Source organism: Xenopus laevis, chromosome 2L (assembly GCF_017654675.1).
Source record: "Xenopus laevis strain J_2021 chromosome 2L, Xenopus_laevis_v10.1, whole genome shotgun sequence".
In the NCBI taxonomy this organism is placed as follows: domain Eukaryota; kingdom Metazoa; phylum Chordata; class Amphibia; order Anura; family Pipidae; genus Xenopus; species Xenopus laevis.
Genome location: NC_054373.1, coordinates 154,975,909 through 155,120,087, shown reverse-complemented (window position 1 = coordinate 155,120,087; position 144,179 = coordinate 154,975,909). Strand labels below are relative to the sequence as shown.

The following is a 144,179-nucleotide window of genomic DNA, read 5'->3' as shown; positions in this document are numbered from 1 at the left end:
TTATTGAACCAGCCTGAAACCTTTGAAGATTATGAAGGCACGTAACCTCCTCAAATTGTAAAAGAGACATCTGCCTTTGACTTTTACAAGACTAGAGTATTTTTTAGCAGCTTTGGAGCATAATAAATCCTTGAAAAATTCAAAAAATTTGAGTTTTCACCCTAAAAACTCAACCAGAAAAAATCAGGGCTTCATAAATAGCCCCCAAAATATACTGTATCTTCCCCATAAAAACCTTATTTTCTGCCATTTTAATACAATACAGAACGGGCCATAAGATCCACATACTGAGTACCATTCATCACCTCTGTTATGGAAAATAGGGGCTGTACCCCACCTATACTCTAGGGCAGTGATTGGCTGAGTTTCAAGCCCCAATTTCAAGTGCCTGACCTTTGGTCAGGGCCCACTTATCTCATAAAGTTACAGATATAGAGGACCAAAAACATTTTTGTATCCGTCTTTCAAACATAGTTAAGATATCACAGACATAAAAAAAAATTTCACTCTAATTTGTACTCTTTTTAAAGGGAACACTAAACCCGTGTGTTCAGCATGAGTTAAATAAACACAAAATACGCTTGTCCATAGCACACTTTGTTTTAATTGCACAATATCTATAGTATGTAAATTAGGCAAACGGACATTTAAGCTAATGAAGCCAGATTTCTTCATCCATAGAACATTACAAAAAGTAAGCACAAGCCCTATTCACTGAAGTACAAGAGGGATGTACTGCCTGTAAATGTCTGTAAAATGTAGGAGCTATGTAAATAAATACGAATCACAATTTCTCCATTATTGAAATATTTCCAATAATTTTTAATAATGTGTTTGCCATTAATTTCATGATTATTTTTACAGCCCCAGCAAGTTACACAGCACTTTACACTAGTTTACATTAACTTGTTAGAAGTATTACAGAATAAAAAATGCTATAAATGGCCCTGAGATCTTAGAATCTAAATTAATGCTGGGCAGAGTTCTGTTACTAAATATGTCCATGGCCAGAATTATCGACTTGGGTAATCCAGAAGGGTTTCCAGTAGTTCATAAGGGATGCTGGGAATTGTAGTTCATTAAGAGCTGGAGAGCTAGTGGTTGTATGCATCTAAATTAAAGAGCCAAGCTCTGTTTTATTGCCCAGCGATTATTTGGCTTCACAAGACGCCTTCATTCTCTTTCTCTATTCTCTGTCCTTATTCCGACCACACACCAAAATGACTTTTAAAAACAGCCACCTCACTCTGCCACGTTATTTATAGCACATGGGCCTGGAAATGGCATAATTACATGAGACGCTCCGCTCTGGTCAGTGGGAACATCATGCTTCCTCCCAGCTGCCCGCTAGCCAAAGCCAGTCCTTTAATTAGCCTGACGGCGGCCTCCCCATGGCAGCATGGATTACTGAGTGCCGGGAGAGCCAGACCAGGCCCATATCAGTTAAACAGTAGCAGTGTCCTAGTGCAACCTAAGGTAGGCACATCACATTCTGGTGTAAAAGCACACATCTTCCAGCTATTCTATTTCAATATTAGCAGTCTTATAACTAATTACAGTTACTATGTAGCTTTGCTTGGAATGTTGAATGAATTCCACTGTCATTTGGACAAAGGTGTGTGCACCGCAGTTGCGCATGGTGTATCTAAACACGTGCTAGAACACTTGTTTTCCTGAATTGGGTGTACTTTGTACCTAACATTGGGGGAATGGCATCCTTTCTTGTGCTTTAATCCGTGTGGTGTCAAAAAGTGCATTTGCATTCGGTTCACTTGCTGTAAGCCTGTAGCAGATATTGATGCCAATCACTGTGATAACACTGCACTTGTCATCACGTCCAGTATCCTAGTGTCATTAGGTGCACTTGCACACTATTCATCAGAGCAGACTGGGGGTGCATTGGTGCTCAGCACAACAACGTGGAAGAGCATGGAGGGTATGTTTGCCTGGATATTGTCAATATGAACACCAATTTGCATCCATTTAGGCTTCATAGCATTGTTTTTGAGAGTAGACAGAGCCCACCACTACCATAACATCTACTGCACAAAAGACAGATCTATCCTCAGTGCCAGGCTAGTATTGGCACCCGAGGCAATAATACTTGGCTTGACTCCCTGTCCACCCACCAGCTCTCTAGGCCGCAACATCCAATTCTTCCTCCTAGGTAAGTCCATCCAACCCCAGGCGACTGGTTCACATGGCCCCAAGCTTCGCATTTAAAGAAATTGGAAATAACCGCACACCCTACGTTCCCTAATCTCTGCTCTTGGTGCTCAGTGATGGGGGAATTGGCAACCTCCAGTCCAATGTATGAAGAATATCACCGGCACACAAGAAATGCGTTCAGCAGGTAGGGTTGCCGACTTTTTTTAAAATTCTTTACCGGCTGGTGGGGGGGCGGGGACATAACGGGGCGGGCCATGACGACAAAATGGGCAGGCCGTGACGTCAAAAGGGGCGGGGCCGCGCCACAGACGCTAACTGAAGGAAAAGAAAAGCTAAGTTCCAGGGGATTGGGGGCGGGCCGAGGGCTCTTTTTAATCGTATTACAAATTTACCGGCAGCTACATTGCCGGTAAATTTGTAATACCGGCCCCGGCCTTGGCAGGTGTTTTACCGGCTAGGCCAGTAAAATACCGGCCGTGTGGCAACCCTATCAGCAGGGCAAAGTGTCTCGGAAACGTTGCACCATGCATTAAATAACATTGCAAGGGCTTGCCCTGCTGAATGCATTTCTTGTGTGCCGGTGATATTCTTCATACCCAATCTTCCCATTGTCATTAATCATTCAATTTGCTTAAAAATCTCATCTATTAATCATATTTTGCCTGCCCCTCCTTACTTTCACTTTATATTTCCTGCATTTCCAATGCATGCCTCCTCCTCACTCCTCAACATCTAATTGTGTAGCCAGTGCATGGATATGGGTATCCCCATTTTGGCTCATAAACAAGATTTTGGCATGATACAAAGCTTGCTTTAATTACAAAAAGGCACCTGCCACCTTGATGTGACTGTGAAAGACTAAAAGAAACGATATTGAAATTATTTTGTTTGATTAACATCATAAAATAGAATTTGGAATTATCTTCCAAAACCACCAAATTAACTAAACCCCTAAGTAATACTTGAGCAGGTGTCCCTAACCTGTGAGCCACATCCAAATGTAAAAGAAGATGGAGAGCAACAAAAGCATGAAAAAAGTTCCTGGGTTGCCAAATATGATCTGTAATTAGCTATTGGTAGCCCTTGTGTGGACGGGCAGCCTACAAGAAGCTATGTTTGACAGTAAATATGTTTTTTATGCAACTAGAACTTGCCTTCAAGTCTGGAATTCAAAAATAAGCACCTGCTTTGAGGCCACTGGGAGCAACATCTAATGGGAGTGGAGAGCAACATGTTGCTCAAGAACCATTGGTTGGGGATCACTGCACTAGAGTAATCAAATATACTTTGATAAAATAAAAGATGTTATTTATTGCCCAAACTCTCCCAGTTAAAGATCTGACTTATAAGTAGAATGTCCCAAGAGTATAAATATTTTAACTTTACAGCTCACAATTTGTTGATTCCAATGGATTATGAAGACTTTAAACCCTGCCCTAACCCCTAATATTCATTAGATCTGTTGTACCTACTGTTGCACCAAAGTGCAATTACTAATGTATTAATTGCTTAGAAATGAAAAAAAAAAAACAGTGGCCCTTGTCAAACGTGGGCAAGAGAAAGCTACAAGTTACCAAGCTACAGATAGAAATATATATACACAGATAGATTATTTTGCTGCTGCTGGTGCTGCTGAGCAACTGTTAAAAGCCAAGTGATATAATTTACCTAGATAAATATAATAGGGTTATAGGGGTCTGGAACAAAGTGTTTCCAGCCTATAGTGGTGCCATAAGAAATGTGAATGTATGTCATAGAAACTGCAACAAAAGTTCCTTTGGTACATATAATGGATAATTTAAGGACCAATTCATATGACACAAGAGGTTGGGGATCTGAGGATGGTGCACAGGCACGGTCATTCTTCTGATTCTTCTGAAATGGGGTAAATTCAGCAACGTTATAAACCCCCCAAATAACCATCACACCCATTGAATAACAGGGCCAGATACTTCCCATTAGTTTCAGAAACTAAAACATGAATAGAAAGTCTTTACTTGCTTTATTGTGTCCAGCCTCAGGTGTATAACACGCCCAGGCTCCCATGGAGTATCTCAAAGGACCTGCAGAATATTTTACATCTTAAGGTTTGGTGTTTAGGAAAGAAATTTGGGAGATTAGCAGAACATTAAGCCATTCTGTGTTTGAGAGCCTTTACAGAGGATCACTTAGTTAAACCTGTCCTTCTCTGCGGGTCACTTTTGTTTGATTGTGAAACACTATTGTACTGCCCTCTGGCATATTCTATAATTTACCTTTTCCCACACTTGACAGACTTCGTTAGATTGTGCTGTTGTCCAGGAGAATCCAAATGCCAGAATCCAATCATCCCGCTTTGGGACTCTTCTCATTGTAAGCAAGTAGTGGAACTGGCTGAGCAGGTAGAAGTAACACAAAAATGTTTTCACAGATCGGATACCATTCATATAAATTGATCGGGGAGAATATACATTGAATACCCAGGTGCCCAAAGGGTTACAGCTGAACTCTTCTACACCTTGTGCTCCTTATAGCACAATGCAGAAAAATCACAATCCTTGATTTTTTGAGTGTTGTGGGTGGCCCACAATTTCGGCCGGGGGGTTTGAAAAAATTTTATGTTATGGGGATTAAGGATTATTTGTAGTGATGAGCGAAATTTTTTGCAGAGTTTCCCGCAAAAATGACGCCCATAGACTCCGATGGGTGAAAAGAATTGTTGCGCGACAAAAACATTTTCATCGCTATTTTCTTATGCAAGTGTAGTGTGCAAAGACACAATTTATTATTATTAGTAATAATAATATGTATTTGTAGGGCAGGAACATATTCTACAGCACTGTATAATAAATGGATTTAGACAAAGAACAGAAATAATTACATTAATAGCAACCTCCTCGCTGTCCCCCTTGTTGCCTGGCACTTACATTTTTTTTAAACAAGTGCAAGTGATGCAACAGTCAAGCACATCTATATGGAAGTATCTTTAGCCACAAAGTACCTTTAATGAATGGTCTCAAGTTGTGCAACGGCATTTATTTTTGTGCATTTTTTAACTGCAATTGTGGTTGTCAATGCGCCTTATAAGTGATTGTTTGTATTGCTTATATTTATAACACCTATGTTTAGCCTGTCCTCTAATTAAAACAATTAATTAATTAGGCGATTAAGCTCTAATAACCAGAAAGCACAACAAAAATGTAAATCAATCAACAACTACAAAAAGATGAAGACCAATTGTAAATTGTGTTAGAATACCACTGTACCATATATCTACTAGTGTTAGAATAATATGTTATTTACTGCATGCATTACTAATCAAAACCATCAATACCGCAAGGCTAAGGATGTGGTAATGGTCAGCTCTTGGTTTTGTGACCCATCCTTGGGTCTTTAGAGGGAATAGAAGTCTGCCAGGCTAGTCCAGGGTGTCTGCAGAGCAGATTATATCCTCACCAAGAAAATGTACCATTTCAACTAAAATTATTACAAGTATATAATTGTAGTTTCCATTATTTTTGCAGTTTGTGACTGCAATAAAACAACAGATAGTACATCATATTCAATATGGGTTAAAAATCAATTAGGGGATTCAAATATTCAGAAACGTTTGCTTGTCTGATCTAAAGTTGGTTATGCTTTCATCTTTATGTAAATGTTTTACACCCAGAAGAACCACATTCAAATGGCTTTTACCCAGTGCCAAATTGCTTTAATTAAATGAACAGGCTTCATTCTGACAGTGCTCAGGATACAGTGCACTTAGGAATGGCCATTTTAAATCGAATAATGTGCTCCCTTAAGTAAAATATAAGAAGTCACTGAGGATTTCCCTGACCATATGAAGGCACAAGGCCTAACAGATTATTATGGCATCCAATATCCTTATATTACATTAGTTTTATACAAAGAGTTAGTAAATCACGTGAAACAAATTACATTACTAAGCCTAATTTCTAAGAATATACTTTACAGGATAGTCATGGTTGTTATGTATTTTAAGGATATATTTTAAAAATGTGTTATTTTTCATTGTCCTCCTCTGCGTAGGAGAATATCCATTTTCTGAAAGTAGAAATATATGTAAAAATCAGCTATGATGAAAGGTAATGCTGTATTGTTATGTAATAAAAAGTTTTAAAAATGTGTTATTTTTGTGTATTATACATATATATTATTTCAATTATAGCTTTCAAATTTGATCTGTCTTTTACTAAATGTAGTAAAGGATAACAAATTAAAGGATATTGTGGTTCTCCTTCTCACTGTTTTACATATCACTCACTGCAATAACCACGTAATCCTCACTGAACTGGCAGGGCAATTACTATACTGGATACAGTTTAGTAATGCAGACTGATAACAAGAGATGGGGTAAGAATTTTTACCTGATCCCTTAAAGTGATGCTCAGGGATATCGAATAGGCATAACAATGTGGAGAGACTGGAAAAGCAAGGGAAGATATCAGAGAGTAATTCTAATGTTCAAAGTAACCAGTGGCTGTAACATTGTTTATATGAGCGGCGCCTTTGGTAATATTCACATTAATTTCTCTGTTTATATTAAAGCCAGCAAAGATACAGCCTGTCTGATTTACTAAATATGATATTTAATAAATTTAAAAAAAAAAGATGTCTGCCGCGGTCTCTGAGATGGCAGCCAAGGGGTTAAAAGCTTACTCACATAGCAGAGACAGGACACATTCCCTTGCTGTGAAGCCATCCCTTCTTCTACCACTACAGGAATCCCATGAACAGTTCTGTTGGGGTAGGCTGGTTATGGAGATCTGCCAAAAAAATATGTATTTGTCTGCAAAGCACAAAATTAGGCAAATGGAGTGATAGGGATTTGCAGGAAGGTAGGGCTATGGGGGAATGAATATGTATTTTGTCTCTTTTCCAGTTGGACTTGGATGTGAAAATGGATTTCATGGGTGGGATGGTTTGACTGTGATCAATGTATCCATTCCACACCCTGGCAGAGTGGGACATATATACTGTATTACTTAAATCTGTCTGTTGCACTCATTACACATGGGCTTTCCAGGCTGCTCAATGTATAGACACACACAGAAACAGACACACTGGGGCTTATTTATAAACTTCGCGCAGGGCAAATTGGTTCACACAGTGAATATATTTGCTCTGCACATGGTTACATTTATAAAGCTGAATAAGAGTGTGCAAACAGAATTGCGATTTTTTTTTTTTTACACTGCGAATGTCTATAAGAGCTTTTTAAATATGGCAAAAATCACAAATTGCGAATATTATGTGCACACTCTGCGTTTGAATTATGTCACAACTTTGGGGCAGAGATAATATTCTCAAAACAGTTTTGCAAATTGCAAATTTAAGTTACTGTCAACACTATTACTGTCAACAACCTCGCACAGTGGGTGCACTCACGCAAACACCCGTCTCATTTGCGAGCCATTTGCGAATGTTGTTGTAACTCGTGATGTGTAACAAGCAAAATATGGTTTTGCTTAATTCTTTTATTGATAGATATTTTAATAGACACAGGTATATAAGGCACAGGATATCCTGATGAAGTGCCAGAAAGAGGCATGAAGCGTGTCAGGTGATCACACATGTCATAGAGTAGGAATATTTCCCTGAATGATGCCTGTTATTTTAAAGGGATACTGTTATGGGAAAAAAACATTTTTCAAAATGCATCAGTTAATAGTGCTGCTCCAGCAGAATTCTGCACTGAAATCCATTTCTCAAAAGAGCAAACAGATTTTTTTATATTCGATTTTGAAATCTGACATGGGGCTAGACATATTGTCAATTTCCCAGCTGCCCCAAGTCATGTGACTTGTGCTCTGATAAACTTCAATCGCTCTTTACTGCTGTACTGCAAGCCAAACAAAAGAACAATGGGAAGGTAACCAGATAGCAGCTCCCTAACTCAAGATAACAGCTGCCTGGTAGATCTAAGAACAACACTCAATAGTAAAAACCCATGTCGCACTGAGACTCCTTCAGTTACATTGAGAAGGAAACACAGCAGCCTGCCAGAAAGCATTTCTGCAGGCACAAGTCACATGACCAGGGGCAGCTGGGAAATTGACAAAATGTCTAGCCCCATGTCAGATTTCAAAATTGAATATAAAAAAATCTGTTTGCTCTTTTGAGAAATGGATTTCAGTGCAGAAGTCTGCTGGAGTAGCACTATTAACTGGTGCATTTTGGGAAAAAACATGTTTTACGATGACAGGATCCCTTTAAACAATACCCCAATAAAGTCATCATTTTGATTTTAAACTCCATCTGCTGATTGCTTTCTCAACCACTAAACCCCCTCTATAAGGTCCCTTATTTGGTCAGTGACCCCTTAGCTAGTAGCAAGGTTACATATGAAAACCTTGTTATAAAAGCCATTCAGCCATATATCAGTCAGAATATCTAGGACAACACATAATGGTTCAGGCCTGATTTATCAGAGACGTCTTCCATGGTTATCCCGGTGTTCAAAAAATACATTTCCCCAAATAATATATACTTTAGAGTATATTGGGAAGGGACTTTTGGAGATTCCTAGGTATTTTAGCACAGTGAGAAGATCAATGGGAACAAAGTGCCTGTGATAAAGGTGACATTACCATCTAAGGACCTAAAGTGAAAGTGGGCACAATGATAAATAATGGTCCATTATTTTGGAGGAATATTTATCAATAATAAATATTTTTTATGAGATAGATTTTTATTATAGAGCAGTTCCATTAGACATACTCCTAATAAAAGGGTGCTTTAAAAATACCTAGTACTGAAATAGCACAACTGTGTGGATGCCATCCATACCTTTAGACTTGCTTGTACCACCTTACATTCATGTGTTTATGGTGTACAAGCATAGTTAGAAATTACTCACCCAGTATTGTGAGTGTAACTCCTTTCTACACAAGGAAAAAAAATATTTGCTAAATATGTCAGACATCTCCTGATCCAAATTGTATGCTGCCAAACTAATATAGCCACTTAATACTATAATTAATTGGCTTTACCAGTTAGAATTACTTGAAGACTTTTTTTTAAAGATGTTTAATGCTTTCTTTATCAGTTTGTACTTCAGCTTCCATTGCTACTAACTGGTTTCCTCTGTTGTATTATTTTATTCTATGTCTTTTCAAATTAAATGAATCCCACAGTTGTCCTCATTATATTATACAGGTGAAGGAGCTATTATCTGGAATGCATTATATCTGGGGTTTCTGTAATTTACCCTCTATTCTTATAACTTCTTATTCAAGGAATGACTATTACTGTAGATATATTTCTGCAGCAGTAATGCATTTAAACATTTTAAAGGACAAGAAAAGTGAATAAGTTAAAAGTCTTTATGTCTTTAAGTCAAAAAGTGTATGTAATTTGAATGGCAGTGGCACACATATGGATTAGTCTTAAAGAAGAAGGAAAGCTACAGAGGCCGTTTATTACCAATAGATTAGCCAGAATAGGGCAAGCTAGAACACTATATTTATTCTGTAGCATACCTGAGTAAACAGCTCTAGAAGATAGCAGCAGCCATATTGGGTTGGCTTGACATCACTTCCTGCCTGAGTCTCTCCCTGCTCACTCATAGCTCTGGGCTCAGATTACAGCAGGGAGGGAAGAGGGAGGGAGAGAGGAGCAAACTGAGCATGCTCAAGCCATAGCCTTGGAGGTTTAAGCTGAAAACAGGAAGTCTGATACAGAAACCCATGTGTACACAATAGAAGGAAAGAAATGTGGTGTTTCTTTTGACAGAGGACTCTCTAATTTTAGCCTTTCCTTCTCCTTTAAAGGAGAAAGAAAACTATAATCACAGGTGGGTGGCAAATGTTAAGCATGTTAAGCATCCCCCAGGCTCCTTTGCTGAAAACTGCACAGGCCTGGGGTATCAGGTAAGTAAAATGTACCACCCCAGTTATTATAGTGTTCCTTTTACTTTAAGAATGATATGGCTGCACCAGGGATATTTATGGTGCACAATACCAGTGACGAACCTGTGTGCCATTTGAATTAAATGCCTTTTATGTTTTGCAGTTGACAGTCCTTTATTTCTAATATGAATGATGTAGGATCAATGTGATTGGCTATTTTCTTAAGCACACATGAGACAAATAGGTTCTACTAAAATGATGCTTGAAAGACCACTGACCAATGGTTCCTTTAATGGGGATCTGTGGTAGCTTCACACTGAAGGAAAGGTAGGGTGAGATTTTGGGATGTTGCCTATTTGCACTAGATACTGTTAATATAAAAGTCAAATACAGTGGGATTTCTGGACAGCACTTATTTGCTGTTCTATATATTGTTGGAACTATGGCCAAATGGCTGCTGTCTGTGGCTAAATGGCAATATTTTCATATGTTTCTAGATTATACATACATATACAGACAGACAAATAACTTCAATAAAGTCAGAATAAGCAAGCTGCCACTTCTATAGACAGACGGCTGGAAACGGATCCCCTTCCTTACCTTGTTAAAGTGCCCTAATTGCTATTACTGGATTGGATATGATATATAAGTAGTTTGAAAATTCAGGGACATGCCTAGAAATTTCCAGCTAGATGGGCCGCACTAATTGTAACTTAATTTAAAAGCAATCCGTGCAGCCCTATATGTGTCCCTACATTTTTAACTGATCTGTTAACTCTATTGTACAGGAGCATTGACACACAAGTTGGTTTAGCACTAGCAGGAGAAAACAATGAATCTCAAGTCATTTGGTGACCCCTAGTGGTGACAAACTTTATGTATGATAGAGTATAAATGTGTGGGTTTTTTTTATACAGACCCTCGACATTTAAATATATTGTTTCCCTTTAAATACATTCAGACTTAGGATTTGAAAGTGGTTTCTGCAATGTATTTAAAGCTATATCTATTTGACTTTACCCAAGATTATATTGAGTGGCAACTGTAGTTACAGCTAATTGACACAAATGTCCCTCGGGGGTGTACCTAGGCAATTATTGTGCAACCCAGCAACAATTTAAGAGGCCTAGAGCTGATTCTTCCCATAGGTTTATGTGACCCATTAACATGCCAAAAATGTCAGTGACTGTCCCTCTCTATCATCAAATTTGCAGTCCTCACAGAATACTGCAGCAAAATCCTCACCGGCACCTGTGTAAACTCCGCCGAATCACACATGCACGTAATCCGCCACAGCGTGCATGCGTGAAAGCCGTAAACTATGTGGAGGCGCAGTTTCTGCCGCAACTGGGGGAGTAGGTCTGGGTCAGCGGGGCCCATGAGGGCCGGGGCCCACCGGGTTTTTTCCCGGTGTTCCTCCAGCCCAGTCCGACCCTGCCTGATGTAGCAGAGCCCCTAAAACAATTGGAATTAGTTCCAGGAAGGAATCTATTTGGCTTTACAATTTGGTACACAATACCATTGACTCAAGACCTTGTATGATATTTCCTAAACTGGCACATTAATAGAATTGTGCATGGTATTTGAAAAGATTATATGCCAGTCTTGATCGTCTAAAGTAAGGTACAATTCTGTATTCCAGTTCTTTATAAATTTCAAGGAGTCGACAGGTTGGGTATTAGTACATTGGCGATAAAGAAAGCTGAGAGATCCTTTCATTAGAGGGCAATGAAGGCAAATTGCTTCAAAGAAGGTATGCCAGGAGAAAGGAGATCTCTTCTGTAAAAAAAATGCCTTATTTGATTGTACCTATAAAGTTTTTGGGTTGGAACATTATGGCGCTCATTTATTAAACTTCCATTTTTTCTGATCAAGGTTTTTAGGGTTTGCAACTGGTCTTCATTTTTTTTGTGTTTTTTTCAGTTATTTAGCTTTTTACTTGTTCCAGATTGATATTTCAGCAGCTATTTAGTTGCTAGGGTATTACCTGTGGTTAATTAATAAAAGAACTATACAAAAACAATAATGAAGACCAGTTCCAAAGTTGGTAGGAATAGGACACTCTATAACATACTAAAAGTTAACTTAAAAGTAAACCACCCCTTTAATGTCATTGTAATGTTATTTAATCTCTTAATTGTGATACTTATATTATTATACTTAAATATTTCCCAACAGTCAGCTCCTCATTAGTTACACTGCTTGTTTTTTATGTTCAGGATATTCCTACTGAACACAATATCACTGAATATTATAATATATATACACACAATCTGCTGGTCCACACACAGGCTGTTAGTCAATGCCTGGGTGCTGGTTAAAAATTAGTAAATATCAATATCATGTGAAGAACCGCACTACACAGGACTTGTGAGTGAAAAAATGTTCCGTTTATTCCTTCAACATTTCAGCTTCTAACTGAAGACGGCTTGAGTAAGAAGCAGAAACTTTGAAGGAATAAACATTTTTTCACTCATAAGTCCTGTGTAATGCGGTTCTTCACATGATATATACAGTATATATATATTTTTTTCTTTCTTTTAATTTATTGATCGAACCATTGTAATTCGATTGCAAACAGCTAAATTTAAACATTTTTAATTCGATGGTTGAATTTCGACGTTTTAGCACTTCGAAATTCGACCCTTGATAAATCTACCCCTTAAATTGCATATAGATTGCAAGAATTCTTCTGGGCAGGTCCCTCCTAACTGTCTGTATTGTTTGTTTGTTTTTTGGTATTTTTGATGCATATATCCATTAATTGTAACCCCTGCAGAATATGCTGACCTTTTATAAATATGTGTATAATAAAAAATTTACTGACTTTGTCTGGAGGATCCAAAGTCGGCAGGTTTTATTGAACCAAATAGGACCAGCTTTACGCTATATTCACATATTCTTGTTTTGTTTTTACGCTATATTCACATATTCTTGTTGCAAATCATTTTATAACTGGGAGTCCATACACCTGATTTCTGTATATCTTTAGACATAGCCAGAGGGACATGCAAAAGGCAAAGTTCCAAAGGCAATCGGTACACAAAGATTTTTATATCAAAAGATATATGTCCCAAGGCTTGTTTTCAGTAAAAATAAATTATTTATTAGTATTCACATTTTAAAAAGTTTTTGATACATACTGACCCCATATGGCCCACCTTACGCGTTTTGTCTCTCATCTACAAGCAGTTTGCCTCTGTTTCCTAGTCTTTCAGTGAACAACACAGACATTTGTATCCTGTGCCTAGTCTGGACATAGGCACAAAGGCAAACATATTTTGATTTCACCATAAATTAACTATAGCGTAAGATCTAAATGTAGAAACCATTACGAAGTTCAGCTTTACACATATAGGGCCTATTTATGAAACCCTGATTTTTTTCTGGTCGAGTTTTTAAGGGGAAAACATATATGTTTACCAAAAAAACCTTGAATTTTTAAATATTTTTTGTACCCCACAGCTGTTAAAAATCTGAATCCAAATGCTAAAATCTGCTATGTAGAAGTCAATGACAGATGTTCCTTTTACAATTTGAAGATATTGTGATCTGCGCTGGGATTCGTTCGGGCGACAAGTGAAAACCAAGTGATTCGGGCATCACATCCGGAAAGTCATACAATTCAAATTTTCATTTGATTTTGTCGAGACTTTTCTTGCACAGACTTTTTTGAGCTTATTGTTTTATAAATTAGTTAAATTTGAGGATGGGAGTTAGGTCAGCTTTGCTTTAATCAAACAATGAGATAAACTAAAGTTTTAGTAATTACCCCCCATGGTGTATAATACCAAATGTGAAGCATTTTGCAGCAACAGATCCCACAGATTGCCAGTCCAGGCCTGGATGCATTGCTGAAAAGACTGGGCCATATGTATAAGCTGTGTGCAACGCTTACCTAAATTTCCCAGCTGACACTGGGTGTTTACATCTCCACGCTCTTGCATGCCCGCCCAGAGCTGAGCCCATTCAGGAGGGTGTGGAGAGATGACAGGGGGTGTGTAATAGGGCAGGTGTAGGAAGGCTGCTAATAACTGAGGTGTGCTTTGTACCAGCACATGTCTTGGCTCGCTCTAACCTTCCACCAACGCAGGCAGTGACAGCTGAATATGCAGCACATTGCTACTGAACAAACATGGGCGTGGGAGTTCAGCAACTTCCTGTATCCAAGAGATTCCATGGCAGCCAGACACGGAAACACAATGATAAGTATCAGACAGGCACCTCCACACTTTGTGGCACTCCAGCTCCCTGTTGTGTCTCCCTGGAATATAGTTCTGCCTCTTACTAATATATATATATATATATATATATATATATATATATATATATATATAGTAGAGCAAAAGAACCGCACTCACAGGACTTTCTGAAGGTGCAAAAACAAAAATGATGTTTATTTCAACGTTTCGGCTATTCACTTAAGCCGTCATCAGGAAGTGAAAAAACTTTTTTTCACTTCCTGATGCACCTAGGCAGTTGCGCTTGTTTTGAGTGCATATATATATATATATATATATATATAATTTTTTTTTATAATTTATTACACTTAACGGAGTGAAGTTTCGGCTGTAATAACAGCCTTTTTCAAAGTGTTGAATCACCATACAGTGCCCACTCAAATACAGTGCTGTGGCGGGAAATGCCTTGACGGCAACTCCCACACTGTGACATCATGGGAAACAAAGTGACGTGTGCATGTCACGTTTGTTACTTTATGCACACGTCACTTTGTTTCCAAAATGCCTTCCCGCCAGCAAGAATATGACTCGACGGTATCACACCACTATTTTAGGGTCTATGGTATACAGGACCCCCTATATTAGTGTCCCACAATACATTTCTCCTTACCTTTTTATACACAGCGCTTTAGAACTGGCATCACTGGAAACATTTTGCTCTCTCCTCTCATCAAGATGAAGAGGTACTAGAACCTATGGAAGAAATATAAAATAAATCAACAGAGGTAAACAGAGAAAAGCTGCCCGATAAGTACATATATTTGTATAAAGTAATGAGAAGCATTGTTCTCCTAAACTCCCTGTTGTTACAAACCAATTTATTTTATACATAAATAAGGATTCATTGTCTTCTTGTATTATTACTATCTTATTTTTAAATATCAGATAAATTGTTTTACTAAAAAGGATTTTGGTTTTAAAAGGCTGACTGTGAAACAATCACTATATAGCAACATACATTTGAGGGAATCAGATTGATTTTATGGAGACATGACAGAAAATTAATTATTTCCTTCAATTATTTCCTGATCACCTGCATATCATTACAGTTAATTTATTCCGTAACTAATGGAGCCATATTTGGACCCTTATGTATGTTTCAGAGTAAAATAAAATTATTCCCTCTATTTGGAGAATAGAAAGTTCTCTGTACATGATAAACTTTTCGTTAAATACACAAATATCTTAAATGAGTTTCAGAATAGAGTGTGGAATATCTCTTGCTTACCTTCAACTACAGTCTTATGTTGATAGTAGCCAGTGGATGAGGTGAATGCAATTTAAACCAGCCTTCCATGGTGAGGTTTTCTGCCAACACTAGGTCACAGACAGACATAGACAAGGTGCCCAAGCGCCTGTGACGCACGCCTTTTCCCTCAATAACAAGGAAAAGAATCTGCAGAATTACAGCAAACAAAGCAATAAAAAAAGGCAAAAGCTCACCATGCACAGCTACAGATTGAAGTAGAAACATGTAATTTCTTCTCATAAGGGATCTGTGTTGGAAAATGGTATGACTTGTTCCACAATGGGTCCTTACTATTTCTGATGGTCTAAAAAAGAAAGAAAAATATGATTACAAAAATGTGTAGGTTGTTTGAGCCTACTGATTTTCGGCAAAAGACTTGGATGATGGTCAGCTTGTCAATTGGCCAAGATGGAAAATTTTGATGGTGTGAACATTGGCTAGGGGATACTGCTGTGTATCTGATGATTCAGCTCTTAACATTTGTAATTGAAAAACAAACAATGGATAGATCGTAATTGTTATATCTATGGCCACCTTTACCTGCACTTCTAACATAGACATAGAGGATAGCTGGCCAAAATTTCTGAATCTACACAGCAGAGTTTCTGTTCTCCATCAGCACCTGGAAAAACAACAAGTTAGATACACCAAACTACAAAATATACCAACCTTTCCCCAAACAGTCAGCACAAAGATTTATAGGTATTCTCTCTTTAAGTTTTTCACTGTGTTGAGAAAGATTAAGGGGCAGATTTATCAAGGGTCGAATTAGTAAAAAAATTAAAATTTCAATCTATTCTTGTGTACCTCAACTAGGGAATAATCCAAATTCGTTTTGAATTTGAAAAAAATTAGAAAATTTGAATATCGAAATTTATCATGTACTGTCTCTTTAAAAATTCGATGTCGACCATTCGCCATCTAAAAACTGCCGAATTGCTGTTTTAGCCTATGGGGGACCTCCTAAAACCTATTTGGAGTCGGGTAGTGGACTTTGAAAAATCAACGTTTTTTTTTTTTAAAATACTTTGATTCGAATTCGATCAAATACAATCTTACTTCGATTCAAACAATCGAATATAGCCTATTCACCTGCAAATAAAACTTTTTTAAAATAAATTTCAGTTGGTCTTTTTTTTCGAATTTCGAAGTTATGGGAGTTAAAAAAAAAACTCCCATTACTTTGAAATTCGATCCTTGATAAATCTGCCTCTAATCCGTTCAAATTTGACTCGAGCCTTCCCAGAAGGTGTATTCTTCAATGCGAGCCACTGTAGGGAAAAAATACACAACTTTCAGAGTAAAGCTCTAGTGTATAGAGAACCACAGTGCTCAGTGTATGAGAAATAAAATGACATGGTTTTGATGAAAGCACCATATTCCGGTACAGGACAGGAAATTTGTAATATGTTTCCTCTTTGCTACTACCATATAGAACTCTTACCATGTCAGTGACAGAGTGCGTAAGGATGTTTTCAATGCTGATCTGGCAGCTAGATATGGGAGAAAGGAAAAAGAGGTCAATTACACAAATAAAACAGAGCAACAGAGTAGCTGAAATTCAGAAAGGGCATATAACTATATTATAATTGCTGAGACAGATATGGAAATATTGGATAACAATAATATTATAAGTTCACCTGCCCAAAAGTTTATTTTTCACCCAAATTATAACTCAACACTTGAGTTGTTATTTAAGGGCCATCTAAAAACATACAAGGTTATATAATGCAAAAATGTGTTACCGTAAAAAGGTTTTATTGTGTGTAAAGAACACATAGGGACAGATTTATCAAAATGTGAGATTAGAGCTCTTCGTAGAAAAACGTCCTATAGAATTGTTAGAATATAATTTATCAATGAGTGAAAGCTATTGGATATTTTATTATTTTTGTGTAGTGTGGAAGCTGCTATTGTATTTACATATTGACCAAGAGAGGAATATAAGTTTTTTTTCTATAACTGATCAAGTTATACCTGAAATGTCTCATTCCAAGTTGGATTTAAGCTGTTTTTGACCACTTTGGTTTCAGTTGCCTCCTCTGTGGGCAACATCACAGTAATCGTACGATCCTGGAAGATAAAGGCTGGAAGGTCTCCGGAAGCTAAATCAGCAGCTTACAGTATGTTTCCAAAAATTATATTCTACAGAAAACGACTAGTCTTTAGACTGTAGATAAAGCAAAGTGTTTCAGCAGTTTGTTCTTTTCTATTCCATTAAAAGTGGCCTTCTTATATACCTCAGCCAGTATATTTTATGGCTGTTTCACTTAATGATTTCAAAATGGAAAAGAAAATTTTTCCTACAATGCATTATTCTCACCCTTATTTGGCCACCCAACTGCTGGTCCAAATCAGGCTGATCTGATCATTGACCCAAAGGCCATCAGCGCACCAATGCTTTCGTTAAAGTATTATTAAACCTGTCAGATACATATTTATGGGCCCCATACAAAGGCCAATAATGTGGACTTGGTCTGGAAGGACAGTCAGAAACTTTTATAGGATTGTTTATGGCCAGCTTTATACACTGCTATATATGGAGCACTACACCACAACCTCTGCAGTCCAACAACTGGGCACAACAGCATAGAAGAATAATTGAGGAATCACAGTCGACCTGCTACACTGTTAGACATAAGTTAACATACAGGTGTGAAGAAATATAACCCAGTGCTCACCTTTGGCAATCGGAAAATACAGTGCATCTATGTTGACTTTCTTTTTTTTTTTTCAATAATCTTTATTGAAATTTCAACTATTACAGTTGACTTGCAAACATATGTTTATACACATACAGTCCTTCAGAATATGCATGTCATCAAATATAAGTCCACATTACAGAAAAAATAAAACAAAAAGAATATAAAATTATTATGACATACAAACTCCGGTGAAGAGAGAGATCCATCGAAAAATAAAAAAGACATAATGACCCATCATAAGTCAATTGTTATTAATTTCTCATGTCTCAGAATTGCACTTACACACATGCTTGGATATACAGAAAATTGCCGTACTGAGTCTTGCCACACCATCACGGCACTCAATGTTTCGGGGTACATCATGGGCTGATCCGGATATCTCTATAGCTCAGCCAGAGCGACCAAATATTCAGGAAAAGTGTTTGTTTATCTCTGATCATATAGGATAATTTCTCCAGTACCATGACATTATCTACTTTATGTTTAACCATATTAAAATCTAAAGAAGAGGTACGCCAGGACTGAGCTATAACTTGTTTAGTGGCACTAAATATCGTCATTACAAGCTTCATTTGTGGGTTGGTGAAGTTATCTATTGGCTTATTGAAAAGCGCTTCATATGGATTCTTCCTCAGGGGGATATGAAAAACATTAAACATTCAAGCAAGGCATAGATTCGGGACCACAACCGTTTAACTATGGGGCACCCCCACCAAATATGACCCATCGTACCCAGTTGATTACATCCTCTAAAGCAATTTGGTGAGTGACCCGGGAACCATTTAGCGAAGGAAGGAAGTTTCCTATATAGATGCATTTATTGGACATTTAGTAGGTTGTAATAAAATCTCATCCCATACTTCCTCAGGTTGTGCGTCCCCCAGTTCCTGATGCCAGTCATTGATATATTTCAAGTGTAGAACCGGAATGGTGGAGATGAGATCTTTATATAGAAGCAAAACGCTTTTGGGACCCAAAGGTTTAGAAATACATATATGTTCAAATAGTGTCACAGGAGAAAGCACCTTGTCCTGACCCTTCAATAATATGTTGACTTTCTTTGACAGCTTGAGCCTTCCACTCTTTGGGAAAATTACAGATTTCAAACATTTCTTGATAATTTTGTTTAACAAAATAATGCAGGAGAAGAGGAAAGACTGGAAGCCTATTGGGGGCATGTTAGACAATTAAAGCATATCCGTCTTAAATGTTAAACAATATCAAAACATCCAATGTTGTCACTTATATCGACATAAAACCTACAAAAAAACAAGTAGAAAACAGTAAATAAGAGCAGACAATGAGTTCATTGTTGAAAATTATACTCCCTAGTTCAGATGTCCCTCCCAAAGTGAACCCGTGATCAGGAAACTGGCACTGTCTGGGCTTCTGTACCAGCCCAATGCCACCAAAGCCCTTGAGCAATGAAGATCTGTTCCTCCAAAGGCTAATTAGTAATTAATTTAGATTCATATTACAGTCTGCATCAGAACTGATTTCGCCAAATCTGAATCCTGGTAAAAAAAAGGCTTAGGTGCATCCCTAGTATATAACTGATAAATGTGGGTTGAATTTCTGATGCATAACGGGGCATTGCTAGGGTGGATTGAGTGCGGTTGTGATTGTACAGGCTTTTTTATTGTCAGTAGAATGGCCAGGGCCCAACTGGCCAATAGGTTAATAATTTAAGCCCCCAGGAGAGGGCCCTGCTAACCGTGTATACTAGTATGTACTATTGCAGAAAGGGAAAGTTTTAAACAATTTTAAACAATGAGGCAGGGGTGCAATAAGAGTGTGACCACATAAGGTTGTGACTCTCATCCAGGCATGCACATAGCATTTAAAAAGTATACATATTTTTAATTTTTTTTGCATATAGAAAACATTGCTAACTATGATTGGCAGCATACAAATTGGACTAAGTATGGTATATCACATATGCTGTAAGTGCAGTGTCACACCACAACATACTGCTGACCAACTGTTAAGTGAAAATTGGTTGTAATCACAGCTGCTCACAGCTGACATAAATGCTTTCACCACAGGAGACTAAGGCTATTTACATTATTATTATTTGTACAGCAACAACATGTTACACATCAGTTTATGGTCTCACATATGCTAGCACGTTCATACAACAAACATACTTTTTGGATTAGAATTCCGGTAGGCCCATAGGAATTCTTACACGCGCACACTAGGGTCAGTTACATCAGGAACCAATTAACCTGCCTGTATATTTTTAGTGTATGAGAGAACCAAAATTCCAAGAAAAAAAGACAGACATGCGTAGAACATGCAAACTCCTTCTAAATATTTTTTTTTATTTAGCTACAGGAAAGTAGCTTGCCTCGCTTCAGCCTAAAAAAAATACCACTCCTTGCATTAAAAAAAAACATATACAGTAAAATAGGTTAAAAGGTGTATATTATACAGGTATAGGACCTATTATCCAGAATGCTTGTGAACTGGGCTTTTCTGGATAATACATCTTTCTGTAATTTAGATCTTCATAACTTAAAGGCGAACTCCACACAAACATAACTTAAGCTTTTTCAAAAGTAAACATAATTTCAAGCAACTTTGCAATATAAATCAGTTAAAATATATGCATACTTTTCATGGTTTGGAACAGTAACCTAAGCCTATCCCCCTGCTATGCTGCTGATCTGTCTGACTACTTTGCTGAGCTGGCAGACTACTGTTACTTTGTATCAACAGCCATCTGTCCTTAGTCTGCATCCTCCAAACCCCACAATTCCCTGCACATGTGATTTCAAAAAGGAACAGAACATCACAGTGCAATGCATTGTGGGTTATGTAGTTCCTGCATGCTGTCTGTAAGCTGTGGAGAAGTTGTTACAATTTGTAACATCAGTGTTTAGTCCATCCTTCCCTGCCAGGATTTCAAATGATGCAGAAAGAGAAGGACTGTTAACCAGCTGGATTTCACTTTCTGTGTTATGTGGGCCTCTTTATCAAATGTTGATTTGGAAGCTGGAGTTCCCCTTTATGTCTACTAGAAAATAATTTAAACATTAAGTAAACCCAATTGGCTGGTTTTGCTTCCACTAAGGATTAATTATATCTTAGTTTGAATCAAGTACAAGGCACTATTTTATTGTTACAGAGAAAAAGGAAATACATTTTAAAAATTTGGATAAAATGGAGTCTTTGGGAAATGGCAATCCCATAATTCATCGCTTTCTGGATAATGGGTTTCCGGATAACGGTTCCCATACCTGTATATAAAAGTAGCTGCATAGATAGACAGATAATGAATAAAGTACACCCTTGTGTGAAATATGAAGATATTATAAGACACTAAGGCCATATTAAAGCACAAAGCCAAAAGCTGAGTACACATAGGGGCCCATTTACTAAGCTCGAGTGAAGGATTCGAAGTAAAAAAACTTCGAATTTCGAAGGTTTTTTTTGGGTACTTCGACCATCGAATAGGCTTCTATGACCTTCGACTACGACTTCGACTCGAACGATTCAAACTAAAAATCGTTCGACTATACGACCATTCGAAGTACTACATTGAAGAAGTACTGTCTCTTTAAAAAAAACTTAGACTACATACTTCGGTAGTTTGAACCTACCGAGGTACAATGTTAGCCTGTGGGGACCTTTCCCATTACTTTGCTAAGGTTTTTTTGATAGAAGGAAAATCCTTCGATCGATGGATTAAAATCCTTCGAATCGTTCGATCGTAGGATTTGCAGTAAATCCTTCGACTTCGATATTTGAAGGTTTTTACCTCAAGGGTCGAATTCGAGGGTTAATTAACCCTCGATATTCGACCCTTAGTAAATCTGCCCCTTAGTGACACTGCTTGGTAAATAATCAACATTGGCTTCTCTTGTAGCACACTCAGCAGGTAGAGTAAGGTTAGCTTCATGGTTCAGTGCAGAAGCAGAGCTCCGAAGCAGCAGCAACAGAGAACACAAATGGCATCTGAAAATAAGTGGTTACAAATACAGGAAACAGCTTCAGCACAACAAAGAGGAAGATAATGATGCTCTGATACTTTCACTTGTGCATGGTCTCTACAGGTGACTCGGCAGACAATCGGGGGGCCCAGCGGAAAATGCAGCATTGCCCAGTCCCACCCACCAAGGAAGGGAATAATATTTGCTCATCTGCACAACACTTTGCTAACCCCTCTAACTACTCCCTATATTCATTGCCTTCCCTTTGAGAAAATGAGATTCACGTATTCAGGCTTCTATGACACTGTTACTACTACATTGTTCTCCTGCACAACAGATACAATGAAACTCTATAAACATAGGTATTTCCCTGTCTTTACCAAGAAATGGTAATGAAATATAGTTAAAATAGTGCCGTAACTACTGGGGGAGCAGGGGGTGCGATTGAACCAAGGCCCGCTCCTAGGGTTGCCACCTTTTCCAAAAAATAAAAACCGGCCTTCCTATATATTTATCTTTTTTCCCTATTAATAACATTGGGATTAACCATCATTTTTACCAGCCAGGCAGGTAAAATACCGGCCAGGTGGCAACCCTACCCGCTCCCCACTGGGCCTGCTGTAGATTGTGCCGCAGCCTTGCGGTGAGGAAACTGTGTGTCCAGCGTGTCTGGGGGGGGGGCGTGTGCACATCTTGCGCCTGGGCCCAGAAGCATTTCGTTATGTTAATCATACTAACCTTTTTAAAGACCAGTAACAGCAATTTTTTTTATTACAAAAATTTGTTAGTGTAGAATGGAAAAAAAAACACAAAGACATATTAAACTTTTAAATCGCTAAGTCTTTATTAAGAAATAACTTAAGAAGCTCCGCTTGCGCTCCTCTTCAGAAAAGGCGACACAGCGACAATCCATCATGCACGCTCAATTTCTCCTCCCTGGCTATTTCTTATAAGGAAAGCAGGGAGAAGAAATTGAGTGCCGCACGATGGATCGCCGGATCACCGTTTCTGAAGAGCAGCACAAGCGGAGTTATTTCTTAAAGGACCAGTAACACCAAAAACTGAAAGTGTTTTAAAGTAATGAAAATATCATGTAGTGTTGCCCTGCGCTGGTAGAACTGATGTGTTTGCTTCAGAAACACTACTATAGTTCATATCAACAAGCTGCTGAGTAGCAATGGCAGAAATTGAAAAACGGCTATGTGGTACAGGATAAATAATGGATAACAGATAACATTATGTTCCACAGAGCTTATCTGCTATCTGCTGTGTAACTTGAGCCTTTTCTCCTTTGAATAGCTGCCCCCATGGCTACACAGCAGCTTATTTATATAAACAATAGTAGTGTTTCTGAAGCAAACACAGCAGTTTTACTAGTGCAGGGCAACACTGCATTATATTTTTATTACTTTAAAACAATTTCATTTTTTGATGTTACTAGTCCTTTAATAAAGACTTAGCGATTTCAAAGTTTAATATGTCTTTGTGGGTTTTTTTCGTTCTACAATAACACATTTTTTAATAAAAAAAAAATTACTGGATACTCTGGCCCACCATATTGGTTAAAAGAGCATCTGCCAGCAGAGCACCATGATTCTACGTACACTGAAGTGTCACATTATATAACTACATTGTTTTGGAAAAATCCCTGAAAAATTGGCTCAGGAAAATGATGCACTTTTTAACAAATAATAGTTATGTAGTGATGCATCAATCCATATTTGGCCAAATACTGAAACCACCACAAAAGATTTGGTTAAATACTGAACTAGATCTGTACGCTAATTTGCATACTGAAATAAGCGTACAGAATTAAGGCCAAATCCAGAAACTGCAAAAAGAACCAAATCCTGGATTCGGTGCATCCCTACTAACAAGTGCAACACCCATCACTCAAATTATATTATTCGTATATAAGATTAAGCATTTGTTTTGGCATAGTGGACTATCATAATAAACCCTTGTTAATAACATGATTAAATCTGTAAAGTTAATGTACAACTACCATCGGCCAGGGTGCAGCAAGACAGAACAGTTATCCACTCTTCTGTCTAAATACCCACACTAAACGCTGACAAGCACATACAGTAGCTGAACCAAATCTTAACCTTTAAAGTCATGGACCCCCCCCCCAAGTGACTTAGGATATCCTTGTCCTTACAGTGGGACAGCCCAGATTTCTAGACTCATTAAAGTATATGGCTTATTGGAAAGTAGACAGGGTTTGATTAGTGTTGGAAATAACTGATATGAATGGCCTAGCCAGGTCAGGATCATGTCCTATTCTCCAATTACCATTCTCACTTCCATCCTGTTGGGGGGGGACATAGGAACCACAGAAACATTCCAAAGCATTCTTAGAATGTAGAAGAGCATACAAATGTCTGAAAAACAAGTTCTAGAAGTCTCTATATAGAAAAAATACCAGCAAAAGTTGTACTGTGTCATATTGGGTTGGGCTCAATACAACCCTGAACCAAAGTTTGATATGGAGAGTTTCAGAGTCTGAAATGGAGAAAAAACTGGAATCTTGGCAAATCAAAATGGAAGCAAAAATGTAAACAGAAACAGATTTACAAAAAAAGTTACAAAATTCTTATTAGGGATCCACCAAATCCAATTTTAGGATTTGGCCGAATCCCGAAACCTTTGTGAAAGATTTGGCTGAATCCCGAACCCTGATTTACATATGTAAATTAGAGAAAGGAAGAAAGAGAAACATAAGTGCAGTGTGCAGTTAAAAACATTTTGACTTCTTTGTTTGTGTAACAAAAAGTAACCTGATTTCTTTTAGATTTGGTGCATCCCTAATTCTTGTGTAGATAAGCACTGTAATAAAATTGGAAAACATTTTGCATATCCTAAATGTTCTCTAAAATCTACGAATGAAATAAATGCAGTAAATCCAATGTCAGAAAGATTCCCTGTAGCTAAAATTTGAAAGTAACTAAATTTTAGCTTAGCTTAACTAACTAGTTTATGACTTCTCTCAGTGTTTCCCTGTATGCTTATTGTAACTTATCTATAAATCAAAAAATAATAATCTTTATGAATTGTACAGTTAAGAAACTTGAGTGCATTTTCATTAAGCATGAAAGGCTTTATACATAAAGAGAAAACTTACTATAAAAATTTCAGAGATATAAAATTGATTTGGAAAGACTTGTCACCAATAACAAATATATAATTTTAGTGAGAGTCCTGACTACTAAAATCTGAATGCACTGCTCTAGAAATAAGCCATTTTTATACTGTAAAGTGAAAGATGTCCTCAAAGTAAGTTTATGCCAGAAAACAATATATTTGTGGAAGTTCTAAAAATCAGTTCAGAACTTCCACCTTTTAGGTTGAATCGTATCTGCTACAAGCACAAGGATAAAACATCCTAAATTTGAATATAAATTGGTGCCCACTATGCATAGAATTACTAAAGCATGCGGCTACCCATTCTCCCACTACTCTCATTGCCTAAGGGGAAAACAATAATATGGCTTTAAAAGCCAGGTGATTGTTTCTTAGGGTAGGGAAGAGGCCAATCTTAAAATGTATGATCTTTGTCAGGAAGAGACTTTTATCCAGTGAAACAGGTGGTTAATTTACTTGTGTGTAAAGGTGGCTATAGACATTAAGATTTTTTTACCAATTTTCGTACAATCTAAAAAACCTGTCAAATTATCAAGAGGTTAGTGGGCACCGAACGATCGTGCATCTAACAATTTTTAAAAATTTTTACAGTCAAAAAATCGATTGTTCGGGTTAGAAAATTTTCATTGGTCACAGTGAAATTTATCCATTGTCCAGTTGTTTGCAGGGCCAAGCAGGCAGCTATCCCCAGGCTTCAACTAAATAATATGCTTGAAATGGTCTTTTTTGAAATGGCTTTTAAAAATCGGAGCATCTATAGCCACCGTAACACCTGAAAGATAAAAGTCATTTCAAATATGACAGTGCAAGAACAAAATTTTTAAAAACTATCTCCATTCTAATACTTCCTTAACCAAAATGAAAAGTACTGTAAAAATTCCAACTAGGTGGAGATGGGGGTAAGTATTCCTCCCTAAACAAATAACCGACAATAAGATGACTCCCTTGATCACTATAGTGACTGGATATCTTTGTCTGGAATGATGTCCAGCCCAATTTAAATGCAGACATTTGAAAACAATAGGACTCATTTACGAGTGTGAGTTCAGTGTACAAAGTGCAATTTCAGGCACAACATGTTTTTTTCCAGGATAATTGCTGCATGGCAGTGATGCGCCTGACACAATGGGGCAAATTCACTAAAGGGCGAATTTTCGCCAGCAAAGGTTCCGCCACACTTCGCGTCACTTCGCCAGGCGTTAATTTGTTACCACTACACTAATTCACTAAAATGCAAAGTTGCGTCTCTGTATCCGAAAGCTGGTGACGTTTCACTAGCGTTAATTCATCAGCACAAGCATTTCATAGCAAACTTTTGCTAGTGTTCATTTCTGCCTAGCGCAACTTCTTTAGTACTCTTAGACCTAGGTCAATTTAAATAGTGCGGGTCAGAGCTGCCATTAGAAATCACGGGGCCCCGTACAACCCCAAACCCCGCCCACTCCACATCACAGTTAAAAGACCACACAGACATCAGCGCTAAAAAAGTAACCCCCCCACACACACAAGTTATAAAAAGCTATTGATGGCCAGGGCCCCCTTATAAGTTTAAAAAAAAAAACATTGGCGCCAGGTCTCCCATAAAAGTTTTTTTGAAAAGCATTGGTGCTTTTAGGGCCCCAAAAAAATTAAAAAAAAAAAATTGGCGCCAGTGCCCCCCTTACAAGTTGAAAAAATTGGGGCCACAACATGTTTTTAAAAAAAAAAAAAACATTGGTGGCAGGGGCCTATAGAACATTAAAATAATACATTGGTGGCCAGGGGATTAAAACAGCACGCAAGTAGCAAGAAGCCGGCAAAAAGGTGAGTTTTCATCAGACTGGGGGGCAGGCCACGTGCTTTTGTTAGGTGTATTACAAATTTACCGGCTGCTACATTGTCGGTAAATTTGTAATACCGGCCCCAGCCTTGGCAGGTGTTTTACCGGCTAGGCCGGTAAAATACAGGCCAGGTGGCAACCCTACTTGTCCCCCCCTGATGGCGGCCCTGGGGTGGGTACATTTAGGTCGTATAGACATCTTTATTAGAGATGTTGGTGCAAATGCTTGAAGTGGCCACTTATTATTACAAATGTCCAAGGAAGCAAATTAAAGACAAAAGAGATCATCTAATGCCCTAGACATGAGCCCACCCTCAAAGAAATGTGGCATGCCCCTCAAATGGTTGGGAATTTTTTTTTTAACAATTTTACAATAATTATACAATTAAATATAGAACTTTTATGACTTTCCGGCATACAGGATATGATGTCACTGACATAAGATTGAGGAGGCTGTAGCTTCATCTTATCAGTTCGTCAGGTCTAAGTTTGGCGAAGAAAACTCAGGCGAAAGAGGTAACGTTCTGCAAAATTCGCACTTTAGTAAATTTTAGGAGTAACGACTGTTCGCCTGCGCAAAAATGCGCCTGGAAAAATAGGGCACAAAACTGCGATATCGACGGTCTCTTTCGCTAGTGAATTGTCCTCTAAGCCTGTTAGTAAATTGCCAATGTCCCTGCGGATGAGATTTCTGGCAAATTATCGCTAGCGATGGCCACGAGCGCACAATTGCACATGAATCTGATACAATTTTACTGAATATATTCAGTGTTTACATGGCTCCATTTCTGGCACCGAAATTTATAGGTGCAAGTTCTCTGCATGCATTAACACAGGCTGCTCTGAGAAGCCTTGAGCTAGGTGCAATGCATGTGATTCACAAGAGGAAATATGATGGACTTAGCTGTACTGAGCACAATTATGTGGAAATGTAAGGAGCAGTTTTACATGTAAGTACAGGTATTAGATTCATTACCCAGAAAGCGACAAATTATGGAAAGTATGTCTCCCATGGACTCCATTTTATACAAATAATCCAATTTTTTAAAAATGATTTTTTTTTTTTCTGCAATATTAAAACATTACCTTGACCTTAATCCTAATAAGATTCAATTATTCCTTATTGGAAGCAAAGCAATCTTATTAGGTTTATTTCATGTTTAAATGGTTTTCTAGTAGACGTGAGGTATAAAGATCCAAATTTAGGAAAGATACGTTATCCGGAAAACCCCAGGTCCTAAACATTCTCGATAACTGAATAGGGCTGATTTGTGCATTCGTAGTTCAAGATAATATCTTTAAACTCCCTCTCTACTTATTGGTCTTGTTTGCTCCACAAATGCCCTTTATGCATAACATGAGATAAATTGATCTCTACTAAATGGGCAAATCTTAAAGGGTAGTGTGGGTCAATTGTTGAAATATTTTGGTCTGTCTATCTATCTCATACCTTATGTTTGAGGAATGAACTACGTTAAAATAATTTCATGCTAATAAGTCTATGGAGCCCTTAATCAGGGTGGGGTCCACATCCAGTCTTTGGGTCTTCAGTTGAACAGCCCTGTTGTATGATATAAAAAGGTAAAGTGGTGTGTTTCACTTTCTATGTATGGGCAATAGAACTAAATTATTGTATACATGTACTGCATAATTTACAGTAAATGTATCATGGACTGATGATCCCAGACAATATTTATTATTTATTAATATGTATTTATATAGCGCCATATTGCGTAGCACTGTAAAGTAAATGTGATTATACAACTAAATCACATGAATTATATACATAGAACATATGGAGTTACATACATCACAATCAATATAGGTACAAAAAGGTGAGGAAGGCCCTATGCATAGGCATACACTCTAAAGGGATGGAAGTAATACACAAGGTGTGGGAGTGGGCAAGGTGGAATTAAGTGGGTGAGAAATGTGGTACTGTATGTGGTGTTGCGTTTGGTAGTTAAGCAGAGTGAGGGTAGGCTTCTCGAAAGAAGTGCGTTTTAAGAGATTTCTTGAAAGCAGAAAGGTTGGGAGAAGGTCGGACAGACCGTGGGAGAGAGTTCCAGAGGAGGGGTGCTGCCCTTGCAAAGTCTTGAATGCGAGCATGTGAGGAGGTAATGAGAGAAGAGTTGAGGCAGGTCAGTAGAGGAGCGTAGTAAGCGGTTGGGTGAGTATATAGAGGTGAGTTCAGAGATGCAGGGTGGGACAGAGTTATGAAGTGCTTTGAAAGTCAGTGTCATTAATTTGAATTTGATTCTGAAAGGTAACGGAAGCCAGTGCAGGGATTGACAGAATGGCGAGGCAGAGGAGAAGCGGTTGCTGAGGTGTATGAGCCTCGCAGCAGTGTTCATTATAGACTGGAGAGGTGACAGTCTCTGGAGGGGAAGGCCAATTAAAAGAGAGTTACAGTAGTGTAGATGTGATATGATGAGAGAGTGAATAAGAATTTTGGCAGCATCTTGGGTGATAAATGATCGTATTTTGGATATGTTCCTTAGGTGGAAGTGACATGATTTAATAAGTGACTGGATATGAGGAGTGAATGACAGGGCAGAATCTAGGATAACCCCAAGGCACCGGGCCTGGGGCGAGGGGGTGATAGTGGAATTGTTAACTATGATGGATACTTCCGGGATGTTACTGGTGTTAGTTGGAGGAAAGACAACCATTTCAGTTTTAGAGAGGTATAATTTATGGTAGCGTTGCGACATCCAGGTAGAGATAGCGGACAGGTAGGAGGAGACGCGAGTTAGGAGTTCTGGGTTGAGATCAGGAGATAAGAGATAGATCTGAGTATCGTCAGCATAGAGGTGGTAGTGGAAACCATACGAGTTGATTAATTTGCCGAGGGAGGAAGTATAGAGGGAGAATAGTAATGGTCCCAGGACAGAGCCTTGAGGAACTCCAACAGAAAGAGGTAGGGGAGGTGATACTCCATTGTAGGAGACACTGAAGGAACGATTGGTGATGTAAGAAGAGAACCAGGACATGGCTGTGTCACGAAGGCCACGTGAATGGAGGGACTGGAGGAGGAGAGGGTGAACTACAGTGTCAAATGCGGCTGAGAGATCAAGCAGTATTAGTAGTGAGAAATGATTGTTGTTTTGACTGTACTTTTGATACTGGTCTGCTCGTACATGTTGTAATATCTCATCTACTGAGGTACCATATCTGACAGCTTTCTCTTGGGTACTCTACCCACGCCACCAGAACATGGGTAGGCCAATGGAACGGAGACCTACGAGGATCAACTGATGCCTTTAGTGTAAGGTGTTGGATTGGGATACCAAACGCCCACTGCTAACTGCCACATCCAGCCTCCTTGCCTGGTGCAGTACAATTTTTGGGGTCAATGAAAAAAAGAGTGATACCTGGAATCCTGCTTGGTACACAGAATGCAAACAGTAGTTTCATACTGTGTAATAATGAAAGAGGAAGATGTTTAACTGCACGCAGAAAATACTTCATATTTGGGGCAAGGTTTGGTCATCATTGGGATTTTAATTATGATGTTGTTGAACCCTGCAGCAAAATCATTTTTGCATCTCCTTAACTTTAAAAATAAAGTATTTTTCATAAACATTTATTTAAAGGGGTTGTTCACATCACATTTGAGTTAACTTTTAGTATTATGTAGAGACTGATGTTCTGAGAAAAGTTGCAATTGGTTTTCATTTTTTATCATATGTGGTTTTTGAGTTATTTAGCTTTTTATTCAGCAGCTCTCCAGTTTGCAATTTCAGCAATCTGTTTGCTAGGGGCCAAATTACACTAGCAGCCCATCATTGATTTGAATAAGAGACTGGTATATGAATAGGAGAGGCCTAAATAGAAAGATGAGTAATAAAAAAAGTAGCAATAACAATACATTTGTAGCTTTACAAAACATTTGTTTTTAGATGGGGTCAATGACCCCCATTTGAAAGTTGGAAGAAAAAGGCAAATAATTAAAAAATTATGTAAAAACAAAATTATACAAATATACAAAATATACATTTTCCCTTAACTAGGGAAAGGCTCCCATTGACTCCATTTTATCCAAATCCAAATTCTTTGCAATTATATTTTATTCCTCTGTAATAATAAAACAGTACATTGTACTTGATACGAACTAAGATATAATTAATCCTTATTGGAATTAAAACCAGCCTATTGGGTTTATAATAATCTTTACATGAAGATCCAAACTACAGAAAGCTGTTACCTGAAAACCCCCAGGTCCTGAGCATTCTGGATAGCAGGTCCCATACCAGTAATATAAGCCCTCCACCTTATTCTCCTACACACACATTGCTTTGTGTGAACTGAAGTTCAAATAGGCCCTGAGATTTCAAAAAGACAAATGACCAAAATAATGACAAATTACACCAGCCACTATGGCATTTGCCAAGTTTCCATATCTCCAGTCTGGGCCTGCAACTAGGGTTGCCACCTGGCCGGTATTTTACCGGCCTGGACGGTAAAAATGATGGTTGATCCCAATGTTAATAGGGAAAAAAGATAAATATATAGGAAGGCAGGTATTTTTTTTCAGAAAAGGTGGCAACCCTACCTGCAACAGGCACCACTATCTTGATCGACAGGAGCTCTACAACCAGGAGCTGGTCACCCATTATATCTTACATCATCTCCCTTTTAAGGTCCCCATAGACGCAAAGATCTTTCATTGGTGAAATGAGATAATCGTGGTCTCGCGATAACAAAAAGATCTTTTAAAAATCTTTACATCTATGGCCAGCTTTAGACTATAAACTGTGATGTAACAATGTGCTTCTACTCTGGTTTGCATGTAACATAGTAACGGAGGTTGAAAAAGAGACATCCATAGAGTTCAGCTCTTATGCTAGGTGATCGAGGAAGGCAAAAAAAAAAAATTTTTGCCTGACTCCATGAAAGCAATCAGGCCAGTCCCTGGATCAACTGTGTACTAAGAGCTGCTTCAGTAACCCTGTATTTCATCACATGATAAAAGGAATCTAACCACTTCTTTGAAGCCATCTAATGTATCAGCCAGTATGACTTGGCTGATTCAGGAAAAAATTTCCTCTCTCACTGTAAAAACCCTTTCTAAATATTTAGATGCACCTCTTTTATTCGAATCGGAATGGGTGCCCATGTGGCAGGTGACAGGACCTACTGGTAAATAAAGCATTAGCGATTGCTGTATTGCCCCCTTGTATATTTATACAGTCACCATTTACCACCTTAAAGGTGGAACTAAAGTCTAAAATAGAATAATGCTAGAAATGCTGTATTTTGTATACTAAATATAAACATGAATTTACTGCACCAGAAGCCCAATTAAACAAATGATTTATGCTTTCAAAGTTTGCCACAGGGGGTTGTCATCTTGTAACTTTGTTAAACATCTTTGCAAGACCAAGACTACGCACATGCTCAGTGTGGTCTGGGCTGCTGTTGGAAGGGATTGTCATAAATTATCAAAACAGCACAAGTCAAATAATATCTGCCATAGTAGCTGATACAGCAAGACTGATTAATAATCAGAATATACAGACTGCACTGGGTCTGCGGATACATGGTCGCTGGCTGTTCTACAGGGAAACAAACAAAGCTGCTCGAGTTCTGAGAAGTAAGGTGGGGGAGAAAGTATGAAAGTATGATTGTTTCCCTGCAGGGACTGGCCTCAGCAGTCAGAGCAAGTAAAACGAAGGGGGAATTTCACTGCATATAGTCAGGTTTCTTATAAAAATGGTACACATTTTTTAATTAAAGTATATTGGAGATAGATTTATTTTTCATTGAAGAAAGTAAAAATGTGATTTTATTTTTTTGCCTTTACATCCCTATTCTCCAGCATAAACAACCCCAACTTGGCCAGTCTTTCCTCATGACTGAGACTATGCATACCATTTGCCAACTTAGTTCCCCTTCTTTGGCACATCTCTAAAACAATAATATGAGCACAAGTACCCTGAAGTCCTTCTCCATTATGGATTTGCCTAACACAGTCCCTAGTGGCTATCATATTTTTTAATCCCAGGTTCATGCCATGAAATGTGTCAACATTGCATCTCATCTGCCACTTAGCTGCCCAGATTGCCAGTCTGTCAAGATCCTGCTGCAAGGATGCTGCATCCTTGATGGACAAATTGTTGTCTTGAGTTTGAACCCCCATATTTTGTAAAATGCTGAAGGAAACAACAGAGATACATAACTAATAACCTTAAGTGGATAATTTTTAAGGTGACACTAAAGGTGAAGTATAAGGTGACACTTGCTTCTTTGTGTAATGTATCAATGGGCATTGGGCGCATAACCACCCCCCTTTCCAATCTTCCATATGGTATGTTTATTTAATTCAATGCATATGTGGCAGCATTCCATTTAAAATGTCTTTATTAGCACATACTGGGCAACAGCAATATTTGGAGTTCTTGCAGGCTCCTAATCATGTTACCAATCAACTATCATGTACCTTTATCCACAAGGACATTATTATATCACTGGGCCTTCAGTATTGTTGCCATCTGCCCGATATGTTACTGTCCTGGCCGGTAAAAACGATGGCTGATCCCAATGTTATTAATAGGGAAAACAGATAGATAGGAAGGCCGGTATTTTTTCCCAGAAAAGGTGGCAACTAGGGTTGGTCTGGCTGGTAAAAACTATGCTTGATCCCAATGTTATTAAAAGGGGAAAAAGTTAAATATACAGTAAGGCCGGTATTTTTGTTCCAGAAAAGGTGGCAACCCTAGCTGTGAGTAGGGTTGCCACCTTTTCTGGGAAAAAATACCGGAGATTTATGGGAGCTAGGGTTGCCACCAGGCCAGTATCTTACAGGCCTGACTGGTAAAAACGATGCTTGATCCCAACGTTATTAATAGGGAAAAATCTAAATATATAGGAAGGCTGGCAACCCTAGGTATGGTGATCCAAACGACAAAAAGATCCCTTATTCCCCAAAAAAAACCCTAATGAGAGCATAAAACCTATACAATAAGTTATGATCATATAAATATCACAACTGTACATTTACGAGTGTAACTAAAATAATAGAGAGAAGACTGTTTTTTGGGAGAAAATTCAAGTATTCCACGACGCTTTAAAATCCGAAAGCTGCCATTTTGCTTCCTGTTTGCACGTGGGCCTACGCAGGATTAAGAATGTCGGTCTAATAGCGATTCCTACAGTCAATTTAAACAAAAATTATAGAGCGTCATGAAGCAATTCCAGGAAATGGCGCCTAAAACCCACAACGACCAGTCAAACTCTAATTTCCCTTCTCATTTTAACACAGCCCTTCAATTGCGTGCTTATCTCGTCTGATTTGTCCCTTACGGAAACGCCTTAGATCTCTTACTACTGTGATTGGCTCTTTCCAGTGTCACTCTAAACCTTGGGTAGGGCGCAGCATAGAGGGCCACCACCCCCGCCACATTCTTTCATTTCCCTCCCCCATCACACACACCACCTCCGTGGCTGGGCGGGGTCACTCCACCTCTAATTGGTCAGCCTTCTCTGTCAGTCTCCAATTAACCGCGCCCGCCGCGCCACCCCATTGGGCGGGAGGAGCCGCCCCTCAGCGGGAGTGGTTAGGCGGTCTGTCGATCTCCGCCCGTAGCCACGCCTACTCACCGTCTCCGCCGCGCGGCACCAGGTTAGGTTGCCATAATCAGCCGAGGTTTGTGTGAAGTACCTACGGCCCCCGAAACAACATGAGCGGTAAGAAGGAAACTGGGCATAGGGCCGGGATTAACACGGGTTATGAAAGTTGGTACGGCGGCCCCTCGCGCTCTCAACGTAGTTCCCCCTGGTTACTTTGTGGGGTTTTCGGCGCGCGCCACGACTTGCGGTGGAATGTAGTGAGTGGCCGGTACCACCGGAGGAGGAGGTGGGGGTGTAGAAATAAAGTGATATCCGCCCTCGCTATTTCGTTCTCTCTCCTTCCTCGCCCCCTTTTTACTTTTCCCTATATCTGGGGAGGTGATGGTGGCGGCAGAACCCCTCCCTGCTGTCCTCCTCTCCCGCCCTGTTTTTCTGCCCCCTCGGTGGGTGGGGTAGAATTGTAAAATTGCCCCCCGCCCTCCTTGCATAGTAGCTGGTACCTTTAGTGTCACAGGGAAAGTGCAATACGTGACCCTAAAATGTTTTGCCTATAACACTAGGGCTTTTGATCCCTGCGGCCCTCCGTCTGTTGTTCCTCTGTAGCCTCCCAACTCGTTTCTCTTGAGCATTTCTGCTCTCAGACTGGGGACATCCCCCTCAGGTGGCCAAATACTCCCACAATCCTTAGCCAGTCGACGCATGTGAGAGATTTGTAGTTCCCCTACCACTGAAACCATTCTCCGCCCTTGGCTCGGGCAGTTACACTCAAATCCTGTGGTTGGGAGGGACTTTCATCCGGTAGATAATGACTTGCTCTGCTGAGCGGGGACGCTGGGAGTTGTAGTTCACCATTTATTTATAATATTTTGCTTTAAGATCATCTTAGTGCTCTAATGGGGGACGCTGGGAGTTGTAGTTTATCAGCACCGCAGCCTTAAGACAAGCTGATTGTCAGGAGAAGTCTATTTTATTTGAGTTTATAAAAGGTGAAACCTCTGGTTGTATTTGTATATCCCACTAGAGTGCTGAAAAGGGGATTGTGGGAGTTGTAGTTCAGCGGTCTGTTTAAAAGCAGCAGCCCTAAGGCTGAACTGGCAGTGGTGGTGTTTGCGGGGTGTACATAGCAGCTGTGCGCTGAGGGGTTTGTGCAGTGTTTCTCAGGGAAGTAGGAGCGGCCATGTTGTAAGCTTGTATATGTCCATGTTTACTCTCTGCCTGCACTCACTCTCTCTCCTCTCTCTGTGCTTGTGTCCCACCGCTGACAGCAGATCAGGAGCACATGTCTGATGACATGCCTACGATAAAGTCCGAAAACCGGACCGGAGGAGGTGGATTCATCCAGAAGGGGCAGGTAGGAAGAACCCACCCATATTACATTATACACAGATAGGCAGGGACCATGCCCAGGAACTATCCAGCCCTCTTGCCTTGGCTCCATGTACGAGCAGGGGGGGAGGGGAGCTGAGGCTTTTTTTCTGTGTGAGAATCGCTGCTGTCCTCACACCCTTTGGCTGGCAAACCCCCCACCCCCCTGTTCCTGACTGCCCACTTGGGGCAGGCCCCAGAAACCCTTCCCCCCAGCCCTGTCCCTCCTGTTCTCCGTGTCTCCTTGACATGCTGGTTTGTTTACATGCTGGCACTCTTTGTGCTCTTGCTTTACTGCAAGTGGGACCTAGAACACGGCAATGGAAGGGTGAAATCCACATTCAGTCTCACATCTCATTGGCAGCTTCATTTTCATTTGAATTCAGCTGCTTTGGCTGGGGGGTTCTAAACTGTGCAAAGCAGATAATTGCGCCAAGCAGAATTGGCAGTTAGTGTTAAAGCTGCTCAGAATGTATTGAAGGCTGAAAAGAGAATTCCCCTGAATCTCTATTAACATCTTAGAATGTCGTTTTTGCGATTGTGCAATATCATTATATCACTTACAGCACGCACACACCCATTGTGGGTAGAATTATCTTTTTACCAACACTCACCTAGGCAGGTTTATGTCTACTTTTTAATTAATGGGTCAATTAATTGGGGGCATATGCTATCTTTATAGTAAGAATTGTGCACGGGTCCACTTCAAAATATTACAGATAAATTCGAAACATGCACAGCTTCTTACTTAAAACATATATTAGTACATTTTAACCACAGCAAAAATTCATGTTAATACATTCAAAAATACACTATAGTGCAGTGCCCCCCCGCCTGCCTACCTTGTGTTAGCCACTCCCTCCTGACGTCTTCTGATAAAGCGCCCATTAGTGTGAAACGCGTCAGGAAGGAGTGGCTAACACAAGGTAGGCAGATCAGGGGAGACACTGCACTGTGGTATGTTTTTGAATTTATGAACATGAATTTTTGCTGTGGTTAAAATGCACGAATAAATGTTTTAAGTAAGAAGCTGTGCATGTTTCGAATTTATAGGTTTTTATCTACAGCTGGGCCCTGTCTTAGGTCATCGTAGAAGATGTCGCCCCCTATCTTATGTTGTTGGATATTATCCCTACTTTCAACCACTGGCTTTGCTAGATGAAGTGCTACAGCTATGGTATCCCTAAACTAAAATCCCGTTGTCCAGAAAGCTCCAAATTACAGTAAGGCCATCTCTTATAGACTTTTTTTAAGCAGATCATCTTAATTTTAATAACGGATTTCCTTTTTTGGTGTAATAATAAAACAGTACCTTGTGATTGATCCTAACTAAGCTGCATAAATCCATATTGGTGGCAAAGCAATCTTATTGGGGTTATGCCATATTTTAAATGATTTCTAGTAGACTTTTGGTGTGGTTAGGGTTGCCACCTGGAAATAGGGAAAAAATCTAAATATACAGGAAGGCCGTTATTTTTTTCCAAAAAAGGTGGAAACCCTTGGGGGCAAATTCACTAACATTCGTAGTTGCGCCATGCGCAACTTCGCCACACTTCGGCAGGCGTAGTTTCGCCAGCGCTCCGCAAATTCACTAAAATCCGAAGTTGCGCTAGCGTTGATTCGCTAAGTGAAGCGAAGTTGCGCTAGCGAAGGCTAATTTGCATACGGCGCCAAATTCAAATTTCAATGGAGGAATACGTATCAGCACTACAAATGGCTAGAAAACCTTCAAAACATCAAATAAAAATTTTATTTTGCACTACACATGTGCCCACTGTATAGGTAAGTTGCCATGAGTCAGGGGAAGGAGGGGAGCCCCAAAAATTTTTTCGATCTTTTTCAGCCTATCACCCATAATGTAGAAAACACACCAGCGTTTTTTGGGACTTAGAAAAAAATTTGACTTTTTTTGAAGCAATCCCTATCTACTCTATTGCGCTTCGCCTGGTCTGAGGTGGCGAAGGAAGTCTAGCGTAAAAGGTAGCGTTCAGTACACTGCGCGCGTTAGTGAATTTGAGTAGTTACGTCCATAGCGAAAATTCGCCAGGCGTAAGGGTGCGAAGTAACACTAGCAAATCTACGCCAGCGTTCGTTAGTGAATTTGCGAAGTAACGAAAATGCCCAACGCTAGCGAATTAACGCTAGCGTTCGGCGCTTAGTGAATTTGCCCCTAGGTGTGGTGGTCCAAACGTTGAAAGATTCCTTATCCAAAAAAAACCCAGGTTCCAGTGATTCCGGTTAGTAGATTCCATACCTGCACATAATGGTGTAATATTTTAAAAACACGACGTCATGCTTTCCATTATTGAAAATCCTTGTGAAATAAATAACGCTGCTTGAACTCCCTTTGGAAATACATGTACATTGACATGCCTGGGCAATGACCCTCTTGCAGCATAGCCAGGACTTCTTTCTTTTCCCACTAACACACAACTGCTTTCTTCAAGAATACTCTCTTAACCCACACACCCTGGGGAAAGCTGGCTTAGCTAGACTGGGTATTTATGTTGGTAGCACCCCATTATAACAGTTGAATTACCCTAGGGTGTAGTACACAGCCCAGGTTCAGGCTGGCTCCTGCACAAACACTTCAAAGCAGATCCGGGTTGAGCTCTTCTCTTACTCTCACCACCCCAACCTAGCATTGCTGGCTTCCGGCCCCTAAATTTATAGACTCGCTCCCGGGCCTTTTGTGGCATCACTGCGGGGCAGGCAAGGGATCTATAAATAGAGGCGGAGCGATGGTCTGGGAGGGGATGGGTCAAGAATTTCTCTATCCACGCACCACTAGTACATAGTCATACATGCTATTGTATTTATTCCCATTGAGAGCAGCCATGTATATGATGAACAGCCCTTTTCCCTTCATCCTTTGGCCTGCCTTCTCTAGTTAGTCTGTTTCTCTACTGTGCTTCTGTATCTCATTACCCACAACATTTATTACCTTGTTATTTGCTTATTTTATCTGTGTATGACATCCAGATATCTTCCCTGCCCAACAATTTCTAACCTACATTCATACAGTGATACTAGTGCTTCTAAACTAAGGGCAGCATATAATTCCTGATATATTAAAATACTCTTGCCGTTGGCTTTAAAAAGATGTTTTAGGCCACACACAGGTCTGATACTGAGTGCGTAGAGAGCTTCCTGCTTTGTACGGAGTCAGGGGTGCGGCTTTGTCTCTTGCACAGGCTGTGAGCTGTAACCGATAGGCGGATACACCTGCCAGTCAGCTGAGTACAGATCACGGTTTGTGAAATACTACAGGGCAGAAAGCACTCCCCGAATATGGAGGATGTGTGATATAAAATAGCTACTGTAGGAATCATAGGATTAAACATACTTACAATGTTAATGCACAGTTACATTTTTGTCAACTATAAAATATAGGAACACTGAAAATAGTTATGGCATTGGCAAGAATTTGGACTCCTTCCAGTTGTCCGACGATAAACACTGTTTCTGCAAAGTTCTTGACCCGAATTAGCTCATTAGGTGACATTAGTCATTCGGAGTTATCACCAGCTGAAAATTGCAGAGCTTAAAGGAAAACTATAACCCCAAAATAAATACTTAAGCAAGAGTTTATAGCATATTAAAGAATCTTACCAAACTGGAATGTAAATTTAAGTAAATATTGCCCTTTTACATCTCTTGCCTTGAGCCACCATTTCGTGATGGTCTGTGTGCTGCCTCAGAGATCACCTGACCAGAAATACTACAACTCTAACTGTAACAGGAAGAAGTGTGGAAGCAAAAGACACAACTCTGTCTGTTAATTGGCTCATGTGACCTAAGAAGTATAGTTTGTTTGGTATGTTTGTGTGCACAGTGAATCGTAGTATCCATGGGGACGGCCCTTATTTTTTAAAATGGTAATTTTTCTATTTATGATAACCCAATCGCACATACTACTAGAAAAGTATATTATTATGAAAATGGTTCATTTACATGAAGCAGGGTTTTACATATGAGCGGTTTCATGCAATATCTTTTTATAGAGACCAACATTGTTTGAGGGTATAGTTTTCCTTTAAGAAAATCTCAGTTACCCCAAACTTTGGGTTGCCACTCCACAACCATGGGCTGCTCTAAGCTACTGAGGATATGAAAATGCAACTATTAAAGCAGGGGCATGCTATAAAAGGATTGCAAAACAATCCTTATTAGAAGCAAAACCAGTCTATTGGCTCTATTAAATGTTTACAAGATTTACAAGTAGACATAAGGTATGAAGATCCAAATTACAGAGAGATCCGTTATCCAGAAAACCCCAGGTCCCGAGCATTTTCTCCCTACATTTAGGGCTGTACTCACACAGGCGCCTGTAGCGCCGAACGCAGGAAAAATGCAGCATGTGCTACACGCGCCTGTGTGAGTACAGCCCCATTGGAAAAAATGTAATGCATCTATTCCTGCGCTCCCCTGCGGCTGAACACAGGGGAAGCGCAGCTACAACCGCTCGTGAGTAAGAGCCCTAAAGCTCCCCATAGACGTGACGATTCTTCTTGCCGAACGACCGATTTTAGGGAAGCCCGACCAATCCTTCGAAATTATCGTGCGGTTAGTGGGATTCGAACGATCGTACATCTTACGATTTTTCGGCCAACATCTGTCAGGAAATTGATCGGCCAGGTCAAAAAAAATCTCTGAATTCAGTCTCTAGACATCTAGCCTGCTCACCCAGACAATCCATGTTGACGGCTGTAGGGCATTTATGTCCCTGATAGTAGCTGTTTAAAGCACCTGACTGGCCTAGCAATATACATTCATGCTAATCTCTGCTTGTCTTCACAATAAAGCATGCAATTTAGCCATTAGCTGGCATCTGTGTAACCTGCATTATTAAAGAATTTTGTACTGCAGAGCAGACTTTGCCATATGCCAGAAGCTAAAGTATTTACTTAGTCTCCAAACAGTCAAAAGCTTTTGTCAGAATCTTATCATATGCGCTGTTAGCTTTAGGCTAATGTGAGACAATGTTCTCTACGTGGTCCAACAAACGCCACCAATTCTCATGATTTGTTCCATTGACTTTAATGATATCTGCCTGTTACTGCACACAATGGGCTAAACTGGCCCCCAAAATGTACCCTTGACTGTTGTCTTGCCAAAATTTTGCACCATGTGTGCGGTGACATTCAGTTGCTATTAAAGTACATGGCACCAGATCTGACATTAGCCTTAGGCTCGGGAATTAAAGGAGAACTAAACCTTAAAAGTTAATATGGCTAGAAATGCAATATTTTATATACTGCACTTGTTGAATCAGCGTAAAGGGTCAGCATCTCTATAGTAGTAAAGATTCAGGCCTACAAAGTTGTGGCATGAGTCTCCCATCTTGTCTGCAACATGCACATGCTCCTTGTTCTATAGGCAGCTGTAAAGAAGCTAAGCTTAGGGGTTGTTGCAAATCATCAAACAGAAAATAAGGTTGGTCATATAAGCTGATGCTACAGGGCTGATTATTAAATTCTGATGCTAATTGTGTTGGTTTCTAAGGTCCCGTCTACCAATAATCTGAATTACTTATTAATCAGCCTTATATTGTGACAATTTTTTGACATATACCGGTATTCAGTATCTTGTGCGTCAGTCCCTAAACTCAGTAAGTGACGGCAGCACAGAGCATGTGCACTGCATCAGCAGAAAAGAAGATGGGGAGCTACAATGGTTATCTTTGGAGGCGCTGAGCTTAACTGCTAAAGAGTTGTGGTTGCCTTTGTCTGGTACAGAAACCCAAGAGATAATGTACAACATTTCTGCCGTACTTCTTTAGTTAAGCACCAACATGTTTTGCAGCACTGTGCAATAAATGGGCATATACATTGAACACACAGGGGTTGGGGAATCGAATTCCTGTATAATCACCAATTACCATTTCTGCTCTTGCAATTTCCCAAAGAATTGCCAGTTTGTTATATTGTAAATCGTTTTAGAACATTTGGCATACATTTATAATGCATTATGTGTATTTAAAAAGCCCTTTTGTTTACAGGATTCTCAGCCATCTCCTTTGGCCTTGTTGGCTGCCACCTGTAGCAGAATTGAGCCCCCCGAGAATGGAAATGGTAACAACCAGCAACAGGGTGCTACAGAATTGGATCTGAGTACTGCTCAAATTGCCCAGACAGCAAATGGCTGGCAGATTATTTCTACAGGTGCTTCCAAGGATCAAGCTGGCGGAGATGCTTCTTCTAAAAACCGCCCAATAGCCCCTGGGCAGTTTGTGGTAGCTGCACCCAGTGTGCAAAATCAGCAGGTTTTGACCAGTTTGCAGAGTGTGATGCCCAACATTCAGTACCAAGTCATACCACAATTCCAGACTGTTGACGGGCAACAGCTCCAGTTTACCAATGTCCAGCAAGATGCTTCAGGCCAGTTGCAGATCATCCCAGCTACTAACCAGCAGATTATCACCACTAATCGCACTGGTACAGGGAACATACTTACTATGCCAAACTTATTACAGCAGGCAGTCCCTATTCAGGGTATGGGTCTAACCAACAATGTCCTCTCAGGGCAGACTCAGTACTTAACCAATGTCCCTGTTGCTCTTAATGGTAACATTACTCTGCTTCCCGTAAGTGCGGCTTCCCTCACTCCAACATCTCAGTCAGTGACTATTAGTGGAACTCAGGAAAACATATCTCAGCCAGTTACTTCAGGGGTGGCTATCAGCTCATCCCAGTTGGCTACTTCCCAGGCTAACACTGGCATGTTCTTTACCAATGCCAATACCTTCTCCACTAGTACCACCCCAAGTAATTACCTTATGAACTGTAGCAGTGGAGGCAGCACACCGGGCACCAATGTCCAGGTGTCTCAGAGATCTACAGGGCAGCTAAGCTTATTTACTGACTCTGTGCAACAAGGAAATGGAAACCTTCAGCAGGTACAGCAGAAAGACGGTGACCAGCAACAGCAGCAAATTCTCATACAGCCTCAAATAGTCCAAAGTGGGCAGACAATCCAGGCTCTGCAGGCAGCTCAGCTGTCCGGTCAAACCTTTAGTACACAGTCCATATCCCAAGATGCCCTACAGAATCTTCAAATTCAGACCTTGCCAAACACTGGTCCAATTATTATCCGTACACCTACTGTAGGTCCAAATGGCCAAGTTACCTGGCAGACCATCCAGTTGCAGAATCTGCAAGTTCAGAATCCACAAGCTCAGACCATCACTCTTGCTCCAATGCAGGGGGTTTCTTTTGGGCAGTCTGGCAATACTAATACTCTCACATCAATGCCTGCTGGTACAGTAACTGTCAACGCTGCTCAGCTGTCATCCATGTCTGGCCTGCAGACCATTAATCTTGGAGCATTGGGAGCCTCCGGTATTCAAGTGCACCAGCTTCAAGGAGTACCTCTAACAATAACCAATGCAGCTGGTAAGTCTTCTCTATGTTATGTAACAATTTGTATGTTTTTGGACCCTGTAGGCTCTTGCGATGACACTTGTCCATTGACTCCTCGTCACATTTTATTGGCTGGTAGCAACTGAACTTGCCATACGCACCGTGCACTTTTCATATGCATTTTCCATTATTGACAATGCACCTAAAGCTTGCAGGGTTGTAGCAACTTGTCTAAAGGCCCAGCAACTAAAAGCAGCATTATAGCTAATGAAGGTTGCTTACTGAAGAACCTTTGTAGGAAGGAGCACAGCTGCTGGCCAATGAATTTTAAACCGTTTATTACAGCAGAAAATACAGCACATGTTAGATAAGGCCATGCTAAGCATCCTACTGTCCATATAACGAGAATACTGAAAGACCCAAATTAGAGAGAAATAAATACGATCTTGCCAACATTTACTAGTTTTAATTTCGAAGTTGTTTTTATTTGTAAAATAAAGCTGAACCTACAGGATCTATGGAATGGCCTTTAAGTGTAAAGTAATATTTTGTCAAAGAGCATAAATCAATAAATGCACAATCATAGCACCATTTGGTTTTAAAGACCGTCCCCCATACTGAGACAGCCCAAATATAATAAATAATATAGCCATGCTAAATCTGAATGTCTTGTTAAAAACAGCAGATACCATAGGGTATATAAGTCCCTCCTGACACTATACCTCATTACAGAAGCATCTATGCCAGTATCTGTTTGGATAGATAATTCTATCCAGATAATGGATAGATAATTCAGAAAGACAAGGGGATAGAAGTATGATTAAGGACATTTAAAAGACATCTAAATCAATGGGAACTGTATTTTTATATATCCATTAAACTTAGGACTGCTAATGTATCTGTTTAAAGAAACCGTTCACTGTAATAATTAAAAACTGATTAAATAGGCTGTGCAAAATAAAAAATGTTTCTAATATAGTTAGGCAAAAATTTAAAGCGATACTGACCCGTTCCTATAAAAATCATAGGAACGTGTCAGTATCAAGTAGTTGCTGCACCCGCACTAGTTCCCCTGAAAGCCGCTCCCAGCCCCGCGAACCTCCATTGATTCGACCCTCCCCTCCAACACTGCTACAAGATTTTCTTGCATTTTTAGTGACGCTGGGCTGGGGGCGGCATGACCCTTCCATAGGCTATTTACGAATGAAAACAGAATTTCAGCCTATGGAAGGATCGCTCAACCCCTAGCTCAGCGTCACGGAAGCAAGACAGATCAGTTAGCTGAGTCAGCGGGTCAGTGCAAAGGTTCACGGGGCTGAGGCAGCTTTCATGGGAACCATTGTGGGTGCAGCAACTACTTGATACTGACAAGTTCCTATGATTTTTATAGGAAAGTGTCAATACCACTTTAATGTATAAAGGCTGGAGTGACTGGATGTCTAACATAACAGAACACTACTCTCTAACTCTGAGTTAGTCAGCAAATTGATGGGGTGCCAGGTGGGACATAACTGCTCAGTGAGTTTCCAATTGATCCTTCGCATTCAGCTCAGATTTAAAAGCAACATTTATGGCCCATGTGCCCCCACCCCTCAAGTCACTGGTTGGTTACTTCTTCATAACCAATCAGTGGAAACCAAGAGAGCTGCTAAGCAGGAAGTAGTGTTATGTTAGATAGTTGGCAATCCCTTTAGTCTTTATACATTACATTTTTGGCTAACTAATTACATTAGAAACAAGTTTTTTTTGCACAGCCTATCTATTTACCCAGTTTTTATTTTTACACTGAACAATTCCATTAAAAGATAGAGCTTTAATGGCAAAATCAGTGGTCTCTCAGACCAAGCTGTTAGAGTATACTTTTATGCAGCCCCACAGTTCCTTCATACTATGTAACCACTTTTGATCAAGGTTCAGTCCAGTAATAGGGACAGCATGGTTTGAAATGCAGTATGTGTATCTAATATCTATCTTTTTATTACTACAGGGGATGCCAGTGGCCATCTGAGCATTCATGCAACAGGTGCTGATGGGCTCCACGATGATCATTCGGCTATGGAAGAGGGTGAAACAAGTCCAGATCCACAGCCACAACCTGGACGCAGAATGCGTAGAGAGGCCTGCACCTGTCCATACTGCAAAGAGGGCGAGGGAAGGTGTGTAAGACCAATGCCTGAATTTAGTAGAGAGCTTATATGTTCTATATAATTGCCCATTGAAACCAAAGGTGCGTCCACCTTCGTCAGACTTCAGTTACAGATATGGCTATTTGTTTTTCGGGAATAAAATATTTGAAAGATATGACTAAAAAATTATGGTTGCTCTTTAATTGTACAATAAAAGTAAAGATATTCATGTAAGCATCTGCACTGCCTTGTCCCATCATCCGCAGCCCATACTTGCAGGTTACAGGGCATCTTATTGATAAAACTGGCTACAGGTGCCTTCTTGGTACTCAAGGGACTAATCCTGCATTGCTTATTATACAATAATCATTCTGGCATCTTAAAGGAATAGTAACACCCAAAAAAAAGTTCTATATATAATTAATTATTATTACTATTGCCCTGCACTGGTAAAACTGGTGGGTTTGTATCAGAAACTCTACTATAGTTTTTAGAAACAAGCTGCTGTGTATCCATGGGGGCAGCCATTCAAGCACAGGATACACGATTGATAACGGATACGTTTTGAAGAATCCCATTGTATACTACACAGCTTATCTGGTATCTGCTGAGTGTCCTGTGCCTTTTCTCCTATTTCAGCCAACATGGCTACACATCAGCTTTTTTATATAAACTATACTAGTCCTGAAGCAAACTTAATTTTTACCAGTTCAGGGCTACATTGCATTATAATTTTATTACTTTCATTTCAAGTCATGGATGACCCCAGGGGGCACAATGCACTAAAGTGGATTCCTAAAAATGTATTTAATAGAAAATGCCAATATTCAGCTGAACGTTTCAGGCCACTTTATAGAGTTTAGAAATCAATGTATAATTGAAGAAAAGGGGATTGACACTGCAGAGAGACCAAGCATTGCATGACTAGCATGATGGCCATTTTGCTGACAATGCAAGGAAGACCATGGAGTGAATTGTTAGTTTGTGGATGAGTCTTTGCACCTTTTATTACATTTTCTCAAAGATTGCTAGTGTACAGGTCACCTGTACTGGTCACCTGTTTAAAACCAAGTATCTTATCGGTTCCTATAGGTTGCTGCTCCTGGGCAAACTTGGTGCCTTTTACTACATATAAGGGTTAGACTTCTGTTTTTAAGATTCCTGGCCCTTTGGGTTTTCCCTGAGGAATGTTCTGTAAATCATCTCTGCCCCAGTTATCAAGCATTGGCTCTGCTGGGGACCAACACATATTTTCCTTACTGCTGCAAATTTGCTATGGATTATTGCACAACACTGTAAGCAATTTATTTAGATCGCTAGATAGTGTAACAAAAGCACAAGTGTGATTGGTTATGGTTACTGCTTGCTGCAAAGTTGTTCCCACATCAGTAAATTAGGACCATTGTGTTTTTGAAAATTTAATAAATATACTTTGGCTTTTCATGTGTTAAATTTTAACTTGTAACTGGAATACATCTTTAATTTTTTTAGGGGTTCGGGGGATCCAGGGAAAAAGAAGCAGCACATCTGCCACATTCCAGGGTGTGGAAAAGTGTATGGGAAGACCTCTCACTTACGTGCACACTTGCGGTGGCACACAGGAGAACGCCCCTTTGTCTGTACTTGGGTGTTTTGTGGTAAACGTTTCACACGAAGCGATGAACTTCAGAGACATAAGCGCACCCATACTGGTAGGTCCACATACACATGTACAAGTATCATGTACTGTATTACATTTCAATCTATTATTTTTGTCTTTGTGTATATCGATGCTCCGGTTTTGTTACCCGATACATTACTGTTGTGTTTTGGCTGCTATTATTATTCATTTTTATTTTTTGTAAAAGCAGAATGAATCACTAATCACACAGCTTAATGTTTCAGCTAAATGTACAAAGTGGGGGGTTTATATTTAAAAACGTAAAGAACTAAACCCTAAGAATGAATATGACTAAAACTGCCATGTTTTATATACTGAACTTATTGCACCAGCCTAATGTTTCATCTTGTCAATAGCAGCAATGATCTAGGACTTCAAACTTGTCACGGGGTCACCATCTTGGAAAGTGTCTGTGACACTCGCATGCTCAGGTGGCCTCTGAGCAGCTGGTGAGAAGCTAAATTTAGGGGTCGTAGGAAATTATCAAGGTGAAAATTAGGTTGGCCTGAAATATAAGCTGATGCTACAGGGCTGGTTATTAAATTCCTATGCTAGTTGCACTGGTGTCTGTGCTGCCATGTAGTAATTATCTGTATTAATTACTAATCAGCCTTATATTTTGCAGCTATCTTCTGCGTGAAACCCTTTCATTTACCATAACGCTATTTTTACTAATCAGCCTTATATTGTGACCCTTCTATTCTATGTGTACTGTATATTGTGAGTGGGTCCATAAGCTCAGTAAGTGGCAGCAGCAAAGAGCATGTGCAGTGAATCGTTAAAAAAGAAGATGGGGAGCTACTGGGGCATCTTTGGAGACAGTTCTTTACTGCTAAAGGTCGTTCGTTGCCTTGGGCTGGTACAGAAGCCAAAAACATAATGTACAACATTTCTAGCTACTTCTTTAGTTTAACTGTTCTTGTCCCTTAAGGGAGCAATACATAAAAAGACAAAACCAAATAAAGACCTAACCGAAATTGAGGATCTAAATTTGTCTCCCCTAGTTCAGTCAATTGAAGCTAAAACAGAGATCTGGAATTCTGTAAAGTCCTGGGGTGCTTGCACCTTTCAAAACGATTACACTTCATAAATGTTGTCTATGAAAATTCTCATTTATCCATTTATATGTTTCTAGTAGAATTAAGTCAAAGGCAACTGGACATTTTAAGAGTTTTTCTTGAAAATGTTTCACCAGTCATCTGAGTGGCTTCTTCAATTCAACTCAATTGGTAGGGAATTCCCCGGCATTTAAACCCTTGAGGGTAGTAAAGTACCGGACATCTAATCACAATGGTTCTATTAAAATTCAGTAAGGTGTTGGCTGAAACTCACAGATGTGTGATCCAATCACAATGGTACCATGATTCTTATTGAGGCAGGTGTTTATCTTTCAATACTGGAAGTGTGAATTGTTGTGAAGCAGCTGGGGTAAAAATGTAAAAACGGCATTGTATGTTGATGACTAGCGGTGTCACAGGCCCCTCCTCTGTTCAGGGATGGTTTTTCCACTTTGGCATAAATGGCATCTTTCATACGTCTTTCAAACCATCAGTCCTCTCAATCCAAAATACGCACATTACTGTCCTCAAAGGAGTGTCCATTTTCCTTGAGACTGCAGAGTCTTGTCCTGAGGGGTTAGCCCTTCTATGTTGGGCCATTCTCTTAAAAATCGGTTGTTTTGTCTCCCCAATATATAGATCAGAGCACTCTTCACTACACTGGACGGCATAGACCACATTACGCTTCGTGTTTTGGTGTTGGGTCTTTAGGGTGTTCCAACTTCTGGTGTGATGTTCTTAATAATTCTCTGTCACATATGGGATGACTATGTTGCTTTGCCTGCTATTCTCCTTCCCTCTATTTATTTGTTTGGTCGTTTTGCTTGACTTTTTTTTTTTTTATAAAGTCCCAGTCTGGGTATCCACACGTTTTCAGAGGTCCTTTCAGATGTTTTTCTTTCTCTTTCGCTTCTGCACTAATTGCCAGAGTTTCAGCACGATGGTGTTGGGTTCTTAAAACCGCCAGTTTATGTTCCAGATGGTGATGGTAATCAAACAGCAAATACTGATTGTTGAGAGTGGGTTTTCTGTATACTTCAATATCCAGGTTTCCCCCTCTTTAATAACCATTGAAAAAAATGTCAGTTTGCCATTTTTCATATCTTCCCTAGTGAACTTGATGTTTTTGTCCACTGAGTTTGTGTGGAGTGAAATCTGGGTTTGTGTGCTTTAATCTTGACCCAGTTGTCGTCCACATATCTGAACCAATGACTTTGTGCTGGTCCCTTGAAGGTATTCAGGGCTTTCTTTTCCACTTCTTCATGTAAAGGTTTGCTACGATTGGAGACACAGGCGAATACATGCCGCAGCCATGCTTTTGTCTATAAAAGACTTCTTGTGCTTGAGGAAATTATTAAGGCATAGGCCCTGTAAGGAACAAACTTGTTCTGGTTTTAGGTATAAATGTTATAGCTAATCCACCAAGCCCCCAAAGCAATCCCAATGCGGATAAGCTTATAATCATTATTAACTACCTTATATTTGGTATTCATGGTCCCTGTGGTATTATATGGACCCTCTATATAACCAATATATGCAGACTGTAGCTTTGCAGCTATGATACTAGGGGCAGATATAATAGGTTTGATTGAGACCCTTAATCTATACAGAAAACCTAACTCATGAAAAAGCTATTACCTAACTTTTTCTCAGTGGGGGTAGTTATTTCTTGCTTTCACCCCTAGGGTAAGGGCAGATTCTTGGAGATTAGTCGCCCGGCGACAAATCTCCTCTTCTTCGGGTCAACAATCTTTCCGCCGGCTAGAATGAAAAATTGCCAGCAGGATGGCACTCACGTCGCTTCGTTTTCTTAAGTCACCCAAAGTTGCCTTACAAGGAAACTTCGGAAAACGAAGTGCCGCGAGTGCCTTCCCGCTGGTGATTTTTCATTCTAGCCGGCGGGAATATTGTCGCCCCGAAGAAGGGCGACAAATCTCCCTGAATCTGCCCGTGTGCCCTGACCCTTAAAGGAGAAGGAAAGCTACGGAGGCATTTTATTGCCAATAGATTAGCTGCAATAGTGCAAGCTAGAATGCTATATTTATTCTGTAGAATGTTTTACCATACCTGAGTAAAAAGCTCTAGAAACTCTCTGTTTGTTTAGAATAGGAGCTGCAGTATTAATGTGGTGTGACATCACTTCCTGCCTGAGTCTCTCCCTGCTCTGGGCTCAGATTACAGTAGAGAAGGGAGGGGGAGGGGAAGAGGAGCAAACTGAGCATGCTCTTGCCCAGGGCAATGAGGTTTAAGCTGAAGGCAGGAAGTCTGATACAGAAGCCCATGAGTACACAATAGAAGGAAAGAAATGCAGTGTTTCTTTTGACAAGGGACTCAGAGCAACATTACTTTGGGGGTTTACTGGTATATTTAGATGGACCTTTCTGATAAGGCTTACTTAGTTTTAACCTTTCCTTCTCCTTTAAAGCATAACCAGAAACTTCTTAACCTCACATCAGTTGTAGGCAGGGCCGCTTCTGCCATGAGGCAAGGTGAAAGCCTTGCCTCAGGCAGCAGCGAGCAGCCAGTTCCATGGGGCGGCAAAAAGCCGCCTCTTGTAACTTTAAGAGCCGAACTTCCGGGTTTTAACCCGGAAATTTGGCTCCGCTAGTGCAAAGAGCGCTATTGCGCTCAATGCACTAGCGATACTGCCCCCTGAAACCCGCTCCGACGCTAAATTTTAAGCGCGGAGCAGGAGAGGAGGGGGGCGGCATCTGGGCTGCTGCCTCAGGCGGCAGCAGTCCCAGAATCGGCGCTGGTTGTAGGCCCCCAGACGCATGACAAAGCACCTGGCTGATGTGATAATGTCAAGGACATATAGTTAAAATTTTAAGGCTAAATATAATATGCTTTTTAGATACTGTCACATAAGGCATGCTTAACCTTACAAACCCAAGCCAAAGAAATGGACATATCCCCAGGAAGAGTCAAGGGACTAATTCCCTAAAACTATTCTTCAGACTTTTATTTTGATTAAATCCATCAATGGGATATTGGCCCACCTGTTGCCTTACATCTTTCCCAGGCCACAGAGAGCCAGATCAATCATTCATACTAGGCCGGGAATACTCCTTACTTCAGACTCCAAACCATAGGATGAGCACTGGGGCAGATAGGCCTGTATTCCTCCTTCACAGTGTTGGGGTTTCACAAAGCTCAGCTGATTTGTTCATTCATCAATATGCTTCTCTGCGGTTTTCTAATTACATTTTAGCATATTTTTATTTGCTTCCATGTGTTATTGGAACTACTTGTATATTTCGATCAATTGTTCTTATCAGGATGAAATCAGTTGGACCAATCCGTAATAAATGTGTTCAGATCACTGTGTCTTTTTAGTGGCTGTCACAATAAAACCTGTGGCATCTCCTAAATGAAGGCACGGATCTGTTAGCATATAAGCCACTATACTCTTGTTATTGTTTGTGCTCTATAGTTTCCTTCTTTTTATTGTATGACATTATTTGCAGTAACACATTGATGCAAAACCATCTTCTTCTCCTTTATGAAACAGGTGAGAAAAAGTTTATTTGCCCCGAGTGCCCAAAACGCTTCATGAGGAGTGACCATTTGTCCAAGCACATAAAGACGCATCAGAATAAGAAGGGCCCGGGTGGCCCCATCGCCATGACAACCGTAAACCTGGACACTGGAGCGGGCTCTGATGGCAGCGCTGCTTCAACTCCAACCCCCCAGACCCTCATCACAACAAACATGGTTGCCATGGAAGCAATATCTCCAGAGGGCATTGCCCGGCTGGCGAGCAGCGGTATAAACGTCATGCAAGTGGCGGATCTTCAGTCAATCAATATTAGTGGCAATGGCTTCTAAAATCCAGTGTTTTGGAAGGACTATTTGTTGACAATAAATAAGTGTGTTGGAATGGGTGGGAGGTTAGGCTCTATAGTAATGTAATGACATTGGGTCCAAAAAGAGGGGGTTAAACTGCTCTCCTGTCCAGTAATGCAAGGGTGTGCCAGTTCACATTACTCTTGATGGAGCTTTTTTTTCCTGTCATATTGTATCCCTTCTTTAACAGCACTGATTATTCATACATGTAGTTACTGGGAGAGACCTCCTTGTCCTCCTCAGAAAAAATACCTGCATTGTATATTTCACCAGGATATTTCCAGATGTATGCTTATGCCAGCTCTGGGCAAAAGTTTCTTATTTGCCCCCTTCGTGGGCCTCACGGATTGTCCGGTTGCCCTTGTAATGGTTAATATCCTGCCTCTGTACCACAGTCTTTATGTTGGTGTGAAGAAGGCGCACATTTCTCAGAACTCATTTATTTTTTAATATAAATATATATATAATATTAATATTTCTATTTTCTGCATTTTACAAGCAAAGACTTAAGGTACCACCCATAGCCATCATGCCTTGGTAAACCGATTTATCAATGCAATACGTTTTGTTTTCGTTAAACAGAGATACTATAACTATAAAACTAGGTTCAGATGAAATACAAATGCCAAAAAATCTTTATATTCATATATCTATATATAACAAATGCTTAGACCAAAAGTCGCTTTGGTCACTGCGTAGCCTTCGTGTTTTCTAAGTTAATAAACTTTTTCGACTCTTGCAGTTTCTAAAAGCGATTGGAAACGTTTTCTATGTAATTTGCATTATAGTTGTATCTTCGATGTTCGTTCCGGTTGAACAAGAAAGGATAGGGTTTCTTACGGTATGCTTTAACATTGACAAACCTGCAGCAATACTGGTATATATTCATTCTGCGTCTTTGTCTGCCCCCCCCCCCATCGTTACCTTAAAGATCAGAAACCATATCTAGGATAGACCGCCCAGAATCTAGCTTTGGTAGGAATGTCGAAAGTACTGACACCCCTTTTTCTCTATTTTTTTTTTTTGTCTTGCAATTTAAGATACTAAACATAACTACCAGTTAATCTATAGTGCTCCATAGATACAGGGGCCACTTCTCAGAGTATCGATCGCATCCATTGCTTCCAGACGTGCTTAAATATATAGACTCAAAGCACATTAACTAATGTAACCTCTTTTCTTCCAGCTTTTTTGTTAATCAACTAATTAAATCCGTAGCATAGTCCGGTGTTAGCATTTTTTTTGTTCTCCCACACTGGCATTGGAGAGGGACCTTTTATACAAATTGCTACTGTAAATAATATATATATATTTTATTTTGAAAACCGCAATCGGTGGGACTTCCCTGCTACCTATTTTTATATATTATTGCATAGCCTATACATAAGCCATTAAGTGAAATGTATTTTTATACAGTTTTGCTACCCACCCATATCATAACCGTTGGGGAGAGGGGGTGTTTTGCATTCTGGATATGAATAAGCAATGGGGGGGTGTAACTGTTATAAATGACTTATTGCTTGGCTGATATGAAATCTGAAGCCTGTTGCCTTGGCGGTGGATATAGGGTTTTATACATTGATTGTTAGCTCTTTCTGATCATCAAGAACGATGGGTTGTCTTGGCCAAAGGAAAAAAAAAAATAAGAATCTGATTGTGTCAGTTCCAGATTGTCCTGCTATTATGCTAATGAAACACTGTGCCTTTAATAATAAGGATTATAAAATGTAATGAAACCTTTATTTAGGAAAAGCCATTGCTTAAACAGACATAAACATCTTAAACTTTCTTTTTTTTTTCTTTTTAACTTAGAACGTTAGAACGTAAGCGTTGCTAAGGCAACACAATGAAATTGGAAATGGAAAATGCTATGCAACATAATGGTAATGAACTTGTTTTTCCAGTTATAATTTAGGATGATGTATATCCTGTTTTCTTCTTGTCTCCGCTTTGGCTATTGAAGTGGGACTTTTGTTGTACAAGGTAAAGTAATCGTAGAGAACTCGATTCAACGTCTAGATTATTCTATTAATACAGAGCCTGTAAATACATTTTTTTTTCTCCTTTTTTTTTTTTTTTTTTTGTTTGACTTGGTCTCAGATTGTTGTGTTTTACCATGGATTAGGAAGGAAGAAGTCATTCTCTTTATAGTACTGGGAATCTTTTTGTAAGGGATGGAGAGTAAAGGAGAAGGGAGCAGGCAGTTGCAGCAGACAACGGCTCAGGTCACCATCAGCTGCTCTTCATAAGGAAGCTACAGTTTTGCTGCTGGGAAGAGCTGCCACAGCCTTAAAGGAATAGTAACACCAAAATATTGTAGTGTTTTAAAGTAATGCAAATATAATGTACTGTTGCCCTACACTGGTAAAACTGGTGTGTGTTATATAAACAAGCTACTGTGTAGCCATTAGTGTGTGCGGGTCGGACTTTTCCCAAGCCCGACTTCTATAGACCCGACCTGCCGATGATGAAACAAAAGGGGAGGGGTGAGAGGTCAACGTCTATAAAAACTCAACACGGAAACCGGCATTTGCGACCCGGAAAGGAGCGTCTGAGGTCGGCCTGACGCGTGGGTATCTGGTCGGCCCACACATCACTAGTAGCCATGGGGGCAGCCATTGAAAGCTGAAAAAGGAGAAAAAGCACAGGATACACAGCAGAAAACAGTTAAGCTCTGTAGTCTTACAATGGGATTGTTCACAACTTATCTGTTATCTACTGTGTTCCCTGTGTTTGAATGACTACACAGCACTACATTATATTGTCATTCTATTAAAACACTTGCATTTTTTGGTGTTACTGTTCCAATAAGGGTAATGTTAGCACCCATGCGATTTCTAGCTCAAGGATGGGTGCTAGAAACGACCCCTGACCTTAGGGGACATGCACATACGTCACAGTAGTTTTTTATGGTGGTCTATGCAGGATTACCACGTAGGCATCAATAGCTTCACCTGCCATTGCTTTACAAGTAATATGATACTTCATCTGAGGGTTTGCTGTTCTACAACTAATTCCCTGCCAAAGATTTCAGCTGGCATAAAGGGTAGCGTTGTGTTATGGCTGGGTCTTGGGTAACCTCCAGCCCTGGTTTGATTGAATAGTGGTTGAGTTGAGGGAGTGGTTTTGAGGGTTGTCATGGCAAGGTTTTGATTGGTGCAACCATACAGCAGGATTGTTCAATAGTACGTCCCATTAGCTTCAAGGTGCTCTCTGAGTTTATACAAATAAATTGCGCCAAATAACCTGCTGCATTTAACTGAATTAACTCATCTCTAGCCTATCAGGGCCTTTTCATTTCTAGCTGAATATGTTCACATCCAATAAAGCATCTTCCTTTCACACATAACCTTCCATGTCATTCTCTGTGCTGGGTTTGCTGGCTGAGGATTGCAGTTTATTTATGGGAGCAGAAGCAACTCCCTGTACTCCTAGCATAGTGCTGAAACACCAGTGCAATCGTTCCATGCATTTAGTTTCCTTCTCCTAATTCTATATGAATTGACAACCTCTTTCTTTCTGTTTATTGTGATAAATGCAAACTGTCATCCTACCGTTAAGGCGGATAATTTGGTATTTATACATGGGAATTTCGATTTTTCGAGCTTTCCACGGTCCACAGGCAGTGTCGTCGACTTTACATTGTTTATACTATTGAAATCATTTGCTGTCTGCTTTGTAAGTTGCAGTTCTTCAATGGGGATCAGTCTGTTTCTTTAAATGGAGAAGATTATTTCCAGTATAAAGGGCGGGTACATACCAGCAATATATACATGTGGTGGTTGGTAAAGCAGAATTTTTTTTTGTTTTTTTTTTCTTTGTCGTCATTTTTGTAAGTAGACAAGAGCATGTTACCCCATGTGTGAGTCTGTAGCGTTTCTCCATGTCGGGGGGAGATGCGGGTGGAGTTAGTGACACCTCTGCTTGACACAAGGCTTGGGTGGGGAAGGGGGGGCGTAATGCAGATTTACTATCTCTGGGAACATTATAACAGTGCCTCGACCTTTATTAACACACTGGCAATAACAAATACACCTTTAAATAAAAGCTGTTTTATAATGTTTTGTTTTAATGAATTGATGTAATAATGTTGGAAACCATTTTAAAGGCAAGTTTCATTTCCCCCCCCCCTTTTTGTACAGAGAAAACAAATATTGTAGTTTATAACTCATTTGTAAAATCAATTACATTTTCATTTTTTAATAAAGTGTCTAAGAGTTATACAAGATTGCAGCCTCTTCATTTCCTTTGGGATCATCCCTGGTCCTGCAGTGCAAAGGCATAAGGTTTATCCAGGATTCTCAGGATATGGGGGTCTTTCTGTAATTTGTATCTCGTTAGAAATCATGTAAATATTAATTAAACCTAATTGGCTGATTTTGCTTCCAATAAGGATTAATTCCTTTGGGTCAAGTACAATGTCCTGTTTTATTATTACACAGAAAAAAGGAAATGTTTTAAAACATATTTCATTAAAATTCAGTCTATGGGAGACGACCTTCCCGTAAAGTGAGTTTCTGGATAACGCATTCTATACCTGTACAGGTAAATATATAGTGGATAAAAGTGTCCCCGCCACACTTGGGGGGTTATTTATCAAAGGTATTTTAGAGCTTTGTGAGGTTTTTTTCTTAAAACTGGAATGGTCTCTAGAAAAAGCTTGAATGTAAAAAACTCGAATCCGTGTAGTCGGGGTGAAAAATTGGAATTGATAGTTTTCAATGAAAAAAAAAAAACTCTCACTTGAGTGAACTCGAAAAAAAAGAACATCATGCAGGCTACATCATGCAGGCTATCTTCAAATGGTTCCAGCGTCTTATTCCATCGACTCCTACGTGACGTCAACAGGCTTTAGATGGTTTATTTTTCGGATTCAAGTTTCCAGCTCCTCGAAAAATTGTAGTGTGTTTTTTTTTTTTTTTTTACTCTAAAATTTTAGTTTTGGCTTGAAAAAATACCCTTGAAAACTTTTTGAAAAAACAACTCAACCTTTGATAAATAACCCCCTTACTGTAATAGGATCCTTAATACAGAAGCCAGTAGGACTGCATGCTGTATTTGTGATATAGAAAAAGTCATCAAACGCCTTGAAGTCAATGGGCGTGTTTTCACAAGATATTTTTTACTATCCTTTATAGCCTATGGTTGTTTTTTCTCAGCAAAATATTTTGCTCATCCCTATTTGTGAGCATTTATTACCAAGGACAGAACACCAAGGTGATTTGTTATCCCTAAAATTTTTTGATATAAATTTTTCTAGGAGATTCATTTCAATCTGCACCTCTGAAAAGGTTCTGATGTCAGAACACAGAATATCATGTACAGTAGGTGGTAGAGTCCTGCAGCGGGTCGGGTACCCGCAAAAACCTGCGACACCCTGGGGGTTGCGGGTAACGTCTACTTCCGATGATGTCGCTTCCGGTTTACAATGATAGCACCTCCTGTTTAACTCCCTTTTTTTCTCATCACGCCTACTTGCGATGATGTCACTTCTGGTTTACAACAACAGCATTTCCTGATTCTTGGTGGGTTGCGGGTCCAAGCGGGTAAGAATGCGGGTCCGGGTTGCGGCTACGGGTTCCAAAAAAATGGACCCGCGCAGGACTCTAGTAGGTGGCATTTGAAAACAGTTTTCCCTCTACTGTAAATAAGGATTCCGAATCCTATACAAATTAGGGGTGGGAAGGGGAAACTGTTTTTCTACTTCCTTGTTTTGTGAAAAAAAGTCATGCGATTGCCCTCCCCACTCCTAATTTGCATAAGCTAATTTGGTTCGGCCGGGCAGAAGGATTCGGCTGAATCCCTAATAATTTGTATAAATGGTGTTTAATGATGTCACGTTTCACAGTCTTTAATACTTGATATGTAGAAGAAATCCAGTAGCATACCAAAGTACATTATTGGTATGTACAAGGGCTACATAAACTGCAAATCAGATCACTTGCTTTCACCTACTTCTGTGTTACTGGATTTCTTCTGTGCGTTGTGTAAGACCTGAGTGGAAAGTAAAGGACTTCCAGTATCATCACCTGACCCCTTCACATGTGTACAATAGGGTTGGGCTCTCTATTCCCTGTACACCATAAAGCTGTTTGAAATTATCCCATTGCTTCTAATTATGTGGATATTAGGGGGGTTATTTATCAAAGGTTGAATTTTAAAACCTTGATTGTTTCCAAATTTAAGAAAAAATGAAAAATTTGATTCAGTGAGTTTGGTGTTAACAACCCAAAAACTCGAACTGATAAGAGTTCTCAGCAAAAAAACAAAAAACATTCAAATTGATAGTTTTTGAGCTAAACACACTGAAAAAAACCCAACCATCATGAAGGCTATTAACCCAATAGTTCAAGGGACCTCTGCCAATTGACTTCTATATCTACAGATTTTAGATGAAATATTTTCAGGATCAAGCTATTCCCGGGGTTGGGTTATATGAGTTTTTTTATTTTAACCCAAAAAAGTTTGCCTTAATTAAATATATCCACGATGTTTGGGCTGATAATATACACAATTTTAGGTAGAGGACAGCAGCACTCCTACCGGTATATCTTTGCTAGAAGGCCTTTAAATAAAACTGGGTTGTATTTGATGGATGGATTAAACTCTCCATGGACAGTCCCCCAGCAAAGTGAGAAGCAGCCGCTGAGTGGTGCAGTTTGTCTTGCAGAGTTGGATGATATTAACTCACACATCACTCCAGCAGGGGGAAAGAAATGAACTGTTAAAAGATCTGACTACAAAAGTCATTATATAGTGAATAATGTAATCCCTACTGTAATTTATAAAGATATTATTTGTCACTGAGAAGTTAAGTGACCATATAAAAGCACAAGGTCACAGTCACTCCGAGGGGACTACTAATATCTTTATAAAGTTAAGTAAGGGGTACATTATGTATTATAATCTACAATTTCTGTGTACAGTGTCAGTTTATTTCTCTGACTTCATTTACCACACATCTGGCTTTACCTACTACAAAATTACACTTTATGTCAAATATACTAAAGGGTGAAGATTCGCCAGCGTGACGTCATTTCGGTACTTCGATTTACTAACGTTCGCTGGTGTAACTTCACTAGCAAAGGACACAAAGTAGTGCTACACACACTCTCTCACCGCTCTTTGCAGCGTCGGGTGCCGTCTGTGACCCTGTCTGCTTGATAAAGGGCTGGAAGGGCTCGAAACGTCGCTTAGCTTGAGGCACGAATAAAGTTCCAATTTTTTCACCATAATCGGAGTGCTGCTGAAGTATTTACTTGTACGTTCACTAGCAAAGGAGAGACTCTAGTGGTACTTCGTTCCCCAATGCCTGGCGAATTTGCGCTCTGGCTAATGTACGTAACTACGCAAATTCACTAAGATGCAGATGTTACTGAACATTACCTCTTGCGCCAGACTTCCTTCACCACCATAGAACAAGCGAAGTCCCAAAAAACGCTGGTGTCTTCCTTTTTTTTCAGGGTGATTTTTTGGGGGTAACTGGCTTCCCCCCTAAATTTCCTAACATGGCACATAAACTATACACTGGGCTCATGTGTAGGGCAATATAACAATTTTATTTCATTAAGGTTTCCAATGCTCATGTAGTGTAATGTATTTGCTGCAACATATACGTCTATTGAACTTTAAACTTCCCACCGTATGCAAATTAGGCAACACTATTGCAACTTAGCTTGCCGCAGTAATGCTAGCACAAATTCGCCAGCCTTCAGCGCCCTGGACACAACTTTATTTTAGTGAATTAGCGTTGTCCTGGCAAAGTGTTGGGATATGCGCAAAGCCGTCGCTGGCAAATTTTTGGAGGTTAGTAAATTTGCCCCTATATAGTCTGTGTTGCTTTTAGCCCCCTGGCTTATTTCAGTTAGCAGCCAAGCACTGCTGAGAGACTGGAAGATGAAGACTAATGTTAGATGAATAGGAGGAGATCTACCAGAAAAGGAAACAAAATTAAAGCCCGACAGCAGTTTTGGCTGGTGACTACCATCTGAAAACAATCAAGAGTATGCAAAGCCAGAAAAAGCTGCTGGAAATGGAGGCTTTAATTGCATTTTACATAGTTTTCTGTGGATGGCTCAGAGACAAGACTTCTATAGGACAATATTATGTGAAAAGTTAGTCATGGTGCTCACAACTGGCTCTCTGCACCAAGGGTACCAAGTCATGTTTGGTTTGGAGGTGCACAAGGGCTAGAGTTTCTGCAAATGTGTTTGTTAAAGGGGTGGGTCGCCTTCCATTAACTTTTAGTGTTACAGAATGGACAATTCAACTTTTTTTTTTTTAAATATATTTATTTGAATTTGCCATCTTCTGGCTCTTTCCCAACTTCCAAATGGGGGTCTCTGACCCCCAAAAAAAAAAAGCTCTGTAAGGCTACAAAATGGTTGCTATTTTTATTACTCCTATTCAGGAACTCTCCTATTTCGGTCTCATTTTAATCCATGCATGATTGCTAGGGTAATTTGGGGCCTAGCAGTGAGATTGCTGGAATTGCAAATGGTAGAGCTGCTGCACTTGGTTCAGCCATTATGGGTAGGTTTGTTGCCCAGTAATCTGCCCCAGTGGTAGATTTGTGCAGTGGGACAAAAAGAAACATGGCACCATAAAACTTGATATGCCATATCTTTCCACAATGTGTTTATTCAGGGAAAAAGCCCTTGAAATGTATCTGCTGCAGCCAAAATGGATTACAAACCAATACAAGAAGTGCAAGTTTTTATTCACCTTAACAATTAAAGAAAAATTATGACAAGTGCTTTAAAAACAGAGGCAATGGTTAAAGAATAGCAATACAGACAGAAGAACAATGTGCAGATTCCCACTTCTGTGAAACATTAAGAGCCATCAGAGTCTTCATCTTTTGTGTTTCTCAGGCTGCAAAGCAAGGGGGGGAAAAAAAAAAAAAAAAAAAAAAGTGTTGAGGGGGTGAATACCTAGTATAGGCCATATATACCCACTCAGTCAGGGTAATTTGTACTAGGGCAAGCAAGACATGAGGTTTAAAGCTGCCCAGTATTGGGCTACATCAGATGAACAAAACAACCAATCTTCCAACCTGCAACTAACCAGATTAAAATAATCCATACACTGTCTGAAAATGGTAAGTCATCTTTTGTACAATAGTATCGTTGCTTCTATGGCCAGCTTATGGTGGTACACCAAAAGGAAGGTGGGTAAATTGGCTTTTTTAAAATATAAATACTTACCTATTTAAATAGGAATGTACATCACTATAGCCATGGTAACGTGCTAAAGGAAAGAGTATCCCAGTAGCAGAACGCCCGTCTCTCTGGCGACAGAAGCTGCAGTTACAGATCTCTCTGCATGGAGGACAACGCCAGTCCTAAGGGGAAATTGGTTCAAGGAAAAATAAATAAATAAATGTACTACAAGAGTGATGCAGGGGGGGGACTAAGTATTGCAAAATTTAATTACGGAGCTGTCAGATTGAAACACCAGAGACATTGTTTGGAAGGTGAACATCAAGCAAGACAGGCATTCCCAAAAATGATCTTTAGTGGAGCACAAGGCTGTTATTAGTAGCATGGATTAGAAAAACAAAAAACCTATACTCATAACTAAAACGTTTAAAGTCTGGTGAAGAGTTTGGTCAGCATAAGAAGTCTATATACTGAACATTTACTCACATAAATGGTTAGTGCTATAAAAAGGTATTTCACTTCAAAAACCAAGTCCTGGGTATAATGGGTGTGCTCCTGGCAGACCCCGGGTACTTCTAGCCTCAGATATTAAAAAAAACCCACAACTTGTACGACAAGTTCATGGCTACACATTTAACATTCTCAATACATCAATAATATTAAGACCCTGTAGGATTTAGAAAAGTGGTCTTTTTATTCACATGACATGGTCTCACCAAGCGGTTTAGTTTTACTTACAGGATCCAGAAGAGCTTGTCTCACATCTTCTCCATATCTGTTTCTCAAGCATGGGCCACAAAACTGCCCCCGAACGCCTGGACACTCTGCATTGCGGCAGTTTGTCTTTGTGTCAATAGTCTTCTGGCGGCACTGGTGGCAGGTGGAGCCCTGGGTTCATGAAATAAAAATAAAATTACCTCAAAGCTTTCAGTTTACAACATCTTATAAGTGCTTGGCAAACAATCCACTAACAGTATTTTTTTCCTCACCCAGTGCTCAGAACTTACATGCACAGTGTTGTAGACTTTATCCCTCACAGAATCTGCAACATTCTTTAGGTCATCTTCAGTTATTTCCTCCACTGGACGCACAATATGGGGAATGGTTAGTGCACTTGGACGAGGGGGGCGACGTCTCCTAGGAGCCTCTTCCTGGGGTGGACAATAAATCTATATTATAGGATTTCATTCTTCCACTCAAGCGAACACCACAAAGTCATTTCCTATGCATCATATGAGCAAGGTGTTTATTGGTGGTTAGGCATCCATGAAGGACATTTGACTCATCTTCCTTGATGTGGTAGACTGGAGACCCTTGGGCCCACAAGATGAACTTACCTGGAGGGCTTCTGCCACCCCTCACCTGCATAAGTTTGCCCGAAGTATACACTAAACTTTGTGCACCGAGTCTCATTGTCAGTCTGGCCCTATGGTGTAATTTGAAATCTGCTGTGAGGGCCCTATAGAACTCTGAATGCCATGCCAAAGGCTACCCTATAGCTTAAAATAATCCTTAGAAAATGCTGCAGAGAAATTTCTTTGCAAGACTGAAGCTTACATTTTTTTCAAAAGGGCTTCTCATTGAACAAATATGGTGTCCTGTGTGAGTCACCTACTTCCTCAGCCATTAAATCATCCTGAAGTCTGTCCATCAGGTGCTGCCTTCTGTCTCTGTCAGGAGATGTGGGTTCTACACCTCCCATGGAGCGAGTCTGGCGGCGGCTAGTGCGTTCCGGGTTCCTTCTCAATTGCTGCTGGCTGAGAGAGGCACGAGGAGGCTTCCTGGACTTCTGGGGATAAAAGATTTTATAAGCACTTACAAAGGAATAATAAATAGGGGCAATTTGAAACAAAGGGCTTAGAAGCATACAAACCTGTCCACTCACTTCCTGCTTCCCATCTTCGGACAGTAGGTTTCCTGGCAGTTTCTCCAAGTCTGCCATTAATTTGGCCAACTGTGAAATTGGGGAGAGAATATATGTTAACCAACCTCAGTTGCTTGAAAATTAGAAACCTGCTGTGAAGGTTACCACAACTTAATAGCAAGAGATGTTTGTATCCAAATTACTGGTGATCTGCTTTTCTCTCAGGCTAGGAAGCCCACTTCTGTTTATCCTATATAGATTGTTGTACCATGCATTATAGAGCTTGGTTTTTAGTCTGCAAGTTACTCTAACTTACACAGTTAAGGGGAGTCCTGGGCATCTTATGTTACCAGTCAACAGGCTGGAGGGCATTATTTGTCTATGTATGGTCTTTATTTTTGCATATATAGCCTCATCTAGAGTCTGACTAACAAATATACAACATAAAGGACATTATATGCAAGCATTTCACATGCAATAGACTCACTTTTTAGGGTAAGGGCACATGCTAAGATTCGGGGACATTTAATTGCCCGGCAACAAATCTCCCCGAAAAGCCTTCCTGCTTGCTAGAATCTAAATTGGCGGAAGGATGGCTCTGAGCGCTTTGTTTTCCGAAGTCGCCTGAAGTTTCCTCATGAGGCATCTTCGGACAACAAAGTGCCATCCTGCCTGCAATTTAGATTCTAGCAGGCGGGAAGGCTTTGAGGAGATAAGTCGGCAGAAGAAGAGACTATTTGTTGCCAGGCAACTAAATCTCCCAGAATCTTAGCGCATTCCCTTACCCTTAGAGGTAATTTAAAAGAACATATAGCACTTGCACATCTGTTAACTGGAAAGAGGGGTTGATATTTACTCTGCCTTCACCTTCTTGGCACCATGATAAGGTCAGACCATTCATAATTGAAGGGTTTCACTTGCTCCATTTACCCCTCATGCCAGTGCAGTTTCACTACATTGACCCATTTGTTGTAAAGGAGGTGCAAAGTTATTTGGAGGCAACAGCACAAACCATGGCTTTGTTGTCACGGATGTTCTTTGCTCTCCTCTGTAAGAAGTCATTTGGCTGTTCCACCTCAGAGTCTGAAGAGCAGCTTTTGGCCACTGGTGGTGGCGGCAAGGCCTGGGGTTCAGAAGAACAGCTGTCTGCATCTTCTGAGGATTCTTCACTGCTCTCAGACAAAGGGGTCTTCTTCAGAGCCACTCTGAGGGAGAACCTGCTGCTCTTCTGTGCCATAGCTTCTGGTGGCTTTGCTCGGCCCAGCTCCTGGAATGACAGGTATTCTTTAATAGAACTGAAGTAAAACATACATATATCTCAAGTAAAACAAGGAGAACAGAGCCCCATATGCAAAACCTATGCTGTACAATTTAACCAGGAGCACAAGAAACAGATATTTGGCACTAAGACATTTGTCTGTTTATTACAGGAGGTGGTTTTTGACAACAGACATCAGTCCAACCCAAAACTATAGCAGATACATCCCTCCAGAGGGCAAAAAACAAATGCGTTTGGCAACTTACAGTAGCACAACAGATGTTAAGCCACTTGTGTCCGACAGTGGGATTCTCTTGTATTCTTTGCACAATAACCTGTGTATCTAGAATGACAGTGCAGACTGATAACCAGAGGGTGGACTGAGCTGAACTGTGAATAAGCGCAATTATTTTAATGCTTTCCACTTTGAGGATACAAGCCACGACTCGCATGTTTTAGCTCTAGTTAGAGAAAATCAATATACAGCCAATATCAATACTGCAAACAAATTTGCCAAGTATTAATACAATGGCTGATATCATTTCAATACTTAATCATGTGAAACCTAATTCCATAATTTGTTATGGTTATATTAATCCAATATATTTTCTATGAGCTCCCACCTTTGAGTTGGGCCCAGACCCCACAAGCCTAATATTGCTTTGGTGCTTATGTACTGCAAATTCTACTGCCAAGATTATTTATATGAAGACTTCTACTACTAAATACTAGGAAAACAATATATAGTACAAATACTGACAATAGTATTACTGCAACAGCACCAATACAGGTAATACTACTGTAACAAATATCCCACCTTCAGCCACCCACACAAGGTGTTTAGTACCCAGCCGTTTGTAAATCTGCCCTTTCAATAGCAAGAAAGCACCACTATGTGGCAGCAGAGTTCTACACAAAAAGCTTACTTTTTTACCTGTGTGGGTTAACACTGTTAAGGTGACCAAAAAATGAAAGATAATACTCTGATTTATATTCATTGGAATCAGATAAAACCCTGCTTAGCCCTACTGCAGTTACCTGCTTACAAACTTTTTTTTTTTTTTTTAAATAGGTAAATCTGTCCCCCTCTTCTTAAAAGGAGAGAGGCTGCAAGTTAAAAGGATAAAGCCAAAGGTCATTTTACTGGATTATCACCAAGCAGAAAGCTGGCAGTTGCACCCCTTCCCAATCCCTAGAATTTGCTTTTGAGAGAGGAAAACACACTTGCACACAGCACCCAATGTGTCCCATTGTAACCCTACTATTAAGGGACAATACCAGCTGTGTGTTGGGTGGGGGCTGAATTAGGGGTTTACAATACAAGTGACTCAGGGGGCACATATGAAATATGCCTGTGCCAGGGCTGAAACCGTTACTCTACATACACACACAGCACTTTCTTTAAAGACAGAAAACTATCCCCCCCAAAATGAATACTTAAGCAAAAGATATTAAGTGTCATATTAAAGAATCTTTCCAAACTGGTGTATGTATGTGTAAATATTGCCTTGAACCTAGGGTTACCATCTTTCCTGGAAAAAAAAAAATACTGGCCTTACTATATTTTAATGTTTTTCCCTATAAATAACATTCTATTCAGGATTACCCAATGACACATTCTACTAAAAAAACAGTTTGTTTACATGAAGCAGGGTTTTTATATACACAAGCGGTTTTATTCGGTATCTTTTTAGAGACTGACATTGTTAGAGGGTTATAGTTTTCCTTTAATGGTTGCCAATAGTCCTAGATTAGGGTTAACATATCTAATAAATGAATGTTTTGGGGCTGCACCGACTGGATCTAAATACAGTTGCAGCAGTGCTGCCCTTCTTGCTGGATTAAGTAGTAGTCTGGTAATCCTATCCCCCAGGTGGCAGTTTATGTATCCCTACTACCCCGCTATGTGGCACTTTATTGTAACCCTACACTATAGCTAGCAGCCATTGAATAGCACATAATCTGTGAGCAACAATGGCCAAGATAGCGATCCGTCTGGGAAGGAACCCAAAGTTGTTTAATACAGAGCCTTGCACTTTACAGTCCCACTCTGAAAGCTCTGATAATCCGGCGAGAAACAAAATAAAAACCAAAGCGCATAAACAAAATGGCTTCCTGTAGCCTCACGTTACCTGTCTCCTCCTAGGCATCCTGTCTGCACGCTCCTGTTCCTCTCTGGATATTTTTATACACATGGACCGAGCCCGCCCAGAGGGAAGTTATTGGTTTATTGGACTCAGCTGGACTCTAATGATTTAGCGCAATATGGTGGCGCAACCTACGCGCTATTCACTTGTTGAGGTGTAAGATTGACAGGGGCGCAACTTTTGTTTGCACCTGTCCAACTGAGGGTCTCAACAATTTCTGAGGCGACTTATATATCCCATACCCTGTATGAAAAGTGGTTTATTCACACTCAATTTGGAGACAAATGAGGGGCTCCGGTGACAATTAATGGCTGTAAAGGAAGGAACAAAGAACAAATTATGTGGAGCTGACCGACTTGTAGGAGGTTTAAAGGACACTCCACTTGCAAATCGGATTTAAGTATAAGGCAAAAACTGATATTCTGAGACAATTGGCAATGTGTCTTCGTTTTTAAAGTGTTTTGTGGTTTTAAATGATTTAGCTTTTTGTTCTGCATTTATCTGTTGCTAGGGTCAAGTTTACCCTAGCAACCCAGCATAGTAACATAGCAAATTAGGTTGAAAAAAGACACGTCCATCAAGTTCAACCTTTTAAATCTATATATAAACTACCTAACTACTAGTTAATCCAGGGGAGTCAGGGGGCAGGAGTTGCCTATTTTTGCACTTGCACTTTGCAAAGGGGTTTTATTCCCCGAAACGTCTGCTTTGAAATAAAAATTGGAAGATTTCCTGCAGTCCTGCGTGCAATCGTATTTTTCTTGTTGTTCCTTGCTGTGAGGTGGCCGAGCCTCTACCTTTGTGCATCAGGCGTCTCTTTCATTCTGCAGGGTGTGCGAGGTCCTGCACTGCTCTGAACCTATCCTTCAGAAAGCCATGCTGATTGCTGCTCATAATGCTATTCACTAGGACAACATTTTGAACATGATCCCTTAACAAGCCTTCAAATAATTTGCACACCACAGATGTCAAATTTACTGGCCTATAATTGCCAGACTGAGATCGTAATCCCTTTTTTAATATTGGAATGACATCAGATTTTCTCCAATCCATAGGTACCATACCAGATGAAATCGAGTCTGAGAAAATCAGAAATAGAGGCCAGTCTAAAACTGAACTAAGCTCTCATAAAACCAGTGGGTGTATACCATCTGGCCCTGGTGCCTTGTTCACATTAATTTTTTATTAAAGCTTTATGAACCATATCCTGAGTCAGCCACTGACTAGATTGAGCTGAGCCAACAGTGCAGCTATGAGGTGGGTCTGGGAACTCTGAACTCTATAGGGTGGTTCTTCTTCTTGGTGCTTCTACGTTTACTTCTTAAAGGAAATAAATTGAGAACTGGAACGATTTAATATCATTTTAAGTGACAGCATTGCTGTTCTATGTTTTTAGCAGTAAACATAATGTCCCAATCGATGCTCTGAAGAGCAGACCTTAAAGCACTAAAATTTGCTGTTCTGAAATTCAGTCATCAATTTATGTTGCCCCAGTGTATATATTTTTTTGTATTAGACATTAAATAAAATCATATTATGGTCACTATTGCCCAGGGGTTCAATTACTTGCACATTTGCTATATGTCATTAGAGATTACTAGATCCAGTATAGAATTTTTTTTTCTGGTTGACGTCTCAACAACCTGTGCCATAAAATTGTGATGCAACAAGACCTGGCAGTAGTGATGCTCCAGTCAGTATCTGGGTAATTAAAAACCCCCATTATCATTACTTTCCCCAAACTAACAGCCTTTTCTATTTGCATCAGGAGCTTAGCCTCCTCCTCTTTTACTTACATTAGGGGGTCTATAGTAAACTCTACAATTAATTGGCTGGTCTCTTTACAATCAGTGAAGAACTCCACCCATAAGGCTTCAGCCCCCTCGTTTTCTAACATCGTCTTCTCCATTATATAAGCTTTTAAATCCTGCCTAACATAACAGAAATACCCCTATTATATTGGATCACCCCTGTATATAAGCTTAATTTCACAGAAATAAGTAAGTTTCTAAATATAAAATAAAAATAACAACTCTGTTTCTGAAAGAATATGTTACTTTCCCTATCCCCCTCTCAGAAATCTCCCTATATGTAGGCTTTGTATCAGAGATGATTGGCTGTTAGCACCAATTTATCATTGGTCTATGCTCCCTTTGCCTAGATGATTAGGTTAAGGTCATACCAGACGTTTCCACCATTTACACATTATGCCACCTCAATTACAATTACCATGTCGGTTATGAGTTTCAAAATGTGCCCTGGCATTATAAGTACACAAGGGCCCAAATAGCCCTAAACAGGTCCAATATTAAGGCCAGACCTTGCAGTTTTAGGAACAGTATCCACTTGGCACTGCACACAAAGGGCACATGTCAGACACATGCAAGCATTTTCTCCATAAGTGCAAAATTGGCAGAACTAAATTTCTGAAATGTTACAGAGTTTTTAGCGATCATATTTAGAAAGTTTCTTATTTCCATAAGTTAAAGGGAACCTGTCACCCAGACATAAAAAGCTGCATAATAAAAGTCCGTTTCAAATTAAACATGAAACACTTTTTTTTATTCAAGCATTCATAGCTGTTGTAAACTCATTTAACTCATTTAACTACGCAAATTCACTAAGATGCGGATTTTACTGAACGTTACCTTTTGCGCCAGACTTGCCTTCGCCACCTCAGACCAAGTGAAGTGCAATAGAGTAGATAGGAGTTCCTCAAAAAATAGTTTAAAATTTCTCAAAGTCCCAAAAAACTCTGGCGACTTTTCATTTTTCAGGGTGATAGGCTGCAAAAGATCGTAAATGTTTTCTGGGGTACCCGGCTTCCCCCCTACATTTCCTAACAAATGGCACATAAACTATACACTGGGCTCATGTGTAGGGCAATATAACAACTCTAGTTTATTTTATTAAGGTTTCCCGGGCTTGTGTAATGTATTTGCTGCATCATATACATCCATTCAACTTTAACTTCCTGCCGTATGCAAATTAGGCAACGCTAACTTTGCTTTGCTTGGCGCAGTAACGCTAGCGCAACTTCGCCAGCGTTCAGCGCCCTGGACGCAACTTCGGATTTTAGTGAATTAGCGTTGTCCTGGCAAATCTATGCCTGGCGAAATGTTGCGATGTGAGCGAAGCAGACGCTAGCGCAAATTCGGCTCTTAGTGAATCTGCCCCTTAGAGTGAGGGCAGGAAATTATTTTCAATTTCCATTTAGCACTTACTAGATGTCACTGCTCTCCTAACATTCCCCCTCTCTCTTCACCATTTAATTGTGTAACCAGGGCATGGGGATGGACATCAGGTCCCCCATTCTGGTGCACAAACAAGTTTTTGAGATGATACAAGGCTTGCCTTAATAACAGTGTCCACAAAATGGCTCCTGCCTGTTGCTATAATTATGAATTCCCAGACCGAAGGAAACAAGATTAAAATAATTGATATAGTGTAATTAAAGTTCATTTTGCTTGATAAAATAGGATTTGGAATAAAAAATTTTAGTGACGGGTCCCCTTCATGATAGTTTCCCTGGACAAACACAGCCTGACATTAGCAGAGTTAGGAGCTTATTAACTTCTATATGGACCCAAAACTACAGCCTCCCCAATCAATATTTGACTAGGGATTGGTCAATTGGAGTGGTTTGAAAGTTCTGTTGGATGAAGACCACATCAGTTAATGGCTGTAATCTTCTTCAAGATTGTCACGTTGCACTATGTTATATGAGAGTGGGGACATGTGTCCTGGAGTCTGAGGAAAAAGGTAGGTATTTACCATTCACTGGCTGGGCCTGGAATAATGGAGTCTGCTAACTCTAGGACAGTGCTGTCCGACAGGTCTACCTTATGCAGCCCTCACATTGGCTGCTGTGTCTGCTTAATATGTGTAAGGTATCAGTACTGAAATTAACTGGCCCCTGCACTGTTAAAAGGGTGGTTCACCTTTAATTTGACTTTTAGGTTATAGAATAGCCAATTCTAAGCAACTTTTCAATTGGTCTTCATTATTTATGTGATATAGTTTTTTCATTATTTGCCTTTTTCTTCGGACTCATTCCAGCTTTCAAATGGGGCTACTGACCCTATCTAAAAACAAATGCCTCGTAAGTCTACAAATGTACATTTGTTGCTAGTTTTTATTGTTCATCCTTATTCAAATCAGTGCATGGTTGCAAGGGTAGTTTGGACCCTAGCAATCAGATTGCTTAAAAAGCAACCTGGAGAGCTGCTGAATAAAAAGCTAAATAACTCAAAAACCACAAATAATAAAAAATAAAAACTAATTGCAAATTGTCTCAGAGTATCACTCTCTACATCATCCTAAAATTTAATTCAAAGGTGGACAACCCCTTTAACACCTCAGATTCAGACCTACACTTAAGATGTTCACTTGGTTCATTACATGGCAGATTTTAGCTGCCTGTTTGGGGCCTTTAGTCCAAGTTGGCAGCTTATCTGCCCGTGTATAGGAAAATCAGATGGCCTACCTGACCAATATCTGGCCTGTGGGATTGTTAGCATTTGCAACTCATTGTTAGGGGGTCCCTAATGTGTTTATTTATGTGCTGGGGGTGCTGGGGGTGCTGTGCTATCCACAGGGGAGGAGGAGTAGGCAAATTAATTTAAGAGTATGTTTTAATATGACTTAATAAACTCTTGTCACATATGAGTGATGGGTGATTTCCTTGCAGTGAGCACCAACCATTTGGTTTTTTAGTATGCTACCGCCATTAATGTGGATATGGTGTTAATAGTTCTTGTGATAACATGGGTGTGCTTTAAAGTGGGTGTGGTTTACAAACTGGCAGGAGTCAACAATGGCTTCCATTATTAGCCCTCCACTACATAGGCCAGAGAAATTCCAGTTCTTGGCACCATAGAAGCTGGACAGCACTGCTCCAGCAGATCAAGTCAAGCACTTTCCCGACCAAAATGTTGGAGCATTTGTGAACACTCAGAACTGGTTCTAAAAAAAAATTTGGAAAAATATCTTTATACATAAATTATTTTTGCCCTGACAGCTTTGGCACCAAGATGGACTTGCTCAAAGTTAATGCTTGTTGGCACAATCCCTGTTACAGTAAATGTGACATAGTGAAGAGCAATAGTAATAGGTCTGAATGTAGCATGCCTGTGGGAAGAGCTGGCCTGAAAGGACAGAGCTAAAGTACCCAGCAGCATCACATACATTTGCTTATAAAAACCTGCACTCATTCTGTCTTCTTTAATATTAGGGTCCAACTTTGCCTTGCTGTGTTCCCAAAGCATCACTCCCCCAACATGTACAAAGGACTAAGAAACGCCCCATAGCTAATATCCTTGACTTTGTCTGACTTTCCTCCTCCCTTGTGTAACTCCTCCACCTGCTGTGCCAGGAACTGTAGATAGCCCAGCAGTAGGCAGAAAGACAGATTGTTCTCATGATGATGAGTTTGAGCTGACGGAAAGCCCTTAGAAATATTAGGCCGAAGGAAACCGTTACATCAACCATCGTGAAGGACAAGCAGGTACTCCAGGATCTCAGAAGCCAAACTTCTAATAGGAATGTCTCATGGCGAATTATTATTGGGCTTTCTTCTGCTCAGCTCTGCATTAACCCTACCAGGTGAGGTTCATCCTAGCTGTGCAGTAAGGTATAATCTGGGAATTTGCTTTATCTGAATTCTCCTCCACACCCCCTAGTTGTACACCTTGAAGGCATCACCTGTGCATTATATGAGAGCTCCTCTTCCAGTATCAGCTTCCCTGTGTCCAACTTTGGGGAGCTTCAGGAACCCGGAAAGATATACTGCAAGGAGAGCAATTGTTGCGTGGGTCTATGGAGTCTGTTCAGCGGGGAACTTCAGCCAGACATATTAGGTAAAACTGCAGAGGTTTAACAGTGATCCCTGGATATATACCTTACTTGAATTGCACTTTACTTTCACTTCTCTTAATTTACAGTGAAATATATGGCAGTAGGGTAGTTTGTAAGTGTGGATATTACCCTGGCTCTTATTCTGCAAAGATACAGTGAAATATCTGCTGTAGATTCTAGGAAAGAGTGCCCGCTGTGGCCAAGTTATCATTAAAAAATGGAAGTAAGTGTGTCATTGTTTTACCAAAAATAAAATTTCCCGTTGCTTTCTAAAACAAATATGAAATATATGTTTGATTCTGAATGCAACAGTGTTTATAGCATTCCCCTAATGCAAAACACATAGTGAACAACTATAATTATTTTATTTCTGACAACTCCTAGCCTCTACATCCAGCTCATAGATGGTGGAGGATGTTGGCCTTCTTGTTCACTACAAGGAAAGTCTGACCTCCCTGCCTAATGTGTTACCTAAAACAGCATTTCAGGGAATCTCACAGTCCATCCACTTATATTTCATGTCTTATTTTCATGTTTATAAAGGCTGCTATCCAAAAAATGCTGTGTGCAGGTCAGCACTCTGCAACCCCGTGAGAATCCAGTCTCAGTATCACTGCTTTTGTTCATCAGACATGTGCAATGCAAACATTACCCATCCCCAACAACCCATGATCTCTCGTGAGTATATATATATATATATATATATAGGTCCTTGGGGTGGTGGTTGGTGCTATGCACAAGGGGAGGCCTTGGCAGGGTGTGGGTACCGAAGAAGTGTGGGAATGCGTGTTTCATTTTGACATTCACATTTCTGGATACAGAACAATATGCTGTGTGTGATTGTTAGCTTAAATAGACACTAACAGATATAATAACTAAAGGGTGGCACAATTTCTTAGAGATTTGAACATTAGGGAGGTGTGCGTTGCACTGCACTTCAGTTCCTGCTAGGCTTTAGCACACTTATAAGGAAGTAGGGATACAGAAAAAAATACTATTAATGACTATTTACAATTGCTTTATTATATTTTTTTGTGCTTTTTGAAAAATATTTTGTTTTGTTTGACAACTAAAAGAAAACGTAAAGGCAAACCACCCCTTTAAGGGCAGAGTGTTGTGCCACCATGTTTTATTAGTTAACCAATTATCCCCAGTATGGGGTATATCGCAGTATAGTGCCAAGCTTACCGTACTAGACATCTGGCAGAGGGTCTATGTTGGAAGATGAGAAAATACCTACATACCCCCTGGCCGGTGCAATAGTTATGCACATTGACATGGGTCAGAGGGTTAGCTATAAACCTCACTGGGTGGTGCCAACCAGTATTGTAACATTTTGTTCTTCTTTAATCCAGCTAAGGGCAATGGCACACAGGGCAATTTTGGATGTTTTGTCCCCTCAGCAAATAGTAGCTCTATAAGCGAGAGAGAAAGATTTTCATAGCAGTCCTTTACTTGTACTGCCAATGCTGCTGCACTTCTGTCACTCAGAAGCATGACAGTTTGCATTCCAAGCAATAAATACCTGACAAGGGAATTACAAATGATTCTTATAGTAAATGGGGGTCAGTTGTGAAAATGTTGTCCCATTGCACTAATAACCCAGGTCGCAACATTTCTGGGGTTATTTAAAAGAAAACAAAAAGTATGACACAGGTCTAGTCACCTATAGCAGCCTATGGTTAGAAGCAAACATCTCATGGTTGCTGTGGGTTACTGCACCTAGGAACACTTGATGCTTTTTTTTTATTACTTATTGGTAGGGATTTGGTTCGGTATTTGTCAAGTATTTGGAATTGGGCAAATCCATGTGCCTGGCCAAACCAAATCCGAATCCTTAAAATCACGTAACTTTTTGTCAAGTAAAAATTTTGCCCTCATACTATATGTAAATTCCGTTCAGTATTCGGTCAAATCTTTCACAAAGGATTTGGAGTTCGGCCGAATATGAAAATAGTGGATTTGGTGCATCCATTTACTTATTGAGGTATATTTATCAAAGAGTGAAGTTAATAGTGAAGTTCCGCCACTAGAGTGAAATTCCGCCACTTTACATTAATTTCTATGGGATTTTGAAAGGCGTATTTATCAAAGGGTGAACTTTCACCCATTGATAAATATGCCTTTCAAAATCCCATAGAAATGAATTGTGAGCTGCGGAATTTCACTCTAGTGGCGGAACTTCACTCTTTGATAAATTTACCCCATTTCCCTAAAGAGCACCAAAATTCTGCAGTGACTTAATCTGCATTGACAATCTCAGAATACGGTGGTCAAATGCTCTGTTATAAAGATATCCAGCAGGTCCAGACTGGGATGCAAAATAGGCCCTGGCATTTCAAGCACACAGAGGCCCAAACAGCCCCCCACCAGCCCACTAATGACTGTCTATGGCATCTTGCATGGTAAAAGTCATTATGGGTGTCATTTAGAACTCCATCTAGTACCACAGAATAAGGTCTTTATTTTGGGGCCCAGATGATATAGAGTCAGGATGTCTGGTTGGCAGGTACCTTAAAAATGTAAGTGTTTTTATCTGTCAGTGTCTCTGATCACAAACAGTGAATCTTATTTACTAATGACGGTACAAAACTGCACTGGTTCAGTTACCCATAGCAACCAACTAAGTATTTGCTTTGATTATTCTAACTACACTAAACCAACTTAGCTAGTAACTGATTGGTTACTGTGTAGTTACTATACAGACACTTGTGTTAGTAAATGAGCCCCGGCTACAAAGATTATTGTCTGAAATATTTCTCTCCAAATGACTACTGGTTTGTATTTATGTGGGTTGGGATTACGTACAAGGTTAGGATTGCGATTTATCACTGGTGAACGCAGGTGGTTCTGGAGGAGGAAACATGTTGCTCTAAGTTGGTTTCTTATCAGCCGCACAAGCTGAACTGGAGGGATGTGCTCAGCGGAACGTCTCCTGTGATTGGATGGAAGCTGCGAGGGAGCAAGCCCGGAATGTCAGCAGCTTCAGTAAGGCAATGACCACAGACTCTGGCTGCAGTGAGAGAAGCATGGGACACACTGGTCAGTTCAATATGTGAGAATACACAAGCAAAGATTGGTAATGTCAGTGTGTCATGGCAGCACTTCATATCAGTAAATCATGTATTTATACATTTAATTTCCCTTAATAAATAATACTTAGTTGTATCCCTATAATTAAATGAGAGCACAGCGAGTAAAAGAATAAAATTATTGTGTAAAATTGTTAGGTATTGCCAACCTGGGCCAGTCTAGCAGTATTCAAACTACAGCTCCCAGCATCCCTCCAATTGCACAAAGGACAGCAGAAAGCTGCTAGGGCCCCTGACACAGTGAATAGGCACTTACATTGCTACCCCCCCAAACTGCTTCAGTATCACTCCTGAATAGTATGGCTTCTCCTTCTATTTACCCTGGCTGGCACATTATATGATTCTATGATCTCATCAAATGGCCTTGTTGTAATCATTAATTCCTTACTAATGATCCTGGGATCTCTGCTTCCTGTTCCCCACAGCAACAAAAGGTGAAAGTCATGGCCACCCCAGGTTTTCTTTGTATGAACTAGTGGAGTATGTCATACAGCACAGTAGAGTTACCATAATAATTCCCAATTGCTATTCCTAACCCAAGGAAACACTTCATGTCAGAAACTGGTACCTTCCTCGCCCTCTCTACTGGAGATGACTTTCCTTGTTTTTCTAGGTGATTATTCTTATCTTTTCTTGGTTGCCCTGATTCTATTCGTCTTTGGGATCATTATAGGTATGTTGATATTATCATGGCGGTTATTCATTTGTTAAATGGACCCTGCCAGGCCTTCATTATGTTTTATCATACTTTTCTCTATTTTCATTCTGTTTTCTGTCCAGTGCTGAGAAAACGGAAACACGTAGACCAGTTCATTAGAAAAAGTGGGGAGGAACTGGAGCTGCAGGATGTGATCAACGGTGAGGAAAATGTACCCCCTACAGCTCCAGTGGATGGACTCACCATACTCCAGGTATGAGTGTATGAGAAATGTTTTTATAGTAAATAACGTACCCCTCTTGTAAATTATAAGGATATTATAAGTTACCGAGGAGTTTCATGACCATATAAAAACACGAGGCCGAAGAAAAAGGAGAATTTACCAAGGGATCACCAAGACAGAGAAGGCCACAATCAGTATTTACATCTGCAATTACATTTGAAAAAAAAAATGCCCTGAAAATGGCAGACCCCTCATTTTAATCATCTAGTACTAGTATGGGGTCTGTTATCCAGAATTCTCAGGACCTGGGGTTTTCCGTATAAGGGATCTTTCTTTTTTTTTTCATACCTTAAGTTGACTAAACATCATTTATACATTAAATAAACACAATATGGTTGGCCACCAATAAGGATTACTTATATCTTAGTTTGAATCAAGTACAAGGTACTGTTGTATTATTACAGAGCAATAGGAAATCATTTTTTAAAATTTGGGAGACGGCCTTTCCGTAATTCAGAACATTCTGAAAAATGGGCTTTTGGAAAATGGCTCCCATACCTGTAGAACTCATCCACAAAATTAGTTTTAGTTTTTCTTTTAATTCATACATTTTCAAGTATGTAACAAAAAAAACAATTGAAAACAAAAAGAAAACATGTTTAAATTGAAAACAAAGAAAGGAATAACGGGCATTTAAAGCAATTAAATCAAGCATATTTTAAGAGATAAACTCTCTTGTTTCATTTTTTTTTTTTTATCAAAAAATCCCAGGGGATGTGATTATAACATCTTATTAGAATCTGAATTCATTATCAGCACCATTTTTGTATGCTAGTGTCCCATGTATTTATAGGTTGGAATGAACTTCCGAATATTCATAGTCTAGCTTTGAACACACATTAGGAAGGCCTGCAGCTTGCTTTATTTTTCTCTAATGTAAGAACTACAAAATTTGGTGAAATTTTAAACCTGTGGCAGACTTAACAATAATTGCAGGCAACAGAGGTTGTAACACAAATTGCAATGCAGAGTGCCCCCTAATCTACGTGTAGTCAGTCATCAGTTACCTTCGAGAGGACATAAAAGGGCACACAAGCTATTTTTTATATTATATTTTATATATATACTGTATATTAGTGTCTAGATCCAGTGGACATTGTGATCCACCACAGATATTGTTATGATAGCATAACGCAGGATGTAGGAAGTATAATGTAACAAAATAATTTGTCTTACACATTAATTGCTATTTTAATGAGTCCTTTGTGGTGTCCATGTCTTTAGGCACTCAAAGAAGAGGGTTTGTCAGTACAGTTAAGTCTTGGGATTTTTCATGGGAGAAACGTGGTCATAAAGTGCTTCCCACCAGCCCAAAGAGAGCAGTACAAACAAGAATGCAGGATCCTCAGCCTCTTGACTCCTCATCGTCATGAGAACATAGTGAATCTCATTAAAGCAGGCTCTTCTAGCGTTCTGAAGGAACATTATCTTCTGGTTCTGCAGCATTATCCTAAAGTAAGTAAGAGATTAAACTGTGCTAAAACAGGTACCATCTTTATATAAAAGTGGTTACCCAAACCATAAGGGGGAGCTTAATCAACTATTTGACCAAAAAGAGGTCCTGAACTCCAAAAAAAAAAAAACCCTCTACTCTTAAGTGGTATACATTAAGGGGCACATTTACATAGGGTCCAATATCGAGGGTTAATTAACCCTCGATATTCGACTGTCGAAGTTAAATCCTTTGACTTTGAATATTGAAGTCGAAGGATTTACCGCAGTTCGTTTGCACGAACGATTCAAAGGATTTTCCTTCGATCAAAAAAAGCTTAGAAAGCCTATGGGGACCTTCCCCATAGGCTAACATTGATGTTCGGTAGGTTTTAGGTGACGAAGTAGGAGGTCGAAGTTTTTTTTAAAGAGACAGTACTTCGACTATCGAATGGTCGAATAGTCGAACGATTTTTAGTTTGAATCGTTCGATTCGAAGTTGTAGCCAAAGGTCGAAGTAGCCAATTCGATGGTCGAAGTAGCTAAAAAAAACATTCGAAATTCTAAATATTTTTTCTTCTATTCCTTCACTCGAGCTAAGTAAATGTGCCCCAAAGTATGGTATACTTAAAAGCTAAACCATGATTGGTGGATATGGATTACAGAATAGATTGGCATAATCCAATACATATATATATTTTTTTGTGCAGGGTTCTCTCAGGAGTTACTTGACACATTGTACCACTAACTGGACCAAAGCTTGCCAAATGGCAACATCCTTAGCCAAAGGACTGGCATTCCTACATGCAGACATATGGAAAGAAGGTTTGAATGATTTTTATTCGAAAAAACATTACTAGATGAGCCATTTAGAAACAGTTCCAAAAATATATAGGGAAGGAAATAAGTGATCACTCAGTACCACAGCCTAACTGACCTTCAATCAAACTGAGCTTTCAGGACTAGTTCAGTACTGTAGTATAACAAATCCGTATTCTCTCCAAATCTCACCTTTCCTGGCCTTCAGTATGACTACTGCTTTGCACCCTCCTAGGGGTGGACACTCCCCATAGTATGCTAGTGACAAATTCAAGTGTTACAAACGTAACCCTAACCAATGCACTAAGCCTAAGGCTTTTCACATTTTTTTAAGAGAATGTGAAAAAACGAGGAGACTAATGAAAATGTGTACTTCTTATCTGATAGTACCTCAATTTTGCCATTGTTCTTATGGGAAACTATTACTCGGTGGCACTGGAGGCATCCCTCATATAAGAAAATTATTTTATGAATTTGTTTATGAATCATGAAAAATGGATGGAAGATAATGGCCAGGGGTTGCCATCTGACAAGTATTTTACTGGCCTGGCTGGTAAGAATGATGCTTCATGTCAATATTATTAATAATGAAGAAAGATAAAAATATAGGAAGTCCTATAAAAGGTGACAACCCTAGAGGCACATGTGGATGCAGGGCATATGCAAATACAAGCTGAACATTTGCTGTGTATTGTGCATCTGAACAATTAAGAGTTGCTATGGCTTAACTGCCAAGTTCACATGAACAAACACACATATAAACCCTTCCTTGGACACAATATGATCTACATATAAGACACGTGTATAATGAGTGAGTTCTTCTTACCAAGCAATGATAATGTCAGATACTAATAAGCACAGATAGTATTAAAATTATATTGTTAGGTTTCTGAATTTCCCTTATACAGGAACATACAAACCACCAATTGCCCATCGAGATCTCAGCAGTGAAAACATTCTGGTAACAGCTGATTCCTTGTGTGTAATCTCAGACTTTGGCCTTTCAGTTGTATTGGAAGGACAAAAGATAATGAAAAGAAACACAGAGGACCCAGCTATAAGTATGGTAAGAATATAAGCAGGCCCTATATCAGTGTCGTAACAAAAAGCTACTAATTGCCACAAATCTTTTTTGGCCCCCCTTAAACTTAATAATGCATTTTCCATCAACATATTCTGAAACTTCTTAATAGATGGTGCCCCTCTGAGCCCCCCAAACTTCCTGGTTCCCCAGCAGTCACATGTCTGCTTTCTTTATAGTTATGCCCCTGCCCTGTGTTATTTTGCAAGTGGACTGAGTATCACCTGTTTACTGCAGACAGGTACGCTGAGGTATATGTCTCCAGAGATGCTGGATGGATCCTTAAATCTTGTGTTATGGGAGCTGGCTCTGACACAGGCTGATGTCTATTCACTTGGACTCTTGCTATGGGAAATATTCAGTCGTTGTAATGACTTATATGCAGGTGAGAGGAAATACTTGAAATTAAGCAATTTCCTATGCCACTACACAGTCTTTTGTGGAGGCTTTTCACTATGTGAGGCTATCAGGAGTCTCTAATGATTAGAAATTGCATTCCATGCTTCCTTGCTGGGAAAAAGAATGAATTTAGGAGCTGTCTTTATCCTGCACCACTTCAGTTGGGCGCTACATTTGTAACCTCCTTCGCTGGTTTCCTACATTGCCTATAGGCTCTCTGCTTCCCAATAGTAGCGTGTGCTATCTCCAACACCAAAGCACACACCAGGGGAGTGTGGTTGGCATCAAACACCCCACACATACTGTATATATGAAAGCAGAACAATACATTTTATATCCATTGGGCCTTCTCAAAAACTGACAAAAATCACTTACCTACATAGTTGCTTAAGCCAGGCACCCAACAGAGATCAAGCAGTGCCTTTGTCAATTGCTAGATTCAAAATAATTATGCTGACATCAGGTGATTGTCCAGGACACAAAACTAAGCATAGTACAAGCAGGTTGTTAGTGGATAATAACTGTATATTGTCTGTCTAGCTTTTGTGGCCACATATTACAGAGCCAGTTTTGTGCAGGGTGCAAAGGTGGTAGGACCAAGATTCCAGACCTGGCCCATTAGTGGCATGCCTCTGGTACACCAAATAAACTGATTGTGAGATATAGTATTATAGATATCATACATCTTATGCAGATGAGACTAAAGTAAAGCCTTGTAACTCTTAGATCAAAGTGCACCTGAGTTCCAAGTGGTGTTCTTGGAAGAACTGGGTCCAAATCCTACTCTTCATGAGCTGCAATCATTGATAGTTGTCAATAAGAGACGGCCACAGCTTCCCTGGGGCACTAATATCAAGGTAACTTATTAACGGTTATATAATCTTTATAATATTATACACACATTATACGTACATAATGCAAATACAGATACTGTATAATCCGTTAAGAAGATTTTTACTTAATCAGCATCAATGTATGTATGACTCATTTGACTTTCTTCCTATTGCATTGAATGCATTTATCTGTCCAAAAAGAAAATCTAAACTGATTGGGCAATGATTATTGGCTGTGTTTTGTCTGACTGTGATAGGGACCTTAGATGGTAAGTTTTTCTTATGTAGGAACTGATATGAGGTGTAATTCTATGTAAAGTGCTGTTGTCCTTTTTATACTTTAATCCTGTGGCTCACAAACGTTTCCTAGTTTCTACACAGTGGTATAACTAGCCACATATGGGCCCAGGTGCAAGATTTGCACCCGGCACCTGTCCCCCCCGCCGCCTATGCCCTGCTCCCCATGATAAATCTTATTGAGGCTCTGGCAGGTTAGAACAAATTACAAAATAAGTATTAGAGTATATACAGGTTCAGACTGGCAATCTGTGGTTTCTGGCAAATGCCAGAGGGGCTGCTTTAAGATGGCATAGACATTTACTACTGGTGCACTGGTGGGGGCAGTTTGGGCCTCTATATACTTGAAATGCCAGGGCCTATTTTGGATCCGAGTCCAGACCTGGGTATATATATATATATATATATATATATATATATATATATATATATATATATATATATATATATATATATATATATATATATATATATATATATATATATATATAGTACAGTATAATATTATTGCCTGTACTGCTACATCTTATAGAGTAGGGCAATCGTCTACCTTTAAAGGAACAGTTCAGTGTAAAAATAAAAACTGGGTAAATAGATAGGCTTTGCAAAATAAATAATGTTTCTAATATAGTTAGTTAGAAAAAAATGTAATGTATAAAGGCTGGAGTGACTGGATGTCTAATATAATAGCCAGAACACTACTTCCTGCTTTTCAACTCTCTAACTCAGAGTTAGTCAGCGACTTTAAGGGGACATAACTGTTCAGTGAGTTTGCAATTGATCCTTAGAATTTAGCTCAGATTCAAAATCAACAGTTATGACTCATGTGCCCCCCCCTCAAGCCACTGATTGGTTGCTGCCTGATAACAAATCAGTGGAAACCAACAGAGCTGCAAAGCAGGAAATAGTGTTCTGGCTATTATGTGAGACATCCAGTCACCCCAGCCTTTATACATTACATGTTTGCCTAACTAATTATATTGAAAACATTTTTTATTTTCCACAGCCTATCTATTTACCCAGTTTTTATTTTTATACTGAACTGTTCCTTTAAAACAGCTTCAATTCTGTTTGATGCCTCTTGAGTAGAAGTATAGTAGCCACCGGTGAATCCATAAGGTTAATGTAACTGAACTGTTTGTGACTGCTGCTCCCTAATGCCAGTAACTACAGCTGCCTGTCAATATGCATACTGGACAGATTTCACTGTATGTGTACATAGACAGACAGATGCCATTGTAGTCAATGTTTCCGCTGGCAGAAAAAACACTGCATGTGGCATTAGCCTAATACATCCAAATTAAAAGCATTGGAAGCACAAATAAATTATGTTCCTTTATCTTAGAATTTATAAAGAATATAATTTAAAAAGTGCTTTTAGCATACATAGAAGCTTGGTAACCCCCTCTGTTTTTATCCTGTTGTGTCTTTCAAACAAATAAAAGGAAGTTCAATTCCACTAAATTACATGAGTGTGTGTGATTGTGAATTCAAATTGACCATTGGACATATTTTTGTAGTCCTAATAACCTGGGGTCAGTTTTCAGCTTAGCATATAACGTGACATTGAAAAACATTTTTTTTTCACAAATCCAATATCTACTTGATTTGGGCAACTGATGTGTAATTGTAGTTCAATCATCTGTTATCCTGGGGTTTTCCACATGTATAGTTTACCCGCAATTTGTGGCAGTGTGCTAAAAGCTATTACAAATATGTATTTGTGTTTCCAGGAATATGGATTTATGCTAGCTTAGTTATTATCAAGTACAAGGTACTGTAAGGTGATAGGAAAAAAGCAAATATTAATGCAAATATTAATGTTTTGGTTCTGTATAATAGATCCCCTGTACCCTCTATTTTCCAGCTTGTTGGAGCCCTCTGGGAGACTCTGGAAGATTGCTGGGATCCTGATTCTGAGGCTCGGCTGACAGCTCAGTGTGCAGAAGAGAGACTGAACAACCTCTGTAACCCTCAGTGCAGCAACTCATACTGGGTGGATTGAAATGAGCAACTGTAGTGAGGCAATGTTGTAAATGTCATTCCTGATCAGACATTATGGATATATAAATACAGCCAATATTCACATTTAAATACATTTAATACAAGAACATTTCACAGGTATAAGTTATTGCTGTTCTTATTGCAGTTGGCACTCAATTTTTGGCTTGTGAATACTCTAAGGGGCTGATTCACTATGGGTCGAATATCGAGGGTTAATTAACCCTCGATATTCGACTAGGAATTGAAATCCTTCGACTTCGAATATCGAAGTCGAAGGATTTAGCGCAAATTCTGCGATCGTACGATCGAAGGATTGTTCCTTCGATCGAACGATTAAATCCTTCGAATCGAACGATTCGAAGGATTTAAATCCAACGATCGAAGGAATATCCTTCGATCAAAAAAACTTAGGCAAGCCTATGGGGACCTTCCCCATAGTCTAACATTGACTTCGGTAGCTTTTATCTGCCGAACTAGGGGGTCGAAGTTTATTTTAAAGAGACAGTACTTCGACTATCGAATGGTCGAATAGTCGAACGATTTTTACTTTGAATCCTTCGATTCGAAGTCGTAGTCGAAGGTCGAAGTAGCCCATTCGATGGTCGAAGTAGCCCAAAAAATACTTCGAAATTCGAAGTTTTTTTACTTCGAATCCTTCACTCGAATTTAGTGAATTGGCCCTTAACTGTTAGGGGCAGATTTACTTATGGTCGAATATCGAGGGTTAATTAACCCTCGATATTCGACTGCCGAATGTAAATCCTTCGAATTTGAATATCGAAGGATTTACCGCAAATCGTTTTAGGTGGCGAACTAGGGGGTCGAAGTTTTTTTTTAAAGAGACAGTACTTTGACTATCGAATGGTCGTATAGTCGAACGATTTTTAGTTCGAATCGTTCGATTCGAAGTCGTAGTCGAAGGTCGAAGTAGCCCATTCGATGGTCAAAGTAGCCAAAAAAAAGATTCGAAATTCGAAGTTTTTTTTATTATATTCCTTCACTCGAGCTAAGTAAATGGGCCCCTTAGAGTTGGTTATAGGTTACACTTTGATACAAGTAATTCTGGGGGGTAATTACATTACAGCAAAAAAAAAAAAAAAAACACAGATAAAATGCCTTGTGGTATAAGTGTTAGCGCCAGATTCAGTGCATTTACTTTCATTCTGGCAAAGGACACACAGCAGTACAGTATTACTTTCTGGTTAGGATTTTGGTCCATAAATACACTATATTCAAAATAAATGGGACTGTAATTGCAGAAATGTCAGTCTCCAGGAGTTGGTTTCTAGGAGGTGCCTGACCACACGCTAGCCCTTTTCATTTATGCCCTGCCTACACCCAACCTCGACTCAACAAAAATATCTGGAGTAGTAGAAATTGGCTTCTCCATACATGAGTATTTATGTTTGCTGAGTGCTGCCTTGCCTGCCTGCTGCCCTGTATGAATGATGGGTTCTAGGACTGTAAGATTAAAGCTGGCCATAGACGCAAAGATCCGATCGTTTGAATCCTCAAACAATCGGACTTTCCCATCTTAAGACCTACCACTAACCTTACAGATCAAATACAGTAGTAAAATAACAGATTAGCAGATGTTCTGCCCCTACAGCAATCGTACGAAAGTTATGTCCGACAAAGTTAGTGACAGTCTCCCACTGAAAATTGTCAGATCGACAATGCATGCAGAGATATTATCGGCAGCCGACAGAAATCTTTTAACCTGTCCGATTGACCAAACGGCCGATCTCCATGCGACGAAAAATATCGGGACTCTCCACACACGGTCCGAAAATCGTACGAATCGAGGATTCATATGATCAAATCTTTGCGTCTATGGCCAGCTTAACCCCCATATGCAATAAAAAGCACCAGGTCCGGACTGAGAATTAAAATAGGCCCTGGGATTTCAGGTACACAGATGCCCAAACAGCCCACACAGAGGCTCAAACAGCCCAGTAAATACTGACTTTCTATGGCACCTTGTAGCAGCAACTCTGGCATTTGCCAGAACCCACAGATTGCCAGTCTGGGCCTAAAAAGGCACTAAGCTTGCCCTGGAGCAGTAACACATAGAAACCAATAGGATCTTTGCTTTTAAACAGATGACCAATAAATTCTACCTTCTGATTGGTTGCTATGGGCTACTGCTCCTAGGCAAACTTTATCACATAACCCCTTAATGTAGTAAGAGACGAATTGTCTGCTATAGGTCTAGTAACTTATAGCCATGAGTCAATAGGTGGCAGTTACGAGTCAGCTGTTTGAAAAACAAACATCTGATTGGTTGCTAACGGTGACTAGACCTGTGTGTTTTATTACATTAGCTATTATACAGTATGTGACAAGGAGATTAACCTTTGAACCTATTGTCTTAGTGCAGTTGGTTCATAAAGGACAGGCAGGCAAGGAAAGGGAGTGCTCTGCAAACAAATATTCATGTAAGGCAGGTTTTCATAACTTTTCTCTCAGAGGAATCAAATTAAGTTTGATATTCAGTTTTGTGACCCAAAACAATTAATTTAGAACGACACATTGTACACCTTATTTGATAAAGGAAAATTGAGTTGGCTAGTGACTCTTTTGGTGCATTTATTGGACTGATACACACAGAGTTGCCACTAGAGTGGGAATTGATGAGCCCAGTAAATCACAAGCTATGGTCAACACTAGAATTCCAAATTTATCCAAAATGTACTTGCCTGTAAATTTATAATACTCTATAAACCTTCCCAGACCCTCTCCACTGCTCGATTACCCCTTTCAGTAGAGTCCCCCTTCTGCTCCGCCCATTTCCCCACCCCATGACATTATCCCACCCCCAAGTGGCATCTCCGCCCACCCACTAACTAAAGGTCTTTATTGTGAGGGAAAAAAAGGTGGCAACCCTATCTGCACATTGATGGTGATACCGTTGATCAGATATCCACAGTGGTGTAACCAGAAGTTACTGTGATTCACAGCAAAATCATTTTATGACCCCATAAACATTGCGAATAAGACCTGTTCATAAACATTTATTGAATCTTATCAGTTAGTGCCAGGTCTGGACTGGGGGTCAAATTAGGCCCTGGCATTCCAAGCGCAGAGGGCAAAACAGCCCCCACCACTCCTCTAAATATTGACTGTCTATGGCATCTTACAGCAGCTCCTCTATTTGCCAGAACCCAAAAATTCCCAGTCCAGGCCTGGTCAGTGCCGCCCTGCACCCCCTATACCTCCTGGAAGGCGTTGCCAAGCAGTCACAGGCCGGCTTTCTCTATAGGTAAACCACTGGATATACATACATTAGAGTCTAGCATTAGTCCAGTTGGACAGACCTGTTCCTGACCTGGACCTACTGATTCATAACCCAACCAGCACCTGCCACCCAATAGCATACCTCCCAAATGTCCCAATTTTGATAGCTCAGTTCGTAGTCCAAGTTTCTTACTGAAATGTCCCGCACAACTACAGAGGCTCTAGCACTCTTATTGCCCATAAAAGAATGGTGCCACTGCATGGTGATTCTAAAAAGGGTCTTATTATTTTGTACAAGTGGTTCCTATATTACTGGCTCTTTTAGTGGCTCAATGACATTAAACATCACAAATATGAAATCATTCACTTTACAGTCCTGTAGTTTTCACCCAAAGATCCCTGCTAAAAACTGGGCTGTCCAGCTGTAAACCGGCAGGGTGACAACCCTATACATAGTAGGATTATAAAATCACGTGAAAATTCAGGGACACTTCTATAAAATCCATCTAAAAGGGCTGCTCCAATTGCACTTTAATTTAAATGCATTCAGCGCAGGCCTGCAACATGCATCTGTTAGATGTCTTCCTGAATTATCGAGTGCTCTGGTAAGTAACCATAACATTTGGACTAACTTTTCATCTGTCCTTATTATGTTTTTGGATTATTAACCTCTTCCTATTTCCAACCTGCAAGTAAAAATCATGTGGATCTTGGGGGTCGCTGATTCGGACAACCAGAAAAAGCAGACTGATATTTAGACTCTATTTAGATTCCAGCTTGAATCTGACGCTGACCCCTGGTTGGTAGAGTAATTAACCCCCTAGCCAGGCCAGAACTAGAGGTAGGCAGAAGGGCCTAGGGAGCAAAGGTGGTTGAGGGGGTGCTAAGCACATACCCCTTCTGTCTGCCCCTAGTTTCAGCCCTTTTTGGAGCACCAAATCAGCACCCAGCTGATGCCCTACTATCTCTTACTTGCTGTGGGGGGAATTTGGTGCAAGTCACCTGCTGTGGGGGTAGGATTGCCACCTTTGCCGGTGGCTAAACCCAAACAATTGGGGCGTGGCTAGGGTTGTCACCTTTTAATAAAATGTTCACCGGCTGGTGGTGGGGGCGGGAGAAAATAGATGGGCCGTGATGTAAAAGAGGGTGGGTAGTGATGTAGAAAGGGGCGTGCCGTGATGTAAAGGGGCGGGACATGAATGCGCAATTGGCTAGAAGACAGCAAAAAAAGGTCAATTTTGAGCGGGCTGGGGGCGGGCCGAGGGCTTTTGTTAGAAGTATTACAAATTTACAGGCAGCTACATTGCCGGTAAATTTGTAATACCGGCCCCGGCTTTGGCAGGTGTTTTACCGGCTAGGCCAGTAAAATACCGGCCGAGTGGCAACCCTAGGTGTAGCAGATAGCATTGGGTGGAGCAGTGATCTTGGCTTGGGCATGATGACATCAGAGGAAGGCACAATGATGTTGTGGAGCTATGACGCTGGGCAGCTCCGGAATGAGAATTAAAATAAGCCCTGGCATTTCAGGTACACGGAGGCCCACATAGAGGCCCAAACAGCCCCCACCAGCCCACTAAATACTGACTTTCTATATCTATACATTATAGCAGCCCCTCTGGCATTTGCCAGAACACACAGATTGCCAGTCCGGGCCTGATGCTGGGTCAGGGTTATTGCATCAACTAAGAATCCCGCTACACAGGCGCTGTGCTGGACTCATTCATGAGAGGGCACGAACAGATTCTTCCAAATTTCAGCTTTATGTGCACACATGATAGTACATAATAAGTGGGGGTGACACCCACCGCCACTTATTTTGTACTAGCATGTGCGCACAATAAAGCCGAAATTTGTTAGAAACTGTTCGTGCCCTCTCATGAATGTCCAGCACGCGCCTGTGTAGCGGGATTCTTAGTTGCTGAATAGTTATACTGGCGAAGAGGTGCCGGCGTCTCGCATGGTGCAGCGTCTGGATGGACACGAAAACCGGGTGAGCTCTGATGCGGTCCGCATCCATTATTTCATATATCCCCAGGGTTATTGTATCACTTATATGGACATGGATGGATTTCTGTCCAGTTTTCGCAATGTTTTCAATGGGAAAGAAAGTTTTGAACAGAGAGCCCTTTTACAAACTAAGATGTCCAGTTGAATCCCACATGGCTGGAAACCCTACCTCTATTCTGCCCGATGAGTAAATCCAATCCTTTAACTACAGGTATGGGATCTATTATACAGTAATCCGTTATCCAGAAAGCTCTGAAATACAGCAACGCTCATTTAGAAAAAATATTTCTTATTTTTGATTCATTTTCTTACAGTATTTCTGTTTCTTTAATAACTTTATAATAACTAAACCATGTCCAGGTAGGTATCTTGGTATTTAATCGGTTTTCATTTGACCAATTTACTGTTCGGTTTTCATAAGGCTGAAAACTGAACAGAAAGTTGAGACCCAAACAGGCCTTGGAAAAACCGAACTTTTCAGGTCAAAACCAAACAGGTGGCAACCTTATGTGTGTGTGTGTGGGGGGGTGTCTTTAAGAGGGTGTGGCTTGCCACAGGCCCCTCCCCTTTAGCCCAGGCACTACCCTTAGCAACCAGATAAGAGTTGAAATTACAAGCCCTGGAACATTTAAAAAAAAAAAAAAAAAAGCATGGAAAACTATTGCAATTCTAATGAGAACTACGACTTTAATTGTATATCCCAGAAAACCCCACAGCGCAGTTATAGAGGAATTTAGAGAAGGTGAAAGCGAGGTTTTAGCAGCGGTGGTCACTAGTACCCGTTTGGAAAGAACTTTCACAAACACACACAGGGAATATGGACGCTTTCATGACGTCGCGGTTTTGTTTCGGGTGTGTCTTGTGCCACTGTCCGCAGGGGGCGGGGCGGGACTGGTAAGGATGTCCAATAAGGAAAGGGCAAGGTAACGCTAGCCAATGGCACTTAGGAGATAATTTAGGCCGGGCTAAAGAGCAGATAAACAGTGCAAGGTCTCCCGGAAGAAGTACAGAGGCTCCTAGGAAAGAAGGTGTTACAGGTATGTGCGCTGTTTCGCTGCTCGCTAGTTCCCTATGTATAATGTTATATAAGATACAGTAACCTATCAGCTGCTGCTTCCAGAGCCCTCCTGTGTGATCATGAGACACTAGCAGCCAGTGTTAGTCAGTGCAACCCCTTTACCAGCCACACTTTCTATATGTTCAATGAATATTGCTCACTTCCCAGCACAGCCCATTTACATTCCCATGATTTCTTGCTTTTCACTGGTCCAGAGAGGGATGATTCTCACACACTGCTTCATATCTGATCTCACCTTGTGCAAAAAGTGGCAGAGACAGATTCCCAAATATAATCATTTAACCAAAATGGATTGTTTCAACAACGGCTTCCAAACCAAAATTTGATAAAGAGGCCCACATAACACTGAAACGCCTAATATACCCGTCACAGTTACCTGTTTCTTCTAAACTTATGAATCAATGCCATTTTCTATGCTGAAATCCAGCTGTTTGACAGTTCTTCTCTTTCTGCATCATTTGAAATCCTGGCAGGGAAGGAGGGACTAAACACTGATGTTACAAATTGTAACAACTTTTCCACAGCTTATAGACCGCATGCAGGAACTACATAACCCACAATGCATTGCACTGTGATGTTCCATTCCTTATTTGAAATCACGCGTGCAGGGAATTGTGGGGTTTGGAGGATGCAGTCTAAGGACAGCTGGCTGTTGATACAAAGTAACAGTAGTCAGACAGCTCAGCAAAGTAGTCAGACAGATCAGCAGGAGAGCAGGGGGCTAGGCTTAGGGAATTGTCAGTTATGTTTTTGTGGAGTTCCCCTTTAATAGTTAATATGGCCCCATACCAGATAGAAAACTTTGGACTTCCTGTCTGTAGAAGAGGGGGTCACTGATCCGCTCCTCCATTCCATAAAAAAAAAAGCAATCTGTTATGAAGTTATAGTTTGATTTTAAAGGGAACTGTGTATGCCTGTCCCTAAGTAACTCATTTGCATAGTATCGATCCTATTGGCACAATACAGGGCCGCTATCAGAAACTTTGGGGCCCTGTACAAGCCCACACCCACCACCCAATACATCCCTCTACCCAGGACCACTGCCCAGTCCACATAGAGTTCACTTACCTTCCAACCAGGGTTCTGTGAAATCAAAAGTGATGTCAACGTAGACCGGAACTAATGTAAATTCAGCAGGACAAGGAAAGAAACTTGCCCAAACCACAGGGGGGGGGGGGGTAAAGAGGGACCAGCTCCACACCATAGCTGGGTACACAGCATGTCAGGAAATCAGGATTTTCTGCCTGAAACCTGAGCACTTTGTGGGTATTCCTTGGATATCCAATCCGGGCAGCACTCTACTGCAAAGTACTGGTGTAACTATAGAGTAACAGACCCAGCAACTGCTCGGGGCCCAGTGGGACTTGGGTGCCTATATAGAGTATATGTCCCTGAGCAGCAACAGTCAGGGACTATATTTAGGGGAGACTTTTACCCAGTTCTTGAAACAGGGCAGGAGGGATGGAAGGCAAACTTATTCTATTGTTCCGCTGCTAATGTAGTTTGTCTCCCAGAGACATATATGGGAGGTCCATGAAGTATGAGTATGGAATACATATAGTAGGGAAAGATGGAGGAAAAAATAAGCAGTAAAACTCTTTGTAATGGCAAACCCATAACCAAATAGTCTCAGCACATGTAGACAGGCTCTGGGTTTTTGTACTTCAGCAGTAGCTAAATGCCCATAGGTTGGAATTTGTTTTATCTTTGTCCCTACCACCACTAAAGATGACTTAGTCTTATGCTATGACTTGACTGTCAAATACAAATGGACCCCAAGCAATTCTTGCACTTAACAGGGCTTTGGTTCCAACTCAATATGTCATTAAGTCTGCTACCAGCTCACCTGACCTTTATTTTCAGCCAGGTACTATATGTGGTTACCGGTCCACTCAGGTATAAACTGATCTCACCCTACCAGACACGTACTAGCCACACCCCACATACAGGCAGTCACTGACAGCTTCCTTATTGTGTAAGAATGTGTATGTTAATATTTGAAATATTTAATCATACGAATTATCAATGGAGACAAAATAAGTGCAGCAGAAAGACCGCAATGATATACCTTGCAGACAACTTAAAATTGACCAGTGGGCATGGTTACATGGCAAGTCCATATCAATATTCTGTAATATGAATTTACATCTCTCCTGAACAAATAGATTTCCCACACTCCTAGGATACTCCAGGTATGTTGGAGACTGTAGGTATGCATTTTCATTTCTGATATTCAGCCCCGTAAAAAAAAAATCTCCTCGAAACATTAAAAACTGGTAACTCTGCCTTTCTATGCAAAACTGCCAGACCATGTACACTTTGGCTAAACTTGGTGGTTTTCACTGAATTTCCAAACTTACAGCGTTTTTTTTTCTACTGCTAGCAGTATAGGTACAATACACATGGGGTCATCTGTGATTGCAGCTGTGCAATGTTTTCTACCCACAATGCAGTGGTTTCCTAATAATTACATGGTAGTTGTACAGGTGCAGATGCATCACTTCTGGAGCCAAAATGACATTTGCATCCAACTTGCCTAATAAATTTGCATAAATATGCACTTTCCATTGTGTTTAAGCACCCACACTTGTGGTTGTGTTCTTATATGACCTCTAAAATGTTCTAATGCTCAAAAACTGACATTTGAATAAACTGATAATCTAAAGTACAAAACTGCAAAGTTAGCACTTTTTTTTTTAAAGACTTTAGAATGGCTAAGGGCACTGGCACACAATGAGATTAGTCGCCCGTGATAAAGCTTCATTACCGCTGAAGAAGTATCTCCTGCAAATGCTCTCCTACTGGCGATAATGTAAATCTTGGGAAAACATGTTTTATTAATTTTTCTGTAGTCGCCCAAAGTTTCCTCGTGATGCAACTTCGGAAAAACAAAATTCAGCATGTTTTTCCACCAACTATTTACATAGTTGCTGGTGGGAAAGCATTTTCAGGAGATTAGCCGCCCGCTAGAACACAACAACACACTATATGTATTCCTATTCAAACAGTGTTACTGTAGTTGTCATACTGAAAAAACTGTAAAAAAAAAAAAAAAAAAAATTTTAATGTACATTAAGGGGGTTATTTATTAACGGTTGAGTAGTGTTTTCTTTAAAAATTTTAGTTTTTCGAGGGTAGTTTCACAATTTTTTTGGGGGGATTTATTATGCCCTGAAGCTGGAATTGGAAATTACTCCAGCTAAAACCTGTTGAGATCATGTAAAAGTCAGCGGCAGAGGTCCTTGTAAAGGGGACCTGTCACCCAGACATAAAAAGCTGTATAATAAAAGTCCTTTTCAGATTAAACATGAAACCCAAATTCTTTTTGTTGTTAAAACATCTGTTCCAGTTATAAACTCTTCTAAAATTCTCCGCTGTCTATCATATATTACCTGGCCTTCCTCTATGCTTCGGGCATATGGGCGGGGCAGGCAGTTACTTTCACTTTTCATTCTGCATTTACTAGATTTCACTGCACTCCCCACATTCCCCCACCCTCCTAACCATCTAATTGTGTATCCAGTGCATAGACATGGGTATAAGGTCTCCCATTCTGGCTCATAAACAAGATTTTGGGATGGTGCAGAGCTTGTCTTTATAACAGCGTCTTTAAAATGGCGCCTTCCTGTCTGCTGTGATTGTGAATTCCAAGACTAATAAACGCAAGATTTCAATAATGTTTATAGTGTAAGTGAAATGTATGTAGCTTGACTGACTAACATTATAAAATAGGATTTGTAATTATTTTTTAAGGTAATAGGTCCCCTTTAACCACTTGACGATGTCTTCATGATTTTTTTTTATGCTGATTTGCGCATGAAGACTCGATAAATTTGAGGTTTTCTAGCTTATAAACATGATAAATTGAGGTATTCGAGTTCCCCCAATTGCAATACAATCCAGTTTTTTACATTCAGGATTTTTCATAAATAAGCAAACAATTGAGCTGTGAGTTTATTCGAGGTAGAAAAAACTCACAAACTCAACCTTTTTTAAATAACCCCTTAAGTTACCTAAAGGTAATGCTGATCATTTTTCACTGACAAGTCTGCTTTTGTAAGTAATTGTTACTTGAAGTTTATGAACCTGACTGCTTGCCAGCTTGACTGCCCCTTCTGAACCTGTCCATTCGAGCATGCAAAGAAAAAAAAAAGATTTCTGGTGTCTGTATCTCTTTGAAAGAACAAATATATGGAGTCTCCAGAAGTTGTCTTAAAGGAACATTTCAATGTGAAAATAAAAACTGGATAAATAGGCTTTGCAAAATAAAAAAAAAATCTAATATAGTTAGTTAAAATGTAATGTATAAAGTCTGGAATGACTGGATGTGTAACATAATAGCCAGAACATTGCTTCCTGCTTTTCAGCTCTATAACTCTGAGTTAGTCAGCGAATTGAAGGGGGGTCACATGGGACATATCTGTTCAGTGAGTTTGCAATTGATCCTCAGCATTCAGCTCAGATTCAAAAGCAACAGTTATGACCCATGTGACCCCCCTCAAGTTACTGATTGGTTACTGCCTGGTAACCAATCAGTGGAAACCAAGAGAGCTGCAAAGCAGTAAGTAGTGTTATGTAATGTTATGTTAGACATCCAGTCACTCCAGACTTTATACATTACATTTTTGCTAAATATAGATATATATATATATATATATAGATATATATATATATATATATATATATATATATAGATATATAGATATATATATAGATATATATATAGATATATAGATATATAGATATATATATATATATAACAATTCCTTTTAAGTTATAGCTAATGATATCTTGCATTTACTGTTTTGCAACAACTTGCACAAAAATTAATTTCTAATTTATCTTCCATTTAGAAAACCCAGATCTTTCGAAAAATATGTGGAATCCAAACGTCCCAGGTATGTAACACTTGTATACAATTTGGGGCCACTACCTGCAAAGGCAGTTGAAAGTATAATTGTGCAAAGGTAATCTGCAAATTTGCCAGTAGTGCAAAGGTATTCATCTTTACATTACATTTGGCATTATTAATGAATTTATATAGAGTCAACTCAGGAGACGTCTTGGGCAGTAGTGTAGAAAAGGGGTGGGCTTTAAACCAGAGTGGGTGTTTTTTGGAAAATCTGGAGAATAACTGAGCAGTTATAAATAAAAAAAATTAATTAAAAAATACATTTTTATTTATCATATACGAATGGGTTTTTTTTTTTTTTTTTTACTAAAACTCAAATTTATCTCATATTTTTAGTAAAGCAAGCTCGACCAAACTCCCATCCAGGATTTTAACTTATTTATCAATAAAATAACTCGGGGGGGGGGGGTGGTTTGGAGAGTCGGGTTGGGAAAAACTTGATAAAATCGAGCGAAAGTTCGAATCACACAAATTTTATTGGATTTGATGCCCAAATTACTTGATTTTTTGGGTTATCGTCTGAAAACCCAGAATATTTCAGATTATTGGACGAAACCCAGTGCAGATCACAATATCTTCAAATTATAAAAGGGACCTCTGCCATTGACTTCTACATGACCTTGACAGGTTTGAGATTGTGGATTTGCGGATTCTGAGTTTTAGCAGCTTCGGGATATAATAAATCTCGAAAAATTCGAAATTTCAAAAAACCTCGACCAGAAAAAAAAATCAAGGTTAAGTAAATAACCCCCGAAGTGTTTCTGGCAAAGCCCAATTATATTTTGTTGCTAAATTAAGGGGTACCTTATCTGAACAGTTAAAGGGATTCTGTAGTGATTTTTATGATTTTACTACTAAATGATTATGTTTTTACTACTAAATTACACTGTGTACATTGCATGCACAGTTTTATTCTTGAACCAATAAATGGATTTTTTTAAAACTGCAATATTGGTTTGTAGGCAGCCTTCTCAGCTCATTATTCCTGATCCTGTACTTTCAGAAAGAGTCAGCACTTCATGATGGAACTGCTTTGAGACAGGCTGCTGGGGGGAGGGAAGAGGTGATATCACTCCAGTTAGTAGCACTCCTGAATCCTGCATTATTTAAATTTGAAATCTGACATGGAGCTAGACATGTTGTCAGTTTCCCAGGTGCCCCCAGTCATGGGACTTATAGTACTCTGATAAACTTCAGTCACTCTTTACTGCTGCACTGCAAGTTGTGATGCATTTTGGAGAAAAAAAAAACAGTTTTCCCGTGACAGAATGCCTTTAAGCCTTGCTAAAACAGCACTATACAACTTTGATGTGGTGGCCAGATTGGAGGGTCATATTCTATAAAAGGGGATCTAAATATAATGTTAACTTGCATACGCTAACATTTATTTTTTGCGTTAGGGTTTTCTGACATAATGGTTTTAAACCAGTAATACAAATCGCTCCCATTCAGAATCAGCAAACGTTACTGGCTCTGTGTTGCCAGTATATTTAGTAAACACTGAAATTGCTAAAACTGGATATTTCAGGGTTAAACATTATTTTTCCTCTTTGAGTTTTCTGTAAATATATAGATTAAATCGGACTTTTTTTTGTTAATTAATAGGTCAACCAGGAGCAGCATACCCACCAAATACAGGATACCCACCTGCAACTAACCCAGCGTACCCTCCTGGTACAGTGCCTCCTGGTGCATACCCTGGCACATACCCTGGCCAGCCTGCTTATCCTCCTGGACAGCCAGTTTACCCCCCAGGGCAGACTGTGTACCCTCCAGGGCAGCCTGCATATCCTGGGCCTCATCCAGTACACCCTGGCCACCAGCCTGTTTACCCACCACATTCTGGACCATGCAATCCTGGTATGCCAGGATATCCAGCAATGCCAGGAGGACCTTTCATGCCTGGACATCATATGGACAAGAAAATGAAGAAGAAAATGAAGAAAGCACACAAAGCACATAAATCCCACAAGCATGGAAGGGTGAGGAAATGTACAATAAGAAGGATGATAAGATTGAATTAGACAATATTGAGAAAGAACAAGCAGATTATGAATACAGTGAAATATAAACGAGTGAAGGAAGATAGGTTAAACTAGGTGACTTTTATTGAGTTTGTTTTCTTCCTCTTCTGCAGAAATCATCATCATCTTCCTCTAGCAGTGACTAATGATGCCAAGAAGTCTTGCTGGCTGAGCTGTATGTATGTGTCCCATTCCAAGACAGCCTGAGCAATGTCTTTTTAGAGTAAAGATCAACATTTATTTGTTGCTGCCACGTAACCAAAGAATGATTTCTAAATATTACGGCGAGACTTACACAGCGAGAGCGATGCTACTTACTCCCTCGGATGCACTGTCCTTTTTTATTTTGTTAACCTGCTTCTAACAAATAAAGGATTAATTTACTATTTTAAAATTTTCAAGAATGATAGTTTTATTGATAGAGCAAAGTACGTGTATATGCAGACAGCTGGGAGAAGTATACAGAGATTCAGTATGCTGCAGTGGATGCACTAAAGCTGGCCATAGATGTTGAGATTTTTAAAAGATCAGATCCTGATCGTGCGACCACGATCTTCTCAGAATGATCGTACGATCCTACGAATTTACCATCAACTAAAAAGACCAATTTGCCAGGAAAACAAAGGGGAGCTGCCTGCTTGGCCCTGCAAACATAGATAGATTGCACTGGGACAGACAAAGATTTTTTGACCTGGCCGATCAATTTCCCAACAGATGTCGGCCGAAAAATCGTAAGATGTACGATCGTTCAAATCCCACTCACTGCGCGATAATTTTGAAGGATTGGTCGGACTTCCCTAAAATCGGTCGTTCGCCAAGAAGAATCGTCGCGTCTATGGGGAGCTTAAGAGTAGGCCATGATCTACCAGCAGATGTTGGCTTGTTTACCAGCAGTGTGGCCCACAAATAGCTGAATGAGGTTGTTACTATCAAGAATAAGTGATGTATAGTATGGGTGCTGCATTTTCTCCCATAATGATATAAAAAAATAGTGAATGAAAGTAGCTCTGGAGGAAATTGAAAGAATTATGGCCTATGCATATTTCCTGGTACACATGAACCTTCCATCATTAATCCTTGAATCTAGCTTTCTGTCACTTAAGCCTGATGGCACACAATGATTTCTCTGCTGGTGCATTTCTGAAAAGCAACCAAAATAAATTCTGTGGCCTTTTATTCATTTGAATGGGAAAAAGAGCCATCTTAAGTGCTTCTCTTCTGGATGAAAAGCACGATAAAGAGAATCCCAGGGAGTTTTCTGTATTAAAACTGTGGTTCAACATTCATTTGTCAAATTAAAGGGATAGTGAAAAATTTTTAAATTTGGATTATTTTGGATAAAAAGGAGTCCATGAGAGACATCCTTTCTGTAATTCAAAGCTCTCTGAATACCTGGTTTCCATATATTGGATCCCATACCCGTATTTCCCTTTTCTCTGTAATAATAAAACCGTACTTTGGACTTGATCCCAACTAAGATATAATGAATCCCAATTGAAGGCAAAACTATCCTATTGATGTTTTAGTAGGCTTAACATTTGGAGACCCAAATTAAGAAAAAAACCCTTATCCGGAAAACCCCAGGTCCCAAGCGTTCAGAATAACAGGTCCTATACCTGTAACTAGCAGGGTGGTGTTACTTTGTTTACTTTTTGGGTGGTTGGGACTGTGGGCCTCCTTCCCCTGAACAATTTCAACTTAAGAAAGGGGAACTATTGCGAAAATGTAATATAAGCTTCAGCATAATCAAATAAGAAGTTTTCTAAAAACAATCAATTAAAATGTTAGTACAGTTTCAGAAATCAAGTTTATCTTCACTGCTCCTCTCTCAGCATCTGTTTCTCCTCATTCTGTCTTCATTCAGGAGTTGGGTGTCAGATATTCATTGACAGTTAGATCCAATATATCTTATAGGAGGGCCCTTTTTACCTAGATGTATTACAGCTCACTATAAAAATCACCAGAAATCCTGTCTCTCTCTACATGCAGTATTTGTGCAAAAGGCAGTTATTTTGTTTTTACTGGAATAGGTTATTTGAGTGAGCTCTAATTCATCTTCTAGGAAAGGAAGCCTGACACCCAACTGCTGCATAAAGAGAGAATGAAGAGATGCTCAGAGAGGAATAGTGAATATACAACTGATTATTTCAGAAACAATGCAGAATTTTTAATTGATTGTATTTAGAACATTTCTTCCTTCAGTATGAGGAGCCTTATATTAAATTTTCATTTTTGCGATCGTTCCACGGAATCAGCCAGTGTCACTCAGCAACTTGGTTCAAACAAGGGGCTGCTGAGAGACTGGGGGACACAAGACAAACAAGATGAGTACAGTGTAGCTTACTTAAAGGAACAGTTCAGTGTGAAAATAAACACTGTATAAATAGGCTGTGCAAAATATAAATAGTTAGCAAAAAATGTAATGTATAAAGACTGGAGTGACTGAAAGTGTAACATAATAGCCAGAACACTACTTTCTGCTTTTCAGCTCTATAACTCTATAAGCTAGTCGGCGACTTGAAGGGGGGGGCCACATGGGACTTAACTGTTCAGTGTGTATGCAATTGATCCTCCGTATTCAGTTTAGATTCAAAAGCAACATATATGACCCATAGGCCCCCCTCAAGTCTCTGGTTACTGCCTGGTGACCAATCAGTGGAAACCAAGAGAGCTGAAAAGCAGGAAGTAGTGCTCTGGCTATTATGTTACACTTCCAGTCACTCCAGCCTTTATACATTACATTTTTACCTAACTAACTATATAAGTAACATTTATTATTTTGCACAGCCTATCTATTTACTCAGTTTTTATTTTTACACTGAACTATTCCTTTAAGGCATAGAGACACTATTTATAATGCAGTGTATTGCATATTACTATGCAGTTTGGGGCTAGCACATATTCCCTGATATCCTCGGCTCATCTAATGAGCTAAAAGAACTGGGGCTCTCTGTGAATTTGTGCATAGGACAATGGTGACACATTGAAAAGGATGTCTTACCAGTGCTAACCGTAAAGAAAGGGTATACAATCTCTCTATTGAAGGCTATTGGGCATTAGAGGGTTGCAGCAGTTCAGTTTACATAATCTTCCAGATGGCATTTATTTTTCTCCAGAACTGAAAAGGAGTAGATTTTACACTTTTTTTCTTATCTGTATAAATATCTCATTTACATCAAAGTTTACCTTTTCTGGCTGAGTAGTAATCAGGGGCACTTCGCCAATGAGGCGAGTTGGGAATCTCACCTCAGGCGGCAGCGCCCCACTAGGGGCGGCAAAAATGCTGCTGCTGGTACTTTAAGAGTCAAATTTACGGTTTTCAAACCGGAAATTCGGTTCTTCTAGCGCAAGGAGCTAAATTATGCTTTCTGCGCTAGCGTCCTGGCCCTCTCTGACGCCCTTGTGGACCCCCCAGACCGCCTCCGGTGCAAAAAGGTGAGAGCACGTGGGAAGGGGGGCGGCAGCAACTGCAAGGGGCTCAGGCGGCGGAGGGGCCAGGATCACTCTGGTAGTAATCTATAAAAGCTGGAGTGAGTGGATGTCTAAGATAATAGCCAGAACCCAACTGCCTCTTTTGTAGTCCGTATAGCTTTCCCTCCAAATGTAGGTTTTAACCTTTTTGTTTTTTTGGGCATAATTTTATAAACCTATTAATAAAAGTTACATTTTATCTTGGAAATGTTTGGTTGGTGGGAATCTCTGAATTATATACTGGGGTGGTGCAATGCAATGGGTCATTCTTTTTCTCTCCTTTGGTTTATTAGTAATTTACTTGACCCAGCACACTGGTAATTTGTATCAGCAAACTATTTAATGGAAGGTGCTCCCATTGTTACATTTGGTTTATTTGTTTAATCAATATCGCAGCCAAAAAAGAGTTGAGTTGAGGAGCTCAGATATGAACCAATGAATAGTAAAAAAAAAAAGGAAAAACCCACAAAAAATTAACTATATGTAAGAGGTACAGATTAGGGAATTTATTTTTTATTCATGACTGTTCGTTTTCTTTACATGATAATGAGTTAATGAATTACATTGGGACTTGTCCTAGTAAAAGGTTTGGCTGGGACTGACGTATTTCCCCAGAGGAGCCAAGGACTGCGGATTTATCAAAATGTAGAATTAGAGCTCACCAGAGCAACGAGGAAACTGGGTCATTTTGGAACTCAGCTGACACGGACGTCATCAACAAACGCTCACAAGGGGGCGCTATCGCAATCGATTTCTCAGTACCGCTACAATAAAAACTACGTATTTGTCGGCCATCTTGAAGGTGCTCTTTAACAGTGAACAATTTGCGCCGGATGTTAAATAGCGGCCATTTTGTCCTATGATGAGCATCGAGCTTGACTCCACCACAGGTGTTTGTCAGCCATCTTTGTACACTAAATTGTGGCGTGCATCACCACGTCTTTTTACATGTCATGTTGTGGATGCACAAATACACGACCTCGTGCCGTTTCGGGCGACAATATAGCGTGTCAAAAAGCTAGTTTAGCAATTGGTATATGCATATGGAGATCAAGGGTGTACCAACATGGCGATGTCGCGCATCATTAGCATTTCGACCTGGGTGGGATGCGCAGCTGCCATTTAATTATTACACTAGCATTCCACAGTTTATTGGTGGGTGCATTGTGTTCCAGCATTCACATCGGCGTTTGCCGACACCTCTGATAACTACACGTCACTACACGCCAATCTATTTGGTAGGCGTATTAAGGTATATTCGCTTCGACTGGCACCCCCTAATGGTCGCACCTTACGTTGTACAGCGCACGCTTCCGGTGAGGGCGTGTTGATAGTAACCCGCGCCTCCTCTCCCCTCCCAGACCAGCAGAGGCAGCAGCAGAAGCCGCAGCTCTCGTCAGCCCCTCCCGCCGTCGCCATTCCTCGCCCGCCCGGCTCTCTCCTTCCCTCCCTCCCCGGGGCCTCTCGCCTCCGGACCGTTCCTTCCTCCCCATTCCTCCCTTGTTTTCCTACCCCCTCTCCCCATTTTCTTTATTGTTCTCACACCTTACGGCGGTCACCCCTCGTCCTTTGTAACTCCGCAGGTAAGCGTTACTTTGCGCTCTCTCCCATTTCACCGTGTATTCGTTTATTGTATGCTGAGGCGACGGGTTCACATCACAAATGGCGCATTATAATCCAGTGCGAGAGGACATGGAAAGCCCCGGCCCCTGGCTTTGTTATTGAGATATAGGCCCAGACTCGTTGTATTGAATGCACCATGTGAGAAGGCTCCTGACGTCCCATGCTGCCACCCTAAGGCCCTGGGTAGTATTGCACCCCGACACCCTTCTACTTGTGGCCTCATGTTGAGTCTAGAGCAGGCGCCCCATTCACTGCTCGAATTCTAGGGCTGCTTCAAGCCTGTTAATCACATCACACTAAATTCCTTGAAATTGTACATGTTTCTGATAGGCACCAGGGATCTGAATTCTGGCAAGTCTTTGAAGTGGTTGTTTAAACTGAGGGCCTTGTGATGAGAACCTTCCTGTATGAATTAAACGCAATGGCCATTGTACCTGATATACCCAGGGTTCTTCATGGGTATCCGCCTGCGTGCAATATGGTGTGACTCGCTTCATGTGCCTCGTATACTAAAACTGCATGTCTGATCTTTTAATCCGCTCATCTAAGGCCGCCGCTCTAGTTCAACATGACTTCTTTAAAGCTCTAACCCCTAAGTTGTCTCAGGGTCACTGGCACAAATGCGATAGAGTGAGGGATATAGATATTCCATTAATAGACTGGGTATAAGTTTCAAATCGACTTACATTAGGACTGACCAACTGGAGACCATGGCCAGTCCCGTGAAGAGTTTAATGGCTTATGGTGCAGGTATGGTGAAAAGAATTACCTTTGCACACCCTGGCCGTCCAATCAATTGGAATCCCCGGTGCCCGTTGAGAGAGGAATTGGCGACCTCGTAGGCAATGCCGAAGAAAAGTAATTCACGGGCACAACTTGGGTAATGCTGGCTGGGAAAACCCTTGCTAGTGTATTGCTGGATGCAACGTTTCGGGGATAAGCCCTGAAACATTGCATCCTGCAATAAACTAGCAAGGGTTTTCCCTGCCAGCTTTACCCAAGTTGTTTTCTTCTGTACTGTAGAGGTACCCAACTTTTTTGTTTTCCCCTGACCAACATTCAGATGTGAAGAGTTGGGGAGCAACACAAGCATAGAAAATGTTCCTGGGTGGTGTGAAATGTGGTCTGTGACTGCCCAATTGCTAGATTTTTGCAGACTGGCCACTTACAGGAGGCTCTGATTGGCAGCACTGGTATGGGTTCAGTTATCCACAAAGTTCCAAATTATGGAAAGGCTGTCTCCCATAGACTCAATTATAATCAAATAATCCAAAGTACCTGTACATGATCCACACAAAGATCATCGGGCTCTAAAGGAACCCAAACACCTTGATGTGGGGTAACATTTCCATCTGTATGGAAATGGTTGGACAGCGCTCTCTACAAGCAATGCCAAAGCAGTAACCAGTCTTGTAACATACATTTGTCTGAAATCCACTGGGCTAGCAAGTCATATTGAGCCTTAATGAGAACTAAAGCACTAAATAGGATTAGACAAGAAGGCGCCCTGTATGCATGAGCTGTGAGGTATTTATCATGTGGCTGCATGAGCTTATTAGAAATAGGGAGTGTGCCTGGCATATCTCCTGTTGCTGTAATCCCTTTTTGTTTGGTAGTAAACCAATTTTTTTTACCTCCTGTAATAGCTCTACTTTTAGAGCAATTTGGAGTCTGTGTGGCCAAAATAAAATGGGTACGGTGCATATTCTGAATCATTCCCAGAAGCCTGCCAAAATGGGAGACCTCACCATAACAGCCATTTTATGTCAATGACATTATTTTGTTTGGAGCCTCCCTTGCCTGTATAGCTCCTTCCTTGGCTTGTGCTCCCTATTGCATTGATTTAAGGTCACATTCCAACCATGTGCACTTTGGCTAAACATTTTCTGAAGCGCACATGATTTTACATGATGGTTGTAGGCAGCACGTGAGCATGTGGATCTGACCGTGTCCGTAAATTCCTGCATTTTCAGATGAACAGCTGGTGTGGAAGAAATTAAAGGATCTCTGTAAATGGGGAAAGCGGCAGGCTGGAATGTGATAGTAAATCTTTGTAGAGGCAACATATGGCTGGGAGGGAGGGATATGTGGGTGCATAGTATAGTTCATTACATAAATGCTGCTGTGTGTTGCATCAGTGCCCTCCCTTATGCTGATAGGAGGACTGCAGCTGTCAGCCTTTAGACCATGGGCCACCATCTCTATTGAATTACACAAAATCAGATGGAGATGATTAAAAGCAAAATCTGAATTAATATTTAGGTAGAAAGTGGCAGTAGTTCTATAAGCTTTATTTATTGAATCTGAAACCAGTGTTTGATCTCAACCTGTTCCCTGTTTCACTTGTACTCCTATCTAGCATGTGTATAAAAATGAAAAAATAAATGTAAAAAAATTCAAGATGTTTACAGATCAACTTTAGAACGAAGCATCTTTAGAAGAAATAATCCTATTTTTAAGGTGAGAAATAACATTGGAAAACAATGACCCTGATGACATTGGTTATGGGTAGGTTCTTCAATTGTGGCTTGCATATTGTGTTTTTGTCTATTTCACATTCACCAGAGGCACTGGCATTCCAGGCACAAGAAGTTTCTGTCTTTAGTGTTGAAAACTGATATTTGTGTTTGATTAACCTGTATTTAAGCCAGACGAGAAGCTCTCATTATTGTCTCCCATTTACTTGAATGGGAAGAGGTGGGCAATGCAGGGCTAAAACTCTTAGCGGATAAACTTGCTGCTTTGCCAACCTGCATGTTGGACAAAATGCAATCTGAAATTGTGTATGAGGCAAATGAACGTATCTGATGGTTGAAGAGATTAGGAATAGTCAAACAATACAAATTCCACATAATCTGTCTTTGCATGGACTGCTAAATTGCAGTGGGATGATTCGAGCCATGGAGTTGTACACTTGGCCATTTAACCTATGTACCAGTAGTATTTCACTTTTTAAACATCAATTCTGTATTGTACAGCATGAGGGCTGAATAATGGTAAAACAAATCCTGCTTAATTGTAAATGGAACTCTTTAGCACACTTGTGAGCCATACAAATCTCTTGATGGGCTTGAGGCTGCTCTGCTCTATTCTAAGCACTTGCTAATTTTTAGGTAGCGGTTGGTGGCATTTGCCAGCTATTTGGCTCCTTGTTCTGAACTTGGTTGGCCAAATGAAGGCTTAAAGGAGAAGGAAAGCTACGGAGGCATTTTATTGCCAATAGATTAGCTGCAATAGTGCAAGCTAGAATGCTATATTTATTCTGTAGAATGTTTTACCATACCTGAGTAAAAAGCTCTAGAAACTCTCTGTTTGTTTAGAATAGGAGCTGCAGTATTAACATGGTGTGACATCACTTCCTGCCTGAGTCTCTCCCTGCTCTTGGCTCAGATTACAGTAGAGAAGGGAGGGGTGGTGGGAAGAGGCACAAACTGAGCATGCTCTTGCCCAGGGCAAGGAGGTTTAAGGTGAAGGCAGGAAGTCTGATACAGAAACCCATGAGTACACAATAGAAGGAAAGAAATGCAGTGTTTCTTTTGACAGGGGACTCAGAGCAACATTACTTTGGGGGTTTACTGGTGTATTTATATGGACCTTTCTGATAAGGCTTACTTAGTTTTAACCTTTACTTCTCCTTTAACATGTAAAATTATGGTTGCTTAGTTATGGTCTCTTTCCAGGGCCTAATATCTGCTTTCCACAAGAGCAGAGATTCACTAGTCCTGCTTTGGGCTGTTTCGTTTTTAGGGCCAGTAACGCTGACATAATGAGCTATTTATATCCATTTAAATGTAATGTACTGTTATCCTGCACTGGTAAAATTTGCTTTCGAAGCATTACAGCAGTTTTATATAAATAAGCTGCTGTGTAAGCAGTCAATTGAAATAAAGCTATAGAGAATGTAGTTTGGTGCCAAGGTCTTACAGCCACTGCTCCTGTGTGATAGGAAACTTATATGGCACCAATTGTTAAGAATCCTGGGGTTATCCAGTTAGCATGTCTTTTCAATAATTTGGCTTTCCATACTTTTAAGTCTGCTAAAAAAATAATTGAAACATAAAATTAAGCCACCAGGATTTTGTCTCCAATAAGGGTTAATTATATCTTGTTTGGCATCCGTACAAGGTACTGTTTTATTACAGAGAAAAAGGAAACCTGTTTTAAAACACACAGTAATTATTCAATTACATTGCAGTCTATGGGATATCACCTTCTGTAATTGGGAACTTTCTAGATAACTGATCCCATACCTATAAGAGGAATGGCATGAAGCTGTCACTGAACACAGGATTGTGTAAACAGGACAAATGTCATTTGTGGCACTGCAGAATTATAGACTATGGGATATAAATAAATAAATACACGCACTCCATTTTAGTGAATCATACCATTTTATTTGCATGAATCTAGTGTCCAACGATTCGGCACCCCTTGTGGCCTTTTCCAACGTTTCTGCCGGGGGGCTGAAATGTTGGACACTAGATTCATATGCAAATAAAATATGATTCTCTAAAGTGGAGTGTGGATCTATGTGATCATTTATACGTAAAATTATTGGATCCAGCACCCTGACTAGCACATAAAATCCGGATTTGAGTGTGACTGCCGTTGGACATTTATAAATTTATATTAGTGTTTTTTGTGTTTTTTTTTTTTTTTTTTTAAACATCTTTAAGTTCTCCCTCATTTTACCTCTCTACAATGTACTAAGTTCCAAGCAGAATATTTCCTTCCATCTTATTAAATTATAATGTTAATGGATTCATATTTCCATCAATTGTCAGCATCGCCAGGAACCCCCTGCAGTGAGCAAATAAAGCTGCTAATGTAGTTCCCTGCTCAAGGCTGCCTTCTGACATTTACACCCAGAACTGAAGCACACGTAAGGTCTGTTTGCCTTGCTGGCTTTAGTCACAGATCCTCCATAGGGCTGCTGGACTCTTTATATTTCAACTTCTGTTGCTCCCTGCATCTGTCAGTAGAACATGACAATGGGTAATTGGGGGTCGTTTAAAACATTGAAGGGGTTCTTGGTTATATTGGCTCAATTCTGGTCATTGATTTGCTAGTAGCCTGAGAAATTGGCATGACAAAACGGATACGTTTCCATGGCTTTATTTCTTGTCGGACAAGTTCCCTATTTGGTCAACCGCTCGCCCATGTTGGGCAGATCCAATTGAAATAAATAGCTATGCAGCCAGTTAGTGGAGGTTTGTGAAATGTGTCTGTGCCCAAATAAAAAGCATGATATATAGACACAGAGCTAACCTGGAACTGATCTTTCCAGGAAAGACTGTTCATTTTAATACATATGTGTAAAGCTGAATTGTCCGATATACAGGTAGAAACAATAGAATTCAATGGCTTATGTTTGCGTGCCTTTAAAGGTCATCTCCCACCATACACGCATTGACTATCGTAGGAAAATTTGTCCGGTTAGACTGGGAAATTACAATCCTCCACTGCTCCTGCATGATCCCTGTGTTTGAACCAGAGGCACGCACAGAAAGCAAGAAGACGCAGGTATGGGTGGGGCGTGGGTCCTACAATGGCAACACCTCGCATGTTATGGTTGGCAGGTTAGTGTCTGGTGCCCTTTTTCCTGACCCACAGATCACTCCAGAAACATTAGCTGTCATAGCTACAAAAGGAAATGTGACAAAATAAAATAAGTTATATTTGCAACTGTGCTTTTGATAGAAGCAGAAGAGGCCAAATGTTGTGCCTTGAATGGGAAATCCTCTCTACTGCAAGGCATAGTGACTTGAGTACGTTGCTCATGTTGTTCCTCATGGGGGTGGTCGTTTGGTATAACTATAGGGCCCCAATAGTGGAGGGTAATTTTACCTCGAAAATCTATAAGTAGTAATAACATATAATTAGCCTGACAGTAGGTTAATGTCGGCAAAGGAGAAATGCACAAGCTTCCTATATTAATGCCCCTTTGAAGCAATTAAGATGACAGATTATCCCTATGGAACTAGATGTTTGTGAACATATTTTTTGCACTGCTGACTTATTTGGACTTTGTATTATCCAATTGCTTAATGATTAAACCTTGAATGGAAGTGCTTGATGTTTGATTGGACTAAAGAATTTACCTGAAGCAATATTCATATATTTTAGCATCTACTCCTTTAGTAAGCTTCAGGATACAGGACTGCTGCTTTTTACAGTGGATACAACAAGCATCCCATGTTGTAAATTTCTGAAGACATTGCTCTTGCTTTGTATTTTTGCTGTGCCTTTGTATTTTATGAACGTGTTTGCCCAAGGTAGATCATTTCAAATGCTGGCCACACAATATAGTGCATTTTGACAGTTCTTGTATAGCTACTGTCGAGACACCCCTCATTTTTTTGGTTTGTTCATAGCTTCAAACTATAAATCAGAATTCGTTAAAAGGCTATTTGCCTTTACCTTAGTATTGCTTTGCAGGTCACTGCATTAAAACCATATGAAATTGATCCCCTCAGTACTGAGGCTCTCATCTGAACCCATAAATTTGGTCAGATTAGTCACCTGAAGAAAATACTTTTTTTCCCCATTTTTTTTATCCAGGCAAAGTTGCTGAACTATTTTACATTTTTATATTAGTTGATACATTTTTCAGTAGGATCTGTGAAATGTTTGCAACTATTTTATCAGTTCTAACGCTGCCTTTAATGATGCTCTGGATTCTGCTCAGCAGAGTTTCGGGCACACTGGGAGATTAGTCACCATGCGACAAATCTCCTTTTCTTTGGGGCGACTAATCTCTCCAATCTGCCTTCCACCGCTAAAATGAAAATTGCCGGGGGCATGCAGTCTGAGTGCTTAGTTTTCCAAAGTCGCCCGTAATTGCCTCACAAAGAAAGTTCGGGGGACTTAGAAAACGAAGTGCTCTGAGTGCCTGCCCCCAGGTTATTTTCATTTTAGCTGGCGGAAGGCAGATCGGGGAGAAGAGATTTGTCGCCTGGCAACTAATCTCCCCGAATCTGCCTGTTTGCCCCGACCCTTAGAATGAAGGTGAAAAATGAAACGTTAAAACGGACATACATAGAAAATAGAAAGTAACTGAAAAAAGACTATTTCTGGTGAAATGTCTGAAAGCAACTGAACTAAAGAGATGAACACCTTTTGAAAAGTAGTTTTTTTTTTTTTGTCTTTTTTAAATTATCTGTCCTTCCTCAAATGCTTTAGAGCCTTATTGGCAGTAGCACAAACCACTTTTATTTCAGAGTTAGTCGGGTGGCCATGAAAATGACCCATATTATAAGGCATGTATTATCTGACGAGCACTGGCACAATTGCTTCAGCAGCATAGAGTACTACACATTTCCACTCGTCCCTAGAAACCAGACTGGTGCCATTCTATTTCTAAAATCTTTTTATTTATTTATTTATTTATTTATTTATTTTTAGTCTTGTCTCATCCTGTGACCAAAGATTTGACTACTTTGTACAGCTTCTGACAATAGCCCTGATCCAACAGAACTAGAATTATCATGGACACCAGTGTGATTGAAGGAGGCCTGAATGTTACACTCACCATCAGATTGCTTATGCATGGGAAGGTAAGTGGAGTGTGATCATCATTTTTCTGCAGTTGCATATGTCTAGTGTTTTATATATTATTGGTGCAGGAACAGTGGGGTTGGTGAAGGCACTTTATAAGATATGTTTGTATTCTTAATGAATGCTTTATAACATTATCCATTTTTTTTATAGGAAGTTGGAAGCATTATTGGGAAGAAAGGGGAATCTGTTAAAAAGATGCGTGAAGAAGTAAGTTTTTATCGCATCCCTGGTAGACTTTCTTAGCTAATTAAGATTTATGTGCTGTTGTGTCTACCATATTCTTTAGGACTGAGACAGGTTTTATCAAATGTCAGATTTCTCCTGGTAGTCTGTACAAAATGTCTTTTTACATTTTCAGCAATCCATAATAGATTTCTACATCATGTAGTCTCCAGTATGACATGGCATCTTAAATTTTAACCCCCTAAGCTGCTGTTTTTGGTTGCAAAAGTTAATGATAGTGGCAAAAAGAATTTCCTCGAAGACAAAACTGGTCCCCACTGTCTTCCAGTCATTTTATTAGTGCTCAGCAATGCTGCATGTCACATAAATTAGACTATTTAGAGAGCCTGATGAATAAAAATGCACTTTCAAAACAAGTCCTATTTCTGAAACAAATTGCAGTTGGTCCTCTTGTCTTTAGCTTTTTGTTTAGAAGCTGTCCAGTTTGGAATTTCAGCAGTTGCTAGGGTACAATTCACCCTATATGTTAAGCAATGTTTGTAATGAGACTTTAATATGAATAGGAGAAGGCATCAATGGAAAGTTGGTTAAGAAAAAAAATGTAGACGTGCAGAGCAGTAGGGATTTGGCTGCCTGGTCACTGACCCCTATTTGAAAGCTGGAAAGCGTAAGAAGGCATATAATACAAGTTATTAAAAACATGAAGGCATTTAAAATTAAGACGTTCTATAACATGCTAAAAGTTATCTTAAATGTCAATTACCCTCTTAAGGCACCTCAATACGGTTGTATGATATGAAAATCTGTTGGAGAATAGCTGTCTTGTAGCATTAACATTGCTCATAGTGCATGTTATTTTATTCCTCTTTTTCCATAGAGTGGTGCTCGGATTAACATCTCAGAGGGAAATTGTCCAGAAAGGATAATAACCCTGGCAGGTCCTACGAATGCCATCTTTAAAGCTTTCTCTATGATAATCGATAAACTGGAAGAGGTAATGCATTTTGTCATAATGTCATGGCTGTAAATCTCTTAAATAAAAGCAACAATTTACTGTTAAGTGGGTTTTGTTGTACAGTTTTAAGAAATTGCGAGGAAAGCTCCCTTCCCTCCCTCAAACATTGTTGGGTTAAAGGAAGAACACAAATTGTGGCTGTGTTGCTGGCAAGCTACCACCCAGCTATGTATATGTGTGAAATTGTATTTATAGATAAATCGATGGGTTTAGATCACTTTTAAACATAGCATCTAATTAAATTGTGGAATGCCATTACCACAAATGTACACAGCGGTTCCTTTGTAAGGGATGTGCAGACTGTTTGCACACAGCTCTGGGTTTAGGGATTTACCAGGAAGACTAAATTAAATCTAGCAAGTTGGTCTTGGTGTTTGGGGTGTAACGCTTCAAACACTTCGGTATCGTGGGGGGCTGCTGTGAATTGGGCATAACCATTGCATTAGTCCAGTCTCTTGGGTTGCAAACAAATATATTTCTTTTTTGTATGTACTTTACAGACAACTTGGTACTTCTTGCTTTATTCCACATTCCATCTAACTTGGCTGTACATATAAATGGGAGCTGTGATACTAAGGGGCCTACTTATCATACTGTGTAATACAGTGATTTTCGCAAGTGTTTTAAACGGCGTGATATTATAGGCCCTTAGTGTCATTTTTTTAAGCATCTGATCCCTTGTTGGTTCAGCACAATGTCAATCTTTCTATTAAAAAATGGTACTGTGTGTATACTTGCAGAACTTCCTCAAAAGAAATTGTTCTCAAGGCAAAAAGTATTCACCCCCCATCAATTTAATATAGTGAAATGTAGTATGCTGATTTGTAATTGCACTTTCACAGGATATCAGCAGCTCCATGACCAACAGCACTGCATCTAGCAAACCTCCGGTTACCTTGCGTCTGGTGGTTCCAGCCAGTCAGTGTGGATCCCTCATTGGCAAAGGAGGTTGCAAAATAAAGGAAATTAGAGAAGTAAGTACTTCTTAAAGGATTAACCTTGCCTTGCACGAGCAAATAAGATATGTTCTCTTACCAGCTGAGTGGACAGATTTTACACGGGTGCATACATGGTATTTTAGTATATTTACTGTTACAATCAATGTTCCCAATAAGGTGCTTGTGCGCACACATCTTTAGCTGAGCACACACAATACAACAGTGTCTACTACAGGAGGGAAATGGATTTTGTTTGGCAAAAACTGATTCTGGGATGAGGGCTGCATATAATCTGTCCCAAACTACTTATGCAACAGCCTTTTGCAGGGCAAAATGGTGGGTAACTGGTATGTCAGGTGTTTCAATCATTCGAAGACCCTACATTAAATATGTGGGTTGTTTTTTTTCTTACAGAGATCTATATGATCTAGTTTTGTGCACAGCATCTATATTTGACTTTCTTGTGATGGCAGGTAGCCAGAACTCTGGAGGCATACTAAATCCATCTAATTTAAAAGCAAAACAGCTGAATTTGCATTGCTTGCTTTACAGTGCACTTTGTCCTGTTCCAGTAAAGTACTTGCATTGAAATAATTAAAGTATGAACTCTTGCTTTTAAGTCTATTGATCCACTGTAGCTTGTGTGATCCACATTAACTAGATTACGCTGCCTAAGAGCTCTGTGTTGCTGTTTTGTCTTTCAGAGTACAGGGGCTCAAGTACAAGTGGCTGGGGACATGCTGCCTAATTCTACAGAGCGAGCAATCACCATTGCTGGCATTCCGCAATCCATTATAGAGTGTGTCAAGCAGATCTGTGTAGTCATGCTGGAGGTATGTATTATAGACATTTATTTCCAAGGAGTAGTTCTGAAATACAGAATTTGCTATTTTTATTTGTACACCGCAATGATTTTACTAACCCCCCCCCAAAATAAAACACTTAAGAGTATGCCCAACTTAACCGCATAATAATATTAAATGGTAATAAAATGTAATTTCCAGTGTACTTGCTAACATTTATACTACCTCACAAATTATTTGTGTATAACTGCTGTTATTGAATGTTGGCCCAAAACCTGCCTGTGTATATGGACATCTGCGTTGCTGTGCTCTATAGTGTAAAGTTGGTGTTGAGAATGTTCAGTGGGATTAAATTTCATTTCATTGTGCAAAACAAGAGTTTGGGTAAATTTTTCCCTTTATTTGTAGAATGTTTCCCCTCGTCTTTGACAGTAGCAAATTTTTAAACTATGTACTCTAAACGCTACAATTTGATTTCCGCTCATCACTAAGTCTTAAATGTGATCGTGCTTCCAGAGCATTACAGGCCATGCCGTGTTACAGCTGATACTTTCCTTATGAGCTTTTTCTGATGCTGCTGAGAGATGTCACCTAATATATCAAGCTATCTGTTGCTGACCTGACTTGCAGAACTTCAAAAAGGAAATTTAATTCATTTTTGAAACCTACATTTTGCAAAATGTTTGGGCTTTATTTTATTTCAGGGAGTAATATTTAGTTTATCTAGTAATGTAAATGCCACTTCTATAATAAGATGTAAATGTCTAAATACCAATGTTTCAAACATATTAAAGTCGGGGGTTTACCAAACCGTTTCATGCCCTATGTGAAGTGCAGAGGTGTGGAAATCTGGCAGAGAAGGCTTTAGGCATGCAGGATCCAGATAAGAACTGCTAACTCTGTCTGTAGATGGGAGTCTCAGGGGAGTTGGTTTGCATGTTCTCTGCATGGTTTGCATGTTCTCTGATTTTGTCTGTTGCCTAGAAGCTGCAAACAAAGTACTGTCTGTTACGTCCCTGCCTGGAAGTGCTGTATAATGTAGATTCCATGATCTATGGCACTTAGAGGGTTAACCAAATGCCCTTGTTTGTATGGGTAATCTTGAAACATGTTTTGGGGGTTTATTTTGACAACTGTCGGTCCCCTTGATTTAGTTGTTTACCACAAAGCTGTCTGGGGCTTGACTATGCACCTGTTACACTATGCCTGCCTCAGATTCTTCTCGCCTCCTTTCATGCACTAAAGAACGGAGATAAGAAAAACATGGCTTTGAAGCTGGTAACTGATCCTTTCTCTGTAGCAGCAGGTTAACTAAGAATATAGTGTACTCGACATTGACATTTCATGGGTCAAATGTATTTCTCTAATGCGAACACTTAGAACAGTTTATACTTCCTCTGTCGTGCAAAACTGGCTTTCAGTTGCTGTACATTTTTATCTATTTTTTTTTTTTTTTTTTTTGTCTGCTGAATTTAGTGTGCATTTTGTATATTGGTTTGAAAGCATGGCACTTTCTTGGATGAGTGACTTAACCCCAAGGATGTGCAGGGTTATTCAGCTGTTTCCAAATAGGTGCCTAGGTTTTAACTTGTGTTTGGGGGGACACATTTTATGTAATCCAAAGCAGTCACTCTTTTGAGCACTCCTAAAACTCTCCTACGCCTTTAGTCCCAGTCTAAAGTGATTAGGATCTAATGGAATCAATCTGCTTGTTATGCTCTGAATTACACTTTGACTTTATGCTCTGTCTAACACTTTTTTTTTTTTTTCTTGCATAGTCTCCCCCTAAAGGTGTCACCATCCCATACCGGCCTAAACCCTCCAGTTCACCTGTAATCTTTGCAGGTGGTCAGGTAAGTCTTTCTAGAATACTGGCTACTAAATAAATGCATGATCTCAGTTGTCACTTGCTCAGCTATCTTGCCAGACTGCATTTGTGTGTTTTGCACATGATCTGCGACAAAGTAGAACATTTTTACCCAAGCCAGGATAGCTTTGAGAATCCAGGCTTTGAGAGAAAAAATCAAGCATTGTGCTATATTCCTGTGGTTGAACAATTTATAATGTTGAGCTCTATTTTATGGTATACCAGACTGTCTTCTTGATAAATTACTTCCTGATTAAGGGATTACGCTTAAAGGGGTGGTTCACCTTCAAACTAGTTTTCAGATAAATCACCAGAAATTACTTTTTCCAATAACTTTCTTTTTTCTATGTGTTACCTTTTTTCTAATATTGGCCCTGGGAATAGGGGGTGGGTTTGCGGACCCTGTAAACTGTTCTAAATGGGTACATTACTTATCTTTTTCCCTGCTGAGCAGAATCTCTGTGTTTCATTACAGGCAGCTGTTAGAACTGATACAATAGTTGCTAATACTCCAGAGATGTTGCTGAGAAATATATCAACTAAATGTTGCAAAATAGTAACAGTTCAGAGTCTGCACCCGAATTACTGAGCTGCCAGACACCAGAGACACAAACATTCAACTAAACTTAGATTTTGGAAAAACAGTAAAAAATTTCAAAGTAATTGGAAAAAAGTCTTTATTTCTGGGGAACAATCTAAAAACAACTGAATTGAAAGTGTTTTGGAAGGTGAACAACCCCTTTAAGGGCAGAAACACATAGTCAGATTCGAGGAAACTTACGGACATCTTCGGAAAGCAAAGCGCTCAGAGTGCCATCCCGCCAGCAATTTACATTCTAGCCTGTGGGAAGGTTTTGTGTAAATTAGTCGCCCCGAAGAAGAGATTTGTCACCGGGCAACTAATCTCTCAGAATCTGACTGTGTGTCTTCCCTAAACGAGAACTAAAGCTTAACAAAGAAATAGGCTACAAATGCTCCACATTCCATTTGTACCAGCCCAAAGCAACCACAGCCCTTTAGCAGTGTAGATCTGTGTCTTTGAAGATGCCCCAGTAACCCCCATCTTCTCTTTTGCTCAAAATTGGCATCCAAATTTAATAATCAGCCCTGAAGCAACAGCACATGACAAACTCCTTTTCTGCTCAACAGTTGGCTAGAGCACATGCAGCATGTGAGTGTCCTCCTAGCAAAATCCAAAACTGAACTGTGACAACTTTGAAGACCTAGGTCATTACTGTTAATGCAGCAGCTAAAATGTTTAGCTACTTTAAGTTCAGTATATATATTATGGCATTTCTAGCCATGTTCGTTAAGGTTGTCCTTTAAAAGCTGTGCACAAAACTGCATTTTGACTACAGTAGAGTTTGCAACCCATTCTCTTTGCAGTCTATGGGTAGGCATTTTGAGCAAATAGCTGTCTAGTTACTACCCAAAGCGTGTTCTGATGGGGTTTTAGGATACACACCCTGGCCATAGCCAAAATGCTGTCTTTGTTTTTTGTTTGGTAGCAATTCTGGAGTGTGTTACAACAGTTCCTGGGACTCATGATCACGGTCAGGGAATTAAAAGATTTTTGTATTGCACATCGTAATTTTAAAGTTTGACAGTTTTTTGTTATCCTGCCTGTATTTAACAGTGCAATATATATTTTAACTGTGGTAATTTTAGAACAAAAAGTAGTTTTATGCAAGACTTGCTGCATATGTCTTCAGCGATTATAAATCAACTGGGAGGTAAGGACTACACAGATGCCTTTGACCGAGTCCCAGTTAACCCTCAGATCTTTTACTCTCATCTGTTCTTGCTTGTTGTACTAAACTGAAGCCTCACTCTTTTGAACAAAGTGTAAGTGTCTCTGATGGAAGTATCTGCCTTATAGTCGTCTTAGTTTGTTTCTTTCTCAGTTTTATTTTTACTTTGGGTTTATCATGGATCCAAAATGACTTTCTGATTCATGGACCCACCTAAAAGGCTTGGGGAGCCAGCACAGGAAGGAAAAAATAAATAAATAAAAAAAGTGTTCAGATTTATGCTTGGTAAGGGGGTATTTCTTCTTGTATAAGTGGGACAGTGGGAAAAACTTTGCTTTGCTTTATTGTAAAGTAGGATCAAACTGCTATTGCATTCTTTGATATAAATGTAGTCTTTTAATTTATTTAATTTGCTCTTACTCACTGAAAACTAGATGTTTTGTGCAAAAAGCACTGAAATGTCAAGTCTAGCGCACTTTAATCGTGGCAACAGTCTCTTAAACGATGCATTAGATTTAGGGTTGCACAGCTGATTAGTTTAAGGCAGTGATTGTTAAAAAAACTATTAACCAATAACAATGTTCATTTAACACCCACAAGTATTTTGTTTTTAAGGAATAAACTTCTTGTGGGTGACTTGATTGCACCACTAAATTGTTCTACATGCCTGTACTGAATTGAGGCATGTTAACTACCTTATTTTAACATGTAGTATGCTGTAGTTTTCATTGCCATGCTTTTCTCAGCACTGCTAATGTGCCAGTAGCTGCAGCCAGTGTTCTCGTTAGGGCTACAGCTGTTAGGGTGTCTTTTATTTATTTTTGGCCAAAAGATTGGTATTATATAGAATGCACCAGAATGTATGTATATATATATATATATATATATATATATATATATATATATATATATATATATATATATATATATATATATATATATATATATATATATATATATATATATATATATATATATATATATATATATATATATATATATATATATATATTCTTGTAAATCCTTGTTAATTGTAAAATAAAGGCTACTTTTTTCTTTTGTTCAATTTCTTTATTGAGCACAGTATATTCTAAACTTTTCCTTTTCTACTCTTTAGCAAAGTATGTAAATAAGGGCAGCTTATAAAGCCCTGTAACCCTACAGGGGTAGTGAGGTTATATTACAGCTGTTTTTTGTCTGTGCAGATCTGTCACAATTTTTTATTAATATATTAGGGAGTCCATTTAATTAGATAGGGGTGAGCAAGTGTTGGGAAGGAAGAGCAAAAACCTGGGACCTCATTTTGGATCCATGACTCCACTCTACCTTCCCACGTTATAGGGGATGATGTGGTGGGGCTATATTGTCTCATTGAGGACAGAGGCTGTGACTTTTATCAGAGATAACTGAATCCCATTTTCGCTCTGTTCAACAGGTGTCGCGCCAAGCCGGAGGGCACGCATGTGAGACTGACCTGTGGGAGGGGCGAAGGTCCCACACAGGGGGGGTCTCCCTAGATGCTGTGGATCTCCATGGGGTAGGTCCTAATAAATTATCTTCCTGTCTGGTTAGAATTAATTGGCGGATATCCATACATATTGAAGCTGTTGCTCTGTATTCTTGTCACAGATCATGTGCAAGCTTGTTCGAGCTGTGATTGCTTTCAATGTCTGTCATTTTTCTTTTCTGTACAGTGAACTGTTTTTGAAAATGTTGATTTGTTACATATAGTAAACATAAGGGCAATGGCACAAGGGGAAACGCCTACAAATACCTTTGTATTGGATTGTCTAAATCCACTTGATTAGAACGTAAATCTTGCAACAGAACGAATATTGTCTTCGCATTTTTACAGGATTCAAACTCTTTAACAGCTGATATTTTTGTTGACTTTACTACAAAGGTATTTGAGGATGTTTTAGTAATATGCTGAAGATTTAGCACAGGCAAAGGTCCAGCGTGCAGTCTGCCTTGGATTGAAACTAACCTACTCCAATTGGTTCTTGTGAGGTATATAAATCACTTACCAGTGCACACATCCCCCTGCATAATGGACTCCTGCATACATATCCATTGACACACAAGCCAGTAGCCTAATTTCCCTATTTAGATTAAGCAATAATGTTGTGGTTTTTTTATTTTTTTGTGTTTAAAACAATGAGCAAAAAGTGTTCAGCGTGAGATCAATAACTAGAGCTTTTGCTGATAAAGGGGGTGCAATGCCTCTAACGTTCACATACTACAGCTATTTTTCTTGGCACAATTTTACTGGCGACTTGTTTGAATTACAAACATAACTGTCTTTCTCTTCTGAACCGAAAGGGCAATGACTCCCATTGCTATTTGTCACTCAGCCTTTTGTCTCAAAACACCAGAAAATACAGTGCCGTAGATAATACTGAAAATTTTCTCTGCGAAAACACTCTAATCGTGTAATTGGTCAGAAATGCCTTTGCATGCACTTTTGAGCGATTACATTATTCAAGACTATTCTCTGTATATTCTGGTGTTTTATAGCTGTAGTAAATAGCATGGTGTCATTGCCCTAAAGCACAAACCTCCCTGGCTGCCTGTAATGATTTCATATATTTTATCATCCAGTTGTTTGTCTTCTAAAAGGAAGAGGTTGAGCAGTTTGTTTTTTAACTCCCCATTTGCAAATGTCCTATCCGCTTGCTTAGAAAGGGCCCTGGCAATGTGTGTAGTGTTGCAAAGCCCCATTTTCATAACAAATCCAGTAATTTTACACTCCCAAGAGACTATTCTGCTTGCGATTGGTAAAAGAATGCTGGCTTGATTACCAGTGCAAAATGTAGGGTTGCATACTGATGGAATTGTCCCCCCCACATAAGTAGGTAACTTTACTGAACTATGTAGTCTCCATTTCATAATATGCATTTCCTGTTTTCTTTTAGGCTTACACCATCCAAGGACAATATGCCATTCCTCAGCCTGATGTAAGTCTGTATATAAACTAAAGGCTTGCATAACAAGCTTTACATATTTTGATTAACCTCATTGTTTTAACCCTAATGTTCAGAATATAATTTGTGCAGCCTTATAATGTTGTCTTCAGTGTTTCTCATGACTGTGCTTGAGCACCCTATAGTTTTATCCTCACTTAAAGGGCACATCAACCCCAAATAAAAATTTGCCTGATAAAACATTATTGTAAGCGAGTTTGCAATGTACATTCATTAAACATTTTCTAATTATTTGTATGTGTTGCTATTGAAAGCAGTGCTTGTTTGTCCCTTTCTTTTCTCTGCCCTGATGTCTTAGACTGCTGATACAATGTCAGACAAGGCAGCTGATTAACAGACCTCTCTTTGCAAGACTTTTGCAACATTGTTTAAAAAGAAACAGAGTTAAGCAAATGCTGCTTTCAATATCTATTGGTTTTTTTGTTTTTTTGTTTTTACAGATTTTAAAAGCACCGAAAATTTGTAATGAATGTATGTTGGAAAGTTGCTTAGAAGTTTTCTTTTATTAGGCAAATTATTTTTGAGGTTGACTTGCCCTTTAAACTAAATGCAATGCTATTTTTTTTGCTATTGGGCTAATATCAAGCATGACTTTTTTTTTTTCCCCCACTGGGACAGAATTGATACCTGCCTCTGCCTTGTGAAATTGACTTTCGTGCATGTTAATGTCCAGAATATGGTCTAAAAGCACTTTTTTTTTACATTTTTTTTTTTTATCAATTTTATTTTCAACTTAAGGGGTACAGAAGATAGAAGGGGGGGTTATCAGGTACAGTTTGTCATCCGTAGTGGATACAGTATTCAACATAAACTTGCATTCAAGTTCCATTTTACATGGCTACATTAGAAGTGGGGTTGGGTTTATCTGGTGGGCCTCTAGCACTCATTAGGAATTGGCCTCCGTCTACTCATCCCAGATTTTCCCATATTTATCCGGGCAACCTCTAGCTAGATATGTCTGCTGTATGAGATTTTTATTAATTAGGTCCAGCCAGAACCGGAGGGAAGGTGGCTTGGGGTTCATCCTCTTCGTAAAGAGTGCTTTTCTGACATAGAACAATAAGGATCGCCACAGGTCTCTCTTTGCACTGCCCCTAGTACACATGCTTGTGGAGACATTATTTTGGGGAAGGTGTTTATCCTGGATATGGGAGATTACTCTATCCCAATATTTATTCATCTTAGGGCATTCCTACTTTATATGAATGTACCCAACCTCCTGTTGGTTGGGAAATTTTTGTACTGAAAACATTTTTGACACAAATTCCACATTGGAGTTGATGGCAAGAGGCAATAAAGGTATCGGCACCAGATCTAATGTTGGCCTTTAGCTGTGCATATAGCTTATATTTCTTCAATGTTTTTTCAGTTAAGGTTGTTGAATTGTGCCTTGTTTTTTTTTTTTTCTTCCTTAGCTGACCAAGTTGCACCAACTAGCAATGCAGCAGTCTCACTTTCCTATGTCCCATAGTGGCAACACTGGATTCAGTGGTAAGAATCTGTGCTTGCCTTATAAGTACAATGGGAGGCACAGCTTTCTTGTTTTAGAAACTTGCTTATAAATGTGTTCCACTTTGCAGCATGCTTTGGAGTTGGATTATTATAATACAATGGCATAGTGTTTGTCTAGATTAAACGTTACATTTGTACTAACAACCTTTAAATGTTACTTTCTGATTTTTAGGTGGGATTGATGCTTCAGCTCAGACGACATCCCATGAACTCACCATTCCAAATGATGTATGTATTTAGTATCTCCATTGCTTTTAATGTTATAGAATAGATTTGTATATGCATAGGTTTGCATATTCAGAATTAGCAAAGACATTAATCTGGCTCAATCCCTGTCTTTGATAAGTGGCTAGAATGTAGCTGCCTCCAAACTTAATCCCGAAATCATTGCATCCCTAGTTTTTAGAATCCGTCTTGGTGGTCACTATTAAGGGTTTTTCTGGGATTGTGCCATACAAAGAAGTTCACTACACCTGATGTCAGTTTTGAGGCCTAAATACTATTGAGCAAGTTTGCTTAAATTTTATCTGCTATACATGTTTTGGGGCTAACATATACTAAAATACCATAGAGAAATACCAGAAAAATGTAAAATCTTTGTCAAGGCCATGTCCTGTATGTGGGCTCTTTTTGCAATTTTATTTCCGCAACACAAAGGTCCTTACAACAGCCTCACTGCTCACACTGCTTAAAGGTAGAGTAACACCAAAAAATTAAAGTACTTTATAGTTCATATAAACAAGCTGCAGTGTAGCAATGGCTTGAAATTGGAAAAAGACAATATGGCACAGGTTAAGGGTCGGGGCACACTGGCAGATTCGGGGAGATTATTCGACAAATCTCCTCTTCGGGGCGACTAATCTCACTGATCTGCCTTCCGCCGACTAAAATTAAAATCACCTGGGGGCAGGCCAGAAGTTTCCTCTTGAGGCAATTACGGGCGACTTGGGGAAAACGAAGCTCTGAGTGCCTGCCTCCAGGCGATTTTTATTTCAGCCGACGGAAGGCAGATTGGGGAGATTAGCCCAAAAACATGATTTGTCGTCTGGCGACTAATCTCCCCGAATCTGCCATTGTGCCCCGATCCTTGGTGGATAGCAGTTAATCTCTGTAGAACATAATGGTGTTATCTGCTGTGTAACCTGAGCCTTTTCTCCTTTGAATGGCTGCCCCCATTGCTACACAGCAGCTTATTTATAGAAACAATTTTGTTTCTGAAGCAGTGCAAGGCAACACCTCATATTTTCATTACTTTAAAACACAAATTTTTTAATGTTACTATTCCTTTAAGTAAACTGTACATCCCTAGAACAGCAAAAGTGTGCAGTGCTTTTGGTGGTCATCTTTTAACTGTTAGTATCCACTTGGATCTTGGTGCTAAGCAAGCACATTTGCACTGACCAGTGGCCACAGGCTGATGCTGTTGGTCCCTAAACGGAGATCCAAGCTTAGAGCAGAAGTGGCCCTGTTAATTGGTTTCAGCCAAGTACTGCTTGCTTGCGTTGGGACAAGTACTAGTGATGCAGTTGGGCATGTGCAGTGATGCTGAAACTAATTTTTGTTTTACTTCACCTTTTAAAAGCACAATAAGCTGTGTTAACCAGCTGTGATCTCTCTTTCAGCTCATTGGTTGCATCATTGGACGGCAGGGAGCTAAAATAAATGAAATTCGTCAGATGTCTGGGGCTCAGATAAAAATAGCTAACCCTGTGGAGGGTTCAAATGATCGCCAGGTGACCATCACTGGATCCACAGCCAGCATTAGTTTGGCCCAATACCTTATTAATGTCAGGTAAGACATTTAAGTCAGAGGTTTTGTGTGGGGAGGATCAAAGTTAGTTTGTCTCATGAGCAGCTATCTACCAAACGGACCTCTCTCAGATTCAGAATATACATTTTTTGGAAATAAATATTTTATGTGAAAAGTAGGGTACTGGATCAGTACAAAATTAGTGTTATATGCCACCTTTCCATTTGTAGATTTCAAGCTCAGCCGGAAATCTGCGGGCTTTACTAACGAAACTGTCAGGTTCTGGATTGATATCTAATGTTAAGTGTGCTGCCTGATAGGATAAGCCTTAGGATATAGACCTGGGTGAAGTAGTCATGATGCCAATATCCCATATGTAAGATGTGCTCGTGTGTGTGTGTGTTTTATTTTATATATATATATACACATATACACATATACACATATACACATATACACATATACACATATACACATATACACATATACACATATACACATATACACATATACACATATACACATATACACATATACACATATACACATATACACATATACACATATACACATATACACATACATATACACATATACACATATACATACATATACATACATATACACATATACATACATATACACATATATATACATATACACATATACACATATACATATATATATATACATATACATATACATATCTTTTGTTCCCTGCCCAGGTTCCCAGTTTAATCTTAAATTCATGCTAATCTCAGTAGTATTGACAAGTTTATGCAGAATTGTCTCCCTTTGGCCCTAATTGATAGAATAAGCACTGTGGGTACTCCTTTGTGTACCTTTGGAAACTGCTAGCAAAGTTGTATATTAAATAGGAATTAACCATTTAGCTGGAGTATCTTCATTACAGATTGGACCTCTTTAAAGGGGTGGTTCACCTTTAAGTTAACTTTTAGTATGTTACAGAATGGCCAATTCTAAGCAACTTTTCAATTGGTGTTTATTTTTTATAGCTTTTTGCATTATTTGCCTTCTGATTCTTTCCAGCCTTCAAATGGGGGTCACTGACCCCATTTAAAAAAACTAATGCTTTGTAAATCTACAAATATATTTTTACTTATTGCTCATCTATATTCAGACCCTCTCCTATTCATATTCCAGTCTTTTATTCAAATCAAACTGCTTAAATTGCAAACTGGAGAGCTGCTGAATAAAAAGCTAAATAACTTAAAAACCACACATAATAAAAAATGAAAACCAATTGCAGAATCGTCTCAGAATATCACTCTACATCATACCAAAGGTTAATTTAAAGGTGAACAACCCCTTTAAAGCAATGTTTGTAAACCTAAATAAGTTCAAAATGCCTTTATGAAACAGGATTTCATCTCTGCTCCATGTCTAGTCACTATTTTTGGAGAATTATATTTAAGTTTACTTCCAGTTTCACGGGTTGTTCACCTTCCGAACATTTCGGTTCCGTTGTTTTCAGATTGTTCACCGGAAACATTTTTTTTTCAATTTCTTTATTATTCATTTTTAAAATGTAAGTTTAAATGTTCCTGTCTCTGGTGTTTTGTCTGATCAGTAATTCAGGTGCACATTCTGAACTGTTACAATTTGCAACATTTAGTTGATACATTTCTCAGCAACATCTGTGGAATATTCACAATTTAAACAGCTGCCTTTAATGAAACTTGGGGATTGTGCTCAGCAGGTACAGAGCAGAAATGTCTTAACTTTATCAATTTATAACCATTTACAGTTGACCTCCCAGAGCTGCTTCAGAAATACATAAGCAGACAAATATTTACACCAATAGTAGAAAAATGGTCACAAATAGAAAACGGTAGAAAGTGTTTGAAAAGTCTTTATCTGGTGAAAATATCTGAAAACGGAGTTGAAAAAGGTGTTGGATGGTGAACAACCCCTTGAGTTTATTTGTAAGTGGTATTGCAATTGCATTTATTTCGTCTGTTATCCACGCAATTTTTCTGTCTCTGGCGTTTGGCAGCTCAGTGATCCAGGTGTAGATTCTGAACCGTTACAATTTGCTACATTAGTTGATACATTTCTCAACTGTATTCCATCTGTGGAATACTAGCAACTATCGTATCAATTCTAACAGCTGCCTTTAATGATACTCGGGGGATTCTGCTCAGCAGGGACAAAGATAAGAAATCCATCACCTAATGTATTAATTTAGATCAGTTACAGAGTCTGACACCCCCCAAGCTGCTTTAGAAAGACATAAGAAAGTGAAAAATTAAACTTTTCAATTCAATGTTATAGAAAAACTGTTACAAACAAAGTAACTGGGGAAAAGGGCTTTGTTTCTGAAAACCACTTGCCTGAAAAGTGTTTGAAAGGTTAACAACCCCTTTAGACTACCTTTTAATTAATCTTAGAAAACTGTTGTAAACCATGTTCCAGTAGCTGGATGTAATGTGAATGTGTACTGAGAGGAGATGCAGAGAGCACTTAGTTTGCAGTTGGCTTCCATTGTTATCCTCCTGTGCTCCTCCGTTTGTTCCTACCCTCCCACCCACCCGTTTTTGTTTTGTTCCCTTTTTTTTCTTTTTCCTCTGTTACAGTCTAGAAAGCGCTAAACCCTCCTCTTCCCAGAGTGCCACGGCCCCTGACCTTCTGAGCATCTCTCAGCCCTCCACCCTTTCCTCCGCTGCCCCTACCTCTCTGGTGATCACCTCCACAGCCGGGCCTTGTGAACCCTCCTCAGCCTCCACATCCTCTTCCTCCTCCTCGGATACACCTTCCAGCCTTCCCACTCCCTCGACTGCCCCTTGTGTCTCCAATCTGCTTGACATGAAACCTGTCCCGCTCCTGGCTCTTAATGTCGTGTCCACCGCCTCCTCCTCTACCTCCTCTTCCTCTGCTGCTCCTGCCTCTGCCGCCCAGCTGTATTCTAAAGCGAAATCGGAAAAGCAGCGATTTTCTCCCTACTGAAATTCCCATCGTCTTAGATAAGAGCCTTCACATTTAATTTCTGTACAGATTAAAGCGTGTGTTTCTGTTGCATCCATTGTAATTGTTTAAATGCTAGTAATGAGCTGTACCCAAAATTGGACATTTTATTATTGACTGGAAAGACTAGCTTCCTGCTTGCCTTTTACTCTTTGTAACCCGCCAGTAGTGATAGCTGTTATTATTCATAGCTTCATTCACCAATTGGAAATGTAAGCATCTGACTGTGAGTATGATTTTAATGAATAATAAAAACAGCCATCGGTTTAACAACAAAGGCTATAGTTGCACTTTTTATTGGGGTGGATGGGAGGGGATTCCTGTGAAGGACTTGATATATAATTGTACATAATTTTATAGATGAATGCTTTGCTTTTGTCTTCCTAGCAATGAACTTTTGTCGTACATTATATAGCCTTCAAAATGATCTCCCTAGGTCACATTACATAGTATTCTTTTTAAGTATTAAACACTCACCTTCATTAGCCAGCCTACAAAATGTACTTTATGTGGAAATTGTGGTAGGAGTCGATTATAACAATCTCCCCTTGAGTGGAAATTTACTTTGCTGTTTTGCATGAATGGATATTCGAAATACGCTCAAGATCTCAGAGCTAGGGGTAATTTTTACTGTCACAGCAGCTGTCCAAATACCTTGTATACCAATAGCCTATCTGCCTGTAGCAGCTTCCCATAGTTATATGAGGGAAAGTCTCTAAAGCAGACAACCCACACGATAAGTTGTCAGGGTTAGCTGCCATGCCTTTTTCCTAGAGCAAAAGTATTCAAACATCATGCCAAGTGAAGATAAGAGGGGATGCCTTATGTGTAATTTCCAGCTTGCAGGTCTACACTTAAAGGAACTGTTCAGTATAAAAATAAAAACTAGGTAAATAATATATGCAAAATATAAAAATGTTTCTAAAATAGTTAGCCAAAAATGTAATGTATATAGGCTGCAGTGACTGGATGTCTAATATAATAGCCAAAACACTACTTCCTGCTCTGCAGCTCTCTTAGTTTCCTCTGATTGGTTACCAGGCAGCAACTTGAGGGGGACCACATTGGGCATAACTGTTGCTTTTGAATCTGAGCTGAATGTTTGATTGCAAACTCACTGAACCGTATGTACCATGTGGTCCCCCTTCACGTTGCTGACTAACTCTGAGTTAGAGATCTGAAAAACAATAAATTAGTTATACACCAGCCTTTATACATTACATTTTTGGCTAACTATTAGAAACTTTTTTTTATTTTGCACAGCCTATCTATTTACCCAATTTTTATTTTTACACTGAACTGCTCCTTAAAGTCTTCAGACCATTGTAAGATATGTAAAGGTGGCTTTAAGGTGCCAATGTGTGGGTACAAGTTGCTGAATCCTAAATCACAGCTTATTGGGCTGTTGTATGGGGTCTGGCTGACCAATAAATCTGCCAGAACTAATGGACGAACACACCAACGTGTTCATGCATTCATCTATCAATGTGTCTTGCTAGTAGGGATGCACTGAATCGACTACTTTGAATTCGGCCAAATCCATATGCAAATTAGTAGTGGGAAGGGGAAAAAATTTACTTCTTGTTATGTAGGAAAAAGTCACACTTTCCCTCCCCACCCCTAATTTGCATATGCAAACTAGGATTTGGTTCCACCTGGCAGAAGGATTTGGCCAAATCCTTGCCAAATCTTGAACCGAATCCTGGATGCGGTGCATCCCTACTTGCTAGGGACCCTATTATGGTCCAATTGTTCATCCGTGGGCAAAACTATCGTCCTATATTGGTCCAACCTGCTGGATATCTATAGTATTATGTCTGACCAAGGACAGATGTTTGTACTGGGAATTACACAAATTTATTTACTGTAGAGCTATTGGAAAGTTTAATTGTTGCATCAATATTTATTTTCCTATATCGGTTATTGTCATTAAATGGACTTGTGACTTTGGCACATTGTTTACATACATACTCTTTAGTGTAATGGTCTTTGTTTAACCCTTTAATTGCCACCCCACTTAGAATCTACATTCTGTGGGAATGGCACTTGAAATGCCACAGAACGCAGATTCTACATTCTGCAGCATTTCAGGGTTGAGGAACGGCTTTTCAAGCCGCTTGCTCGGTTCCTCTTCGTTCCCCAGCCCCCAGGCAATGAGCAGGGGCTAGGAAAGCATGGCCCCTGAGGCGTGATTGCCATGGGGTCCCAAGGCAGCAGCAGGCACGTGCAATAAAAGTGCCCTGCTGCTGCCTGCCCTTTCAGAACGGAGAAGCGACTTGTAAAGTCGATCGCTCCGTTCTTAGTGCTCCCTTCAGCTTTCCCAGCCCCATGGCAACGAGCCTCAGCGGGGAACAAGGGGACCCTAGGCAGCAGCAGGCACGTGAAATATATGTGCTCTGCTGCTACCTGCACTTTGTGAACAGAGGAGTGGCTTGTAAAGCCACTCGTTCTGTTCTAACTCATTCCCCCTGAGGCGCGATCGCCCAGCGGCCCCAAAATGCAGCAGCAGGCACTTGCAAACTGTTTGCCCTGCTGCTTCCACTTCCTGGACTGAAGCTCCGCCCCCTCACAATGGACCAAGCTGGAAGACTTGGCATTTTCTTCCTCCAGCCCTGATGGACTATCTGGACTCTGCAACCTCAGGTTAGTGCCCCCCAACACTTACAAACACACACTTATCTTCCCATTACACACTTACATTCACACTTGCACACAATCACATACTTTTGGGGGGGGGGGTCACACACATTCACAGCACCCCCACATGCTTGCACACAACATGCAATTTGTCAGTTGTACACACACTTACACTGTTTTGGTTTTTTTTTTATCACATCATTCATTTTTTTTCTTTTTTTTTTTTTTTGCCTGAAAACTGTTTTATTGCCATTGCGAATAGCGTATTCGCTAATTGCACTGCACAATAACCTTTTGTATGTTTTCGGTGATTATGCTGCAATTTCGGTGATTTTGGTGCATTTTTAGCCATTTTATTAAATTTTCAGCTTTGTGAAGATGTTGTTGCTCTATTTCTGTCCGTAAAACCTATTTGGCCATGCTAAAATATTCAAACATTGATTCTGACTGCTGATTACAGTAGGTGGGGAAAAAAAACATAGATTATGCGGTTTTGTTGTATTTTAGTGATTTTATACCATTTGGCTCTGTTCTTTGTTACTTAATTTTGACCATGGAAATGGTCTGCTATATAACCATTTGGAGGTCTCTGTGTGTAAAATAGCTTTACAAATCTTTTTTTATCAGGCATCAAACTTTTCAGTACACCCCTGGCGTTCATATTTAGGATGACTATTGCTGCAACGTTACAAAATGTTCGGTATATAATGGGGTAAAATGCAAGCTTTGTGACTATTTTCAGAAATTCCATAAAAAAACGTTATGTTTAGCAATGCTTTGTGATTTGGTAGTTTATAGTAGAAAGATGTCCTTACCTGCTTTAGATTAGTCAGAATGTGTACTTTTGGAAAATATATGGTTTTCTAGGGTCTCCATTCTGTTAGGGGGCTCTCATTGGGTGCTTATGTTGTAGTAGCCAGTGTCATACGTGAAAATTAATTTGGGGGTCTCTGTATGACACATAGTTTGGAAAATCTGTTTATTGGGTATCAAACTGTTTAGTAGACCCCCGGCATTCATATTTAGGTTGCTTTATGCTGGTAATGATACATGGATGAATGCTGGAAAGTTGAAGCTTTGAGGCAATTTTCAGGTATTTCACCAAAACTGCCATTTTTGGTAAAGCCTTGCGACTCAGTTTGGAGTTCAGTAGAATGTGTACTTCACAAAAATGTTTTTGGGGGGTAAACATATATTTGTGTTTTTACCCCACAAAAAATGCAGTCGATGTGTTGATTTTTCATTAGCTGAAGTTACTCACAGGAATATTTGTATGCGCTAACTTCATTTTGCGCCCTCTAAGTGCCAGATACTTTGGTAAACCTATGAACAATGGCCACCAAACTGTTTGGAGGAACCCTGGCAATCTTATTTAGGGTGCTTTTTCTTGGTACGTAATGATACATGGGTGCAATGGTGCTGGGAAGTTGAAGCTTTGAGGCAATTGTCAGATATTTTACCAAAACAGACAATTTTGGTAAAGCCTTGCGACTCAGTAGTTTGGAGCAGAAAGGCATGGGTACCCATTTTAGATTCAGTAGAATGTGTACTTTCTAAAAATATATGGTTTTGGGGGTTAACCCCACAAAAAATGCAGTCAATGCGTTGATTTTTCAGTAGCTGAAGTATAAAGTCCTGGACAATTTGGATGTGCTAACTTCATATTTGGGTCTCTAAATGCCAGGTAGTTTGGTAAACCTATGCACAATGGGGATCAAACTGTCCAGTGGACCCCTGGCAATCATATTCAGGGTGCTTTTTTCTTATCAAACATAGCGTGTGATATGAGGAGCAGCAAAATAAAACTTTGAAGTGATTTTTCAAAATTTTGATACATTGTTATAAAAACTGCTAGGTTCAGACAAGGTTTGGTAGTTAGGAGTAGAAAGACATAGTTACCCATTTTGGAATCCGCAGAATGTGTACTTTCCAAAAATATATGGTTTTCTGGGGTAAACCTACTGTTTCAGGATTTTGTGGCCTTGGAATCTGAAGTATGCCGTTTTCTGCTTTCAAAATTCGGTTTATACTGCCGGGAGTTTTTGCTGTACAGATGTCCTAAATCTGACTAAAACTATACATATCTGGTATTGGCACGTTCGTGAGGCTTTCCAAATCAGTTGGATTTTCATGCGTAAAATTAAAAAATTTTCTGGTATAAGTTCATATATTGTGGAAAAATAGAAACTTTTTAAATTTTTTTATTTAGTACTATAAATTTTTCTGCAGAGGTGGAAATACATGAAAACTCGGGCAGATTTAGAAAGCTCAGTTTCTGCAGAAAAAAACAATGTATAGTTTTCCTAGGTAAACTATAGGTTTCCCCTCAGAAAATGCCCCTAAAGTGAGAGAACACAAAATGTTTCAAAAACGTCTGGCATTTCACGTAACTGAAATGGTCAATTCTGCTGGCGCTTAAAGGGTTAAAGTTAAACTAGCAAGTTTAATCATGTCTTACACAACAACCAGGAATCTCTGCAATTGCTGCTTATTTCCCATAGAGCTTGGTGAACCTGCAGCAGGATAAACTGCTGTGAGTATAGCCAGGTAATTTTAAAGGGGTTGTTCACCTTTGAGCTAACTTAGTATATATGAGTGATATTTTGAGACTGTTTTTTTTTTAATTTAGCTTTTTTTTCAGCAGCTCTCCAGTTTGCAGTCGGCAATCTGGTTGCTAGGGTCAGATGTCCTTAGCAACCATGCACTGATTTGAACAAGAGACTGAAATATGATTAGGAGAGTGTCCAAATAGAAAGAATAACACAAAGTAGCAATTACACCAAATGTGTAGCCTTAAAAGGGCATTTGTTTTTAGATGGGGTCAGTGACCCGCATTTGAAATCTGGAAAAATCGGAAGATTCCGCAAATAATTAAAAATCTATAATGAAGAGCAATTGAAAAGTTGCTTAGAATTCGCCATTTTATAACATACTAAAAAGTTAACTTGAGGTGAACCACCCCATTTCAATATGATGTGATTTATTACTGATGTGGCAACAAAGACAAATATTTGTAACTGTATTAGGGCATTAATACACAATATGCCTGCAATTAATCTTTGCTACAGTGGGTGAAAAAAAGGCCCTTGTTTCCTCTCAATCAGTTACATATAAATCACTGCTGGGGAAATATAAGCAGCTACTTACCAAAGTGCCACGGTTACCTTATAAGTTAACTTCAGGCCACTTGCCAGGCACTTTGCATGTTATCTGATGGTAAGGATACAGGCCATGGCTTATCACTGCTGTTGCCCTTTATGTGCAGCATGTACCAAATCCCCCCACCGACATTCAATGTATTGCAAAATAAATCACTTGTTTAATAACAGGGCACAATATTAAGTTCCGGAGCACACTACTTCAGGCCCAAGCTCTCCATCTGTGTTGTTCTTCCCTTTAGACAGTGGGAATATATAAAGTTTAGTTTGCGTGTAATAGTATTCTATGTGTGTGTAGTTTTCACACACTTGGGCTTGTAATGCTCACATGCAAGTAACACATTTACTAAAGCCTGGAAATCGCTGTCTTCTGGACTATAATAATGCACTAATCCACACTCCCCTGTTGCCGGGGGTTTGGCTGCTGTAGGGTAAACCCCTCCCAATTACATTGTACATTTAACCAGAATTCCACCCAAAAGGTTCTTTTTTTTTCTGTTTTTTTTTTTTTTTTTTTTTTGTAGAAGTCTGTTCTCCAGGTCCGTTAATCCACTCAGTTTGCTAAATTGTTTAGGAGTCAGTCAGCAGTGAAGAGAATATAAGACGTACAGGAACTGCTTTCAATTGCAATTTCATTTACATATAACTTTGTTTTATGTCTATTGGAAATTGATTTTACTTTATTTTCTTTCATTATACAAAAAGGTTAATGGGGGGACATCCCCTTTTAATAAAACTGCCACATATTGCTGCTTTCCCTGGTGCAGTTTCCACTCCTGTAGAATTATTTATTCCAACAACAAATTTTCCCCATTTTGGCTTTTCTCTTGGTAATAAACCACTAAGAGAAAAGGCAAAATGTTGAAAAGCTTACAATAACCATTCCTTTACAGAAACCAGAAGTTGTCTCTTTACTGTGAATACAAATGGAACACTAAGTTACACCCCTTTGTACATGTACACCTCTTCTAGATCATAACCCACTAATGATGTAACCGCCATGTTGCCATTTTGTGATGGCTTGTTGCTTCCCATCATTTATAGCTTGAATAATGATTGAGCCTTCCTGCTTAATTTGGGAAATTGTGTTAACTGCAAACTAAAAAGCATGCCTATCTTAAAAGAACCATAAGATCAAAAAAATTGTGTTGCCCTGCACTGGTAAAACTGCTGTTTGCTTCAGAAACACTACTATTGTTTATATAAATAAGCTGCTGTGTAGCCATGGGGGCAGCCATTCAATGGGGAAAAGGCTCAGGTTACACTGCAGATAAGCTCTGTAGAACATAATGGTGTTATCTGTTATCCACTATATAGCCTTTTTTCAATTTCAGCCATTGCTACACAGTAGCTTGTTTATATGAATTATAATAGTGTTTCTGAAGCAAACACATCAGTTTTACCAGTGCAGGGCAACAGTGCATGACCTTTTAATTACTTAAAAAAACTTTCATTTTTTGGTGTTAATGTTCCTTTAATTATGCTGAAACTGCCTTAGTACTTCCTAATCTATTGTCTCGCAGCCTCAGTCTCTTGGTTATTGTGGCAACACTAGCAGTGAGGCCCTTGGCTAAACGTTCACCTGCAACTGTTTTATTATGTAAAAAAAGGCAATATTGTCGCACTGGATTCCATGGAGCCACCTGCAGTGAACATTCTGGAAAAAAACCATAATGGACTCCTTATCTAAGCAGTAACTCGTATGCCAGCCATTTGGGGTACATATATGGAGCTTTATGCATCACAGTAATAGGAAGAAACGTATGACTGATGTAATGGGGAAATACATGTAATGTTCTGAATCTGGTGACTTTCCCTGGCTCACCTCTTACGCGCTGCTTGTCTGTCACTCCTCTTTCCTTACTACCCTCAGGGGTTGGGCCTTGTTGTACTGTTTTAAAGGAGAAGAAAAAACTTGAAAAGAAAAAAAAAAAGCTCCAGGAAAAGGGCCACTGCTTAAATATTTATCCTAACTTGCTCTAAAGGTGGACATACATGGGCCTATAAAGCTGCTGACAGACTAGTCGGGAAGGGCTAAAAATCCCATCAGATCAAGGACTGCATCTGTTCATTGATGGTCCTGTGTTCCAACTGCCTGTTATGGGCCAATCGTTTGGCCCTAGGACCATGATCGAATCAGCCCGATATCTCTCACCTCAAGATGGCCACATCAGGGAGAGATCCGCTTGTTTGGCAAAATCGCCTAAACGAATGGATGTCTATGTGTATGGCCACCTTTAGGTTTGGTTGAAGACCATTATTATATCCTATTGTGTTATAATTACTGTATCGAGGATTGTCCAGTTTCCATTTTCCAAATCTGGTTGTTGGGGTCCAAAATACCCTAGCAACCATGCATTGATTTGAATAAGCAACTGGATTATGAATAGGTGAGGCCTGAATAGAAAGATGACTAATACAAAGTAGCAATAATATATTTGTAGACTTACAGGGCATTTGATTTTTAGATGGAATCGGTGACACCCCCCCCCCCCCCATTGAAAATGGGGAAGAGGGAGCAAAAAGACAACTATAAATGAAGACCAATTAAAAAGTGATTTAGAATTGGCCATTCTATAACCTACTAAAAGTTAACTTAAAGGTGAACCACCCCTATAAGACACCAGGAGTGAGCGTGGCAGGGTCTGATGACTGCAAATAGAACTCTGTTCAGCAGGAGCAGCACACAAGACACCCTTTTAGTTTCTTTTTAGTGCCATAACTGCCAGTGTAGGGATTCCATTGTATGAGCTATGTCTATCATAATCTGACAGTCACACATTGGCTTCCAGTCACTTCATTTACTCTACATCTGCACAATGTGTTAAAGTAACACTCCCTGCAAAACCTGTTTTTGTTTAATGCTATACAGAACATTATGGTTTCCCATCACCGTCAAGTGTGTGTGTGTGTGGGGGGGGGGGGGTGTTATAGTTCAGGTTGTCATTAGAAATCCAGTATTCAAAGGGGAAATGTTATTTAAAGGGATTCTGTCATGATTTTTATGGTGTATTTATTTCTAAATTACACTGCAATTAATTCACCGTACCATGTGAAATTGCATTCCTAACCCAAGAAGTGTTTTTTTTTTTCTGCTGATGGGGCTATTTGGGGGAGTCACATGACTGGGGAAGTTGGGAAACTGAGAATATGTCCCGCCCCATATCAGATTTCGAAATGAAAGTAAAAAAATCTGTTCTTTTGAAAAACTGATTACAGTGCAAAAGTCTGCTGGAGCAGCACTATTAACTGACCGTATTAAATGACCGTATCCCTTTAATGTGGTGTTTTTTTCTTTCTTTCAGGCTTTCTTCAGAAGCCGGTGGCATGGGAAGCAGTTAGACGTCTTCAGCATCTCCTGTTTAGCTCACTGTCAGTCTGCACATACTGCAAACAGCTTTTTTTCAGGTTTTAACTAGTTTGCAAACAGTTTCCTTTTGCTTTCTCTCTTCCACTCGTGGTTTTTTGAGGATATTTTTAATTAAATTTTCCCCCTTCCAGCTGTTAAAACCTGTTGATACAGATTTTAGTTTTCTAAAAGTATGTCCCGTACCCTATGAATTTTTTTTTTTTTTTTTTTAAGGTTTAAAGTCACATTGTAAAGAGTGGGGTAATAAATGCATTTCAATTTAGTTCTGTAATGTCAGGAATTTTTCAGAAAACAAGTAAATAAAGACAGACTGGAACTTGTGTGGCCTTTCTTCTTTGTTCTTATTCTGGATCCATTGCTAATGTTCAGTTTTTAGTAAAGAGCACTTTTCCATGAAAATGAACTTGTAGTGTTCTCAGAGCACCAACTTGAAAACCACAGAGTTTGAAGCTTTTTGTTTTCTGCCCAGAACTGTCTCTTTAGGTGTTTTGCCAACGTGCTGAACTACCTACGTAATCAATTGTTCCAAATGTGTATTCTTTAAAGCATCTCTAACTCGTGCGCTCTTTAAATTTAAGGAGCGATGTCTCTTTAAAGGGGTAATAGCCCAACTTTTTTTTTTTTAAATCTTTAATTTTTATGCAGAATTGGTGCTGTACAGTTTTCTGTTACTAAATATATATACAGTTTAAATAAAATTACCTATTTAAAACTGATGAGTTATATCTTTGGCTTTGCTGCACTTTCTTTCTTTGTTACAGGATTGTTATATGTTTAGATTTCCCTATAGGACTGCACTCCCTAAAGGAATAACTGTCCTGATTGTCTCTCCCCTCCAACAACCATAGTATCCCAGAAGTGTCTGTCCCTTATTTCTCCATCTCCTTATACCCGTTCCCAATACCTATCATTGATTTGGCCCTGTCCTTCAGTCTTATTATTCAGCCACTTACTAAATCAGTGATCCCCAACCAGTAGCTCGTGAACAACATGTTGCTCCCCAACCCCTTGGATGTTGCTCTCAGTGGCCTCAAAGCAGGAGCTTATTTTTTAATTCCTGGCTTGGAAGCAAGTTTTGGTTGCATGAAAACCAGATGTACTGCCAACCAGAACCTCATGTATGCTGCAAGTCCACATAGGGGCTACAATAGCCAATCACAGCCCTTATTTGGCAGCACCCAGGAACATTTTTCATGCTTGTGTTGCTCCCCAACACTTTTTACATCTGAATGTTGCTCACGGGTGAAAAAGGTTGGGGACCCCTGCACTAAATTATGTAGGTTTCACCGGAGGAATATTTCCGAAATACGATAGTTTATTACCCAAGATGTCTCCAAAACTCTGATTCACTTGTTTGCATTGAAATTGTGTTAATTTCCCTTCCCCTCCAGTCCATAGTGAATACTGCTGCCAGGATAATACACAACTGCTCTTCCTTTGCCAATCCCTGCACTGACTTTCACTACCTTTCAAGAATAAAATTCATACTAATGACCCTCCCCCACCCTCAAATAAATCTGCCCACTCCATATCGCTGAACTCCTCCAAGTACTCCAATCCTCCCGTTGGCTCCACTACTGACCTGCTCATTACACACTTGCATTCAAGACTTTGCTAGGGCTACACACATTCTCTGCAATTCTCCCCATGTTCTCTCCAACTTTCTCATTCTGCCTTCAAAGGGTCTCTTAAAGGACAAGCAAAGTTAAACTAAAGAAGTAGCTGTTAATGCTGCATGTTATGTTTTGGGCTTCTGTACCAACCCCAGGCAACCACAGTCCTTAAGCAGTAAAGATCTGGGTTTCTAAAGATGCCCCAGTAGCTCCCCATCTTCTTTTCTGCTGATTCACTGCACATGCTCTGTGCTGCTGTCACTTACTGAGCTTGGGGACCGAATCAAAATATACAGTACACATAGAAATGTCACAATATAAGGCTGATTAGTAATTAATACGGATAATTACTACATGGCAGCACAGAAACCAGTGCAATTAGCGTCAGAATTTAACAATCAGCCCTGTAGCATCAGACCAACCTAATTTTCTGCATAATAATTTGGAACAACCCCTAAATTTAGCTTCTCAACAGCTGCTCAGAGCCCACTGAGCATGTGAGTGTCGCAGACACTTTCCAAGATGGAGACCCCCTGTGACAAGTTTGGATCATTGGATCATTGCTGCTATTGAGAAACAAACTTTTGGCTGGTGCAGTAAGTTCAGTATATAAAACATGGCATTTTTAGTCCTATAATTTTTAGTGTTTCCTTCTTTAAAACATTTCTTTAGGTAAGCTTACCCACCTGTAGCATAGTATCAGTGTACTCTGTATGCCGCTAAATCAATGCACAACACCACGTCTCTCCATGCTAACCCCCTGGTTTTGCCCGTCCACTGCACCTTATGCCTCATACCCCTTTTGGCTTGAAAGCACACTTGGACAGGGCTCACTTTACCTGTTGTATTTGTTATAGGTAGTTTGTTTTTTGTTTTGTGTTTTTTTTTTTTTTTTAAATCTGCATTTCCAGTGTATACAGGTATAGGATCCCTTATCCAGAAACCCCGATATCCAGAAAGCTCAGAATTACAGAATGGCTGTCTCCCGTAGACTCAATTTTATCCAAATAATCCAAATTTTAAAAAAGAATTTCCTTTCTCTGTAATAATAAAACTGTAGCACTTGATCCCAACTAAGATATAATTCATCCTTATTGGAAGCAAAACCAGCCTATTGGGTTAATTTAATGTTTACACGATTTTCTAGTAGACTTAAGGCATGAAGACCCAAATTATGGAAAGATCTGTTATCTGGAAAACCCCAGGCCCGAGCATTCTGGGTAACAGGTCCCATACCTGTATAACACTTTGTTGTACAGTGATGCAGAATATGTTGGCGCTTTATAAATGTGGAGATAATGACCCCGTTTGGCCAAACATTCGATTTATAATCCACGCCCTTCTGCTTTCCTTGGGATTATAACAAGGCTGCGGGGAAGTTTATTTGCAGCTACCATAGAGCCTGGCTGCTTAAGGGCTCTTACAGACCAGCGTTTTTACCTACGCTCCCCTGCGTTCCGTTTTTCTGCGTTCAGCCGCAGGGGAGTGCAGGAATAGACGCATTACATTTTTTCCAATGGGGCTGTACTCACACAGGCGCGTGTAGGCGCCGAACGCAGGAAAAATGCAGCATGTTGCGTCTAAACCTGCGTTTGGCACCTACACGCGCCTGTGTGAGTACAGCCCCATTGGAAAAAATGTAATGCGTCTTCCTGCGGCTGAGCGCAGAAAAACGGAATGCAGAGGAGCGCAGGTAAAAATGCTAGTCTGTAAGAGCCCTTACACAACTAAACCATGGCCTGAGTTGACCATACATTCAAGAAGCTGGATCTAGAAATTAGAATTTGTTTTTCATTGTAAAGGAAGAAAGTTTGTCAAAACAATATGGTAATGACATCTCTCAAATCCTAAACTACACACACAGCCCTGTTTACTGTACATAATCTTCTAGCCACCTCTAGTTTGGACTGGGCAAAGTAACAAATGATGGTATTAATGGGCTTACTGATGTCCAGATTTCATTTTCTGTTGCTTTAGTAATAATTGGCAAAAATGACTCTTAATCAGACCACAGGCTGTTGGTCACTTTCACTCCAAACAAGGAGTTGGTTTGTGTATGGGAAGTGATCTATTACTGACGGCTACATGGAAGTCTGTAGCGAAACTGTTTCTTATACATTCCACTGGCTGCTCAGGGCAGAGTGAGTCCATGGAACTGGTTGAGGAATATCCTGGAGAGGTGGCACATGTCTTGAAAATGTCTTTATTTCTGAAGAAAGGAGATTTGGAGTATTGTGGTCAGATATGAAAATGAAGGCTGTGTTATTTATAGGACTTAATAACAAATTTGGAAGAAAAGTCTTATCTACCCCTCTTAACTTGGCTAACCCTCACAAGGCATCTTGGGATTTAACTAGATAATTCTGAGCCGGTAAAACATTTCCCTTTGTGTATAGGAGTTGATTTCCTTGTGGCTTTTTACTCTGACACAACAGCAGTGTCCAGACGTGTCCTGCTCATGAGTTTTCCTTCAGTCTGCTGAAGTATTCCTTATACTGCTGTGTATGATGATCATGTAATCCCTCTCCCTGCATGTTACATACACAGGTATTACAACTCATCAGCAGCTAGTAAAGGGAAATCCTTTCATCATTCCCCATGTTGTTATGTGGCACAATGCTGGTAGAACCATATACAGCCTAGTGTGCTAATCTCAAGCCTAAAGGTGCAGGCCAGGATTTTCTACACTGGATCCATTGTGCAATTAGTGATTCACAGTATGAACAAGAACAAGACTACAGTTGGTTTTGCAGTAACGCTGTGTGACCAGAGAATTGCCGGTCATGAGGCAAATACTTCCAAACTCAACTTGCCCCTCCTTAGGGGTCCAGAGTGTGGGATGGCTCAGTTTAAAAAGAGATGACATGCAATGTAAACTTTTGCTTTAAAGGGGACCTTCACCTTTAAGTTAACTTTTACTTTGTTCTAGAAAGGCTAATTCTAAGCAACTTTTCAATTGGTCTTCATTATTTCTCATTTTAATTAGTTGCCTTCTCACTTTCAAGCTTTGAAAGTCAAATGCTCTAAGGCTACAAACCTGTTATCATTGCAACTCTTTCTATTCAGGCCTCTCCTATCCATGTTCACTTCTTCAAATCAGTGCATGGTTGCTAGGGTAATTTGCAAATGAAAGCTGTAGAACAAAAAGCTAAATAACTCAAAAAACAGAAATACTAAAAAAAAAATGAAAACCAATTGCAAATTCTCAGAATATCACTCTCTGAACCATACAAAAGGTTATTTCAGCAAACCCTTTAAAAAGTGGAACGGAAGCTCGGAATGTGGGCCTTCCTTTTATGTATGTAGCTCTGAGGCAGGAACCATGGTGCAGCTCTTGGCTATTTGAGAGGGTTCTCTGAGCTAAATACACGTCACACTATAGTAATAAAGAGACAAGCAGAATCATAAGACTGGAAGTGCCTTTGGGGCAGGGAATAGTAACCTGTAGTGCTATTTAAATAAAGGACAATCATCACCATGTCAAGTGATTGTTTGCCATGAGCTTATGGCTGATATCTCTGACTTCTGTCTAGGGATGCACCGAATCCACTATTTTGGATTCAGCCGAATCCTTGGCGAAGGATTCGGCCGAATACCAAACCAAACCCTAATTTGCATATGTAAATTAGGGTTCGGATTCGGTTCGGCAGAAGAATTCGACCGAATCCTGCTGAAAAAGGCTGAATCCTGGATTCGGTGCATCCCTACTTCTGTCATGTGCTCATGGTTCCTACAGGGGGAGGTTAGTTTTGGAATTTTATAACCTCTGAAAGGGCCCCAGTCGAGGATTCCGAAGATTTGCAACAAATAAATAGACACAAGTCTGAGGGTATTTTTCTTTACAAAATGCTCATCTTTTAATAGGTTATACGTCGTATGTGTGGCATTTAGCCCAGGGTCCTGCTGATTTGCAATACATACACACTAAGATGCACCAGGCTGGTAGGGAGCAGCACCTCGAGAGTTCCGCCTCATGGCCCGTGTTTTCATATCTAGGACGAGGGGGTTCGGACGGGCTCCTTGAGCAGTACAAATGGTTACAATGGTTCAAGGCAAAGCTTATCAATTGGAAGATGAGGAAACAGAAGTGTAGAGTACAGATCAGAATGTAGTGGATAATCACAAACCCTTTAGTAGAGGTTCCTTACTGCACTTCACGCAGCAGACACTATTCCTTTGCCCCAAATCCAAGAAAAGTGATCCCTAGCTTAAGAGTCCTGGTTCCCTCATCAGAAGCCAAAATGCACATCACCCTGGAGCCATTATATCTCCAGCCCTGAGAAAAAGAAACCCCGTATACAGCCAGTAATCACGGGGACCCAGCCGTACCCTGGGGTGGTTCAACTATACCACCAACTAGAAATCCAATGCCCTGTGGGTTGGTTGAACTGATTGTACTGCACCTAGCTAAGGCTCGTCTGACAAAACATAGAACTGTCATTCCATGTGGATACAGAAGTGCCCTTATTGCACCACATTCTGCATCCATTACTATCATTTACATAGACCCTACTGCATATTATCATGGAGTGATAAGTCTATCTAATCACTATTCAGGGCTCCTTCCTATACAATCTAATATGCTTCTCATCACATGAACCCAAAGAGAGATTTATATATATATATATATATATATATATATATATATATATATATATATATATAGATATATATAGATATATATATATATAGTGCTTTTCAATGATTTCATAAAAGGGCCCCTCTCTCTATCGTTACCACCAAGCTGTCCCTACCTACAGAAGTGACCAATGTCTGTCTGGGACTGGGCTGTTCTTAGATGATTTTCAGCCATTGAAGGACCAATCCCAATGTCCAGCTGGGAATTTTTATCCAATGAGAGGTAAGATTTACAGGTCTGACATAATTAAAATATTCTGTGTTGATACAAGGACATTTGCTGCACATCTACCTATGCCTGAGTGATCTATTTTATGTACCATATAGTAACAGTCACAGAAAAATAATGCTTTTTTCATCTTGTAAAAACATCTCACATGCTGATATTTGTAACTCTTAGATCGCCTCTCTCTTGATTTTAGCCATATATATTATGGGACACAATACTAAAAAAAATGGCAGGCATTATCAGAGTTTGCGTTATATGTGCCACAGAAGCAACAAATAACTGGGTATAAACCCACAGTTACTGTATCTGTATGGGGCAGAGCTGCTCGCAACTGCAAAGGGGTGTGGCTTCTAAGAAAGGGTGCATCTGGGCATATTACAGCCCAAACTGTCCTGATTTTTGAAATGGGCAGATATTGCTTAGCAGGAGTACAGCTGCCACAACAGGAAGAATTCACAATATAGGTATGGGACCTGTTAATCAGATTGCTTGGGACCTGGGGTTTTTACGCATAACGGATCTTTCCATAATTTGGATCTTCATACCTAGTCTACTAGAAAATCATGTAAACATTAAATAAACCCAATAGGCTGGTGTTGCCTCCAATAAGGATTCATTATATCTTTTGGGATCAAGTACAAGCTACTGTTTTATTCTTGCAGCGAAAATGGAAAAATGTAGATAAAATGGAGTCTAAGGGAGACGGCCTTTTCCAGAGATTTCTGGATAATGGGTTCCATAACTGAACTCACGGAGTAATTCAGAGCAACTAATATTGGGAATATTTGGCCATTACTGCCATTTTTTGTAATATATCACCTCTTCTTTGGTCTGTAAGCTTCCTGGGAGAGGACAAACCTATGTGTTTTGACCCAATATTCAACTGGATAATGTTTCAAAGTGAGAACTAAAGGTTGAATATACATGCCCAAAGGCAGTATGTATGGAAAGTAAGATTATTTGGGGTACAAAACTGATATTAATTAACATTAATACCTTTACATGCTCAATATGGTATACGCACTAATAAGTCCCGTATTCTTTTTCCTTACCCTTCATATAGGGGCCGATTCACTAACTTCGAGTGAAGGATTCGAAGTTAAAAAACGTTGAATTTTGAAGTTTTTTTTGGGCTACTTCGACTACGACTTTGAATCGAAGGATTCGAAGTAAAAATCGTACGACTATTCGACCATTCGATAGTCGAAGTACTGTCTCTTTAAAAAAAACTTTGACCCCCTAGTTCGCCATCTAAAAGCTACCGAAGTCAATGTTAGCCTATGGGGAAGGTCCCCATAGGCTTGGCTAACTTTCTTTGATCGAAGGATATTCCTTCGATCGTTGGATTTAAATCCTTCGACTCGTTCGATTCGAACGATTTAATCGTACGATCAAAGGAATTATCCTTCGATCGTTCGATCGAACTATCTGCGCTAAATCCTTCGACTTCGATATTCGAAGGATTTTAATTCCTAGTCGAATATCGAGGGTTAATTAACCCTCGATATTCGACCCTTAGTGAATCGGCCCCATAGTGTCTGGATTATAGGCAAGGGTTGGACTAACTAGATGTATTTGGAACTAAAATCTCAAACTGGGGATGCTGGGAATATTGGAATTGTGCCAGAGCTGAGCAGCAGATGCAGTTGGAACAAGTTCACTAAGCATTAAATGCTTATCTATGTAAGTGCTTTCTTTGTCCTTTTTTGCTAAATGATAGCAAATCAATTAACCATTCACTATCTCAATCCATTAAGCATCAAGTTTTGCACCACGAGCAGCTTGCACTATGCAGCTATACTGATCACTTCATTGGCTCCTATAATACAATTTCTATTCTCAATCCTCATGTCCCGGGATCATAAAAATCATGCTTTAAACTCGATGCAGTCGATGCAGCCCCGGCAGTAACCTGTATATTCCAGTTAAACACATAGCCGACATATAGACAGAGACGCTGGACTTGTTATACAGGTAACTAGCAAAATAAAGGAAACATCTGAGTATATTATATAATAATGATGCTGGGTGTCAGGTATAAAAATGCTGCACAATACTGCTTGCAGGGCTGACAAAGAGACATGGTCAATCATGTTATATAGGTAAGCATAGCATTTGTTTTTTAGTGGGGTCCCATTCTAGTTAGGTGCCATGGCCCACTGAGAATTTATAATGAGGTCCCCAGGGAGGCGATGGCCCTGTAACTGTCAGCCTACAGCACAGTGGTCACAGCAAAGTCTTTGGTGGTAGTGACAGAGAGAACTGACAAAAGTTATAGTGGGGAAAGTCTTGCTGATGATCCAGTAAAGGGGGTTGTTCACCTTTAAATTGGGATGATGTAGAGATTGATATTCTAAGAAACTTTGCAATTGGTTTTCATTTTTTATTATTTGTGTTTTTTGAGTTATTTAGCTTTTTATTATGCAATATTTGCAATCTGGTTGCTAGGGTCTAAAATACCCTAGCAACCAGACACTCATTTAAATGGGAGACGGGAATATGAATAGGAGAGAGGCCTGAATAGAAAGATGAGTAATTAAAAAGTAGCAAGGACTAAACATTTGTTGCCTTAAAGGAGAATTCAACCATAAATTTAAAAAAAAAAACCTACCCTCCCCCCTACCCTACATAGACCCCCTCCCTCCAGCCTAGCTGCTACCCCGCTCAAATCTTTACTTACCCCTCGGTGCAGATTCTGTCCAGCAGAGTTCACGGCAGCCATCTTCTTTGGTAATCTTCGTGAAGTAAATGCCGTATCCGCGCATGCGCAGTTGGAACGATCTTCCACTTCTCGACAACTGCGCATGCGACAAAATTCACGGAAATTGCAGATACACTGCTCTCATTCCGAAGATTACAGAAGAGAAGAAGATGGCGCCCATGAACTCCGCTGGACAGAATCTGCACCGAGGGGTAAGTAAAGACTTAGGGGCATTTGCCCAGGGGGCAGCTAGGCTAGGGGTAGGAGGGGGGGGGTCTATGTAGGGTAGGGTTGAATTCTCCTTTAAAGAGCATTTGTTTTTTATATGGGGTCAGTGACCCCCATTTCAAAGGTGGAAAGAATCAGAGCTTTATAAAAAAAAACTATAAAAAAAATAAACAATGAAGACCAATTGAAAAGTTGCTTAGAATTGACTATTCTATAACAAACTAAAAGTTAACTAAAAGGTGAACCATCCCATTAACCTGGCACAATGATCCCAGACATGGATGTACTTTAGCTTGGATTACCATGTAAAGTAAAGTAGACAAGCAAATCGGGATCAATTAGGGGGCCTTGAACAAATGGGCTGCAAAGACAGAGGCATCATTAACACATATCAAACACAACCACCTATCAAATCAGGGTAGCGGTTTCCAGACCTTCCATGAGTCTCTTCTTCTTTGTAGCCCAACATTTGTTCAAGGACCAGCTGAACATGCTATGTGCAGGGATCTAACAACTAGCCAACCTATAAATACTGTACAGCCGGAGCTATAGATCTGGCCTTGGTCATATAAAAAAAGACTTGGGCCATCTACAATAATCAGTGAGGCAATTTCAGGCAACT

The 144,179-nt window shown here is 39.8% G+C and overlaps 5 protein-coding genes and 1 long non-coding RNA gene across 12 annotated transcripts; 4 read left to right on the top strand and 2 right to left on the bottom strand.

Annotated features, from left to right (window-relative positions):
* Nucleotides 1–15,113: 15,113 nt before the first annotated feature.
* LOC108708646 lies at nt 15,114–18,303 on the bottom strand. The gene is made up of 3 exons (XR_001934503.2): nt 16,954–18,303; nt 16,050–16,131; nt 15,114–15,813 (listed from the first exon to the last, which is right to left on the bottom strand). It is a non-coding gene; the product is annotated as an uncharacterized LOC108708646 (long non-coding RNA).
* A 16,333-nt stretch (nt 18,304–34,636) lies between these two features.
* Nucleotides 34,637–56,321, top strand: sp1.L (Sp1 transcription factor L homeolog). Of its 3 annotated transcripts, none has more exons than XM_041582588.1 (6): nt 34,637–34,801; nt 35,950–36,035; nt 42,051–43,443; nt 45,398–45,566; nt 47,028–47,227; nt 51,766–56,321. In XM_041582588.1, the coding sequence occupies exons 1-6, from the start codon at nt 34,795–34,797 to the stop codon at nt 52,080–52,082; spliced, it is 2,172 nt and encodes a 723-aa protein (XP_041438522.1). In that variant the 5' UTR covers nt 34,637–34,794; the 3' UTR covers nt 52,083–56,321. The 3 variants fall into 3 exon arrangements, with proteins under 3 accessions (XP_041438522.1, XP_018100472.1, XP_041438523.1); XM_018244983.2 differs by having other exon boundaries at nt 34,638–34,801; nt 35,953–36,035; XM_041582589.1 differs by lacking the exon at nt 34,637–34,801 and adding an exon at nt 34,848–34,970 and having other exon boundaries at nt 35,953–36,035.
* A 4,477-nt stretch (nt 56,322–60,798) lies between these two features.
* Nucleotides 60,799–66,591, bottom strand: XB5882685.L (provisional ortholog of cell division cycle associated 7 L homeolog). 4 transcript variants are annotated; one of them, XM_018247567.2, is made up of 8 exons: nt 66,516–66,591; nt 64,138–64,392; nt 63,135–63,215; nt 62,877–63,050; nt 62,269–62,412; nt 62,000–62,149; nt 61,307–61,443; nt 60,799–60,974 (listed from the first exon to the last, which is right to left on the bottom strand). In XM_018247567.2, the coding sequence occupies exons 1-8, from the start codon at nt 66,576–66,578 to the stop codon at nt 60,935–60,937; spliced, it is 1,044 nt and encodes a 347-aa protein (XP_018103056.1). In that variant the 5' UTR covers nt 66,579–66,591; the 3' UTR covers nt 60,799–60,934. The 4 variants fall into 4 exon arrangements, with proteins under 4 accessions (XP_018103056.1, XP_018103057.1, XP_018103054.1 ...); XM_018247568.2 differs by having other exon boundaries at nt 62,877–63,047; XM_018247565.1 differs by lacking the exon at nt 66,516–66,591 and adding an exon at nt 64,650–64,850.
* A 5,336-nt stretch (nt 66,592–71,927) lies between these two features.
* On the top strand, nt 71,928–83,461 carry LOC121400055 (anti-Muellerian hormone type-2 receptor-like). Its single transcript, XM_041582587.1, has 12 exons — nt 71,928–72,134; nt 72,212–72,388; nt 72,930–73,064; nt 75,279–75,428; nt 76,092–76,151; nt 76,259–76,389; nt 77,644–77,874; nt 78,561–78,675; nt 79,578–79,735; nt 79,988–80,135; nt 80,876–81,006; nt 83,147–83,461. The coding sequence occupies exons 1-12, from the start codon at nt 72,074–72,076 to the stop codon at nt 83,282–83,284; spliced, it is 1,635 nt and encodes a 544-aa protein (XP_041438521.1). The 5' UTR covers nt 71,928–72,073; the 3' UTR covers nt 83,285–83,461.
* Nucleotides 83,462–89,436: 5,975 nt separating this feature from the next.
* Nucleotides 89,437–96,935, top strand: LOC100158333 (uncharacterized). 2 transcript variants are annotated; one of them, XM_018244685.2, is made up of 4 exons: nt 89,437–89,564; nt 94,459–94,503; nt 96,123–96,499; nt 96,655–96,935. In XM_018244685.2, the coding sequence occupies exons 2-4, from the start codon at nt 94,482–94,484 to the stop codon at nt 96,685–96,687; spliced, it is 432 nt and encodes a 143-aa protein (XP_018100174.1). In that variant the 5' UTR covers nt 89,437–89,564; nt 94,459–94,481; the 3' UTR covers nt 96,688–96,935. The 2 variants fall into 2 exon arrangements, with proteins under 2 accessions (XP_018100174.1, NP_001121251.1); NM_001127779.1 differs by lacking the exon at nt 89,437–89,564 and having other exon boundaries at nt 94,458–94,503.
* Nucleotides 96,936–101,383: 4,448 nt separating this feature from the next.
* On the top strand, nt 101,384–134,864 carry pcbp3.L (poly(rC) binding protein 3 L homeolog; the record flags this gene model as incomplete). Its single annotated transcript, NM_001090795.1, is given in 13 exon segments — nt 101,384–101,595; nt 109,040–109,191; nt 109,346–109,402; nt 110,256–110,372; nt 111,236–111,367; nt 112,036–112,164; nt 113,913–113,987; nt 117,188–117,289; nt 118,668–118,709; nt 120,152–120,227; nt 120,421–120,476; nt 121,871–122,040; nt 134,084–134,864. Coding segments are annotated over 12 exon segments (1,062 nt in total). The 3' UTR covers nt 134,121–134,864.
* Nucleotides 134,865–144,179: the final 9,315 nt, after the last annotated feature.

What these genes read in the sequence shown, in the direction of transcription:
- sp1.L (XM_041582588.1), top strand. An exon ending in AACAATAACCAATGCAGCTG is followed by an intron (nt 43,444 to 45,397) that starts GTAAGTCTTCTC and finishes TTATTACTACAG; the next exon opens with GGGATGCCAGTGGCCATCTG. An exon ending in TGCAAAGAGGGCGAGGGAAG is followed by an intron (nt 45,567 to 47,027) that starts GTGTGTAAGACC and finishes TAATTTTTTTAG; the next exon opens with GGGTTCGGGGGATCCAGGGA.
- XB5882685.L (XM_018247565.1), bottom strand. Translation starts at nt 64,835, where the DNA reads ATGCGAGTCGTGGCTTGTATCCTCAAAGTGGAAAGCATTAAAATAATT. An exon ending in TTAACATCTGTTGTGCTACT is followed by an intron (nt 64,393 to 64,649) that starts GTAAGTTGCCAA and finishes CTGTCATTCCAG; the next exon opens with GAGCTGGGCCGAGCAAAGCC. An exon ending in AAGTCTACAACACTGTGCAT is followed by an intron (nt 62,150 to 62,268) that starts GTAAGTTCTGAG and finishes TCATGAACCCAG; the next exon opens with GGCTCCACCTGCCACCAGTG.
- LOC121400055 (XM_041582587.1), top strand. Translation starts at nt 72,074, where the DNA reads ATGTCTCATGGCGAATTATTATTGGGCTTTCTTCTGCTCAGCTCTGCA. An exon ending in CTCTGCATTAACCCTACCAG is followed by an intron (nt 72,135 to 72,211) that starts GTGAGGTTCATC and finishes CACACCCCCTAG; the next exon opens with TTGTACACCTTGAAGGCATC. An exon ending in GAGAAGCATGGGACACACTG is followed by an intron (nt 75,429 to 76,091) that starts GTCAGTTCAATA and finishes TTGTTTTTCTAG; the next exon opens with GTGATTATTCTTATCTTTTC.
- LOC100158333 (XM_018244685.2), top strand. Translation starts at nt 94,482, where the DNA reads ATGTGGAATCCAAACGTCCCAG. An exon ending in GTGGAATCCAAACGTCCCAG is followed by an intron (nt 94,504 to 96,122) that starts GTATGTAACACT and finishes GTTAATTAATAG; the next exon opens with GTCAACCAGGAGCAGCATAC. An exon ending in AATCCCACAAGCATGGAAGG is followed by an intron (nt 96,500 to 96,654) that starts GTGAGGAAATGT and finishes CCTCTTCTGCAG; the next exon opens with AAATCATCATCATCTTCCTC.